This window comes from Ovis aries, chromosome 3, assembly GCF_016772045.2.
Source record: "Ovis aries strain OAR_USU_Benz2616 breed Rambouillet chromosome 3, ARS-UI_Ramb_v3.0, whole genome shotgun sequence".
In the NCBI taxonomy this organism is placed as follows: domain Eukaryota; kingdom Metazoa; phylum Chordata; class Mammalia; order Artiodactyla; family Bovidae; genus Ovis; species Ovis aries.
In genome coordinates this window covers 129,824,843-129,942,981 of record NC_056056.1, presented here as the reverse complement: position 1 = coordinate 129,942,981, position 118,139 = coordinate 129,824,843, and the positions used below count along the sequence as shown (strand labels likewise).

The 118,139-nt window shown below is 42.8% G+C and overlaps 1 protein-coding gene and 1 long non-coding RNA gene across 4 annotated transcripts; one reads left to right on the top strand and one right to left on the bottom strand.

Moving 5' to 3' along the window:
• Window positions 1–19,918: 19,918 nt before the first annotated feature.
• Window positions 19,919–69,068, bottom strand: SOCS2 (suppressor of cytokine signaling 2). Of its 2 annotated transcripts, none has more exons than XM_027967202.3 (3): window positions 68,843–69,068; window positions 67,042–67,402; window positions 19,919–65,426 (listed from the first exon to the last, which is right to left on the bottom strand). In XM_027967202.3, the coding sequence occupies exons 2-3, from the start codon at window positions 67,178–67,180 to the stop codon at window positions 64,969–64,971; spliced, it is 597 nt and encodes a 198-aa protein (XP_027823003.1). In that variant the 5' UTR covers window positions 67,181–67,402; window positions 68,843–69,068; the 3' UTR covers window positions 19,919–64,968. The 2 variants fall into 2 exon arrangements, with proteins under 2 accessions (XP_027823003.1, XP_042102538.1); XM_042246604.2 differs by lacking the exon at window positions 68,843–69,068 and adding an exon at window positions 68,182–68,748.
• Window positions 53,581–80,435, top strand: LOC121819095 (uncharacterized). Of its 2 annotated transcripts, XR_009599887.1 has the most exons (3): window positions 53,581–53,691; window positions 54,253–54,467; window positions 75,777–80,435. It is a non-coding gene; the product is annotated as an uncharacterized LOC121819095 (long non-coding RNA). The 2 variants fall into 2 exon arrangements; XR_006059278.2 differs by lacking the exons at window positions 53,581–53,691; window positions 54,253–54,467 and adding an exon at window positions 68,300–68,382.
• Window positions 80,436–118,139: the final 37,704 nt, after the last annotated feature.

Here is a 118,139-nt window from a genome sequence, read left to right as displayed (position 1 = left end):
AGGGAAGTATATGTACATGTATTGTGTGTGTGTGTGTGTGCGTGTATGTGCATGAGCACTGCATATATATTCCCCCTGAAGGGTGGGATAATGGGAGATTTCTATTTTCTCTTTTGTGCTTATTTGGACTTTCTAAAGTTGGTAACATTAACATTTTTTTTTAATCTTTGCAGTTAGAGAAAGAGAAAAAAAATGTTCAAAAAAACAAAGCACATTCAGATATTACAATGGAGCAGGAAAAAGAAATGGCTTAACCTTAACTATGGGTTGCTAGTCCTGGAAGGTGTGCTAGAGCTGAGTCCTGACACTAGGCAGGATTCTTTGCAGGGAAGGGAAAGGGGATATTTCAGGAAAAGAAGAAAGCATACACTGAAAATGGAGGCTTCAGAAAACATGGCCCTTTTTGGGGGAAACGCTCATGGTCCAGTCTGGTTGGAGGCTGGGGGATGGAGTGTGTGTGAGGACCCACTGGGGGATCAAGCTGAGAGAGCCGTTCACCAAGGGCCTTGTTCACCATGCTCAGAACCTCGACTTTTGGGTGGTGGGAGGTGACATTGATGGGAAATTATTCACATGGAAAAGCAGACATTTCTGTGGCTACCTTTTTATTTGTGATATTCATTCTGTGCTTTGGAAGGAATCAAACTCCTGTTCTTCTCTCATCTTTTACAACACCATCCCAAGGTCACTTTATGGACTTTGCTTCATTCCACTTGAAGCACCCATGCCCCAGATAGTGACTCCCACCTCTCACCTCCTGCAGGTATGAGTGTGGTCATCACGCCTGGGGTGGCCCATGAGTCAGAAGATAAAGCTGCCAACCAGCGCCTCACTGCATATAGGCAATATTGTTACACTGAACCAATATAGCTTTCGGGCAACTGGGAAACACTACCCAGTGTAAAGTAAACCATTACCTGATGACTGAAAAGCCCAGCCTTCCTTAGAGACTTATTCTTTCAGGGGTGTATCAGAAGAAAAGTATGTCTGTACCCTTCCGTGTTCCTCTTCTTAAAATGTTAACAGCAAGTATGAGCGCTTTGGTAAATATGTTTGGATCTGGCTGCCAAGCACTGCTTTTCTGAAAATTGCCCCTCCTCCTTATCCTCATAGATGTCACATATGGATTGGACCAGGATCAGCATCCAATACCAGTTGGACTTAACTCAGTTCTCTTGAAGGAATTTGAAATACGAAATAAGTGTTTTTAGCCACAATCAAGCTGTTCTCTTGAATGGAAGAGGGGTCAACTTAGCTGCTTTTGATGGTGGCCATTATTCATCACAATGAATAACAAGGCAGAGAAAGGTGGTGTGTGGCAAGGAAGATAAATGAAACCAGAGGCAAAGGGAAGTAGACTCAAGATATGGTGTATTAGGGTAAACCAACTACTGTAAGAAACGATCCCAAATCTCAGTGACCTCACACAATACAAGTTTATCTCTTGCTCACACAAAGTCCAATACTAATGGTTGGGCGGCTCCCTCATGCAGCTCTCTCCAAGTGGTGACTCGGGGACCCAGAATCCTCTCATATCATCTCATGTCTCCACAATGTTGTGGTTTCAAGATCCCCTGGGCATCATCCTATCCCATCCCAGCACATGCGACATTTTGTATTCAGGACTAGAGGAGGCATATATCATTTCTTCCCACTGGCAGAATTCAGTCACATGGTTCTACCTAGAGGTAAGTACGGCTAGGAAATACAGCTTCACTGAGTGTCTATGAAGACCAGAACCAGATATTGCTGAACACTAGAAGGATCTGCCATATGTGGGGAAAGAGAACTGCCTGGCTTCCCACAGCACCTCAGTCTTGCCTTACTTAAGACTTGGTCAAACCCAGTGTCCTTACTCAAGCTAGGTCAAGTAGGTTTCCACTATTTACAAACCCAAGGAAAAGACTAACAAATCATCAAAACACTTTTCAGATTAAAAAGTATTTTGACTGCTCGCATTCACATTTGATTTTGACACAAGTTTGAGCAAACTCCAGGAGACAGCGAGGGACAGGGAGGCCTGGCGTGCTGCAGTCAAGGGGGCCACAAAGAGTTGGACACAGCTTGGTGACTGAACAACGACAAGAAGCCTGTGAGACAGATATGATTATCAGCCTCGTTTTGTTGACCAAGAAACCGAATCTCCCTGAAACTGTATCAATTGTTCAAGCCCATCACAACTACAGCCAGGGCTGGAATTAACTCCTTCAACTCCAAAACTGAGTTCTTTTTTCAACTTCATAGTGTGTACTAACAGCTGGCAGGAGGGAAATTATCCTTCTAGCCTCTTCCTGTGAGTGGTTTTATCAGATTACTTGCCCTGTGGAGGAAGAGCAAACGACAGCACAAAGCCGCAAGACTTTCTCAGGAAGAAAGGTGGATGGGACTGAAATGGAGGGTGCAGAGAGGAAAATCCAGCTACACCAGACTCTTCATATTCTTCTTCCCAGATGCACAGAGGCTGTACTTGGAATTCGGAAAGAAAATCTGATCAAAGCCAAAAGGGCAGGAATCCTTGTTCTCTGGAGGCCTGCGTTGTGTATTTGACATTGAACCACTCCAATCTAGGACACAAAAAGTCTATTGAAAGCCCTGAAGGAAAGGAAGACAAATGGCCAAGACCTTGAGTCACGGCAGCAAGATGAAAGGCATTGGGTGCTCCGAGGCTGGCGGGGAAGGACGAGCATGGAGAATTGTAAAGCCACCTTTGTGCACAACAAATGATGAGCCAGCTCTGGAACGATAGCAAACAGCTGCTCTGTCTCCTCAGCACTAACAGCTGCCGCCTCTACTGGGCTTTCCCACTACGGGCAGCCTCACAGAACTGACGGTCAAGGTCCTCCTGAGTGACAGTGAAGCCAGGGCCAGAGGGAAAGGGCTGTGGTGGAGCGCGAAGGGGAAATGCCCAGGAGGAACAACCTTGACAAAACGAAGGTAACAGAAAGCGCTAAAAGACAACCGGTAAGAGGACACAGATTGTGCTCTGAAGGCAGCAGTTCTCACAAGTCTTTATAGAGATTTCCACCAGACCCAGGCGAAAAGGACAAGGTAGCACTTAAAAAAAAATGCATTCCACTTGAAAGTCTGTCATTTATTGCAAGATTACTTCCTTAACTTGTTTTGATGTTAAAATGTCCTTTTATGAAATGACAATGATAAAAAATGGTGGAGTTGTTTTTTTTTTTTTTTCCAAATATATACTCCTGGCAAAATAAAACGCTGGCAACGTGATTTTAGTCCTTAACTTTTTTGCTTTCCCTCTCATTGGTCTGTGAAATTGAAAAGCCTGGTACCCACTCAAAAGTCCGAAGCTCTATATGAACCATTCACATAGAAATAAAACAAGAAAAGAAAACTTAGAAAACACCCACGCATATCAAGGATAAATCACATGGATTTCAAGGACAAATCAATGCTTAGAAGTGGAATAAATAATAATGTCTTTGAGGAAAGTTATAACACCAAACAGAAAAGAATTAGTTTCTATCAGCCTTAGGAATCTGAATTCCTAACGCCTCTTATAGTCATATGAAAAGGACGGGAGATGGGTCAACCAAACCTTGATCATTACTCACAATTATCTCTACGATGGCAAACACAACTGACATGAAAAACTAGGGGCTATTCAGATTTTCAGAATGGATTACAAAATGCTAGCTGGGAGACAGCTGCAAAGATTTTGACAACAGAACTATTCCCAATGTTCACAAGGGTACTTAGAGAGCTAATAATAGCAGTTGTTTTGCAAAAGTGTAAAAATGGAGTGAAAGAACAAGAGGAAAAAATACTGTAAATGTGCCATGTAACTCTTGGGACAGAAGCTGTAAATGTTTCTATACAAAGGGGACTACCTCTACCACCACCTGCTTATATTCTAGGATTCGGATATTTGCCAAAATGACAGTTTGGGAAAGTGAAAAGGCTTGGGCTAAAGTGATCAGAAAGTCCAGAAAGTCTCTTCTGTTGCCAAATTAAAAGAGAATTTATCTGATCAAAAAACACATAGTTATCAACTAACAGAAAAGGACAAAAGAACAAGTCCTAGGTAGGGTAGAAACAATGGTCCAGTTTTTAATAACAAAGAAGAACAGGAATGAAAGAGCAAGGCATGTTTTCCTTCACTGGTTTTTCTTGCATTTCAGATACTCCTGCATCAGTTTCATTGCTAATTGTGTTCCTGACTTGCAATAACTGAAAGAAACATAGCTGGGATAATAAGGAGACAAAGAATTGTAAATGAAATGTTGAGATATTCACATTCTGTGAAAATTGCAGCATTCGTTCTCCTGCCTTGTGTTTTCAATATTCCAATGGAAAGGGACATGATCGAGGAGTGTTTGGAGAAAGGAAGTAACATTTTTAAAACACCTGCCATGGACTAGACACTGTGCTTGGAATTCTCTCTATATTATCTCATACATTTCTTTTTTTAAAAAAAAGATTTTTGGATGTGGACCATTTTTAAAGTCTTTATTGAATTTGTTACAACACTGCTTCTGTTTTTTTTTTTTTTAATTTTTATTTTCACTTTATTTACTTTACAATACTGTATTGGCTTCTGTTTTATGTTTTGGTTTTTTGACCCCCAGGCATGTGGGATTGGATCTCCCCAACTAGGAATTGAACCCTCACCCCCTGTGTTGGAAGGTGAAGTCTTAACCACTGGACTGCCAGGGAAATTCTGATCTCATAAACTTTTAACAACATTCTGAGGTATTATGACCCCATTTTCCAGATGAGAACACTAAGGCTCAATGACCATAAGATGCTTACCCAGAGGTCAATTGCTAAATGTCAGAGTCAAACATATGTTTTCCCCACTACTCTTAGTATCCAGTTACTCTCTCTGCCTGGAGACTGAATGAATGGCTATAGAACTTGAGACAGAAACAACTCCTTCTCTCAGAATTCCTCCTCCCACTGTAGCCCCCTTCATCACCTGAAGTATCCATTCTGTACGCCTGGGTCGGCCCCAGCTACTGCCAAACTGCTGGTTCGCTCATACTAAAATTAATTTACTTGTCCTTTCTGTGATCAGAAAGCCCAGAAAGTCTCTTCTGTTGCCAAGTTAAAAGAGAATTTATCTGATCAAAAATACATAGTTATCAACTAACAGAAAAGGACAAAAGAACAAGTCCTAGGTAGGGTAGAAATAATGGTCCAGTTTTTAATAACAATTTCCTTCTGATTCTACTGATGGAAATCTCATGTCTACTAACAGGAGAGCTTAGTAGGAATCTGGTGGGGGTCTTCCCACTTCCACTATCCAAAATGCATTCCTTTAATAGTAATTACCAGTTCAAAAATGTGATGGTTTGAAAAACTATGCATATATTCCCTTTCCAATGGTCACAAAGACATAAAAAGAAAGGGCCTTACTGTACTGGGTTGAAAAGCCACCCCACATAATGTCTCCCAGAAACCTGGAGATATAGCCTCATTTGGGAATAGGGTCTCGGCTAAAATCAGATCACGCTGGATTAAGTGGGTCCTAATCCAGTGACTGGTATCCTTATAAGAAGAAGGAAATTTGTACACAGACATACGCAAAATGAAGATGGCCTTTGATGATGGGGGCAGACATTGGAATGACGCAGCTGCAAGCCGAGGAGCATCAGGAATCAAAGACAACCACCAAACTGGAAAGAGGCAATAAAGGACCCTCCTCTAGAGGCTTCAGAGAGAGCACGGCCCTGCCAACACCTTGATTTTGGATTTCTCGCCTCCAGAATTGCAAGAGAATAAAGCTGTCTTATTTTAAGCCACCCCATTTGTGGTATTTTGTTACAGCAGCCTGGGAAACTAACACACTTAGCACATTCCTTCAATAAGAGTCTTAACTATTGTAAAATGCCTAATTCTGTCCAAATTCATGTTAATGCAACTCCAATCAAATACCTAAAATCCCCCATCCTAATCAAAATCTCAAGAGAATTGGCAGAGGGGGCAATTTAACAAAATGACTCTTCATGATAGCTGAAGGGTGTTGGGTCCTAGCAAGGTGGTGCATGACCAGGCCTGCATTCATGGGGCAGGAAACAGAAAGAAAATGAGCTGAACTCTTGATCTGTGGAACTGGAAAAAAAATTAAGCCTGGTGAAACCTAAGGAAGAAAATGATAACGGTAGGGACAGAAATAAATAGAGAACATGAATAAAGGAACCATGGATTATTTGAAAAGATGAACAAAACAGATGCAACTCTAATGAAACTGATACAGTAAAACACAGAATGACCCATGGGATTTTACACTGAATGTCCATTTTAAGCACATGCAACAAGCAATTCATATTTTATAAGGATGTATTGGCAACCCACTCCAGTGTTCTTGCCTGGAGAATCCCAGAGACAGAGGAGCCCGGGGTCTCACAGAGTCGGACACGACTGAAGCGACTTAGCGGCAGCAGCAGCATGAGCATACATTCAGGGAATTTCCCTGTAGCTCATACAATAAAGAATCTGCTTGCAATGCAGGAGACCCGGGTTTGATCCCTGGGTCAGGAAGATCCTCTGGACAAGGGAATGGCAACCCACTCCAGTATTCTTGCCTGGAGAATCCCATGGACAGAGGAGCCTGGTGGGCTACAGTCCATGGGCTTCCAGAGTTGGACACTGCTGAGCAACTAAGCACACACATTATTCAAGGACCTATATAAAGCACATTTTAATAGGTGGGCTCTATGTTATATACAAAACAGGAGTGGGATCGATGATGAAAATAACAGGAATAAACAAAGAAAGGGATCTTGCTATGTATCAGTTCCGTTCAGCTGCTCTATGTATACACTGATACATTCAAGAGGGATAACTGACAGGGATCTACTTATAGTACATGGAACTCTGCTCAATGTGTGCGGCATGCTGGATGGGAGGGCAACTGGGGGAGAATGGATACATATATATGGATGTCTGTGTCCCTTTGCTGTCTGCCTGAAGTTATTAAAACTTTGTTAACCAGCTATGAAAAAAATAAATGCTTGTTTCATGAACATAAAAAGAAAGAAAAGGGTCATGCATGGATGTATGGACACAGAGTCCTGTGGTATCAGATACAATGAGCATAGGAGGAGTCATTGAATAATTTGTATGAGAACAATTTGGGGAAAAAAATAATAAAGTAGTAATTTTTTCAGGCAGACTTTAAAAATTTGATGTTAAAAATGAAACCAATAGCTAAACAAATATACGATTTTCTATCTTACCCTGATTTTGGGAAGCACTTTGCAAGCATAAATGCAATGGGGGAAATAAAAGAGAGGAAAAAATGGATACTGTGACTCCGTTAAAGTGAAACTTTAAAAAATAAAATCTTTCTGTTCATCAAGGAGTCATTTTAAAAATTAGGTACAAAAAGCAAATAGGAAAGAATATTTACAACAAAAACTACAAAATAGACATATTCACTGTGTATTAAACATTTATGCAAATTAAAAAGAAAATATAAAAATAGACCTTATTAAAAGTTGGGGGGAAAAAACTTTTTAACAACCCAGAAAGAAAATGTAATTGGCTAATAAATATGGAAAAATATTCAACCTCAGTAGTAATATAAAAATGCATATTTAGACTGAAATTTTCCATCTACCAAATTAGCAGGCTAGCGCTCCTCTTGGGAATATAAACTGGTCTCCCTTCCTGGAAAGTAATTTTATATTACATGTCAAGATACTTTTAAATTTTCATATATTTTGACTCAGTAACTCTGCTCCTAAGCATCTGTCTTTAGGGAAAAACCTACACATTCATCAAAATGGGCATATTAAATTTAGTATCCATACTGTGATAGTAAAGCTTTGTGAGAATATAGTCTCTGAATCCCCAGACTCTGCTACACAGTAGGAACTCAATAAATGTTTGTTAAATGGCTCTGGAATTCTATGTGGCAGTTTAAAAAAGAATGAGTTCAAATTCTATGTGAAAAGATCTCCTAGACACGTTGTTAAAGAAAACAAGGTGAAAATCAGGACATCCAGGACGGCCCCACCGACGTAAACCTAAAACCAGCAGCAAAACAGACAAATCCCTCTCCTTCCCTTTCTCTTTTTCTCTCTCCCTCCCTCCTTCCCTCTTTCCTTTCTTCTCTCTTTCAATCCACAGACAAGTACAGGAAAACACAAGTACATACCAAGCTTATAGGGACATTTGAGGAGATAGGGATGGGCAGGGAGAACACCTCTGAAGGGAGGCTGAATGGTTTTAGATAGAAATACTCTCAGATTAATTACCTACGTTAAAAATAAAATGTGTTTCCTAAAGGAGGCCTATGCAAAGATGTTTATAATAGCATCATTTGTAATCATGAAAAGTTGAAAATAACCCCTTAGGATAACAAAACATCATGTAGGTATACAATGAGCTGTGTTTTTGAAGAAGAGTTGCCAGGAAATGACATGGTATATTATTAAGTGAAAAACAAGAAGAACAAGAAAGATTTAATAAAAAAAGAAAAAGAAAAAAATACATATAGGCTCATCTTACAAGAACCACTCAAGAAAATTCTTCAAGCTAAAAGCAAGTGACCATTGAGAATACTTTGATCCCACACAAAACCAAAGAGCACTAGGAGAGATAATTATATTAGTAATTACATGAAAGGATGAATGCTTATTTCTTCCCCTATTTGAAAAGCAATTGTATAAAACAGTATATATAGAATCATATTCCTGGGCATTCAACATATAGAAGCATAGTATACTTGACAATAACAGCACAAAGCCTGCTGAAATTCAAAACAGCTAACCCTAGACCTGCTAACACTGCCTTTCAAAGAAAAAAATGAAAGAGCTGTTGCCAGTGTTTTGCCCTGGTTCCTTTTGCCTCCTGTCTGACACTGTTATTTCCCTATGTGTGTGGGAACTTGAGAACTATGAGTGAAAACCTCTTTTCAATGGCAATCATTTCCTGATCAAATGGCCTCACCATACCTGAATAAGAAAACCTATGTTTTAAAACAAATAGTAATTTTAAAACTATCCATAGAAAAACCTCAGGCACAGATTGCATTACTGGTGAATTCTACAGATATTTAAAGAAGAAATAAAACCAATTCTTCACAAACTCTTTCCCAAAAAATAGGAAAAGGAGAAAAACTTCCCAATTCATTCTATGAAGCCAGTTCGACCATGAAACTAAACCAGAAAACTTTACAATGCTTCTGTTATATAATTTTGACTTAAAACATCTGCTAAATTCCAAGTTCCTATAAAAGATTCCGTGTCTATAATAAACTTTCCTGTATCTCTCCTTGCTATTTTTATAGATTCTGTTAATAAAAGGAAAAGGCATGTAGAGTGAACGCAGAAATGGTTGTGACAATTTCATTTTGCTTTTTCATCCTTCAAACGCCATCATACAATTTGTTTTCCTGTGCAAGCATTACACAAATACAATTGCTTTCAGGAATACTAAAACAGCATTTTATGGGATTTGAAGTATTGAACAGAATCAGTGTGGTAATGCAGAACTCTTTTCCTAACATAAGAATCTCAGAAGTTAATAACTAAGTTGATTTCTAGGTTCTTGAGTGTTTGAAAAATAAAATTGAAGTTTGAGGTTTTTTTTTTTTTTTAAAAAGGAGATTACAGCAGAAGAAAACTACAGACCAACATTCCTTATGAACACAGGTGCAAAAATGCATGAAAGCATTTGACAAAATCCAATGCTTCATCATTAATCAAAAAAATAAAAACTCCACAAACTAGGAATAGAAAGAAGCTTTCTTAATGTGAGAAAGGGCATCTATGAAAAACTCACAGGTAACATCATACTTAATGATGAAAGATTGAATGCTTTCTCCCTAAGACTAAGAACAAGATAAGGATATTCACTTTCACCACTTGTATTATTGTAGTGAATTAGGCGATTAGGCAAAAAAAAAAAAATAAATAAATAAAAGGAACTAAGATGGGAAAGGAAGTAAAACTGCCTGTATTTACAGATGACATGATCTTGTATATAGGAAATCCGAAGGAAACCACTAACCAAAAAATAAATAAATAAATAAAAACACTACCAGAACTGAAAAATGAGTTAGGCAACCTTGTAAGATATAAAATCAATACATTAAAGCCAACTGTGTTTCTATACACTTGCAGTAGGCAATCTGAAGATGAAGTTAAGAAAAAAATTTCACTTTTATTAATAAATTTAAGAAAAGAAGCACAAAGCGTATACGCTGAAAATTACAAAATACTACTGAAAGAAATTAAAGATCTAAATAAATGGAAAGACATGCCATGTTTGCTGACCAAGAGACTTAACATTGTTAGGATGGCAATACTCTATCAATAGGTCCACAGATTCAATGCAATCTTTTTAAAACCCTAGTTGGCTTCTTTGTAGAAACTAACAAGTTGATCTTAAAATTCGTATGAAAATTCAAGAGATCCAGAATAGCCAAAACAATCTTGAAATAGAAGAATAATTCACACTTCCCAATTATAAAATTTAGTACAAAACTACAGTAAGCATGACAGTGTGGTATTGGTACAAGACAGACATACATATCAATAGAACTGAGAATTAGAAATAAATCTTCACATTTACAGTCAACTGATTTTCAACAAGTGCCCAAATGACTGAATGGAAAGAATAATTTCTTCAACAAATGGTACTGGGAACAACTAGATGTCCACATGAATGAAGTAAGACTTCTGTTTTATATCATTTACAAAAATTAACTGAAATGGATCAAAAATCTCTGACATGTAAAAGCTAAAACTACAAAACCTTTAGAATAAAATGTAGGTGGAAATCTTCATGATCACGGATTAAGCAATGATTTCTTAGATATGACACCAAAAAACACAGTGACCCCATGGACTGTAGCCTGCCAGGCTCCTCCGTCCACGATATTTTCCAGGCAAGAATACTGGAGTGAGTTGCCATTTCCTTCTCCAGGGGATCTTCTCAACCCAGGGATCAAACCCGGGTTTCCCACACTGCAGGCAGATTCTTTACCATCTTTTACCATTTGGAGTCACTGGTGAATCCACAAACACAGCAACAAAAGTAAAAATAGATAAATTGAATTTCATCAGAATTTAAAACTATTATTTTATAGGACACTATCAAGAAAGTGGAAAGACAGCTCAGAGAATGGGAGAAAATACTTGCAACTCACATATTTGACAAAGGAATTCTATTTGAAATATATGAAGCACTTTTACAACTCAATAATAAAAAGACAAAAAAGCAATTACAAAATAGGCCAAGAATATGAATAGGCATTTCTCCAAAGAAGATATGTAAATGGTCAAAAAACACATAAAAAGATGTTCAACTTCATCAGTCATCAAGGAAACATATATCAAAACTACAATGAGATAGCATTTCAAACCCACCAAGACAGCTATTATTAGACAAGCAGATAATAATAAGTGTGGGTGGGAATGTGGAGAATTTGAAACTGATAGGATAGTTCACTGGTAAGAATGTAAAATGATGCAGCTGCTTTGGAAAAATTCTACAAGTTCCTAAAATGTTAAACACTGAACATAGTTACCATCTGACCCAGGCATTCTACTCCTAAGTAATACTCAAGAGAAATGAACATGTGTATGTCCACATGAAAAGATGAACATAAATGTTCATAGCAGCATTATTCACAATAGTCAAAGAGTAGAAACAACCCAAATGTCCATCAACTGATGGCCAGATAAAGAAAATGTAGTATATTCACACAATGGAATATTATTCAACAGTAAAGAGGAATGAGGAGAAGGCGATGGCACCCCACTCAGTACTCTTGCTTGGAAAATCCCATGGATGGAGGAGCCTGGTAGGCTGCAGTCCATGGGGTCGCCAAGAGTCGGACACGACTGAGTGACTTCACTTTCACTTTTCCCTTTCATGCATTAGAGAAGGAAATGGCAACCCACTCTGGTGTTCTTGCCTGGAGAATCCCAGTGACGGGGGAGCCTGGTGGGCTGCTGTCTATGGGGTCACACAGAGTCGGACACGACTGAAGTGACTTAGCAGCAGCAGTAGCAGCAAAGAGGAATGAAGTATTGCTATATCCTATAACATGGGCTTACCTGGTAGCTTAGTCAGTAAAGAATCTGCCTGCAGTGTAGGAGATCTGGGTTCGATCCCTGGGTTAGGAAGATCCCTTGGAGAAGGAAATGGCAACCCACTCCAGTATTTTTGCCTGAAAATCCTATGAACAGAGGAACCTGGTGGGCTACAGTCCATGGAGTCACAAGAATCAGACACGACTTAGCAACTAAACCACAGAACATGGATGAATCTTGGAAATACTCTAAGAGAACGAAGCCAGACACAAACAGCTGCAGAACTGGATATTGCATAACTCCATGTGTATGAAACACCCAGAATAGGCAAATCTAAACAGGCAACACATAGATAAGTAGTCGTCTAGGAACAGCAGGGCTTAGCATAGCCAGTAAAGATCTGGCTGATTAGCAGTCCTTCAGAAGCCTTCAGGGAGTGCATTATTCAGACAAAATGGCAGCTGTGGAATTAACAAAAAGAGTCTCATTTTACTTTAAATACTCCCTATGCTCTATGCTCAGTCATGTCCAACTCTGCGACCGCATGCACTGTAGCTCACCAGGCTCCTCTGCCCTGGGAGAGGGCAAGAATACTGGAGTGGGTTGCCGTTTCCTTCTCCAGGGGATCTTCCCAACTCAGGGATCGAACTTGCATCTTCAGCACTGAGGCAGATTCTTTACCACGGAGCCACTTGGGACCATCTAGGAAGACCTAAGCAAGGATCTCAAACTGGAAAGGGCCAAGTCTTGGAACAGTTTAAGAGTTGGACTAACTATTCACTATGGCATCCATTCCGCATCCTCTCATTTCTACTGTTGCTTTCATCAGGCCTTCTTCTCATGCTCAGCATCCTGTATTTTCAGGGCTTTTTAAAAATAATAAAATAAGATTGCACCACTGGCAATCTTAGATTTCAGATACAGGGTTTGATGCCAGTGCAGTTGAAGACAGCAAAGCAACTGATCACCCATGGGCCAAATCATAATGATATGGCATTCTTTCCCATCAAGAAATTCTTACGCTTCACAGTGCTGCATTCTGAATTTGACGCTCTTAGCTAAACTGGGGACTTGGTCAAAGATTAAACAATCAAACTTTTATTTCAACCACATAAACAAAAAACTAAAATACAAGTGAAGACACATTGACAAAGCAGAGATTGGTTTTCTGTGACTGAGTAATGGAAACTCTTTTTTTTTTTTAGCATCCTACTCTGCATATGTGTGTGAGAGAGAGACATCAACGAAAAATAAATAAATAAGAGAGCTGGTAAGGATACATGAGTCATGGAAAAGGTTTAAAATCATTTGGCTCCCCCAGAAGACAGCCAGATTGCCAGTGAATGATTCAGCATGGGAAATAGCCAGTAACGGCAAGCGTGATCGGTGAAGGGATCTGAAAGAGACATCACAGGTCGGGGGGAAAGTGGGACCTTCCTTGTTGCTGAGAGTCTTAAAAAGAATATCTCAGAGGATTAGTGAAGGGCAAGGCTCCACCCTGCCTGTTCTAAAAGCAGCTCATAAGGTATAGATGAAAAGAACAGTAAGAAGCATCAGCCATTATGATTGCTAAGCCAACGAGATCCTTTCCAGCAATACTTGCTGGAGCTTGGTTCAGGTTCTTTCTTTCATATGGAATCAAAACCAACTTTACATACTCAGTTTCTACTAAAGCTTTTCCCCCACTTGGTTGATAGCATGGCTTGTAAGCCCTGTCAAGATTCTCCAACAATTTCTGATGCCTACAACACTCACAAGCCCTACACTGTTTTTTGTTTTTTGTTTATAAAACAAAGCCCTCCAGAATTGTTTGGGTGATGAATACCTAGAGATTGGTGCCCACATCCCTGTCTAGCACCTTAAACGTCTTCTTATATGTGCACCTGGAGACACCATAAATACTGCTTGTTACTGTTGATTATCCAGCCAGGAATTAGTATCTCAACTGTATTTCAGACTCTAAACAGCAAAGTCATCACGCTACTTTGAACTTATGTGGGGCTCCTTTCTAAAGAACTCAAATTGAATTTTTAAATCTGCCTAAAGGTCACCCTGCTTATTTAACTTATATGCAGAGTACATCATGAGAAACGCTGGGCTAGAAGAAGCACAAGTTGGAATCAAGATTGCCAGGAGAAATATCAATAACTTTAGATATGCAGATGACACCACCCTTACGGCAGAAAGTGAAGAGGAACTAAAAAGCCTCTTGATGAAAGTGAAAGAGGAGAGTGGAAAAGTTGGCTTAAAGCTCAACATTCAGAAAACGAAGATCATGGCATCTGGTCCCATCACTTCATGGGAAATAGATGGGGAAACAGTGGAAACAGTATCAGACTTTTATTTTGGGGGCTCCAAAATCACTGCAGATGGTGAGTGCAGCCATGAAATTAAAAGACGCTTACTCCTTGGAAGAAAAGTTATGACCAACCTAGATAGCATATTAAAAAGCAGAGACATTACTTTGCCAACAAAAGTCCGTCTAGTCAAGGCTATGGTTTTTCCTGTGGTCATGTATGGATGTGAGAGTTGGACTGTGAAGAAAGCTGAGTGCCAAAGAATTGATGCTTTTGAATTGCGGTGTTGGAGAAGACTCGAGAGTCCCTTGGACTGCAAGGAGATCCAACCAGTCCATTCTGAAGGAGATCAGTCCTGGGATTTCTTTGGAAGGAATGATGCTAAAGCTGAAAATTCAATATTTTGGCCACCTCATGCAAAGAGTTGACTCATTGGAAAAGACTCTGATGCTGGGAGGGATTGGAGGCAGGAGAAGGGGACGACAGAGAATGAGATGGTTGGATGGCATCACCGACTTGATGGACACGAGTTTGGGTGAACTCCAGGAGTTGGTGATGGACAGGGAGGCCTGGCGTGCTGCGATTCATGGGGTCACAAAGAGTCGGACACGACTGAGCGACTGAAATGAACTGAATTGAACTGAAATTAATTACATCTCAAACTTCCCATGAAACAATTAGTAAATATCACTTGTTGAATACTTCTTCTGTGGAAGGCATTCTGCTAAGCATTTATTAGTTGTACCACTTTGGGTAAATCATGTATTCTCTATGAGCTTCAGTTCATCTGTAAAATGGGGAAAATACTGTCTTCCTCAAGAATCACAAAGTCAGTTGCTGACAGGCAACTAACTAAGTAGAGGGAGCTAGGTGTCAGTACTGAGTGATTACTAAATGAGATGTACCTGGTAATCATGGGGGCCTGTTCACTAGGATAGGATGTTGCTTCCTACATGGAGCTCTGCCCAGTGTTATGTGCCAGCCTGGATGGGAGAGGGGTTTGGGAAAGAATGGATACATGTATATGTTTGGTTAAGTCCCTTTGCTGTTCACCTGAAACGACTACAACATAATCAGCTATACCCCAATACAAAATAAAAAGTTTAATTTTGAAAATAAAATTAAAAATAAACTTGCCTCTTTCTTCCTGTAGACAAATCCTGCCTTCCTATTTAGAGCAGCAAGAAGTGTGAGATATGCTTTCCTAGGCTCCCTTGCAACTAGGACACTGGTATATGAGCCAATCTTGCTCACTGGTGAGTTCAGTTCAGTTCAGTTCAGTTCAGTCGCTCAATCGTGTCCGACTCTTTGCAGCCCCATGAATCGCAGCACGCCAGGCCTCCCTGTCCATCACCAACTCCCGGAGTTCACTCAGACACATCCATCGAGTCCGTGATGCCATCCAGCCATCTCATCCTCTGTCGTCCCCTTCTCCTCCTGTCCCCAGTCCCTCCCAGCATCAGTCTTTTCCAATGAGTCAGCTCTTCGCATGAGGTGGCCAGAGTACTGGAGCTTCAGCTTTAGCATCATTCCTTCAGGGGAAGCCAGTTAGGGGCTTTTCTTTTTTTACATTTTACTTTTACAAGAATGAGGAGAGACCAGTGGGAAGACAAGCTGTCCTCTTCTGGACATGTATGTGTCTGCACCTGACATGAGTGCCATTTGGAGGCATTGACAGAAACGAGAGGAACATCATAGCAGACTCGCTGAAGATGCCAGAGGAGAAAGGTGGAAAACATCAGTGGCAGGGGGCAGCAGTCCTTGACAATATTTTTGTGCCACTGTATGAAACCTGGAGCTTCCCTAGCTTAACTCAGGTAATAAATACTTGAAGCTATTAGTCGGCTTTCCATCACTCACACTGAAAGCATCTCCTTTGCATCGTGGCACGTTACCAAGGGGCACTCGTCATCTGAAGAAGCCAACCGTTGGGACTTCCCTCATGGCTAAGTGGCTAAGACTCCATGCTCCCGAGGCAGGGGGTCCAAGCTCAATCCCTGGTCAGGGAACTAGATCCCACATGCCGCAGCTAAGAGCCTGCATGCTGCAACAAAAGATCCCGCATGTCTCATTGAAGACTGAGGAACCCATGTGTCACAACTGAGACCCAGTACAGCCAAATAAATAAATAAAAATAAATAAAGAAGTCAGGCACACTCGGCTTCCACTGGGGGCTGCCAGATGAGGATTTCTCAAGAAGAGCCAGGAGTCCAGATTTTTTAAATGTTGGCTTAAAGAAATATTTGCATGCCAAACAAAAGACATCTGGAGGCCAAATTCAGCCCACAGACACTGTTTCCAACCCTTGAAGTACCTCTGACAGTTGCTGTGAGTACTGAATTAAATGTGTTTTTAAAATAAGATCAGTAATAATAATAGCAAACACTCACATAGCATTTAATATGGGCCAGGCACCATTCATTTTGCTTGCTTTACCAATCGAATACTCATATGTAATCAAGCCTTACAATAGCTTTATGGAGAGATGTAACTACCACTTTCACTTTACAGAATAGGAAAGTAAGGAAAAGAGAAGTTGAGCAATCTGCTCTGGTCACATAGTCACGATGAAGTGCAGCAGGAATGTGAGACTGGGCCTAGGTAATCTGGCTCCAGATTTCACTACATTTAATCAGAAGAGCCTGGAAAGAGTCAGACATGACTTAGCAACTAAATAACAACAACAGTCAATGTGTTATGCTTGTAAAACATTCCATACAAATTTCTGACCTGTAATTGATAGTCTACATAAGTTCCCCAACCCCATCCCCTCCTATACTTGAGGCAATTTCAGAAATAGAATTAGGGATTTTTCTGATGCTAAAGAGGACAGCTTGGCATGTTAGATATTAATGACAGTTGTCATTTCATTTTGGCGCCTCAAAAGCTGCCATAATATCCAGGCAGGTAAACACATAATAAATGAAATCTATATGGTCTTGGCTGGAAGGTGAAACTGCTGTTATGACATTTGTGCTCAGCTTCTTGGCCATCAAACAATAGGGATGCTCTGAACCTGGTGAAATGTACCTTCAGAAAAGACCACCAAATTCTCATGGTAACAGCCAACTTCTCCACCAAAGCTCCTAGATGGCGTGGACTGGATGAATGGAGGAATGGATGGATGGATGGATGGATGATGAATTGGCTTCAAAGGTACACACATCTGCATACAGTAGGAGACACTGTTATTTTGACTCTTCCTTTAGAGTCAGTCCCAAGACAGACAGAGCTTCAAAACTAAATTCACTTGGTATAAATGAACAACTGTAGTGTTTAATCAGTCTTAATCAAATGTTCCCTAAATATGGGCTCTTACAGAAGTGATTCCAATAAGAGAAATGCAACTCCAAAAATGTTTATAGCACCATTGATGGGGGTAGAGGTGAGAGGAGTGTGGGAAAGCCATACACCTAAATGTCAAGCAATAAAAAAGTATATTTTGGTATATCCCTAGGATTGACTATTAGATCACCATTAAAAACATTGCTTACAAAGAATACAATAGAAAAATACTTAAGATCCAATAATAAATGAGAAAAGGACACAAGTTGTTTGTACAGCATATATCAAAATACATCATTTAAATGAATTTTTCTTAAAGAATAAAAAACACTGAAAATGACTCGTATAATACAAGACTCATATAATAGACAAACCAACAACTATTTATTAACTACCAAGTACTATAGATGCAAAGTAATGACATGAAACAAAAAAATTTCTTCCTGCTTTTAATAGCTTTCAAAATAATCAAGGAGATGAGATGCTCTCTAATAATTGCATCATAAAGAAATTTGGTGATTGGAAATGAACAATTTATAACAGTTGCTATAATACTCAGAGGAGAGGAAGCTGACGTCCGGCTGTGGTGACCCAGGCAGGCTGTGAAGAGGAGCAGAGTGGGAGCCAAACCAGAGGCTTACCAGGATTTCAGGAGACCAAAGGGCATTCCAAGCAGGGGGTGGGATGCAAAGTTTGGTGGGATGCATCAGTCCATACTGGTGAAGGTATGGAAACATGCAAGGTATGTTTAATGTGATGCCGTGGAAAGAACCTAGGGCCTGAATTGGGACCCTGGCCCTGTAATTTCTGTAAATGACTTAAGTTAACCTCTGAGGTCACAGGTTCTTTACTTGCATGCAGGAACAATGATACATCTCAGAGGATTTCCATGTAGGTTAAACAAGGTCATTTATAGGATGCCTGGCGCACAGTGGAAAATCATTAAAGCAAATTCTTCTGCTATCTCTTTCTCTTCTCTTTTCTTTGTTCATCCACTCACTCACTCATTCAACAAGGGCTGAGCACCCGCCACGTACCAGCACTGGGCTGGTTATTGTTGGTCCGTTCTCATCCAATTCCACTCCACACTCCTTGCTGCTCTGTGCTGTGCCCCAGGAGCCTGGCAACCATGGACGGCATCACCCAGGCTCCCGTGCCCTCTGGCTTCCAGCTGGAAACACTGGCAGGAAATCTGAGGGTGGGAGGAGGAAGAAGTTGGACAATTTACCCTGCTTTGCACTTGCTCCATGTCTCAACATGGGGGTGGTAGGCAGCTCCTCTTCCTTAGCACAGCTCTCAGCTTTTGGGGGACACAGCGCACTCCTCCTGCCCCTCTGTGCCAAGGATGACACTTTCTGGGGCCACCACCATGCCTTGTGGGTTTCCTTCACCCTGAACATGGTCTGCTTGTTCAGTTCCCTTCAATTGATCTCTTTTGAGTCTGCTGCTTACTGGGACTCTGACTGACTAACATGATGAAGAAGGCAGACAAGTCCTTGCCCCTACATTCTGATAAACAGTCGCATAGGCAAAATATCATGGGTACAAAGAAGAAAATAAGGCAATGTGATAAAGAGAGAGGCTACAAGGGGAGTGGGGGTGACATTTGAACAGAGACTTAAAGGCTGAGAGGGAGCCAGCAATTGAAAGTTCTGGGAGACCCCTGTTTCAGGCAGAAGTGCTGTATAAGAGTTTAAAGTGAAGACAAGCATGAGGTGTTGGAATAATGAAAAGACGCCACGGGGGCTGGAAATTGGCAACCTGCAGGAAGAGTGGTGGAAGGACGGTCAGAGAGGCAGTAAGGGCCAGCCAGCGCTGGGTGTGGTGGGCCGTGGAAAGGGACCTGGACTCAGAGACGAGGTGTATTAGGACATTTTTGGAGGGCTGCAGGTTGGGGAGTAATTTGAACGCTGTTTTGAATCCATAATCTTCCACTGTGTGGGCAATGGATTATGCATCAGGCAAGAGTAGGAGGTTATTGCCATGGAAGAGCTGCTGGGGGCTTGAACTAGAAGGCTGGCAATGGCAGTGGAGACATGTGAATGAACTTGAGATTCATTTACACTATGACCCTCAGGTATCATCGTATTTCAGTTCTTCCTAACCAGTGTCGTAGACCCTTAGAGGATGGTGAGCACACTACTATATTTTTTTGTTTATATTTTTATTTTAGTGGCTATATATTTCAAAATTAGTATGGACATATCCTGGATCATCTGTATGCCCATCTTATAACAGAATATTATTATCACATAACTTCAGCGGTCCCAGTTCATTTTGATTCTAAGACCTCCCAACACCAAATGATTGCCTACAACGACAGCATTTAATATAATGTGATGATTTTATTAAAATGTAACACACATACAGAAAAGAATATCACTTGTAAGAATATATAGCTCTATACATTTTCACAAACTGAACATTTCCATAACCAACACAGAGTTTAAGAACCTAACCCTCTAGGAACCCCTCTCCTGCCTTCTCCAAGTCACTCCCCACCCCACGCCTCCTGGTGTAACTATCACCTTGATTTCTAGCACCATAATTTACTTTAGCTTCTTTTGGAACCGTAGATGAATGCGGAGATGAGAGTTACGTAAGTGGGATGAAGCTGGCCTCTAAAAATCCCATCACGGTGTGTGGGCAGCATGGGATTCCCACTAGGGACCAGCCCTGAGTTTCAGTTCATGCTTCCTGGGCATTGTGATGAAGATCTGACCTCAGAGACTAGGAACCAAATTATCCCCAAGGCAAGAAGCAGTTTCATTAGCATATCACAGTGGATCCCCATCAACGGACACGGCCCAGCACAGTCACACCAGCAGTCCTGGGTATGTATTAGAATGTCTGTTTATCATGGCTGTGCCTGTCATGCAGAATAACATTTTCCCATACCTTAGATGACTCGTGAGATGCTAAGAATAAAACAGTGATGTCTTGACTTCCGTCATTGCTTTCCTTGTCCGCACTCCAGCAGCTTTCCCAGGTCCAGACTAAAAGGTGTCTTCTTTAATCAGAAGGAAAGTCAAGCTGAATCTGCCCCAAGTCACAGGAAGGCTCTCATCCCTGTCCCACCAGTCCTCATTCATTACACCACCAGGGTCGAAACAGGGAAGCAGGCAAGATTTGGTTTGAATGGACTCTCTTGCTCACCGCAATTCTGGCCCCTCCTGTTACTCCAGTGACCTCATGCCTCCCACTGGCCCCAGAGTTCCTCACTGGAAGCAGGCATAGCCCTACCCATCAAAATGTAGCCCTCCTGCCTCCATTCTCTCCCAGTTCTGCTTTGTGTTATGTGATAATGAGTGATATCAGATTTAGCCAAGGAATAGCCTTGATGGTTTAGTGGAAAAAGCACTTTTTGGGAGTTAAGGGGTCTGGTTCTAGTTCTAACATGACATCAGTTAGGATAACTAGCTAGTTGAAAGTGACAGCATTCAACTTAAGCAGAAAAAAAAAAAAATCCAGAGATGAATGAGTTCCTACCAGGGTCAGGGATCAGATACAGCTATATCAGGGTCTCCAAGATGTCATTAAAGACAGACCCACTCACTCCACATCTTGGCACTGCTGTCTTTGGCTCTCTGGCTACAGTCCAACCCTCCCAACAACCCCAACGGAGACCATGAACGTCTCTATTCCAATGTCCTGAAATCAAGTCCTTTTAGTTTTGATAGGCCTCCTGGGAACACAGGTCCTGATGCTCTGGTTAGTGAGGCTCGGCTCATTTGCTCACTGTGGATTTGGGAGTAAAGTTAACACCACCCAAGATGGTAGGACAGAGTGGGAGGGGCTGATTCCCCAGAAGGACTGAGGAAGGCAACAACCACAGGTGTCCTCCTCAGTTATTAATTAATCATAGAACTTAACAGATCTTTACACCTCTGGGCCTGGTTTCTCACCTGCAAAAGGGCAGATGGACCCTACAACCTCTAATATCCCTTCTACTTTGACACTTCACAACTCTACCTAATTTCTCATGGGCATGCTACGTAGTATTTTTACATCCCAAAGAATAATTTCTCAAGCCAATTAAAATGGGAAGCAGTAGGGACATAACCACCTATATGATAAGTCATGTGGGAGGGGTAAGACCCACCATAGTGCAGGCCTTCCCCATTTGCTCTGTGAGATCTCTGCCCCCAGTAAGCCGGTAGAGACACAAGCCAGAGAGGCTAGTGCCAACGGAGAGGAAGGGATGGAATCGGAACTGTCATTCATTGATTAATTCCACCACCAATGATCACGCACTTCCTACAACCCCAGCACGGTACTAGGCTCTGGAAATGAGCATGAGGAAGGCACAGCCTCTGTTTTCTAAGACCACAGTCTTGGGGTGGGCACACAAAAGCAAACCACTGATTGCAATTCAGAAGGTCACGGACTGTGGCAGGATGGTAAGGTAGATCAAGTGAGAGACACAACACCCAGTGGGAGATAGGGTTTGGGGTAAAGGAGACGAGAGAATAGTCAGGGAAGTTATTTCTGAGAAAGAGAGCCTGAACGGGGTCTGGAAGGAGAAAGGAGACTCTAGCCAGTTGAGAAAAGCAGGGAAAGAGCATTCACACCCAGCGAGTTGGGGCGGGTTCAAGCACTGCAGTTTGTTGCAAGTGGTTGCCGAGTGGAACTTAAACGGGACAGTGGCAAGAGGTAAGGCCAGGCTTGATTGTAAGGGACCTGGAGGACCAAACCAAGAAGATGTACCTCCTGGAGTACCATAGAGACCCTCGGGAGCCACTGAAGGATGTTAAGCAGGAAGGTAACACAATATCGCTCATATTTACAAAGCATCTACCAGTGTGACGTGGGGTCAGGGAGACATAAGGCCAGTTGTCTTCAGGAAGTCTGTAATCACAGACTTTCTGGTGGTTCCATGTTTAAGGGTCCACCTGTCAATGCAGGAGACAGGGGTTCGATTCCCAGTCTGGGAAGATTCCACAAGCCACAGGACAGCTAAACCCATGTTCCACAACTGCTGAAGCTCACGCTCTAGAGCCCACAAGCTGCAACAAGAAAACCCACAGCAGTGGGAACCTTCACATCACAACTAGAGAGTAGCCCTGACTTGCCATGACTGGAGAGAGCCCACGTGCAGCAACGAAGACCCAGGACAGCCGAAAAATAAAGTCTTCTTAATTAAAAAAAGGAAGTCAAAAAAATAAAAAAGAAATAAAAAAAATTTTAAAAGGACGTCAGTGAGCACACCATCATAACGACAGAGGAAGGACTCCAATACCCAGAATCCGACCACTTGCTTCTGTCGTTTTGTCGTGTGTACGTCTGCTTATTCACACCTTTACCTTGTTCCACATAAAGTTCACTCTTCAGAAAAAAAATAATGCCTGCACCTGGGACAAAATGTTTAAAGGTGATCTGTAAGTCTCTGCTAAAAATCACACCTCACAGCTGGTTATAAAACAACTCAAGATCTCTTAGCCGCCGAATATTATTACAAGGATTCTCATGCGGCGCCTGTGGTAAAGAACCTGCCTGCCAATGCAGGAGACGTAAGAGACACTGGTTCGATCCCTGGGTCAGGAAGATCCCCGGAGGCAGGCATGGCAACCCACTCTAATATTCTTGCCTGGAGAATCCCATGCACAGATGAGCCTGGAGGGCTACAGCCTATAGGGTCACAAAGAGTCAGACACCGCTGAAGGGACTTGGCACACATGCATGCAGGCACAATAATCCATCAGCATCCAGTGGAGACACCTGGGACCCTCTGCTGGCTGCTCACGGGCCCATAGGTCTTCCTTCCACAGAAGGGGAAAGTCTTATATTCTACAGAAGATCGTTCTGCCCAATGGAAATCAAGGCACTCTGCACACCCAGGCTTGATGGTCAGAGATTATTCCTAATGGCGTGAATCCTCAGAGTATCGTGTGTCTGGAGGAAAAGCAGAGATGCACCTGAACACCAGGACTGCCTTAGAATGAAGAGAAACAAGGAGAAGCACTGAGTTGTGAAAAACCACATCTACTCGATCAACCTAAGTGAAAGCGAAAGTTGCTCAGTCGTTTCTGACTCTTTGTGACCCCATGGACTATACAGTCCATGGAATTCTCCAGGCCAGAATACTGGAGTGGGTAGCCTTTCCTTTCTCCAGGGGATCTTCCCAGCCCAAGGATCGAACCAGGGTCTCCTGTATTGCAGACATATTCTTTACCAACTGAGCTAAAAGTGCTGATCAACCTGAAAGGGGACCTAGAAAAGAAATGGCTAAATCTGTCATAAATTAAGAAATAAATGAAAAAATGGCTGGTTTCCACAGAAGTTTGACATTCTCAGTCCACTACAAAGACAGTCGATTCTTAATCATGCAAGATAACAGGGACTTTTGCCAAATGTCCTGCAGAATGAGGAGTAATTTTTTTAGCTTATATTTGACTTGGAAATGCATTCTATTCTTTTTTTCTGGACTAGCTTTAACTTTCAAGCTCTATTCCACTAAAGATTAAGTAGCAATGACAGTGACAATGACAACATCTCCTTAGAGTCTCGCAATTTTCAAAGCTTATTTGTATCCATTGTCTCATTTGAGCTTCTCAGTAACCCAACTCAGTGACTTAATTAGCAAATGCCCGTCTTATAGACAAGGAAGTGAGGCTCAGAGACCCTCCACATCTAAGTAAAGTGACTGACCAGATCTCAAACCCAGGATTCTTACTTGAATCCAAGATTTTTTTCCTAGGAAGGGCTGAAAGAAGCCAAAACCAAACAAAAAACTGAGCTGCAAAAAATAAAGTGCTGACTCCAGGAGCTGTACATGAGGACGCGAAATTAATAACAAAGAGACCATTTTTCATGTGGACTCCAAATGTGAGTTCTCAGTTTTGTTTCTATTTGTACGAGAGCTCTGACGTTTTAAAAGGCCCTTTCTTCTCACTCGAAATGAGAAAATACCTTCTGACAGCCATGCAATTAGTAGAGCCTTCAGACACTGATTTCCTCTGTTCCTTGGTATCACCCTTTTTTAGAGGGCTCCACACAGGCTCCCGATAGAAGGGAAGCTGGAGTTTCTGAACTGGCCTCTGAAGTAACTTAGCTGTTTCCCATCACCACCTCTCAGCTGCATCCCCAAGGCTTCCTCCTCCCTCCTCAGCTGCATCTAAGGGTGACTGCTAGGCAGGGATTTGAGAGAGGGGAAGGAGATGGGTAGGGGAGAGGACTGAGAATAGGAAAGGAGAGGGGAATGAAGAGAAACAAAAGCAATCCCTGAGTGGAACCCAGACAAATTCTTTTGTAAAAGTTGTATTTCCCCTTGAAAAAAGGAGAGGGGGTGGAACATAAACAGAAATTACCAGTGATGTTACTATCAGGATACCTTCACTTATTCCATATTTGGTACCAGGGATTTTCACAGGCTCTGAAAATGCACACAACTGGCAAAAACCAATGTAATTCTTACCTTTATTTAGAGTACAGTGGTGCGAGTTACGTTCCCCAGGAAGCTGACTCTGAGACAGATTAGAATGTATACATTGTGTTAGAGAGTGCTCTTAGGAGTAACATCCATGCAGAGAAGGCAAGTTAGCAGGACTGAGCATCTTCTGATGCAGTCAAAATATGAAACAGCCTCAAGGGAAGCTGGAGCCAGCCCCACATGGGGTTCCAAAGGGGGGGTGACTTTTCAGACCTGTCCCCAGATAAGTGAGAAAGCCAGACCTTCATACCCCCATGTAGATCAATCATTGAAAGGGAGTGTGACCCCGGGGCAGTGGGGCGGGCCTTGGGGGTGCTGGGCATCTCTATTCAGTTGACTCAGGGCCAAAGAGGTTACATTTCCAGCAGTGGGGGCAATAATAGCCTTTGATCCTAAAGGTAGATCTGAGCAGCTCATCAGAGCATCCAGCACATGTAGTCTAGTAGAGGGGGCAGCAGCCATAATCATTAAAAAAAATGTATAATGCACTGCAATTTGGGCTGCAAAGGAGAGGTGCATGGTACCTGAGAAAGTGCAGCCAAGATGAAAAGGAGACACTGGGTTCCAGGCAGGGGAAGCCCATGTGCAAAGCCCTGGATTGGGAAGGTGTGGGTAGGGAAATGGGTTGGAGAGCATCCCTGAAGGGAAAAGGGAATTAAGCGCCACCTGTCAGTTACTGTGTTCAGCCCTTTCACTTCATCGCTTAGTTCACTTCACAACCCCATGATGAAGGTATTGCTCCCAGGTCCTTCTCGCGTCTCCTGAGATCAAAGAACATTCCCTGGAGCCATGTGAAGCCAGAAGTGACAAGCCTGACAGTCACAGAGTCAAAAGCACAATGAACTGATGGGGGCTGAGATCAAACTAGCCAGAGCGGAGTTTTAAGGAAAACAGAGAAGCTAGCTGACTTGGATGCCTTTGTGGAAAATGAAAAAGGAAAGTAATCAATGTAGACTGAAGACCAAAGCAAAGTTTACTGAATTTACACGTAATAGCATTGATCATTATAACAAAATTCAATAAAATGTTAGATCTGATTTATTCTTACATTCATTTAGCAATGCTGCATTTTGGGAACTGCAGAAATCAAGTAAACTGTTCTGAAACAGAGTAAGATGACTCCCAAGGCAGCTAGTAATGCACTGTAATGAAAGAGAATTTTTTAAAAAATATTTTTTGTTAAGCAATTATGTACTGATTTCTCTATCTGATGGTGCAAAATTTGTTGCAATACGGCAATCTGCAAAGCAAAAATCACATAGTGACAGTTCATTTTTTCATTAGAAAAAGTACATAAATGTAAGAAAAATGTACATAGCAGAAGTCCCCACTTGAGCCTCTGCTGTGTCTACTGCAGATCTACGGTAATACTGGCCAGAAGTGCGTTTCTCCCTGGGGGTGGGGGCGACTAGGGCACCTCCCTAGAGAGAATTCATCCCAACTAAAGCAGTGGGAGCCTGGAAATTTGTGGCTTAAGAGGACAAGACTGAGAAAGCCTGTTTTGGTGTCATATCTGGGTTTGAGTCACTTCCTAGCTATGTGACTTCAACCACATTACTAACCCCCTGCTAAGCCTCAGTCTTCTTGTCTATAAAATGGACTGTGAGAACCCCTGTGAAGTTTTGAAAGTTGTGTGATCCTTCACATTTAGAAATGGAACACCAACCACAGACAATAATATGAGAAGGTACTCTTAGAGCTACTCAAAGTATGGTCCTCAGACTCATAGTAGCACCGTGGAACTTTGCCAGAAATACAAATTATCAGGCTCAGTGGTATAGAATCCATCTGCCAAGGCAGGAGACACAAGAGACGTGGATTCAATCCCTTTGTCAGGAAAATCCCCTGGAGTAGGAAATAGCAAGCCACTCCAGTACTCTTGCCTGGAAAATACCATGGACAGAGGAGCCTGGCGGGCTACAGTCCACGGGGTCACAAAGAGTCAAACATGACTGAGCGACTGAACATCAGCACATCCCACACCAGTCTGGCTGATTCTGAATCTCTGCAAATGGGAGGCCAGAAAACTGGGTTTGAATAATTCTCCTGGCAGAGTCACCAAGCGTCCAAGCTTGTCCAGGGTTGAGGAGCCTCCTGAGATGAGGAATTTCCAGTGTTAAAACTATAAAGTCTGGGGCAATCTGAAATGGAGTGATTACTCTAACTCCACATGATTCTCCTGTGTGCTAAAATCTGAGAACCACTGTTCTAACAGAGGTATGTGTACTTAAAATTAATATAATCTTGTGGGTGAGATGCTTGAAGATTCCATTGGAGATTTTCACAAATCCTTCGGGGACAGCTGTGAATTACTGCTTTAAGGTAAGCCAATATTTACTGAGCATCCATTGCAGGTCAAAAGTTTGGATGGATGCTCTTTATTTTACCACTTTGATCATACAGCATCTTCAGAGAGGTCGGTATTTTAATCCTCACCTAGAAAACTGAGATTTAAACAAGTAAGTAACCTGCCTATAGAATCACTATAGGCTAGTAAGCCAACGTGGCTCAAGAACGCAACTTTCTACAGCCTATGTTGGTTCCATTAAACCCATGCTTCCTCAAGAGTGAAAGGCATGCTGCAGTCCATGGGGTCGCAGAGAGTCAGGCATGACCAAGCGCCTGAACAGTAACAGAGCAGACCTGAAGAAAGCAAGGGCTCTTTGGACTTCAGTGACTTGCTCTCGGCCAACAACCTCTAACAGAATGAGAATGAGGCCTGCTTGACTGTAGCGGGAAACCCAGCCCCGCCCATCAAAAGCATCTCCTTCTCTTTTAAAAGAGTCACCCTTCATACCTGGGCCTCCCGACTTCTAAGCCAGTGCTCTTCCCATTCAGCCAAAGTGTGTTTACATTGTTACCTTTTCAGATATTGCAAAACATCTGATTCCTGGTTCCAAGGTCCTCAAATTGCGCACCAGGCAGGTTTATATTATAAGGTTTGACAATGTATGCAAAAGATTGGGCGATGCAAGGCTTTTTGGTAGGAGAAATATTGCTTAACTGACATTTGAAGGCATTCTCAATTTTTCAAAAAATTTTTGTGGCAGCAATACTGAAAACATTGATCACACATCTGAAACTTCACTTAGACAATGTGGACAAATCTCTTATAAATTCATCAGCTATTAAAAAGTCTGTATGCATGCCCTACATTAGGCAGAGTCTCTGCTAGGTCCTGGGGGCAGAGTGATGTCAGACAGACACTCTCCCTGCCCTCATAATGCTTCAGTCTAGCAGGGAAGAAAGACAGGTGTGACGTAAACATATGCAGGTAAATTATAATAGGCATTGAAAAGGGAGAGAAAAAAGAGGGACCTAATTTGTGAGGGGAAGGGTTGGGAAGATGAGTATCAAAGGATTTCCAGCCTAATTTGGTATTAATAAATATCTAGACAAACTAAGCAAAGGCTTTGTCTGGTGTAAATGAAAAAAAAAAAAAACAACAACAACAACAAAGGGCATTTGTGGCATGGTGACTGAAGGGCAAGCAGTCACATGTTCAGTTAAATGTTCTCAGAGATGGAACTAACGCTGTTTGAACTTCCAAGAGCTTGGCACTTCTTCAGCGAACTCTCATTTAGAATGAAGAGCAGGCTTCCTGGAACTCCGGAGCAGTGCTCTCTGGAGCTGTACTAGAGACTAAGACAATGGAGAAATACCCGCCCCATACACATTCATCAGAATATCCTTCAAGATATTTTGAACCAAGTGAGAAAAATTTTAAAAAGCTCTATGATCAAAAGACGCGACAACCAGGACTCGTTGATATACGGCAGAAACCAACACAATATTGTAAAGCAATTATCCTCCAATTCAACATAAAATTCTTTAAAGGCATGACAACACAAAAAGCCTTGCATCGCCCAACCTTTTGCATACATTGTCAAACCTTATAATATAAACCTGCCTGGTGCACAATTTGAGGACCTTGGAACCAGGAAACTCAGGGCTGAATGGACATGGCTGTTCCCATCACACAACAATGCAGAGAAGTACAATCAACAATAGCCTGTCTTCACTTAAAATTTTGTTATTTTTTTCACTATGAATTTTTTCATATTTATTTCTAAATTTTTGCATTAATATATAATTTTGCTTGATTAAAAAGCTTTTCAGTATCCCTGTGAATTTTGCTGCCAGAAGTGAGTGCTTCACCTGTTTTACCCTAATTTTGCCCCTTGTCATGAGTTCTTCATGCAGAGACTTCAACTTCTAGCATTTCCAAAGGCAGGAATCTATAACAGATATAACTGTGTACCTTTTCCCAGTGTGTCCTTTTGTTTCAGCACAAGCTTGAATAATGTCAGATGTATACTTTCAGGAAAATGGATTTCTCTTTTGAAATTTTGTTTTCAGCACATTCCATCTCTTGAAAATTGTGATCTGACTGGAAGAAAGTGGCCATTCTTCTGCCAAGTTCTGTTGCATAGAAAATGCTGGTGGTTGGATGGTAAAATGCAACATCTGGTTTCAATGCTACCTTTTTCTCCTTCGAGTCATTTTTAGAAAATTTGCCATTTTTTATATATGCTCAGGACATACTCCACAGTCCTAATATTGGGCACAGAATAAGATGTTAGAACATATACTTACTTAAACCTTTCATTCTTACTAAGATTTTGGAGGCACATTTTCTCAACTAACAAGAAGCCAGATACAATCTGAATCAAACTAAAGAACGACATTTCCCTGGTCTAGGTTCCCAGTTCTGACTGGACAACATCCAAATGCACTACCCATTGTTCAAGAAATGTCACAAAATTCCTCGAACACAATTAAATGTGTGTTTGCTTTCAACTCTAAAGGACAGGGCACACAGCACCTTCCCAGATGCTTGTTTTAAGAGGTGTGATGAAATCAAGGATGCACTGATGAGGTATAGTGGTCCTAAGGAGGCTGAGCACTCCCAACCTAGATCCCAGTGTTAGAGCTTCTCAGCCAGCTGGATGCAAATGCACAAAGGGATAAAAACAAAGCCTCACCCAGCTCCACGAAGTACTAGCTGTGTGATCTTCAGCAAGTACCGTAATCTCTCTCTCTCTCGTGTGTTCAATGGGCCAATTCAGGTTTGACTCTTGGTGTTGTTGTAAGGTTGAAAAGAATATCTCTGCTCAACAAAATATTAGCAAACTAAATCCAATAACATAAAAAAGATCACATACCATGACCAAGTGAGATTCATCCCAAGTTCACAAGGACAGTTCAATATACACAAATTAATCAAAAGAAAAGACAAAACCCACATGGTCATCTCAACAGATGCAGAAAAAGCATTTGACAAAATTCAACATCCATTCATGATAAAAGCTCTTAGCAAAGTGGGTATAGTGGGGACATCCCCACTATGGTAAAAGCTATTTATGACAAACCCAAAGCCAATATATTAAATACTCAATGGTGAAAAGTTGAAAGTCTTCCCACTAAAATCTGGAACAAGAGGTAAAATTGTTATTACATGCAGATATGACACTATATGTAGAAAACCCTAGAGACTCCACACAAAAGCTACTAGAGCTGAGAAACAAATTTAGCAAGGTAGCAGGATACAAGATGGACATACAAAAATTGGTTGCATTTCTCTATACCAACGATGAAACATCAGAAAAGAAATGTAAGAAAAAGAATACCTTTAAAATCACAACTACAAAAATAAAATAATAGGAATAAACCTCAACAAGGAGGTGAAGGTCTTATGTGCTGAGAACTATAAAATATTTAAAAAGGACACTGAGGAAGATTCAAAGAAATGGAAAGATATTCTCTGTTCCTGGATTGGAAGAATTAATATTGTTAAAATGACCATATTACCCAAAGCAGTCTATAGATTTAGGACAATTCCTATCAAGCTACCCAAGAACTTTTTTAACAGAACTAAAACGAATAATCCTAAAATTCATGTGGAATCATAAAAGCCCCAGAATTGCCAAAGCAATCCTGAAGAAAAAGAACAAAGTAGGAGGCATAACCATCCCAGATTTCAGACAATACTACAAAGCTATAATAATCAAAACAGTGTGGTATCAAGACAAAAACTGACATAGCGAGCTCAGAAATAAACCCAACACCTACAATCAATTACTCTTCAACAAAGGAGGCAAGAATATATAATGGGGAAAAGACAGTTTCTTTGGCAAGTAGTGTTGGGAAAGATTACATAAGCAAAACATTCTCTGACATAAATTATACCAATGTTTTCTAAGATCAGACTCCCAAGGCAATAGACATAAAAACGAAAATAAACAAATGGAACCTAATCAAACTCACAAACCTTTGTGTATCAAAGGAAATCATAAACAAAATGAAAAGACAACCTACAGAATGAGAGAAAATATTTGCAAATGATGTGACCCTCAAAGGTCACATAATATACAAACAACTCATATAACCTGACAACAAAAAACAAACAACCCAATCAAAAAATGGCCAGAAGACCTAAAGAGACATTTCTCCAAAGAAGACATAAAGTCAAAGTCAAGGTCAAACTGAAGTTGCTCAGTCGTGTCTGACTCTTTGCGACCCCATGGACCGCAGCCTCCCAGGCTCCTCTGTACATGGGATTTTCCAGGCAAGAATACTGGAGTGGGTTGCCACTTCCTTCTCCAGGGGATCTTCCCTATTTAGGGATTGAACCTGGGTCTTCCGCATTGCAGGTGGATGCTTTAACCTCTAAGCCATGAGGGAAGCCCCCAAAGAAGACATAGAGATGACCATTAGGCACATGAAAAGATGCTCAACATCACTAATTATTAGAGAAATGCAAATCAAAACTACAATGAAGTACTATCTCACATCAGTCAGAATGGCCATCATCAGTCAGAATGCCATCATCAAAAATCTACGAAAAATAAATGCTGGAGAGCGTGTGGAGAAAAGGGAACCCTCCTACACTGTTGGTGGGAATGTAAGTTGGTGCAGCCACTGTGGAAAATAGTATTGAGGTACTATTAAAAAAAAAGTCTAGGAATAAATCTAACATATGACCCAGCAATTTCACTGCTGGGCACATACCCTGAGAAAACCACAATTCTAAAAGATACATGTACCCCAATATTACAAGTAACCAGGACATGGAAGCCACCTAGATGTCTATCGACAAATGAATGGGTAAAGAAGTTGTGGTACACTTACGCAATGGAATATTACTCAATTGTAAAGAGGAACTTTTGTTTTGAGTCAGTGGTATAGTGAGGTGGATGAACCTAGAGCTTCTCATCCAGAGTTAGAAAACAAGTTAGAAAAACAAGTATCACATATTAACACATATATATGGAATCTAGAAAAATGGTATTGATGAACCTAGCAGAGAATGGACTTGTGCACACAGCAGGGGAAGGGGAGGGTGGGACAAACTGAGAAAGTAACCTTGATGGATATATACTATCATGTGTAAAATAGCGGGAAGCTGCTAAATAACACAGGGAGCCCAGTCTGTGATGGCCTAGAGGGGTAAGATGAGGGGAGGGGAGGGACAGGAGCGGGGGGAGATATATATACATATCTATATACAAAATCTATGAATGATTCACATTGTTGTATGACAGAAACCAACACAAAGCTCTAAAGGAGTTTGTACCAATTAAAAAATAGATTAAAAAATTTTTTAAACTACAATGAAATACCACCTCACATCAGTCAGAGTGTGCAAATAACAAATGCTCGAGAGGGTGTGGAGAAAAGAGAACAATTAAAAAGTGTGCAAATAACAAATGCTGGAGAGAGTGTGGAGAAAAGGGAGCCCTCCTACACTGTTGGTGGGAATATAAGTTGGTGCAGCCACTATGGAAGACAAAAAGGAGGTTCCTCACAAAACTAAAAATAAAATATTATATGATCCAGCAATCCCACTCCTGGGCATATATTCAGACAAAACTCTAATTCAAAAAGATGCATGCACCCCTATATTCATAGCAGCATTATTCACAATAGCCAAGACATGGAAGCAACCTAAATGTCCATCAACAGATGAGCAAATAAAGACACACTGCACATACACAATGCAATACTACACAGCCGCATGAAAGAATGAAATGACGCCATCCGCAACAACATGGGAGCAACCAGAGATTATCACACGAAGTGAAGTAAGTCAGAAAGAGAAAGACAAGTGCCATATGGTGTTACTTACATGTGGAACCTAAAATATGAGACAAATGAACCTGCCTATAAAACAGAAACATAGAATAAACTGGGGGTTGCCAAGGGGGAGAAGGGAGGGACGCGTCCGGATCTGGAGTCTTGGATTAGCAGATGCAAGCTGGCATATTCAGAATGGGTAAATAACAAGGTCCCACTATACAGCATGAGGAAATATATTTCATATCCTGTGATAAATGATAATGGGAAAGAATATGAAAAATAATATAGAACTGAATCACTTTGCCATATAGCACTGATGAACACAACACTGTAATTCAACTATACTTCAGTAAAAAAGAAAAAAAGAAAAAAAAAAGAACCAGTGAACACGAAGATAGGTAAATAGAAATGAAACAAACTAACACACAAAGACAAAAAGGAGAGGAAAACACAACAAATTAAAGAAAAAGAGGACAGAGCATCGCAAGGCACAATACAAGCCAATGGCTGAATATGTGGCCGGGAGGGATAAATCAGGAGCTTGGGGTAAACATACATACACTACTATGTATGAGACAGATTACCAACAAGGCCCTATTTATAGCTCAAGGAACACCACTCAGTATTCTGTGATAATTTATATGAGAAAAGAATCTAAAAGAAGAATTAATAGACATATAAGTATAACTGATTCACTTTGCTGAACAAATGAAATGAACACAACATTGTAAATCAACTATACTCCAACAAAATCAAATTTTTAAGAAAAGAAACTCTGCTTGTGGCACAGACTTCTTGTGGCCACCATACCCATCTCCTCTTACTCTATAGGAATAGGAATCCTAATTTTTGTAGCTGCAATACATGGCTGTGTAGAATAAAGACAAAATTTCTCAGTTTCCTTTACAGCCAGATGTACTCATGTGACTAAATTCTGGTCAAAGAAATAAGAGCAACAACCAGTGAGCCAGGCACCATCCTGGACCACGTGTACGAGGGCAATACCTAGGAATGGCAGAGCCACAAGACAGGAGGAACTCAGATCTTTGGTTTTCCCAGAGCCATCAGATCAGCTGTGAACCCCATATGTCCTGACTCTTCTGTGAGTGACAAGTAAAATTCTCTGTTATATAAGCCATAACAGAGACCCGAAGAAAGAGTGGCTTATATAAGACAGAAAGATTGAGGGCAGGAGGAGAAAGGGGCGGCAGAGGATGAGATGGTTGGTTGATATCACCGACTCAATGATATGAGCCTCTGGACACTCCAGGAGGTAGTGAAGGACAGGGAAGCCTGGCATGCTGCAGTCCATGGAGTCACAAAGAGCTGGACATGACCTGGCGACTGAACAAGTCAGTTAGGAAGATGATGGTGATGGTTAGGAAATCCACCCCTACTACCCCTCAGGAAAGCATCAGACAATTAGAATAAAATGAAGAGTTACACAATTTGAAAGACATTTCCCTTTTCCTCTGTTACTCCATTCTCTGATTAAAGTGACAGTCTTACAATATACATCCACCTATGATCATTTCATGTGACTCTTTTGTATTCATTACAAACATGCCTGAGGGGAAGGAAGACATGTCTACACTACTTGACAAGTCAAATTGTCTCATCATATGCTTTATACTGAAAACCTCCAAGAATCAACAACTGTTAACATTTTCCATATTTGCTTCAGATGAATTTTTAAATAAAGCATCACAGATGTAGTTGAAGCCTCTGACCTCACCCATCCAGTTTCCAACAGGTAACAACCCTTTTGAAGTGGCTGAGTACCTCCCGATTGTGTCAAATCAGTTCAGTTGCTCAGTTGTGTTCAACTCTTTGCGACCCCATGGACTGCAGCATGCCAGGCTTCCCTGTCGATCACCAACTCCCGGAGCTTGCTCAAACTCATGTCCATCAAGCTGGTGATGCCATCCAACCATCTCATCCTCTGTCATCACCTTCTCCTCCTGCCTTCAATCTTTCCCAGCAACAGGGTCTTTTCCAATGAGTCAGTTCTTTGCATCAGGTGGCCAAAGTATTGGAATTTCAGCTTCAGCATCTGTCCTTCCAATGAATATTCAGGACTGATTTCCTTTAGGATTGATTGGTTTGATCTCCTTGCAGTCCAAGGAACTTTCAAGAGTCTTCTCCAACACCACAGTTCAAAAGCATAAATTCTTCAGTGCTCAGCTTTCTTTATAGTCCAACTCTCACATCCATGACTACTGGAAAAACCATAGCTTTGCCTAGATGGACCTTTGTCTGCAAAGTAATATCTCTGCTTTTTAATATGCCATCTAGGTTGGTCATAAATTTTCTTCCAAAGAGCAAGTGTCTTTTAATTTCATGGCTGCAGCTGCCATCTGCAGTGATTTGGGAACCCAAAAAATAAAGTCTCTGTTTCCATTGTTTCCCCATAATATTTGTCATGAAGTGATGGGACCAGATGCCATGATCTTCGTTTTCTGAATGTTGAGTTTTAAGCCAACGTTTTCACTCTCTTCTTTCACTTTCATTAGGAGGCTCTTTAGTTCTTCTTTGCTTTCTGCCATAAGGGTGGTATCATCTGTGTATCTGAAGCTATTGATATTTCTCCCAGCAATCTTGATTCCAGCTTGTGCTTCATCCAGCCTGGCATTTCCCATGATGTACTCTGCATAGAAGTTAAATAAGCAGGGTGACAATACTTAGCCTTGACGTACTCCTTTCCCAATTGGAACCAGTCTGTGGTTCCATGCCCAGTTCTAACTGTTGCTTCTTGACCTGCATACAGATTTCTCAGGAGGCAGGTACGGTGGTCTGGTATTCCCCTCTCTTGAGGAATTTTCCACCATTTGTTGTGATCCACACAGTCAAAGGCTTTGGTGTAGTCAATAAAGCACAAGTAGATGTTTTTCTGGAACTCTTTCGCTTTTTCGATGATCCAATGGATGTTGGTAATTTGATCTCTGGTTCCTGTGCCTTTTCTAAATCTAGCTTGAACATCTGGAAGTTCACATACTGTTGAAGCCTGTTTAGAGAATTCTGATCATTACTTTGCTAGGGTGTGAGATGAGTGCAATTGTGCGGTAGTTTGAGCATTATTTGGCATTGCCTTTCTTTGGAATTGGAATGAAAACTGACCTTTTCCAGTCCTGTGGCCACTGCTGAGTTTTCCAAATTTGCTGGCATATTGAGTGCAGCACTTTCACAGCATCACCTTTTAGGATTTGAAAAAACTCAATTGGAATTTCATCACCCCCACTAGCTTTGTTTATAGTGATGCTTCCTAAGGCCCACTTGACTTAGCATTCTACGATGTCTAGCTCTAGGGGAGTGATCACACCATCGTGGTTATCTGAGTCATGAAAATCTTTTTTGTATAGTTCTTCTGTGTATTCTTGCCACCTCTTCCTAATACCTTCTGCTTCCATTAGGTCCATGCCATTTCTGTCCTTTATTGAGCCCATCTTTGCATGAAATGTTCCCTTGGTATCTCTAATTTTCTTGAAAAGATCTCTAGTCTTTCCCATTCTAGTGTTTTTCTCTATTTCTTTGCATTGATCACTGAAGAAGGCTTTCTTATCGCTCCTTGATATTCTTTGGAACTCTGCATTCAAATGCATACCCCATTGTGTATTTATGTCTTAATGAGTATATATATCCATAAGAAATATATAAGGCAGCTTTGGAAAAGTTTTAATCCTACAATACTACTTTTACATATATTTAATCTTACGTATATACACTGGGTGTAACACTTGGCAACTTGTTCATTTAGGAGACTATAAAAAACCAATGTCCTAAAAATCAGCCTTGTTAAATGTGGGTAGGGGAGTATAATATTTTTCTCTATGCTTTTTGTGGATTTAAAATATATTTATAAGCACAATTTTTGAATAAAAATTAAGGGAATTTTAAAAACTACTGAGAAGCTGTGTTGACTTACAAAATCACTAAGACCACTCAGGTTGGGAATGGAAGAAGGTGAGAGAGCATGGCTCATTATTTCCTAAATATTTTACCCTATATATGTAAGCAAATATATTTTCCATATCCAACATGTAAAAATTCTGAACTTTTCCAGCAGATACGTGATAAGATGACTTTACAAACGTAGTCTAACTTTCTAAAACACCCATCACAGTTTTTTTTTCTTAAAATACTCAATTCAGGTATATTTAGATAGACACGTTGTTGTTCTTGTTCAGTTACCAGGTCATGTCTGACTCCAACGCACCAGGCTCTCTGTCCTCCACTATCTCCTAGAGCTTGCTCAGATTCATGTCTGTTGAGTCAGTGATGCTATCTAACCATCTCACCCTCTGCCACCCCCTTCTCCTTTTGCCTTCAACCTTTCCCCAGCATCAGGGTCTTTTCCAATGCATAGACATAATTCTATCTATAAAATAGTATGTCTGACAAAACTACTTTTTTATTATACTTATTGTGACTAATTTTGGTAGGAGATCAATGAAACTCTTTCAAACATAAAAATATTAGATTTAGATTCAAAAGAATCATTTATTCTTGACCCTAGGAATAAAAATGCAGATATTGGGGTATCAATTTTATGAAACTGGTATCTCCCCCATACTTTGTTTATATGGCCTAGTCACACAAAGATAACACCTATTTCTCACATTTTCCCCACCTTAAGAGGAGTAACAGTGACAGGTTTTTTTTAGAACCTATGTGTTCTAAAGAACAGAAAGAAAAGAATGTGTTTGGAAACTGAACCCATAAGCTGACAACTGGGCTTGCTGACCTGAGCTAGGTGTGGTCAGTTCCAATGTCTGACCCAGAATTTGGACTTAAGGTACAGAGTCAGGGTCCTTTGGTCACATAAGCTCAGCAAGGAAGGGCAACATTGTGAGTTGTGCAGTGGCCATGCAGAGAAAAGCAGATAGAGCTGGTCCACAGACAGAAGAGACAAGAGGGAGGATGGAGAAGCAGAGATAAGGGGCCATGGATCCCAGAGAGGACAGTCACCCCGCAGCACAGGCATTCTGGTCTCCCCTGAAGCCCCAACACTAGTCATCCTTGGATTTCACTAGCTAACCTTGTATCCTTCAAGTAAAGCCCTTGTCCTATTTATGTTATATCATGTATGTGTGTGTCTGTAAATATTATCCTTCATTTACTCTTGCTTAAGCTACTGTGAAGGTTTCTGTTACTTGCAAGCAAAAGAGCCTTGACTCAGATGACTCCCAGTGCAGGCACTCTGGGAGGCTGCCGCCCGCCACCTCACCTCGCCTTATAAATAGTGGCGCTTTTATAAACTCACACACACAACGAGGACTCATCAGGAAATGACTGGTACCACGGTGTTTTCCCTCGGAGAGCTGTCAAATTAAAAACAAGTAGATAGTCTCCATGTGGGTGTTCCTTGGACTTTTATTTGGCAACTAAGCCATCACTTATTGATTCTCAGATGCCGTTTACATGAGATCAATAGTCAGAAATTTTCCAGGTGCAGTTACTCTGATAGTGTGTGCCAGTCATCTCAGTAAACATAAGATCCTGAACTTGATTTTTCTGCTAAAGCAATCAACGGGGAACACATAGCCACATTCCTGGTTCCACCCCTGGAGCTTGCTCATACTCTGATGGTATTATTGGCCATTTAAGACTACACAACTGCTGGACGCCCTTCAAATTGTCAAGCAATTACCCAAAATAACACTGTGTTGGAAAAATACCTTGGATTTCTCCATAAAAAGAGAACATGATGAGAAGAACAAGGTAACTTGTAAATCCAATGGCTTTTACAAAATAAGAAAACTGACATTTAATACTGCCCACATAGATGGACCTAACCACTTGATTTTTTTAATTTGAATCCAATTATCACCTAAAGTTCATTGAGGAACCTAGACCAGATCCCATGTAATAGACACCCCACCACTGAGGCAGGAATAAGAAGTGATCGAAAATGATAACAATGGCGTCTAGCTGGGCTGACTTGGGCTCGGGACTAGGCTCCGCTTCTGAAGGGCTGTGTGACTTAGCCTAACCTTTCTGAATCTTGGTTTCTGAAAAATAGGGATAATAACAATGACCCTGTGTGAGGATGAAACACAGCCCAGTACCTTCACGCAGTAACTCTGGGTAATTGTAGGTGGCAACTATTATTGTCGTTGTTGAAGTGGCTGTTATCATGGGGTAGCCTGTTAAGCTGAAGGCTGCTGAGACTCATAGGTCTGGATTTCAAGCTATTTTTGCAAGCAATGGACTACTAAAAATAGGAGGCAGTGTTTACTCTCATAGCTTCGGGGAACAGCTATGACTTGGTCTCTGACCAAGTAGATTCAGTGGTGCAGCAAACGGCCTTCCAACTGCCTCTCAGTTCAGACCACATCCTGACTGGACCTCAATCCAGAGAGGTTTGGACAACCCAGAAAAGCAGGCTGAGCAAAGCTCTCTAGGCCAGGCCCTTGAGAAGGCTTCCCAAGACAAATGGACCTATGTATGATCCTTCCTGTTTCAGCCAGGAGACTGCCCAGATGGCACTTCCTGGTTCTTCTTCTCACCACCACCACCCCATGTACTGCTGGGGCCAGGATCTTAGGGAATCACAGGACACGTGTCTCTGATGCAGAAAGGAGCTTCCTTATGTCCCAAGAGTTGAGCAGTGAAGGGGACTTTGCTACAACCCATCCTGTGGACTATCCTGACCATAATCCTACAATTGAGAGCCACCCAAACTTGATCCACTCCTGGTCCAAGGGACCCACCTCCAGAAATAATACCTCCCAAAGTCTCTTAGAGACCTGCCATGCACCTTTGAACCTTAACTGGAAACTGTATACATTTCCTGCATTTGATGTTTCCAACTATAGAAAACATGATCTCAATGCCAGTACGTTGGATAGCTCACTTGACTATACACACACACAAACACACACCCACACACACCCACAGGTATGGAATGCATGTGTGAATGTGTGTGTGTTCTACAAATACAGAGGACTGACAGGTTTTCTTTTCCTTGTTTCTTCTTGACCTCATCTTGCAATCTATAATATGTGCCCCATGTGTCTGAGTCTATAGTGCTATCACAGTCACCAGCAACTGATGAGTGATGTCTAATATCTTAATGACTTCTTTATTATAACTATTTTTGTTATCAAACTTTTGGTGAAAATTTCCCAGTAAAGTCTATAAAGAAAGGAACAGGAGGTAAGAATAAAAGAAGATTGCCGTACAGTGTATCAAGATGCATTAAGAGCGAGTATCCATGCATAAATTTTACTCACACACAGATACAAAAGCACCGAATAAAATCATGGATCCTAGCTCTGAAAGGGATTTAGGATTATTCACATGCTGGTTAACTGAAAAAAACTACACATTAATTTGCAGACAATGTGACTGTCTACAATAAAAACAATCCAAAAGACTCTTGACAAACCACAAGAATTAAAGATTGTTGGATACAAATGAATATTTTTTTTTAAAAAAAAGTAATGATCCCTTATCGCAACAGAAAACAAGATTCCATTAACAGTAGCAATGAAAACCTGGAGAACTTACACAAAAAGTCTAACAAAGGAAATATAAGATCTTTATGGATAAAGTTTGATTGAGGCACATAAAAGATCTAAGTAAGTAAAAGGATATGCCGTGTTCACACATGGAATGGGAAGACCCAAGTCCATCTATAAGTTCATTGTAATTACGACTAAAACCCATAATTTTTCCCATGGCACTTGACAAGTTGATCTATAAGTTAATATCAGAACCAAAAATAACAAGATAACTTAGAAGAGCAAAGACAATTGACCACACTAGATAGGAAAGCGTATTAAGAAGCTGGAGTAATTTCAGAAGAACAGCACTGGGGGAGAAACAGACAAATAGAATAGCAGAACAGAACAGAGAGCCTGTAAACAGATCCAGGCTTATGGGAAAACTTGATAAATGACAGAGAGAACGTACAAATCAGTAGGGAAAGGATAAAGACTATTTCATAAATAGTGTTGGATAAGTCAGTTTTCCATATGGAAAAACAAATTTTTAATATATAGTTCCCCCAGCACAAATTAATTTTAATGTCAATTCAATAACTAAAGTGGAAAACAAAAGTTTAATATGTTTATGATCTTGGGGTTTGGAAAGACAAAACATAAAGAATAAGACTGGAAAATCTGACAATGGTAAAATTCTTAATGTTGACCATCATTTTAAAAAGTGAAAAGACAAGCTGAAAATTAGAAAATATTTTAATGCATGAAGTGAAGTGAAAGTTGCTAATCCCCCAGGCCAGAATACTGGAGTGGGTAGCATTTCCCTTCTCCAGGAGATCTTCCCAACCCAGGGATCAAACCCAGGTCTCCTCACTGCAGGCAGATTCTTTACCAGCTGAGCCACAAGGGAAGCCTAAGAATACTGGAGTGGGTAGTTTCTCCCTTCTCCGGAGTATCTTCCTGATCTAGGAATCAAACCAGGGTCTCCTGCATTGCAGGCAGATTGTTTACCAACTGAGCTATCAGGGAAGCCCTATTTTAATGCATAAAACCCAAAAAAGGTGTTTTCAATGCATATTTCAATTCACAAAATTCAAGAAAGGATTAATACCCAGGAGTATACAGAAAACTTACAAATCAAACAGCCCAACTGGAAAGTGGGCATAGGATAAAGTGAAGTCGCTTAGTCGTGTCCGACTCTTTGCGACCCCATGGACTGTAACCTATCAGGCTCCTCTGTCCATGGGATTTTCCAGGCAAGAGTACTGGAGTGGGTTGCCATTTCCTTCTCCAGCGGATCTTCCCAACCCAGGGATCAAACCCAGGTCTCCTGCATTGTAGACAGACGCTTTACTGTCTGAGCCACCAGGGAAATCCTGGGCATAGGATAAGGACAAGGACAAGGAATTCTCAGAACAGAAACCCGAAGAGGCAAAAAGCATACTAGCTAGTAGTCAGGAAATGAAAATTGTAACAACAATGACCTTCCATGTCATATCCATTAGATCGGCAGTGGCTAAAAACACAATACCAAATGTTGAGGATGTGGGGAAAAGGAAATTCTCACACAGTTAGTGACTATAAACTGATACAATCTCTTTGGACAGCAATTTCAAACTATCTGACAAGGTTGACAATGGGCACACCTGAAGACCCCAGCAAAGATATTGCTAAATGTATACCCCCAGAGAAATACTTGTATCCTACCCACAAGAATTCACACGTTAGGATGTTCTGGGCAGAACTACGTATAGAAGAAACAGACACATTTTTAAAGTTTATTAGTAAGAAAATGAATAAATAAATAAAATTTGGTCCACTCATGAAATGGGATATACACAGCAAAATGAATTAACTAAATGAATTGACTTGAAAAGTATCAGCATAAGCAAATCTCCCACCACAATGTTGAATCTTAAAAGCAAATTGCAGAAAGCTAAGATGATACCAAGCTTTTTCGTCTGAGTGGAAGGCATCACTATGACCCTGGCTGATCTCATCCCTGGAAAGCTATAAGCAGAATATTCCTAGACCAGGGATCGAACCTGTGTCCCCTGCATTAGCAGGCAGATTCCTATCTACTGCACCACCAGGCAAGCATGGACTTGTTCCTTTTTAAATGCAATATCCTCAGCAAGGCCTCTCCTCAGTACCCTGCCAACTGCCTCACTCCCCCACCTCTAGTCATCTGAACCACAGTATCCTATTTCATCATCTTCACACAGTTACAGATATGTACAATTATTTCATTTATTCATAGATTTATATATTTGTATGTTCATAAATTTATATATTTATTTATTTATATATTCATAGATTTATAGATTTATCACTATATTCCCAAGGTCTGGAACAGTGCCTACCACATAGTAGGTACTCAATAAATATTTGTTGACTTATTATGTAAAATTTTAAGACATACAAAACTATGCTATATGTTATTTATAGGCTGCTAGTTACATTGTCAAAGATTTAAAACATGGATAGGAAGGCTACACAACACCTTTAGGGTAGAGTTTATCTTGGGGGAGGGAAGCCGGTCAGTAGAATCAGAGAGTAAAACAAAGAGGCCTTAAACTCAATCTGTGATTTTGTTTTTTTAAGTTTTGAAAGAAAAACAGCAACACTTATGAAATCTGTTTATCTGAAATGGTGGTTATGAAGTATTGTTACAGTAGTCTGCACTTTTCTGATCAAGATATTTCATAATAAAAAGATTTTTTTTTAAGGGAGATTTGAAATAACAAAATACATAGAGGTGGAAAGCAAACCAATAGTTGCCAAGGGTTAGGGACAGGAGGATGGTCACTACAAACAGGTAGCATGAGGACGATCTTAGCTGTGATTAAAAAGTTCTGCTTCCTGTATAGTACAGAGAACTCTGCTCAATGTTATGCGACAGACTGGATGTGAGGGGAGTTTTGGGGAGAAAGGATTCATGTATAAGTACAGCAGAGTCCCTTTGCTATCCACCTGAAATTATCATAGCATTATTAATTGACTGTACTCCAATACAAAATAAAAAGTTAAAAAAAAAAAAGTGCTGCATCCTGGAACTTCCCCAGCGGTCCAGTGGTTAAGACTGTGCTCCCCGTGCAGGGGCACAGGTTCCATCCCTGCTCAGGGAACTAGATCCCACGCGCCACGACTAAAGAGCCCTCACGCTGCAGCTAAAGATGCCTCACGCCACAATGAAGATCCTACACACAGCAGCAAAGACCCCACATACCGCAAGTAAGACCCGGCACAGCCAAATAAATACAATTGTTTTAAAAGCCCTGCATCCTGATTTCGAGGGTGACGACACTAACCTGCTGGTGATAAAATGGCACAGAACCATGCGTACAGTATATACCAACGTCAGTTCTGCGGTCTGCTTATGCTACAGTTCAGTACGACGTAACCACTGGGATAAACTAGGTGAAGGGTACACAGCTCCTCTCTGTCCTTCTCTGCACTATCTGTGCAACTACCTTTATAATTACAGTTTTTATATAAATTTAGAACTATTTCAAAAATTTTGTAAATTACAAACAGAACAATAAATAATTTACCTTAAGTAATATTATTTCTAGTTGACAGATGAGACCAGTGAGGCCCTCAAGAACAAAAGTGATTTGTAGTAGGTAGTATATGGAGCAGGGCAGGGAGGCCTGCAGAAACTCTAGTTTTCTTTGAACAACCTAGTCAGTGAGTGCACAAGTCTGGATCTCTTGGGAGCCCTTCCTCTGATATAACAGTGGCTCCCAGTGACTAACTCAGGCCGCACAGCAAGGCTGGAGATCCCAGATATTAGATCATATTAATACATCAGGGGGGCTTCTGAAGTGGTGCTATGGTAAAGGATTCATCTGCCAATGCAGGAGACCTGGGTTTGATTTCTGGTTCAGAAAGATCCCCTGGAGAAGGAAATGACTACCAACTCTAGTATTCCTGCCAGGAAGATTCCATGGATAGAGGAGCCTGGTGGGCTACCGTCCACGGGGTCGCAAAGAGTCGGACATGACACAACCCACAGCACAATGGATCAGATGTTAAAATCGGATAATCTGACTTCAAACCCCAGCTCTGCCACCTGGCAAAGGGATGGCCTTCTGTTTCAACCTTTTCCTCATCTGCAAAATGGGGACACTGTGATTATATGCCACTCACAGTGTTTAAGTCAAATAATACATGTAAAGTGCTCAGCATATAACTCGCCACGTAGTAAGAGAGCAATTAAAAGTCAAGGAGCACTGCCTATTACCTGTGAAATAAACCCAAATACATCTACTATTTGTCCCAAGGACTGGACTATGCATGATACTGTTCAACCACACAATCAGGTTTTTGTGCTAGGTGAAGTGTGAAGGGTCTTACTGAGAAGTATTAAATTGTGGGTAAGGAGAAGTGGGGACAAGGACAAGGGTGAGGAAAACTCAATAAAATGACCACAATTGCCTATTAGCAAATAGCTGGGAGAACCATATCCCAACCAGAAAAAGAAAAGAATATAAAACAAAATGGCTCACTGTGTCTCTGTAACCCTACAGATGACAAGAAGGTATAATCACAAATTCAAACCCCAAAGAATACAGACACTATTAAATTAACCAGACATAAAGCCAAAAGTAGCTACATCACTTAAAGTTCCCAAAGACTACAGCAAGACTATAGATTCTGGTCACTGAAAATTAAAAAGAAAAATGTGGGCACTTATTTTGGTCACAAACCAACTAAATTTAAAACTACTGAAACTAGATTTAATCTGGGAGAAGAGACGGACCAGGCTCCACTTTCAGTTGGCTGAAAAGAAGCATTCCAGCTCCAGGAGCATACACACACACAAGAAATTGGAGACTGCATTTATTCTCAAAAGGTACATTAAAGTTGACAACAAACCCACTTGAAATTGTGAAATCCGAACAACAAAGGATAGTAAAAAGGACCAGCGTTTCAGCTCAATTTGCAGTGACAGGTTCTGCAACATGTCTTTAGGAATACATAAATCAGGTATCCAAAAGAGGGTACAATCTAAAAATGCAACTCATTTTCAAAACCAAATCACAAAAATTAGTTAAAATATGTGAAGTATTCCTGAAGTATCGGCTTGGAATCAGTAACATACATGTCTACTCTAAAAAGGGGGAAAAAACTCAAGAATATTTTATTTTCAGTAATGAGTAAGACTCCAAAAGCATAACCATCCCCCCTCACAAATGCTTTTAAATCAGTAATACTTACAACAAAAAGTATTTGTTTCACTTTGACAGGATTTTAAGTACCCTAGTAAATCTCAGTTTAATACCCATCACATATTTTGCAAAAGAAATAAAGTCAAAGTAATAAAAGAACTCTCAATAAATCCTTACTTTTAAAATTGCTTACCAGAAAAATCGGTGCCCTGTGTTTCCAGTTGGATGATTCAATTTGCTAATTCTGTGAACTGTCAATTGTTAATTCAATATTAACAGAATGTAGCAACATTTTCTTAAGGTTCTGGTTATATAATAGTGAAATTCTTTTCAAACTTTTATTTAAAACACAAAGATCAATGGTCTACAACTACAAATTTCTCTCTTAACTTTCAGTGTCCAAAAGCAAACTCTCTTATATAACATTTTTTTCTAGCAATGTGAGTAATTATGCATTCATATGATCAGTCAGAACAACAGAATCCTCTGCAATGAATTGATTTCGTGTTAACTACAAAAGAAAAAAAAAAGAATTACAGCTAAAGAAATCAGATAAGAATAATAAAAGGAACCAGAATATACCTTCTTCTGAAAAGTAAAAGTAGAAAAATAAAAATCACATCAATTCCATTAGTAAATTGTTAACTAAAAGATGGATTTGGGAAAGAGTATTTTCTAAAGTCTTAATGGATTTAAAAAATAAGAAAAGTTGGTCAGTAGAGATTATAATAGTCAAGAAACATCTTTGTTTCACTTTTAAGGTTTTTTTACAGAATATATGAAGAGCTGTAAAAATGAAAGTACTGTAATATTGAAGGTCAATTTTAATCAAGTCAGAAAAGGAGATGCAAAGTTAGCTAAAATTTCCTATCTCAATTCCCTATCTTGATGCTATTCTTCCCTAAATTTAAAACCATTTTTACCTTGAATTCATTATCATGAGAATCTGGATTATAAAAATGCATGTATGTGAACATGTTAAAAACACTTGAACCTAAAAATCAATTTATTTTTCCCTTCTTATTTCAAAAACATCTCCAAATTTCTAAAGCAAGTAATCCCCCAGGTGCTTCCTGCCAGTTGGGAAGAACATTCTATTTAGGGACAACACGAAACAACACATTTCACCTCCTCTCTCTTCCTGCTAGCTTCTAATGTGTTACTGGGAAATTGAGAGCTGGAAATTATGAATTTTGATTAGACAGCTTTTATATGCCTGTTGGTTTACTTCCTTCAAGGTGTTAAGTCCCTGTATGATCATGAAGTAGCTTATAAAGTCACTGAGATTCAGACCTTAAATGGGAAATTTAATTTAGTTTGGTTGTTTCCCTCTTTTGGCTGACAGCTAAATCCTCTTCTAACATGATTGAAGATGTTTCGAGGGTGAAAGAGCTGGGTTTTGAAAGAGTCATTTTCCAAAAAACAGGTAATTTGTGAAATAAAATACTTGTCAAAATTCTGTAATTCCCAAAGAATTGGCTATGATCTCAAAGGTATTTGGTGTTATGACTATGACACAACTTAATGACTTGAATCACAATTTTTTAAAAACTTGACTTGTGTCTTTGTTTCATCTGTAATAAGTGTTAACTATTAAAAAACTAAAATGGAAGATAAGCAATGAAGTGTTTTTGTACATGTGGAGTGCTTTAGCATTTCGTATCATAAGCAGACCAAATATCCCATGGAAGAGTTGAATCAAGATCCAGTGGGAGATCACTGTGGTAATAACCACAGGCAAAGTTAACCCCCTCTCTGGGACCACCTTTCATTTGCAGGAAATCAATTTTGTTGTCCCTTGAACCGGCCATGCCTCTGGCACCATGAGTAGGTACAGAGGATACATGGGTATATGCAAAGAAACATGTAAAGAAAAAGAATACATGCAAAGAAACAAACATAAAAAGAGACAGGGACTAGGGTAAGGAGAGAGTGGGGATGACAGTGAACTGTTAAAGAAGCAACTTTATACCATAGTTATGCTTAATCAACGTCTTTTGAACAGAACTAATGGAAGGTGATATTATTATATATTCAGAAGAAAATGTTTTTGATTCTGCCCTAGGATTTCTCAAGACGGTTGTTTTAACAAAAGTCCCAGTCAAAGCATGAAGCTCTGGATGCCTCTGGTCATGCCGGGTCTGAGGTTTTCAGACTGCTGGGCCTGGCCTCTTGCTGGTTCTAAAGACTTGGGGCAGGTACTTCACAGTCCAGAGACATCCTTTGTGGAACAGAGATGCAACTTCAAGGTCATTTAATCAGTGAAAGAACAGGCTTATTTGGTCTGAATATTAAATATGCTGTTTAAAAATTATAAAACAGCATATATTATAAAAACTGTTTTATAAATTATAAAACAGCTTTTTAAGGAAAACCCTCAATTATACTTAACAGTTTAAGACAGTTACTTATTTAAACCTGAAGTATTAATTGTGGCAACCTTTCCCTGATGGCTCAGGCGGTAAAGTGTCTGTCTGCAATGTGGAAGACCTGGGTTTGATCCCTGGCTTGGGAAGATCCCCTGGAGAAGGAAATAGCAACCCACTCCAGTACTCTTGCCTGGAAAATCCCATGGACGGAGGAACCTGGTAGGCTACAGACCATGGGGTCACAAAGAGTCGGACATGACTGAGTGACTTGACTTTACAGAATATGATTTGGAAACATCCATTAAAAGTTAACACACATATCCCTGGACCCTAAAATTCCATTGCTAGAAATTTACTCAACATATATATTCCCACAGATACATAGCAACATTAGTATAGAGATTTATTCTGTGATGTTTACTGTTTCATTTTTCACAATAGCAGAAAGCTGGAAACAACAAGGGGTTGATTAAATCAGTGATGGTGTGTGCATATCATGAAATACTGTACAGACGTTAAAAAGAATGAGCTTTTTTGTTACCATAAAAGATATAGAAGGCTATATAGCTACAGAGAGGTCTGAAATACTAATTTCGAAAAGCAAACTGCAGAACAGAATGCATAGTATGATGCTGTTTTTGTGTGCTTTAAAAAAACGGTTTAAATATATGCTCATCTTGCATTTTAAAAAAATCATGGAAGAACAAAAAAGAAACTTTTAATGATAGTGACCTCTAGAGAGTGGGATTAGCAGGGTTTGCAATTTTACTTTTCACTTCATACCCTTCTGAACAGATTCTATTTCTAACCATGACAATAACTACATTCTTTCTTTTAGAATAACTGAAAGACTAGCTAATAATAAAGCTTATACGAAACCTACATGAACAGAAACAGAACTATGCTTTTTTATGGGACAGTCATCGAAAGCCACTTTGCCTAACCACGTTCTTCTCGTCTGTACCAGGATAACTAAGCCTACGTGAATGGATGTTAACCCATTAGCTTACGCAGCGGAATGTTCAACACCGTCGTTTACTCTCCATACCACAGTCATCTGGAGTGTTTCCATTACGAAACACGTTGACGTCGGTCAGTTTCTAAACATCTTTCTTCCGACGCTGCGTTACAGGAGGTCCAGGAGCCCCCAAGCGAGCGGCGCCCAGACGCGTCTGGGAGGAGCTCCCCGGCCGCAGCCGATTGGGCTCCGCATTGCAGCCGGCTACACACAAAGAACTTTTTCTACATCACCCAGTGGCGCCAGGATCACTTCCCTGTCGACAGACCGTGTGCACGTCGCAGACTTTAGAGCCAGCCCCTGTAGCAATTCCGTTTGAAAAGTCTCAAGTAGAAAGAGCAGAAACTCTCGTAAGTGAAATTCCTCCTCAGGCAAAGAGACATACTTTCCTGCCCTCATTCCTGTCTTTTTCTCCCTTAACTAGTTCCTAGAAATATCCAGTCGGGCTATTTCGTTTCTAGTCTTATGCCTCTAAATCAAAGTCAACTGTGCCCAGTCTCCCCAAATGAGTGTTGGTTATTTACCGCCTTGATTAACCATAAAAGTCCTCTCTTCTGGTGTTCCATTAACCTGCTCATTGAATGTCTTTTGGAAATGTTGGGTTCGAAGTTCTGTGGCTTATATATTTCTTCTAAATCTAAAATGTTACTCCACTAAAATTATATTTCAGTAAAGCAGTTTTTGAAAAATGGTCATTTTGCTGTAAGTATTCTGAGGCTTAACTTCAGTGCCAATAAGTAAAAACTTGTTATCTGGCCAGTTAGTGTTTAAGGGGGAAGCCAGTAAATTTAAAGAGTTAACTCATTATATTACTTAGTAATCTCATTTGTTCGCAAACAATCTCTAACTTGTTCTTCAAATATTTAGAATATAAATGACCATGATTCTCATCTGTAACTTGGGAAGCTAACTTTTCTGCAGTCCATTTCTCCCAAGCCTTTTTTCTCTCCCCTCAATAAAACAGCAAGAACAGTAAACAGGAATCAAATCTCAAGGTTTAACCTAAGAGTAGTCTTTCTGGTTACTGAATTGAGAAATGTTATTAGAAAATAAGGGGGAAACGTCCCTTTTTAAAAAAGTTTGGGAGCTAATCTAGTGTCAGTAGCTAAAAATGTATTTTATGATATTGGTAACTCCTAAAAGTCTAGATACTTGCTGATTTTTGTCATAAATCCATATTAACAATTCATTACTTTGTCAGCCTTCTCAGCCTTGGCACTAAATGGAAGGTGCTGTTAACAGCCCTCAAAACTGAAGTTCTTTTATTTCTTCTGCCACTTGAGAAAAAGTTCTGCCACAAAATTCTAATAACACTAAGTTCCTACAAATCAACTTGGAAATGTCTAAATGTGTTTTTCCTAGAAAAAGTGCCAGACATCAATTTTATCTGGCAACCATCAAAATATATCAGACCACAAAACTATACATTCCTGGACCTCACAAGCAGGATGGCAAGGAATTTCAGCCAGCCAATCAAAGGGCTCAGTGGCAGCTCCATCTGTAGGCTAAACTTGGGCAACAACACTGAAATTAACCACTGCCATCAAGAGAGTAATGGTCTTCCTGAGGGGCGGTGGTCAGTAAAGATCTACCTGCCAGTGCAGGAGACCCAGGAGACATGGGTTCGATCCCTGGGGCAAGAATATCCCCTGGAGGAGGAGATGGCAACCCACTCCAGTATTCCTGCCTGGAAAATCCCACGGACTGGTGGACTACAGTCCATAGGGTCGAAAAGAGTCAGATGACTGATCGCACGTGTGCACCTGCACACACACACACACACACACACACACACACACACACACCAAGAAAGTAACACCCCCCCACCCCCGCCAAAAAAAGTAATGGGTGGAAATTTCAAATCCACCTTCTCAATTTCTGGCTTATGATTACATAGGATTATTTAACCCATCAGCATGTTAAACTCACTTTCACAAAAAACAAACAAACAAAGCCTAGGTAAATGGAATTTTTATTTGCACACACACACACAGGTGTGTGTGTGAAGACAAATGACAGAAAACATGGGAATTGAGGGGAAAGAACCATTTCCTAGAGTGTCACTGTTGGTATAATTTCTATAACTAGAGTATGGTATCCCTGATGTACACAGTGACCTTGAAACAGAAAGTGCCTTTGGAATCTATCAGTCATTTATTCAACACCTAAAATGAAAAACATAGTGGAAATTAAAAGGCACTACCAACACAGAATTTGCCATCTAGCTAGAGAAGATACCACTTTAAGAGTTCAAAAAACTGTGAGGCTGGCAGGCGGAGAGGAGGGGAGCAAGGGATGGTTGTTTTTCCTTCTGTCTTTCCATATTCCTTGGCTTTTTGAACCATGCTGCATGTGGACTTTGGTAAAAGTATAAGAGCTGCAAAACCATAGTAGTGGGAAGGAAGTGGCAGGTAATAAACCATTAGAAGCATCCTGCTATAGCCAGAAACCTCATGGGGAACGTAGGTACATGCAGATCTGTCCCTCTGCTTTATGTCTCAAATAAAGTTCACTCTGTCTCCAGAATCTCCCACAAATTCTCCCCCTTCACCACCTCCTCACCACTGCCTGAGGCTGCAATGACCTCCCCACTGTCACCTTCCCCTGGAGTGTGAGTTCTGACCTTTTCTGATCCCTTCAGCAGTTCAGCAAAGACTGTGGACTCCACCTCAGAATACTGTGTTTACATTATGAAATTAAACACAAATCACAAAAGCTGAATTCTATTAAAAATGTGTGTGTTAAATTATGCTTAAGCTCTGCGCAACTCTTTGCAACCCCATGGACTGTACCCCATTAGGCTCCCCTGTCCATGGAATTCTCCAGGCAAGAATAGTGGAGTGGGTAGCCATTCCTTTCTCCAGGGGATCTTCCCTACCCAGGTATCAAACCTGGGTCTCCTACATTGCAGGCAGATTCTTTACCATATGAACCACCAGGGAACCCCCAATAATATACATAATTCTTTATTAATTCATTAAATGACATGATGTAGTTGTGGGTCTAACAGTTACAGTAGTATTTGTTTAGTGAAAAGTGCAAAGGATATTTTGAGATATTTGCCACAGCTGTATTATTGTGTCAAAATACCTTATTTCTGTTGGTGATAAACTCACATCTTCTACTAATTCTACTGTGATCTGTTGCCCAGATTTGTATTTGAAAAAAAAATACCCAATTTCAGTTAGAGGTTAGTGACAGTGTTATCCCAAGCTTTCTATCCCTGGATTTCTTGCAAGTCCAAGGTTGGAATAAGAAGCCCTAATCTAGGGTCATGCCCATCGAGATCAGCCTCCTCATTGCCTCAAACCTGATGCTGTCATTCTGTTCAAAAGTTTTCAATGGTTCCCATGTTTCCCAAGTAAAATATAAACTTTTCTGAAAGGCAGGAAAAGCCCTAGGTTAGTTCTGTGTTCACCAACTCAGGCTTACCCCCACCTGGATTGTCTCTTTTGCATTTGAAGCTCCACCCACAATGGTCTGTTCTCCCCTAGGAACTCCTTCGACCTCTTTGTCAGGAAGGCCAGCTTCTTAAGTGCCAGGTCAAAAGCCAGCTCCTCTCTGACGCCTTCCTGACATCTTCAAGCAGACCCAGGTGTTTCATCTCAGCTTCCACTAATCTTTGTATCAATACATACTCTTTATATTGATTACTGTATTGTATTCTAATTGCTGGCACGTGTGTGTCCCCAGTACCCACAATTTCCCTGAGGGTGGAGACTGAACTTTCTCCAGGACCTTGCCTCCTGCCTGGCACATGTAGATACTCAATAAGTATTTGTTGAATGATGCAGTGAATGAATGATCAAATAAATGAAAGAGACAAATATGAGGAGGGAGCAGGCGAAGATTACTGTTTCTAATATGGGTTAATGGAGAAGATATGAAACAGAATATAAAAGAAAATATTGTGCTAATAAAGTTTGCGTTAAGGACGTGTCACATATTCTGATTCTTTCAAAGATCATCCATGAATGCAGTAGAAGATAATTGTCCATTAAAACAGCAGTTCTGGTATTCTGATTATACACAAATATGCTACATAAAAAGACCTCAACCTAGAAATAGGTTGCATTCTAAAGCAAGGTTTGCAAACCAGTTGTCTGGAATTTAGAATACAATTTCCCTCGGAAGCCAGTTAACATTTGATTTGTAATGTGCCACAGTGACTCCATGTTTACCTGAAAACTGGTAGAAAATAACACTATTCAGTACTCATCCAATATTACCAATTAAGCAAAAGGGTAATCAGAAGTGAATGTGAATATTATTCACCTTGAATATTAACATTAGAAGACAGACGAGTTTAGTTTTAGCAGAGTGAGAAAGCCCGGAGAGGTACTGGGGGAAGATCAGAAAATAACTGCTGGTTATTTCAGCAGCAAAACATAGTAGCCCTAGCTTTTTTTTTTTCAATTGAAGTAAATTTGAGCTTTCCAAACGGTGCAGTGGTAAAGAATATGCTTGCCAATGCAGGAGACGCAAGAGATGTGGTTTCCATCCCCGGGACAGGAAGATCCCCTGGAGGAGGAAATGGCGACCACTCCAGTATTCTTGCCTGGAAAATCCCATGGACAGAGGAGCCTGGTGAGCTACGGACCATGTGGTTGCAAAGAGTCAGACATGACTGAGCACAGCACAGCACACAGACTAATTTTCATTAGGTTCAAGTGTACAGCATAGTGATTCAGGGTTGGGTTTTTATTTTGGGGGGCTTTTTTTGCATATTATATTGCATTGTAAGTTGTTACAAGATATTGAGTGTAATTCCCTATTCAGTAAATCTTAATATTGATTTATTTATTGTTTGTATGTATTTTACATACTGTTTATTGTATGTATAGTAGTTTGCACCTAGCTTTTAATATGTATAATTTCACTTCAATTATATGGATTTAAGACCTTTCCTTTTGGTCCACAAATGCTTGCTCACACAAAGGAAAGAGAAAACTTATTTTTGCAGCACTTGTTTTGGAAGACAAAGAGGAAGGAGGAATCAAGTTAAGGAGGTTATGTGTGTCCTATAAAGTTTACCTGAGGTCAAATGAGTCAAGCCAGGGAGAAGAAAAAAGAAGCAAGGTATACACAGCATGAGGTGGTTATTACTGCTGCTCACCAGATTTGTCTGTTTTCCTCCCTGTACCACAGAGGAGGACTGGACTGCCTGGCCCCCTTGTGGTTGGGTGGCTCCATTCTGCAGAGTTCTGGCCAATGAACGGAGAGTAGAAGTGACAGCATTTAAATGCTAACAAGACATTCTCAGAGTCTCCTTTCCCACTGGCCTCCGCCATGTTTGAGGAGGCGGCAGCTTTGCCAGCCTTGGTTCCGGAATGACTAAGAGAAGAGTTGCTCTGGTGACACAGGTATGAGCAGAGAAATCTGTGTTAAGCAAATCTTTGTTGTTTTAAGCCTAGGAAAATTTGGGGTTGTTTGTTTTGCAGCATAACCTAGTTTATGATGACTGACACATCATTTCTATAATTTACCTCCAGAGAAAGGAAAAGGGTAATAGGGAAGAGGTGGTGTGTTATGGTTGCACTGGAAAGAGCCCTAAAGGAGATTAGAAGAAGAGAGGAAAGGTATAAATCTGGATGTAAAGGATCCTCCTAATATGGATGCCCAGGGCCTGGAAGATCTTCTGTTACTTCTAAAATCAAAGTCCTGAAAGTGAAAGTGAAAGTTGCTCAGTCATGTCCAACTCTTTGAGACCCCATGGACTATACAGTCTATGGAATTCTCCAGGCCAGAATACTGAAGTGGGTAGCCTTTCCCTTCTCCAGGGGATCTTCCCAACCCAGGGATCAACCCAGGTCTCCCACACTGCAGGCAGATTCTTTACCAGCTGAGCCACCAGTAAAGCCCAAGGATACTGGACTGGGTAGCCTATCCCTCCTCCAGGGGATCTTCCCAATCCAGGAATTGAACTGGAGTCTCCTGCATTGCAATTGAGCTATCAGGGAAGCCTGAAATCAAAGTCCTAATAATGCTATCATTACAAATCTGGCAAAGTCATAGCACTCTTAATATTAACTACATGTGACTAAAAGGTATATGGCTTAGCATACATCATTGATATACATTCTGGCTGCAGGCCTCAGAACTTAAAAGCATTGTAAGCTTACTGAGAAAAAGGAGAGAAGAGTGAATAAAAGCATGGATTTGGGAATTAGATGGGCCTGAGTTCAAATATCAGTTCTGCCTCTTAAATCAACCTGTCAATCCTCTTATCTCTAAAGAGGAGATAAAAACAGAATCTACTTCAAAGGTTTGCTGGGAGCACTAACTGAGGTCATACCTGTAAAGTGTCAGATGCAATACCTGGTATTACTAAATGTTCTAGCTTTTCCCAGTCCCCTGGAAGCCCAAGGGCTGGCTGGTTATAAAAAGCCTGCCTTACTGTCCTGCCCTGAACATAACAAATCTCACGGCTACCCAATGCAGCTTCAAACTGGATCTCATGGGAGCTTTCAGCCATGAATAGGCTCAGCGCTGAACTCCTGCCAGTGACTTCTGCACACTCTTGCCCTCCTAGACTCTCAAGACCAGAGGTGTTCCCCACTTTAAAACAGATCTGGGAAAGTCCAAATAGGCACAATGATATTAATAGATTGGAGCAGGATTATTCATGCTCCAAGATTCTTGTCATTAAACCAGTGAGTCCAAAAATTTCCTTCATACTTTGCCAATTTCTTTCTTTCCTTTTAATACATTGTTTGACGGAGAAAAGGAATCATAAAAGTCAATGACTTCCTCCTCCATTAAGGATCAATTGGAACGCCAAAATCTATGTAAGTGGGAAAAATGACTTGTGACAGCACATCCTCGGACCACAACTTTCTGGGAGCGCATGTATTATGTTGGCTGGAAAGCAGAGCACAGGCAGACTTCCAGGTCCCTTAACAATGAAAATTCACCCAGAAGGTTACTGTGATAGTGGCTGACACACATCAAACTCCTGTCTCTCCATCAGGATCTAAAAACCCAAGTCCAAACTCTATGATTATAGAGTAGTGTGCAAAGATCCAGAGGAGGGCATGCCAACCCACTCCAGTATTCTTGCCTGGACAATCCCATGGACCTAGCAGACTATGGTCCATAGTGTCGCAGAGAGTCGGAACACGAATGAAGCGTCTTAGCACGCACGCACATGCAAAGATCCACAGCCAAGAGAAAACACAAAATGCCTCTAACTAGGATAAAAATGTAGTCAACTGACTCCAGTTGTGACAAGTGCAGAGTTAAGAGGGTGTTACTATTTTTTTTAATAAATGAAAATATATTATGGCGCAGAGGCAAAATCTACACTACAATTTAAGTCGAAACAGACTTCATAGGAAGGCGGGGCTTGCCCCACCTCAGGCCACTCCCACCCCAATGGGAGAGAGATTGCTGCCCGCTGGGCATTTGGGTACTTCAGCCAAAGCAATCAAACAGCATGAAGCCACCAAGAGGCTCTAAAGAGATTCAGTATCCAACCCAAGGTCAAACAACCAGAAAGTGAAGTGAAGTCGCTCAGTCGTGTCTGACTCTTTGCAACCCCGTGGACTGTAGCCTACCACGCTCCTCTGTCCATGGGATTCCCTAGGTAAGAGTACTGGAGTGGGTTGCCATTTCCTTCTCCAGGGGATCTTCCCAACCCAGGAGTCAAACTCAGGTCTCCCGCATTGGAGGCAGACGCTTTAACCTCTGAGCCACCAGGGAAGCCCAAACAACCAGAAGTGGACCCTAAGTTTTACAAGTGCTAGTTCAAGGTTCTTACACTGTAGCATCACACCATCCTTTCCTGACAATGCAAATCTGTCACTTACCTCAGCCTGCCTGGCGCAGAAGCTGGCCTTCAAATGGAAGCATGCATTTGGGGGACCCCAAGGCCCCAAATCAAGGGCAAATGTGAGTCTGCAGACAATGAAAGGGAGTCGATGTCTGCACCCTCCCCCTAATCCTCTCCCGAGCCCTGCCTCCTTCCCATCCTGCCACATCTCAGATGTCTCCTTAAGTCCACTCTAGCTTTGTTCCAAGTCATTTCCAAAGGGCCCCTCCAGAGGGATCATACAAAACACAAACCTAGTTTGGTTACTCCCCCATTTAAAAAGCTTTTGTCCACTGCCCTCCAGATAAAATCTGAGCATCTCAGCAAAGCCTACAAGATCTGACCAACTCGCCTCTACCCCCTCTTGAACCTTTTGGGAGAAAGACCTTCCTCACCAAGGGGTCTAAAGACTCCTTTCCACTTCCATAGTTTTCGGGATTTGGTTTTTCTTCCCCCTAATATTTATTTATTTGGCTGTGCCAGGTCTTAGTTGCAGGGTCTTTAGTTGCAGCATATGGAATCTAGTTTCCAGACCGGGATCAAACCCTGGCCCCCTGCATTGGAAGCATGGAGTCTTAGCCACTGGACCAGCAGGGAAGTCCCTGCTTTCCACCCTTTAACACTCACACAAGGTACCTTCCTCCAAGGTCGTCTCTAACCCTTCAAAGCAGCTTGATGGCACCTGGTCCACAATTAACTATTACTGCCTTTATCATGGTGTTTCACAGTAAATTGTTCATGTAGTTAAAGAGTTTATACGACACGGTCTCCTGAGAGGCAGAACCGGCTTCAGAGTCCAGCAAAATCCTGGGTTTGAACCATGACTTCCCCATATACTGGCCAGGATATTCTCTCTCTCTCCAAGCCTCAGTTTCATTTTCAATAAATGGGGAAATACATACCTTACCAGTCTGTTGGGAGGGTTAAATGGGACAACAATACATAGAGTATAAGGCAGAAAACATATTTGATGGTTTAATACATGTTAGTTCCTCTTCCCTCAACCCTTCCCTTAAGCTATAAGAAATCCTGTGATGCAAGAATTTTTTTTTTTTTTTACTCTTTTGTATTTCTGGCAAATAATACAGCGGGCACTTAACACATGTTGGCAGGAAAATACAGAAGAATTACGCAGGAATGCAGAGGAGGAGGCAGGGAGAGAGGAAAGGAAGAAGGAAATTAAACAATGAAATGACGGAAAGAATGAATGACTCTAGAAACAAAGAGAGACCCTGATCTGTTAAAGCTAACAAAAGTTACTATATAGCCTGGTCATGCGACTTTGAGAATGCCCTATCCTTCCCTACTGATAAACTCTGAAAGGATGTCCGCAAATATTATCGTGTCACTAGATAAAGACCCTGGATCAAGAGACTGGCAGATCTACCAGCAGTAGGCAGTGTATTCTAACGTAAGATTGGCACACATACCTATGAAAAAATTTTATTCCCCAAACCGTTCATTTCCTATTCTGCTCTAAATGCTCAGCTTAATACAAAGAATACAAATAAACTGATCTTACTCTATGGGGTCACAATTAACACACCTAATCAGCAGTGTGTTGTTAAATCAGGAGAGGTAAAAAGCTTTAATTTCCAGCGTCTGCCAATTTCTGTGGTGTAAATACTCCACCAGGGATGATTTTGGTCTACGAATGACATACCCATAGTTGAACTCACAGAATCCCTAAGCAGAGAAATAAGATAAGAGAACAGTTGACTTTTCTGTCAGGGGTTCTAGCAAAGGAGACAGTGGAGAGGAAGGTGAAACTGCTACAGATGTGTTGATGGGTTTCAGTTATCACCATTCTCTCTGCCCCTTTTTCCACCAGAAAACTGAGCAGATGCCCTAAACAAATATGGAAAAATAGAAACATACTTTCTGATCAAATATAGAATTAATGGCCACACCTGGAAATAGAGATGAGGCAAAAGAAGCTCTGTTGGAAATCTAAGGATCAGTTCATCAAATGGCAGAGGGGGAAATGGGCAGAGGACCTGAACAGATATTTTTCTAAAGAAGACAGAGAGATGGGCAACAGGCACATGAAAAGATGCTCAACGTCATTAGTCATGAGGGAACTGCAAATCCAGATCTCACCTCATACCTGTCAGGCTGGCCATCACCAAAAAATACAACAAATAACATGTTAGCAAGGATGTGGATGAAGTAAAGAGCCTTTATGCACTGTTGGTGGGAATGTAAAATGCTGCACTGCGCATTGTACAACTGGCTAGTTTGGAAAATAGTATGGACACTGCTGAAAAAATTAGAACTAGCATACAACTCAGCAATTCCACTCCTGGTCATTTATCTAAAGAAAACAAAAAACTAAACTGAAAAGATATGAGCGTCTGCATGTTCATTGCAGTATATTTACAACAGCCAAGATATGGAAGCAACCTAAGTGTCCACCCCACAGATAAATGGGTAAAGATATGGTATATAAACATACAAGGGAATACTCCTCAGCCATTAAAAAAAGAAGAATTAAATCCTGCCATTTGTGACACGGATAGACCTTGAGGGTATAATGCTAAGTGAAATAAGTCAGAGAAAAATGCCATATGACCTCACTTATATTTGGAGTCCAAAAATAAAAGACAAAAAATGAAAATAGACTTATCGATATAGAGAACAAACAGGTGAAGGGAGACAGGCAGGACTGCTGAAGGGAATTAAATGCTACAAACTTCAAGTTTTAAAATAAGTCAAGGGGATGTAAGATGGGGCACAAGGAATCCAGGCAATAGCACTCTAATGACTTTGTATGGGGACATGGCCGCTAGACTTGTGATCATTTCAGAATGTATTCAAACGTCAAATTACTATGCTGTACACCTAAAACTAACATAACACTGGACATGAACTATATTTCAACTTTTAAAAAGATGGCAGACAGCAGGTTAAAATGGGAAATCAGACAACTCCTCTGGGTAGAAATAAACATGGAAAATATTTTTCTGAATGTTTAAGATCACAGCAGCTCTCTGGACCAAAACCTAAACAGGAAAAAGCATACCAAACTAACAGAAGGAAAAACCGTTTAGCAAAATATAAGTTTTTTATCTTAACATGGTTGGAAACTGGGGAGCTATAAATGTTATGGTGTTCTGTGATGAAGCCTCACTCTCTCTGCCATAGGAAAGGGGCTCCTTGGGTGGTATGTATGCTTAGACAGAAGAGAAAGGCAGCTGGCAATATTTCCTTCCCTCTCACTAGGACTCTGGCTGGCTTTCCCCTTCCCTCTGTTTCTAACAGAGGCAGCACATGTGTAATAACACTCCACAAAATACGCTCCTGATCTCTAGGGCAAGTCAGAGTTCCTATGTTAAGGATGAAACTCTGAGGGCTGCCTATGAAAGCAGTTTTATCTTTATGGCGCTACAGATATTTATTGACATGACCCCTTCTCTGCGACAACACTCCTGTGATCCAGCCTCTCTCGTTGACAAAGTTCCCAAAGGGGTAAGAAGAATATATAGTTTTGCTCCATGATTTCAGCAGAAATACTATCTAGCCATTTGGGACTCTCGGGCTTTTAAGAAGCTACTGTGGCAACAGCTGTTACTTTACTTTAGTAATAAAGTTAAAGAAACCTGAACTCAAGCCACATAGGGGAAAAAATTAGAAATATCAAAAATATGCGAAGATGAGAATACAAGAAAACCATGTCTACCTAGGAGAGTGAAACGAAACTATCACAAAATCATTTTTATGGAGAGAAACCCAGAAGGTGTGGAATGGCAGGCATTGCCCTTCCATTCAAATGAAGGGCAGCTTAGTGAAGAAACAGCTCCTGATACTTCACATAAAAAGATAAGACACGTGCACATGCCAAAATGTGGCATTCGGGGCTGGCTACTTGTTTCACCCGAAAGGAAGCAAAGAATGAAATAAAGAGACAGCTTTCACGTTCCGGATTCTAAATCACTCACTTACTCAAGAGAAGGTACTTAGCTGTTTTCATTGGAATTTACATAATCTGGCCAGCAGGGCTGGATCTGATGAGCAAACAGGGCAACTTCACGATACAAAAGAGGGAAAGTGAGGCAAGAATGAACTGAGCCATTAGGGCCAGGAGCAGGCAAAAGAAAGGATGGCTCCCCTGGTGAGGCTTGGAGGGTAGGCAGCCACAGGGCATCGCCAGCTACTGGGCGTGAGTCACCTCTGGCAGAGGCAAAAATGAGGTCACAAAACAGCATGGATGGCAAGGTTTCGACTTTAAACCAGCAAGTAGATTAGAAACGTGGAGATAAAAATCAGTGCAAAACTCTGATGAGAATCAAGACATCGTGGAAACCAGCAGAAACCAGTTCTTCCAGTGGAAGAAGTCAAGACCTGGAAATTACTCCCCCAGAGTCTTCCCAAGGCTGGCTGCCTAAATCCCAAAGAAAAACCCAAGGTTTAAAGAACTGTAGGGGTGACAGTCGCCAAAGAAAAGTACTGACTACTGAAACCCAGGGTAGCAGGGTGCTGCTCTTACAAATACCAAACCTGAGATGAAAACATCTGTGTGCCAGTGTGGACTCCACCCTTGACTTGCTGGGTGGATGGTATGTGTCTCTGTGCATGCGTGCACACAAATCTCCCGACGGCCCCAGGGCTGGGTGGCCGCCTCAGCAAAATGACACAACTCAACTATTTCATCTGAAAAGTGGTTTCAAGCTTTATTCTAGGAAGTGAAAACACTGGGAGAGGAGAATCCAGGGCCACTTAGTTAATGAAAGGCCTAGAATGAACGACAACACTTTTTTGTTCCAAAGGCGAGAAACAACCTCTCAGATGCAGGAGAAGCCTCAGCCCAGCTGTGAGATGTCACCACAGCCATTCAACCCCCACTCCCCTGGGCCTAAACCCTCAGCGGAGAAGGGCACGGCCTGGTCCCAGGACATTCCAGCCCATGGATTATTTGATGACGTGTCTGCCTCCTACCCTCCTCCCGGGGTACAATTTTCTAAAAGCAGAGAAAATCCTTCCCAAGAAAATAAACACTCCCAAACAACCGTCCCATTCTGTTACCTATTTGGATTACATAATTGCTATGAAGTCAAGAGTTTCTTACTGACACGCCAGAAAAGACCTCTCAGCTCATAAGCTGAACTGCCTTTTCTCCGCTGCCCAAACCCCTTTAAAAAAGCTCCAAGTCCCTAAAAAGCAGTCCCCAGTGCCCACTGACATGGAAGGAAAAACTCCACCACCTCAACTCTGCTCAGAATGGAAACTTGCATTAAAATATTTTAAGTCCATGAAACTCTATCAGTCCTGTATATCGTTTTCTTCAACAATGACAATAATATAAACCCTTACTGATGCTTCAAATCACCCTTCATAGGAAGAAAACACTGCATATTTTTTCTGATTCTGTGAGGATAAGCATACAACCTTAACTTTGTTGTTGACCAATATGTAAAAATGGGGTGAGTAATAATTGGTAACTGGCATCATTTACCAGTCACCAAGTAAAAAGTTAACCCCCTCCTGACCCATCCTCACACTAGGAAAAAAACCCACTAGGTCAAGCTGATCTACATATATATATATAGGTCAAGCTGACTCGAACCCCACAGAGAACAATGCTAATTAAGATACCTATACTTTTTCAGTTAAGGCAGTAGCAAAAAGGCTGAGGGCTTCTTTTATAGCCTGCTCTAACTTGTTCATCTGGATCAATGTAGAAATAGTAGCAATTTGCTCTTCGTAATTCCTCTCCAGGAATAAAAATGACTAGGATATTCCTGGAAGGCCTCCTCACTCACAAATTAGAAGGTGTACCTCCTATAAACACTGTACTTTGCTCAGTGTAAAGATTCAGTGAGATAATACATAGAAAGTGCTGAGCAAGCATCTGGCACACAGGAATAACCTCAATACATCAATGGCACCAGTGATGAATACATACAGCAAAACAAAACAGACAGAAAGGTGGGGGCTGTTTCCTGATGCTTATCAACTTACTGGGAATAGGGAAAATTGAAACTTAAGGTGATAATGATGCCACAGCCTAACCCAGAGATGTCTGCTGTCCTCTGGTTTGCTCATCATCTAGCTAGCCATCAAGAACTTGCCACAATGCCACAGGTACTCACACCCGACTATGTATCCAACTCTCAGTGACCGAGAAGTAGCAGAGTGTTTGAAACAACGAGAACAGAAATGAAAAAGACCTTGAAGAAATTTCACAAATTCCCTTGGCACTGATCACGTAAAAGGTTTGCCAGCAAAGTCAAACAAACCACACGACACACTTGTCAGTGGAAAAAGAGGATACAGAAAGCACAGATGCTGAACATCCTAATGAGAAGGGGATCTTCCCATCAGAGACCAGATACTCAAATTCTAGCTCTTCTGTAAAATTTAGACCACAAATAAATCCTTCCTAAGGCGCACCTAGCAATCTTTTGTGCTTGGCTCTGCTGTTTGGACATGCATAGTTGCTTTCCTTCCAGTCACAAAACCGGTTTTTAAGAGCTTATGAAAATATTCATATTTCTATGATATGTGATAAGCAGGTTTTACTCTAATCTACATCTGATGTGCTAATTCACTTGGGGCACACACATGACATACTCGGCTCACCTTCCCAGTAACACACTACAGTATGCAATTACGCAGGACATTTTTTTTTTCAAAGGTGGCAACATGAATCATGTCTGGAGTCCAGAAAAATGATGCATTTGCAACAGTCGTGAGACTGGGTGGCAAAAAAATGTCTGTAAAACTTGTATTTTGTATTTTGTATTGTGCCTCTTCAACCTACAAGAGTCTGTGTCACGATTTCGTAGTCTCTAAACCAGGTATTTTGGAAACACAAAGGGCATTAGTGTTATGCCTTTTCAACTTGTAAAAGACCAGGCCACTTGGCAACTCTTTGGAATTTCTAAACCATGCTTTCCAAAATGCAAAGGGCAAGTGTGACCCATAACTTTAGAGAAGGGCAAGTAACGTTCTACCTCTGGCTCAATATTTGTTTATTTCACTTGATGTAAGTTTTTATGGCAACCCTCTATTACCATGAAAGTGTATTCAAAGTAATAAGTGAAACTTGTGAAAGTCCATTTTTTTTTTATTTAATACATTCTAATCAAATAGTAACAGCAGTAAATAAACACTTTGAAAAGCAGGCATGTATCCCCCTATATCTGGAAGAAAATTAAGTCAAAGTATTCTACATGGTAGAAGGGAGACAACTGCTAATGTCTATGGTTAAACCACTTGGAAATTCCTAAAGCCATTTCCAAAAAATCAATGGCAACAGGTTGGGGACGCAGCTGTTTCAAAGGGTAAAATGTCTCTATCTACACGGTTTTATTAACAGGGATTGAGTTGCACCTGTATAGCATGACATTCTTGTCTTTAGCCTTAAAGGAAAAGAAGTCTTTTCCATTTGCACCAGTTTGAAATATTTCTGAAATAAGGCTCCCTTGAAGAGGATTACTACAGTACTCATTCACGAGAGTTCATACATGTAGTAAAAAGACAAATACAGGATTTCATGGTCACCTTTTTTGGTTGATTTGGTTAATTGCATAAAATGAAGGATAAATACTCACAAGCATATCTGTTTAACAAATCTCCTAAGTACATCAGAATGCAAAATATCAAATGTCCTAAAATAGACTCTGATCACCAGGCACACAGAACTGAAGTTAAGCCTGTGTCAGTTTCGTTCCTCCCACTTCTTCGGCACTGCTAAGTGGGGCTCTTTCTCTCCTACCAGTGCTGGGACCTTTCACCTAACACCAACAAACCTCAGAAAGTCAGAGTTCTGAGAAAATGTTCCTTCAGCCTTTACTTGGGATGTTTTATTCTTAACTTAAAAGGATCAACTGGTCTTGGTCAGCCTTAGGAAGGGAAGCATCCCTCAGTTGAAAACATGTGGGGAAAACTTTAAATACCTAGCTACCTTGCCACACAATTAAATCAGATTGACTTCAGCTGGTCTTAGAATTCCACGTAGTTATCCAGAGCCGTCACTCAAGATTTGGTTCTCTTTTACATAGCTGCATTCGGAGATATTCTATAGGAGGCATGTTTAGAAAAAAAAGAAACACTTATACCTGGAATTTATATTCTTCCAAATAATCTTTTAGTCTTGTTGGTAAAGGCAGTCCCCAGATGGTGCTGGTACACTTGTTAATGGTGAGTCTGCAGAGATGCTGCAGAGGTGGTGCTGATGTGTAGAGTGGCTTGGTCAGATAAAGGTGAACAGTGCCGTTCCGGGGGGCTTCTGGGCCTGTCCGCTTATCCTTGCACATCTGAACATAGTAGTCAATCAGATGAACCACACTGTCAAATTGTTTAAGCTTGGACTTGACACATATGATAGAGTCCAGTCTAAATTTCCCATCTTGGTATTCGATGCGAAGATTAGTTGGTCCAGCTGATGTCTTAACAGATATTGTTAGTAGGTAGTCTGAATGCGAACTATCTCTAATCAAGAAAGTTCCTTCTGGTGCCTCTTTTAATTTCTCTTTGGCTTCATTAACAGTCATATTTCCCCAGTACCAACCTGGGGTTTTTGTTCAAAAAGAAAAAGAAAAGAGGGTTAAATAGTTATTATAGAGAATTTTTAAAATAGGGCAAGTACTTGGCAACAATGTTCTAGCTATAAAAAGAAGTGTGTGAAAGTTTACCATAGGCTACCATAAATACATTCTGTAGAAATTTACTGAAAATGTGGGTCCGTTTAATTTTCTGAACAAACTGCAAGCCAGCTTTCTTTTTTAAAAAGTAACTTTCTGTAGCTGATCTTTGAACTCTCTTAAGATTTTCTAACACACAAAAGAATGGTTGTAATATGACACACTGGCTGAGCAGGCATGATGCTTTTCAAGTGAAATGAAAGATTTAATGTAAATTAAATAAGTCAGAAGTTAGAAAATCCATGCCCTAAAAAAAAAAAAAATGGAAAACCCAACTTCAGTTAATTCCAACAAAATAAAAAGCAACAACTTTTTGGCTGGTTGGTGTCCCCCTCCACCCTTTCCAAATCTATATCTCTTTTCAAAGCCCTGGAAAGCACCGCTATTTTAGAAGAGCAGTTCTAGTACAGTAGCTTCTGTCTGCTGTTTTGACTGCAACTACCTTATCAGCCATTGAGAAATGGAGAGAAAGCCCAATGGATAATTAGTACTTCAAGTTTACAGTCTTCCATAAACTTTCTTGGACTTCGCCCTAATTCAAATCCAATCACAACCGTTGGTCTCCCTGGCATTCTCGATTCGACCTGCCGGTTCCATCTTCCATTCCGTTTTCAAAAGCGACTTAGCGACATCTTGCATATTAAACGTTTGAACAATGCTCCCCATCCCCTACCTCAAAAAAACTGCTCGGGGATCTGCAATCTGCCGGTTCCTCGCGCGCAGGGAAAGCCCTTGGCCCGCAAGGAAAGACCGGAACCACGAGTGAAGAACTATTCCCTCCCCCCTACCTCTACCAAAACTTCAATTCTGCCCCAAACGTAACCTTTGAGGGTCCCGATTTTGAAAGCTTGCAGGTTTGCCAGAACCTCCCTCCCCCACACCCCCCGCCCCCGCTCCCATCTTATCTTCTTTCAGATGCCGAAAGACAACAGAGAGCCGCGCAAAGCGCAAGGCTGCCCCTAGAAACCAGCCCTAGGCTCGCCTGGGGCTTCGCAGTCCGCCCTCCTCCCGGCTTTGCGGCAGTCGCCTGCCCGGCAATCTGTCGGTCCCTGAACTTGGCTGCCAAGATTCCAGGCTGCAGCGGCTGCCGGGCCCAGGAGCCGGATGCAGCTGAAGCTGCTGGCAGCCCAGGGCCCACTCGCTGCCCTCGCAACCCGCGGACAGGAAAGGCGCTGTCACTATCTCCGGCTAGGTTCCGAGCCCGAGTGCCGACCCCCAAGCAGCCGCGGAAAATAGCTAAAGCGCCAGCGCCCTAAGAGTCGATTTCCAAGGAACCCTCCTCGAGCTCTGCCCTCCTCTGGGCCTTGGAGTCCCTCAGGAACCACTTTCCTTTCGCATTCCCAAGGATCCAGAGCCGTGCGGCATCCTCTCCGCGAGCCGCCTGCCCCGCGGCGGGGATCCCAGCCTCGCCAGCCCAGCCCCATCCCCGTCTCGGGGGAGGCGCCCCCTTCTCGCACGCGTCGGGACGGGTCCGCTCCCTACCTGTGTGACTGAGTTCCCTCAGGGCCTTCGCCAGACGCGCCGCCTCTGGGGACGGCTCCTCCGCCGACCCCGCGGTCCCCCACTGGCTCTGCGCCCCTTCCGCGCCATTCCCGGAGGACTCGAGGCACCGCAGGGTCATGGGAGAAAGGTCACCGCGGCAAAGACAGGTGGCCGCCCGAGCTGGGGTCGGAGAAGGGCACACGTCCTTCTTAGAAGTCAGTGGGAACCCCAAAACCACTCCCTGAGGGGTCCCCGAAATGGTGGTGGAGGGGGCGGGGATGGGGCGCTGCAGGCTCTTCCTCCCCGGGTTCCGGTGCACCGATGGCCAAATCCCCCGCAGGCGCGTTCACGCACAGTTGGCCTGCAAAGAGAAAGTGGAGGGTTGGGTCAGTCGGAACTGGACCCCTGCGGCCGGGGTGAGGGTGGAGAGGCAGGGATGTGGAAAATCCCTGGGACTCCTCCGCGTCTGGGCTCCTGCACCATTTAACCCCGAGCATCCAGTTACTGCCCTGGCCCGTTCCAGAGAAAGGACAGAGAGAGACAGCAGGGATCCAAAGCACAAGGGGCGTTGGCGGGCGGGGGGAGCCGACAGGATGAGGGTGAGGAACCGGGCAATTTCCCGCCGAGGGCCGCTCTCTGAAATCGCAGACTAGCAGACGAAGAAGAGCGAAGAGTCACCTGCGGCTACGGTGGTTAATGGGCAAGCAGAAATTTGAAAAGGAAACAGGCGAGGTCCCCAAATTGGCACTCCTTTCTCACACTGCACAGCCCGAGGAGCCCCGGAGGAAGCCCCCGGCACAAACCTAGTTACCGGCCCTAGAGCGCCGCGGGTCTCCCCCGGCAGAGCCGGCAGTCCGGGACTCGGAGGTGCGGGAGCTGCGGCCACCCCGCAGAAGAGGCTCCCTCGCTCCCCTGCCCACGCTGGGGGCACGGGTTGGGGGGCCGCCGAGGCTGCCGCTCCCGAGGTCGGGCGGCTCCTGCTGCTGCTGCTGCTGCTGCTGCCGCCGCCGCGGGCGCTGTCGAGGAATCTGCCCGAGCGCGCAGACCTCGCGGGGGCTCCGACCCGTGACCCGAGCCCAGGCCGAGCACGCGGCTGAGAGCTCTGTGGGGCATGCTAGACAACCAACGCCGAGCCCTTACCTCGGCCTCGACCGCCGTGGCCGCCTCCACACCAGGCAGACTCCAGCCCGCCCTGGGCGGGGGAGCCGGGAGGGGCCCGGGAGGAGGGGTGTCTGCCCGTTTTCCCGGTTGACTTTTTAATTTGGGAACGAGATGCCCAAGGCGGTGACTAGCCCTGCGCTCAGCGGCGGAGGCGTCCGGAGTTCTCTGCGCAGAGTAAAGGTGAGTCCTGGGGACCACTGCCTCGACTCGCCAGGCTCAGACACCTCCTCCGGGCTCCGACAGCCCCCGCCCCCCGACCCGGGGCAGCTGCTGGGTTCCCTCCGGCTGCAGCCAAGGAGATGAGAAGGGGATAGGGAGGGAGGAAAGAGTCAGGGAGGGAGGCAGGCGGGTGGGGAGGAGCGGGAGATCAGGTTATTAGAAGGATTATTAATCTGGATGGCAGTTTACAGGGGGGAAGGAAAAAAAAAAAAAAAAAAAACTCTGGAGACTTCCAGACGCCGGGAGAGAACCGGAGAAAGCAGGCAGTAGCTCCCAGCCTCCAGGCAGAGCCACAATTCCGACTCTCAAGCCCGGCGGCTCCAAACTGCGGAAGCCCAGGCTGCCTGGCGCTGGCGGCCGCGCCCCAGTGCCCTCCCCAGCCCTCGTGGGGGCGGAGCCTTCGGGCTCCCCGGACTGATACCTGCTGCCGGCCCGAGCTCCTTCGGCGCCCCAGTGGCAGGCAAAGGCGATCCTGACGCCGTGCACCCGGGGCCCCGGCGCGCGCCGTCCGTGGCCCGCGCAGCGCCAGTGGCGGCGGGCGAGGAGGCTCATGCTTCAGGGCAAGCCCAGGGCCCGCGAGCCGCGGCGGCGGCGGCGAGACTAGAGTTAAACGTCAGTCCCGGGAGCGGTGTGTGCGCGCGATTTCCCAGACGTACGCGCCTCCCTCACTCCCCGCCTCTCTCCCCGTCCGCGCTCCCCGCGCGCCCCGCCCAGCGGCTGCGGAGGCCGCTTTCCAGGAACTTTCCAGGAATCCACCTCACGTGACCGCGGCCCCCGCTACTGCTTTAAAGAGACTCCGGCGCAGTTGCGCAGGCTTCGGGGGAGACGGGCTCCGAGCTCTCCGGTTCCGACCCGGTCGGGGTGGATGCCTGGGAATTCGCCCTCCTCTGACCCCCAATGCCTGGGTGTGCTCCGAGACGCGCAAGAGAAGCCCCGGGCCACCACCGAGCCAGTTCCCGCGGCGGCAGCCTGTCTCCAAGCCGTGCAGGCAGTGCGCCGGGGTCGAGCGATGAACAGACATGCTCGCCCCTAGGCCTGCCCCCGAGGGTTGTGTTGCCCACCCCTTCCGCGCCTTCTCTAGGCGACCTTCCAGGCCGCACATCAGGAAGAGGGGGTGTTGGAGAGACTAGAGGTCCTCGGAAATGGCCCCTCCCGCTCTAAGACACATTCGTGGTGTGAGGGAGCCCCCTCTTCGACCACCCCCCACTTCCAGGTCCACGCCCAGGAGCCGAAGGGAGTGGGCCGATGGCGGTCCCCGGGGCCCGGGTCCTAGAAGGTTGCCAGCGGGCGGAGAGCGGCGCCTGGTTAAGCTGCGCTGGTCGCGCTCAGTCCCCTCCCTCTGGCGGGCTTGCTCGCGATCTCCCGCACCGGCCCGGCCCTGCTCCTCCCTCCTTCCCTCCGCTCCGCCGTCTCCTTCCGGCCACCCGGCGGCCCTCCCGGCTCACCAGCGCCGGTCGTGGAGGGGACACTCAGATCCTCGCGCTCTGTGGTCCGCGTGGCCCGCCCGCCTCCGTGTCCGCAGCCTGAGAGAGCTCAACTCTGGGATTTCCCGCAGAACCGGAGCCTGGGGGACCGGGAATGCGGAAAGATCCCCAGCTCTTCTTCCCTGCCCAGGGACCCTCACCTCCTCCCACCTGGTTGGAGGCCACCTGGCCTCAGTTAAAACTCATCTCCTTCCCTGCATGTCTCCTCCCGAGATGTGACCTACTTTAAATGTGACCTACTTTTTAAAAAATCATCAACACTCATGGGAAAACCGGATCCAACATTTCGATAACCATTTTTCTTTGAAATACTCTTCTATTGCATCACTATACAAAAGCTTGAAAGGTCAATGGCCACTTTTAGTTGAAGCGGCGGCTATGGGGAAGTTGGGCGAGGAAGCGGCGGAGCGGGGTGGGGGGGGAGGGGGGCGGGAAAGGCTCGACTCGCAAACCTTGCCTGGTGCCCCCCCCTGCTGGCTCCGCGAGGAAACAGAAGCCAGTTCCCTGCCTTGGGGACTCGTGGACAAAAGGTTTTTCTCAATAATTTTCCTGCTTTTGAGTAAATAATTATGCAAATGATTGATAAATTAGCCGGAGAGGAAGGGGAGGAGTGCATTTCCCAGCTAAAAGAGGGTTTTGTCAACGATGCAGTCGCGTGGACGAATCATGTTTTGTTTCTTAGAGTCTACTGTGGAGGACTGAGCTAACTGAACCCTAGTTAGAACCCTCTATAATAGAGATGGATAAGTTTGTATGTCTCTTGCCCTTCTTGGACCCTAGACCTTTTCTATAAAATTGAGGGACTGGATTCCAGTTCTGCGCGAGGGATTGGGATGAATGAACAAATAAGATTCCAAGTGGAGTTTGTGTCTGGTCTGAGGCCCAGAAACTCTTAATGAACCACTACATCTACTAGGGTTCATTGTGCTCTAAATAATTCCATTTAACTTCTCCTTCCTTGGTAGAGAATCACAGAGGAAAAGTGTACCCACTTTTCTGTAGTGTAAAAAGTTTTTTTTTTTAATTTTGCAAAGATAAAATAATTTCCATTTAATTGTCAGATGAAATGAATCTGCCAACAGCTCTTTTTAACTGTGTTTTCCTGTAGCCTCCTAAGGACCTTTGCACATGCCCTCCCTGCTTCCTGAAATGCCCCTCCCCAGACTGGGTGCGTGGCAGACTGTAATCATTCAGGGCCCAGCTCAAGAATCACCTCTACAGAGTCATTGTCCACAAAGATTACAGTAAACACAGTGCCAACTGTAGCAGCACCAAGCTTTGTACTAAAGTAGAGTTTTTAACTTCTGTCTCTGAAAGGTCTCAGCAATGTCCAGCATTTTGTTGGCCCTAGGAACCGCATATTAGGAAAATATTTATGAGATTGTGTTAAGTGAAAAAAAAGTAGAATGTGTAATTGTATCCATGCTATGCTTTTGACATTATAAAGTTAAGTGTGCCTGTGGGCAAAAACAGAATGTGACCAAACAAAAGCAGCTGTTTGGAGGGTGACAGGATGTGGGTGAATCTTTAGATTTGACTTTTCTTAATACTCCAGTACTCTTGCCTGGCAAATCCCGTGGACAGAGGAGCCTGGTAGGCTGCAGTCCACAGGGTCGCTAGGAGTCGGACACGACTGAGCGACTTCACTTTCACTTTCCACTTTCATGCACTGGAGAAGGAAATGGCAACCCACTCCAGTGTTCTTGCCTGGAGAATCCCAGGGATGGCAGAGCCTGATGGGCTGCTGTCTCTAGGGTCACACAGAGTCGGACACAACTGAAGCGACTTAGCAGCAGCAGCAGCAATACTGTTCCAGGGTTTCTGATACAGCCATCATTTTCCCAAAACTGCTTGAGAGTGTCATCGCTTACTTTCAGGGGGTAGAGTATAGTTTGCAGAGCTAAGGGACTGCCCTCCTGAACCCCAGGTCTGCCACCCATCACTACCCTTTAGATGTCTAAGTGGAATCTCTGGTTTAATAGGTCCCAAACTGCGGCCTGAATAACCCTTTCCCTCCCCACCCCCTCAAAAATAAAACAAAAACAAAGCCATCCCTCCTGCACTCTTCCCCATCTCTGAAAACATCAATTTCAGTCTTCAGCTGCTCAGGCCAGCAGCCCCAGAGCCATCCTCCTCACACACCCCTCATCTCATGTGTCAACTAGTCCTTTGATTTCACAATAAACCCAGAAGGGAAACACTGGCCACATCTCCCCCATGCATTAGTCTGTGTTTGTTCAGTCGTTCAGTCGTGTCCAATCCTTTGCAACCCCATGGACTGCAGCAGGCCAGGCTTCCTTGTCCTTCACCATTTCCCGGAGTTTCCTCAAACTCAGGTCCTTTGAGTTGCTGATGCCATCCAGCCATCTCATCCTCTATTTTCCCCTTCTCCTGCCTTCAGTCTTTCCCAGCATCAGGGCTTTTTCTAATAAGTCAACTCATTAGTCTAGGCCACCTTCATTTCTGGGCTTCCCAGGTGGCACTATTGGCAAAGAACCCACTTGCCAATGCAGGAGTCAAGAGACGCGGGTTCCACCCAGGGTGGGGCAGATCCCCTGGAGAAGGAAACGGCAACCCACGCCACTATTCTTGCCTGGAGAATCCCATGGACAGAGGAGCCTGGTGGGCTACAGTCCATGGGGTCGCAAAGAGTCAGACATGACTGAAAGCGGCTGGGATGAGCACCTTCATTTCTACCTGGCTTACTGCTGCAGCCTCCCACAAAAGGCTTTCCAATCAGTGAGAGAGGCCCTGATTAAACTCAGTCATCTCACTTCCCCGCTTTGCTCTACCCCAAATGACTGCACTGCACCAGAGTAAAAGGCAAAGCCCTAACAGCTACTCACAAGACCCTGGAAGATCTGGCCCCTCTCTGCTCTCATCCCCTCCTGCTCTGTTCCTCGATCACAACGCTCAAGTCACAGCGAACGCCTTACTATGGGTAGAACGTGCTACCTGTGTTCCTTCCTCAGGCTCTTCATCTTTGCTGTTTCCTGCTCCCACCACTCTCTTCCTCCAGATTACCTGCATGCTTTGCTCCCTCACTTCCTCAGATCTTTGTTAAATGCCACCTTCATAGTGAGACTTAACTGATCACCCTATTCAGAATCCACCTCTCCTCCCACCTCTCTTTCCTCCTGCTCTACTTTTGTCCCTTGCATTGATCACTATCTAACCTAGTTCATGTCTTATTCATTGGCCTGATTTCCTGTCTTTCTCACCCACAAGAACGTAAGCTTCATGAGGACATGTATCTGTTTTGCACTGTTTACAGCTTTTTATCTCATCTCCTTGAATAGTTTCCAGCACATAGTAGGCATTCCATGTAATTGTAGAATGAATGAAGTTCCAGCAAAGTGACTGACTTTAAACTGCCCAGGCATGAGTCCTTGCTCTGCCACTGCTGACTGCCTGTGTTATTTTTGGCAAATTATTTAGCCTTTTATGGAGATAATAATGAAACGTATAGGGCTATTGTGAAAATTAAATGACATAATCTATGAAAAGTGCTTTGGCATTTAGCAAATAATAAAGATCAGCTATTATTTTAACTCTCATCCTTTCACTCTCAATGAGTTTGAATTTTTCTCCCTATAGGTAAGGTTATCTTATTTTGTGTGTATGAAACCCAACAGTCACTCTCTGATCACTGCCTGAGAACTTCCTGTGAGTTGATTCCCTGGAGTTCACCTTTAGCTTTAAATGTACATGGTAAAATAGTGATTCAGTTTGTTCCCAGGTTTTCAGGAGTACATGCTCTGTTTAGGGGGCAGGTGCATGGCTAAAGTTGTGAACTGTCATTCTACTAAGAAGGGAAGGAAGAGTGATTTTCACAACGCTGAAGAGTGTCTCCTGTTGCTTGCATGGAGGAACTGCCAAAGCTTGAAAATCTCCTCCATGAACCAAACTCAAACTGGGGTCTTCTTGGTTTTTTAATGCAGATGCTCTGATACTAAAACTGACTCGAGCAATCGGCACTGAGCTTGCTGAGTTGCAGAGAAAGCTTTTTGGGTTTTGCTTGGGGACTGAGGGCATGGCTGTTAGCTGTTGTGTCTGAAGTGCCTGTGGTTAGAAGGTACCCTTTTAAGTGGCACCATTCCTTCCTTTTAGAGTTTGCCATCTCACCACCACCACTGCCACCACCACCACCACCACCACCACACACACACACACGCCCACACCCACACACCCACACCCTCAACACTCCTTGTGATTCTGGAACCCACTCTTTTGGAAAGCATGTGACCCAGGCTAGCCAATAGGAGTGCCCCATGCCTTTGGACATGGGTTTGTCCACTATCACAGCAGATTAATTTTTAGGATTTGAGGTAAGTACCTCCACTTCTGAGATGATCGGCAGTAAGGACCATGTAAGTCACCTTCCCCCCACTTGGAGAGCTTGTCAAAGAACAAAAACAATAGAGAAGAAAGCAGAGCTCAGTTTTGAGTGAATAGAAGAGACTCCTGAGCACCTGAATCTGACAAGCCTGAAGCAGCACTGCCCTTGGGCTTCTCAGATACAGGAGTGAACAGGTTTATTTATCCCTGCCCTTGGGCTTCTCAGATACAGGAGTGAACAGGTTTATTTATCCCTGCCCTTGGGCTTCTCAGATACAGGAGTGAACAGGTTTGGTTTGATGTGGGTTTCTGTAGCTTGTAATCAAAGAAACTCTCATGGGGTATAATGGGTCGAATATGGAGGGATGTGTCGGAGGGAGTAGAGTGGAGAATTGAAAAGATGAAGAAGAAAGCTACCTTTCATGGTAATGAGCCTCTGCTGCTCATCTGGTGCTTCGCAGTACCCATTCCCTGTGACAGGGTCCCACTTGCTCCATCCCTACAGTGGAAGACACTACCTGGGGAACAGAGGAAGAGGGGGAGATCCTGCTGGCTTCTGTGCTCTGGGTCAGGGATGTGGGGGAGGGAAAAGCCAGGCAGATGGCCCTCCCCTAGACTTCTGGAACCCAGGGACATGGTGCATGGCTGTGACCTCGGTCCTTCTGTCCACAGAAGTGGAAGGGAATCATGTTCTAGGAGAGTAGTTGTCAATGTTAAGTCACAGATCTCTCAGAAATCCTGATCAGAGTTCAACAAACCACCTGCCTGTGGGCCATATTTGACCTCCCCAACCCTGAGTGTTACGGGCTTCCCAGGTGGCGCCAGTGGGGAAGAACCCTGCAGGAGACATAGAGTGCAGCTTCGATCCCTGGGTTGGGAAGATCCCCTAGAGGGGGGCACAACTACCCCCTGCAGTATTCTGTCCTAGAGAATCCCATGGACAGAGGAGCCTGGTGGGCTGCAATCCACAGGGTTGCAAAGAGTCAGACACGACAGAGGTGACTTAGCACAAGCACACACCATGTGGTCTACCAGGGTTCTAAAAAAAAAAAAAAAAGAAAGAAAGAAAGAAAGAAAAGAACAATGTGAACCAAATTAAAAATTTGGAGATTTCATCCCCAAAGAGATCCAAAGTTTTGCATTCTCTAAGATTTGTCCCACACTGAGTCCCATTCCCTCAAGGCAGCAATGGGCTGAAGCAGAGCAGTGGTTGCTGCCTTTGGAAGGCATGTGTCCTCCCGTTCTCCACAGTCATCATCATCCTCTGTGGATTCCCAACACTGAGGAGAACTTGCTATTTGTCATCACTCTTGCATTGTTGGTTTTCTTATGGTGGAGAAGTTTTTTTTTTTCTTTTGGACCTAAATGGAGAAATAAAAAAAATACCACCCAAAGACTGAAAATTTCAAGACAGATAGAAGAGAGCTTATTTCTCTGTCGGGGTGGAGCCTATTCCTCTGGAAGTAGGCAAAATGTGGCTGGGGTCTCCCACTGACCTGTTTCATTCTCCTGTATTCCTATCTGGTCCTGCAGGAATTTGCATACAGGTTCCATTTTTATCTGCAGAAAAATGTTCTGGGACTTCCCTGGTGGTGCAGGGGATAAGAATCTGCCTGCCAATGCAGGGGCCATGGGTTCAATCCCTGGTCTGGGAAGATTCCATAGGCAACTAAGCGCTCGAGCCGCAACCACTGAGCCTGCCTGCTGCAACTACCGAAGCCCGCTCACCTCGAGCCTCTGCTCCACAACAGGAGAAGCCACTGCCTTGAGAAGCCCGTGCACCACAACCAGGGGAAGCCCACACAAAACAGTGAAGACCCAGAACAGCCGAAAAGAAAAAAAAATGTTCTGGAGGGAGACACAGCTGGGTGGGTGGGAGTGGTTATTGACAACCTAAAACCTGACTGTGAATCTCCAGGGGTGAAATGAGCTTGGGTGAGACCCCTTGTCCTAGGGTGTGGCTAGCATCCATTAAAGCACTTCTGAGAGATCAATCCTGCTGTCAGCATGGTTCAGGGTGCTCCTTACTGAAACTGGTCTATACAGGCAGAGGGTATTCAATAATGAAGACGCTGGCTTAACTAGTGCAGAGTCATTTTCTTCAAACCCTTTCTCCTTCCTCACATTGCTCTTTCTGGCCATTTCATTTCCCAAACTCACCAAACCTGCCTCAGGATATTTGCACTTATTCTCCCTGAAATGCTCCATCGCTAATATTCTTATGGCATATTTCCCTCACTTTGTCCAGGTCTTCGCTCACCGAGACCTGCCTTTTCTTATCAGTGATTATTTCTTTCTCCTGCTTTATTTTCCATCCCAGCATCTACCACTACCTGATGTTATCAGTGTTCTTCATTTGACCTTTGCTTAATGTCTCTCTCCCAGGAAATATAAAAGGGACTGTGTTTTATTCACTGCTGTATCTTCAATGCCTAAAATAGCTCCTAGTTCATAGTAGAAAGGCTGCCCCAGTGACTCAGTGGTAAAAGAATCTGCCTGCAATGCAGAAGATGCTCAGGAGACCTGGGTTCCACCCTGGGTCTGGAAGATCCCCTGGAGAAGGAAATGGCAACTCAATCCAGTATTCTTGCCTGGGAAATCCCATGGACAGAGGAGCCTGGCGGGCTAGTCCACGGAGTCACAAAAAGTCAGACCCAACTGAGAGACCAAGCAACAGCGAACCATAGCAGACGCCCAGGATAAAGTTACTGAAAGAATCAATCAAACACGCGTCCCAGGTAGGGAAACTGAAGCGTTTTCACTATCTTCTTTCTGGCTTGAATCTCTTTTTAGCTTTGGCATCTTCTCTTGCATACATGTGCTTCTCAGCTTAGTCTTTGACTTAGCCTTCAGACTCAAATCCACTACCAAGAAGAGCTTGGGCTCTCCTGGATTTTCTCCTTGATTTCCATGAGCTCGACTTTACGTCTGTCATACCAAGTAGCTAGCATGTAAGAGACTCAGCCACTTAATGAGCTGTTATGTTTCCTTCTCATTCAAATCACCTTCCAAGCTCTGCTCCAAGACCTTCCGAAGAGTAACTGGTGGTGTTATTAGACCTAAGCCTGGGCAGCTTCTAGGTATGTTTGATTTTCCAGAGGAGTTCCCAAAGGTCAAGGCCTGGTATGATGATGTGGTAAGCAGAACAGGCAGAAGAAATACCTATTGGTAAATAACAAACACCACTCCTGGCTTAGTCATAGAATTCTGAGAAGTAGCAGTACCCAGTGAACCAACCTGGAGATTGGCAATCATGGGTGATACTAACTTTAACCAAAGGCATGTGGCAGAGCTACAAAAAGCAAGCTCTGAACTGTGCAAACAGTAACCACCCACCTCCTCAAGCCACAGGGACAACCTCCATATGCAAGCCATGTGGAGAGGCCAGCTAATTACACATAGCAGGACTTTTCTGTTCCCTAGCTCATTAAACTATAATGATCATGTCCAGCCATAAAAGAAAGCAATAAAATATCATCCATTTGCCTTTATGTGATAACTTTAATCTCTGTTCACCATATATTTGAAGCATATGCCTGACTTTACTTATAATAATCCATTGATGGTGGTAGGAAAAGAAATATCTACTTTGCCTGTAAGTAAATTAAATCAAAGTAGATTAAGTAGGTTATTCTGTACTTGTAATAACCTTGTCCTTAGGAAAACAGTATAGTGTTTAGCATGAACAAACAAAACATTTTCAGTGGAAAAGTAACTTGTAGGGTAAGTTGCTTTTAAAATAGGCCATTCAAATCACCAAAAGTGCTATTCCAACAAATGTGGCTGTTACATTTTCAAAGGTTATTTACAATATTTAAACATAGGCTAGGAATAAAAAATTGAGGGGTAAAGTTGGGTTCTTTCTGTTTTGTTTTAAAATATTCCCAATCAAGAAATTATTATATTTCAGTATGTGTCAACAACTCCAAAATAAATAGTAAGGTCTTGTTTCTTAAAAAATAACAAAAACAATTTTTTTAAGAAATAATTCTGTGAACATCATGCTGGTAAGCCCTGCTGCTTTTCCCTTTGGCTTTTCCAATGCAGGCTCAAAGGAGATTTTTATTGCAACTTCCCTTTTCTTTTCTGATTGTTTAAAGCCGATACTCAAAATAGACAAATTTGTCTGACAAAGTCATCAGGCCTTGTCTTCGTGGCATAAATATTTTTAGCCAAAGTCTACAATGCCTTCTACTCTGTCATAACCACCAATTTTCCCCTGCCACGTATTCATTGTCAATCAGATTAACTTTATTGTAATTTATTGATTGCAGTCATTAAATGGGAAAAATAATGATGACATAATAAAAAGGGCTCAAAAAATAAAGATGGTATGCATAAACAAATATCACTGATAGCAACTGGGAAATCAGAAGGCAATTATAATATGCCAACATCTCACACAAAGACCGCCATAAAAGAATAAGACACCAGCTACCAAAGTCCACTCAAAAAGATATGGATAACCTTTATAGCCCTTTCAAAGAAGTAGACTCCAGATTCATGAGACTTTACTGGTGAGTTTTACCACTTCATGAAGAAATGACACCTGTTCTACATAAACTTTTCCCAAAAAATAGAAGTGGTAACATTTCACAACTCATTTTATTAATAAGAGGCCAGCATTATCATGATGCCAAACATAGATAAGACAGGAAGCTATAGACCAATACCTCTCGTGAACATAGTAACAAAATACTAGCAAATTGAATCCAGAAATCTATAACAAGGATAATATACCATGACTCATTGTGTACATTCCAGAAAAGCAAAGTAGGTTCACTATTCAAAATCAGCCAGTAAAAGTCACTTTTTCAACAGACTAAAATACTAAAATTATGTAATATCTCAATACATGTTTTAAAAGCATTTATAAAATTCAACATTCATTACAAAAGTTTTGGCAAACTTGAAATAGAAGGAAATAGTTCTCAATCTGACAAACCTTATGTCCAAAAAAAAGGTAACATTGTTATTTTTCTTTAGCTTTTTATTTTGTATTGGGATATAGCCAATTAACAAGGTTGTGATAGTTTCAGGTGAACAGTGGAGGGACTCAGCCATACATCTACACGTATCAATTCTCCCCCAGTCTCCCCTCCCATCCACGCTGCCACATAACGCTGAGCAAGGGTCCATGCACTATACAGTGGGTCTTGTTGCTTATCCGTTTTAAACATAGCAGTGTGTGCAAGTCCATCCCAGACTCCCTAACTATCCCTTCCCCCATACTTTCCCCCGTCTCCCCACTCCCCCACGCCTAGCAACCATAAACTCACTCTCAAAGTCTGAGTCGGCTTCTGTTTTGCACATAACTCAGCCATTAAAAAGAACGAAGTAATGCCATTTGCAGCCACATAGATGGACCCAGAGAGTGTCATACTGAGTGAAGGAAGTCAGGCAGAGATGCAGAAATATTGTTTGACATCCCTTGTGTGTGGAATCTAAAAAGAAATGATACGAATGAACTTAGGTAACATCATTCTTAACAGTAGAAGAGTGAATGCTTTGCAGTTCAGTCTGGGATTGAAGCAAGAATGCCCACTCTTTATAACTTCTTTCCACAGTTAAATTGGAGGTCCTAGCTAATGCAATAAAATAAGAAAGTAGATAAAAGCATACAGATTGTTTTTTAAAAAGTAAAAATGTCTTTAATTGCAAATAGCATAATCATATGCATAGAAAATTTAAGATATCAAAAATACAAATAGTTATTACCAAAAATATGTGAGTTTAGCTATGCATCAGGATACAGTGAAATCAAAGTCTCTCAGCCGTGTCTGACTCTTTGCAACCCAATGAACTATACAGTCTATAGAATTCTCCAGGCCAGAATACTGGAGTGGGTTGCCTTGCCCTTCTCCAGGGGATCTTCCCAACTGAGGGATCGAACCCAGGTCTCCCACATTGTAGGCAGATTCTTTACCAGCTGAGCCAGGAGGGAAGCCCATCAGGATACAAGATCAATATAAAAAATAAATCCTTTTTCTACTTATAAGCAATGAACTATTGGATGTTGAAAATGCTAAAAATACCACTCACTGCAATAATCTATATGGGAAAAGAATCTTAAAAAGAGTGGATACATGTATATGTATAATTCATACACTTTGCTATACAGTAGAAATTATTGCAACATTGTAAATCAACTATACCCTAATAAAAATTTTTAAAAATACCACTCACAACAGATTAAAATATGAAAAATTTAGAGATAAATATAACCAGCTATGTGCAAGACTGTATACTGAAAAAAATTTCTAATGCTGAGAGAAATCAAGGAAGAACTAAACAAATCAAGAGACAAGTCATGCTCATGAAAGGGAACAGTGAATGTTGTTAAGGTGTCGATTCTTTCCAAATTCATCTGCAGATCACCAGCCTTTGTTGTTATAGTAGAAATCTACAAACTGAATCTAAAGTGTTTTTGAAAATATAAAGGGCCAGAAATGACTTTTGAAAAAAGATAATAGAGTTAGAGGAGTTGAGTTGGAGTTGAAATCTCTCTGTTTTCAAGATTTATTCTAAAGCTACAATAATCAAGGCAGTGCATATACCTAAAGGTAGAAATACAGATCAAAGGGGCAGACTATACGGCCCAGAAATAGATCCACCAAAATATAGAAAACTGATTTCCAACAAAAGTGCTCAGGTGGTTCAATGGGGAAAAGAGGTTTCAACAAATAGTGCTGGAACAATTGGACATCCAAAAAAAAAAAGAACCTTGACTCTTACTTCACACCATACTCCACAATTAGCTCAAAGTGGATCATAGACCTAAATGTTAAGAGATAAAACTATAAAATTTCTGAGAAAACATAGGAGAAGATCTTTTTACCTTGGTTTAAACAAATATCACAAACCATAAAAGAAAAAAGTTAATATATTGGACTTCATAAAAATTTTAACATTTCTACTTTTCTAAAGATAATGTTACATGAATATATCTCAATAAACCTGTTATAAAAATATTAAGAAAATGAAAAAGCCACAGACATGGAAAATTATATATCTGATAAAGGGCTTATAAAAAAACGATTACAGCACAATAAGAGTAATATTTTTAAAACCAACTAAAAAGAGGTCAAAATATTTAAACACACGCTTTCACTAGAGAAATAAATGAATGGCAAATTAGTTCATTAAGAGATGCTAACTTGAGTTTAGGGAAATGTAAATTAAAACATGAGAAGATACCATTGCACCCTCACTAGAATCTCTAAAATTTTAAAAATTGACATGACCAAACATTGCCAAGCATACAAAGCAACAGAAATTCTCATATTTATAACAATTTTATTCATAATAGCTGAAGACTGGAAACAGCTCAAATGTTCACCAATTGGTGAAGAAACAAATTGTCTATATCCAGACCATAGAGTAATAGTCAGCAAGACAAATGGAACTATAGACACACGCAACAATACGAATTCATCGCGAAAGCTATTAGCTAAGTATAACAAGCAAACAGGTCAGATATTGCAAGGAAATAAGGGTGGGTGAGGAGGTTGGCTGCAAAGCGCATGGAGGAACATTTGAAGTTGGTAGAAATGTTCTATATCTTGATTAAGGCAGTAGTTCTATGACTCTGTGTGATCAACAAAGGGCTTCCCTGGTGGTTCAGTGGCAAAGAATCTGCCTGCAGTGCAGGGGACAAGGAGATGCAAGTTCAACCCCTGGGTCAGGAAGATCCCTGGGAGAGGAAATGGCAACCCACTCCAGTATACTTGCCTGGAAGCATCCATGGACAGAGGAGCCTGGCAGCCTGCAGTCCACAGGGTCACAAAGAGTCAGACACGACTGAGCACACTCCCACGATGATAGACAAAGCTCACTGAACGGTACTTGTAAGGGGTAAATGTTATTGGGTTGGCCAAAAAGTTTGTTCAGGTTTTTTCATAACATGGAAACCGAATGAAACTTTTTGGCCAACCCAATAATTTTATGTGAATTATTCCCCAATAAACCTGACTCTTTAAAAGGTAAAACTTAAGAAGAAGTACATTGGGGAAGGACAAAAGCGAGGAATGACTGAAACTTTATGTTATTCAGGCTAAGTCAGTATACATGCAAGACCCCATCACTAAATAATCTTCCCTCTGACTGGTGTTTTGGCGTTCATATTGTGCTCACTCTGGGAAGACAAATAAGGGAGGTAAGGTTATTTCTTTTTTTTATCCCTACAACTAAAAATTCTCGACACATCTCTCCACGTTAATTCAGATTATTCAAAAAAGAGAATAGTTTAGGTTTGGTGAAGTCACAAATAGGAGGAGATACAGTTTTAACTTTAGTACTAAAAACAGCTTTAAAAATAGAACTCATAACTAGATCTTAAATGTTCTTACCACAAAACAGAAATGGCAATTATGTGATGGGCTGATAATATTGTAACCTTTAAATGTATCAGATCATGTTTGCACATCTTAATGTTACATGTCAGTTGTATCTCAATTTTTAAAATTAAAAATATAAATAGATGATAAACAAAAACAGCACTCTTACATATCCTCAGAGGGATAGAAGGTATTTTACCCATGTGCATCCTTAGCTAACAATAGCTCTCTGCAGGTAGAAAATGCAGGCAGAGGGGCATGCTGTGAAGCTGAATAGTTTTGCCCCAGGGAGAGAGATGGCTGGACTTACGTGTTGCAGAGATCACTCTGGTAGTCACGGTATGAAACTGAATTTGATCAGGGCAATGCAGTATAGAAGGACATGGTGGTTGAAAGCTGAAACCATCCCTTGATAAGTGATAAAGCCCTCTCTCAGGGCAATGAGAGGTGGCAACTCAGAGGGACTTGGCCATTGGTTGACTGTGATGGTGAGTGAGAAAATGGCACTGGGGATCGCACTAACATTCTGACTTGGTGGAAGGTGGTGTTACACCAAAAGAACCTGGAAAGAGAGGCAGCAGGCACGCTTGGATAGAGGGAGGGTTCTCATATGGCACTTGTCTATGTTGATCCAGGAGTTTCATTTTGGCTTTTTCTATAAACTCTTCCTTTCCTGCCGTAGGCCCTTCCTCTCTATTCTCACGTTATAGTAAATGATGAATAAAAATAATAAAGTATCTATTTCATGTCCATCTGTCCCACTTAACTGGGAGCTATTCAAGGGTAGGACCTGTGTCTTCTGCATTTTTTATCAAGTCTGGAATTCTTATTGTGCTTCCCAGGACTGAATGTTCTTGCTCCTGTGTCCCCCACTTCTCTGCCGAACGCGTTCTCTCTCGCCTGCTGACATTGCTAGTCCCCCTACCTGGAAGGTCCCTCTGCGCACCGCCCCTCCCCCCCGCCCCCACTGAAACCCCTCCCGGATCTGAAAATCTCTTCATCATTCTTCAGGTCTCAGCTAAGTCTTTGTTTCCCTTAGGAAAACTTAAGGACTTCCCCCACGTCTGGTAGAGGGCCCCTCCTGAATGTCCCCCAGTACCTCTAATTCTGGCTATATTAACACCCATGACTCTGGTGGCTCTGTCGGGAAAGGGAGAGCCCACCTGCAATACTAGAGATCCAGGCTTGATCCCTGGGTCAGGAAGATCCCCTGGAGAAGGAAATGGCTACCCACTCCAGTATGCCTGCCTGGGAGATGCAGCAGACAGAGGAGCCTGGCGGGCTACAGTCCATGGGGTTACAAGAGTCAGACATGACGTAGCCACTAACCCACCACCTCCACTCTATTCTAAAGTGCTCGTTTTCTTCATCAGCCTGGAAGTTTCGGAAGACCGAAGACTATGGGAGCCCTGGCTGTGCTGTGCTTAGCCTCTCAGTCATGTCTGACTCTTTGTGACCCCATGGACTGTAGCCTGCCAGGCTCCTCTGTCTGTGGGGATTCCTCAGGCAAGAATAGCAGAGTGGGCTGCCATGCCTTTCTCCAGGGAATTTCCCAACCCAGGAATTGAACACAGGTCTCCTGCACTGCAGGCGGATTCTTTACCAGCTGAGCTACCAGGGAAGGCCAGCCCTGGTTAGTAATGCTAGTCATATTACTCATCATAATAATATTAGCTACTAGGTATTTAATTTATTTAAAATGCTAGGTATTTTAATTTAATTTATTGGTTACTAGGTATTTAATGGGGCTTCCCTGGTAGCTCAGTTGGTAAAGAATGTGCCTGCAATGCAGGAGACCCGGGTTCGATTCCTGGGTTGGGAAGATTCCCCCAGAGTAGGAAATGGCAACCCACTCCAGTATTCTTGCCTGGAGAATCCCATGGACAGAGGAGCCTGGCAGGCTACAGTCCATGGGGTTGCAAGAGTCAGGCATGACTTAGCGACTAAATACGGCACTCATCCTTCCAAGTATTTTGACGTATTAACTCATTTAGACCTCATGAGAGCCTTTCAAGGTAAGCCCTGTTATTATCACCTTTTCAGGTTAGGAAACTAAAATGTCACGAGGCAAGTTAACTTGAGGTCAACATTCTAAGAAGAGTATTAATCAACAACGACGACAGCTATTTATCGTGTGCTCCCTAGTTCCTCTCACGCTATCCTCAGATAAAAGATGTTCCATCAATGTTTGCAGAATTGATTTCAGGTGAGGATGTCATACTCAAGCTGGCAGCTCATACCTGGCACAGAGGAGAGGGCAGACCAGGCAAAACTGTCATAAACACCCAGCACCTGCCCGGGGCTGAGGTGTTGGGACACAGTGGTAAAAACACTCTCCACGCAGCTGCTTTAAGGCCGTGGAGAAGGGCATCCTGCCAGTCAGAACAGCAGGGGGAAGATTTTGGGGTCTTTTTGCTTTTTATATTTTAACCGTGCCCTGTGGCATGCGGGATCTTAGTTCCTCAACCAGGGATCAAATCTATGCCTCCTGCATTGGAAGCGTGGAATCTTAAACATAGATCACCAGGGAAGCCCCAAGAGTTTCTATATCATTCATTTTATTTCCAAACAACATACTCTAGACATAACCCTGGAATCCCTCCTGTTGATTTCTTTATCTCACCCTGCGCTGACGTGTAACCCAGTGACCCTCCCCCTTTCCTATAAAATGACTCCACACCCTATCCTCCTGTGGCTCTCTCATGTGTCCACGTTGTGTGTCTTGAGGACTTCCTGGAAAACCATTCAGGAAAGGTCACAACATTGTGAATACTGGAGGTGCCCTGATGCAGAGGAAGGGTCACTCAGAAATCAGGAACTGTACAGCTCAGTTCAGGTCAGTCGCTCAGTCGTGTCTGACTCTGCAACCCCATGAATCGCAGCACGCCAGGCCTCCCTGTCCATCACCAACTCCCGGAGTTCACTCAGATTCACGTCCAATGAGTCAGTGATGCCATCCAGCCATCTCATCCTCTGTCGTCCCCTTCTCCTCCTGCCCTCAATCCCTCCCAGCATCAGAGTTTTTTCCAATGAGTCAGCTCTTGGCATGAGGTGGCCAAAGTACTTGAGTTTCAGCCTCAGCATCAGTCCTTCCAATGAACACCCAGGACTGATCTCCTTTAGGATGGACTGGTTGGATCTTCTTGAAGTCCAAGGGACTCTCAAGAGTTTTCTCCAACACCACAGTTCAAAAGCATCAATTCTTTAGCACTCAACTTTCTTCACAGTCCAACTCTCACACCCATACATGACCACTGGAAAAATCATAGCCTTGACTAGACGGACCTTTTTTGGCAAAGTAATATCTCTGCTTTTTAATATGCTATCTGGGTTGGTCATAACTTTCCTTCCAAGGAGCAAGCGTCTTTTAGTTTCATGGCTGCAATCACCATCTGCAGTGATTTTGGAGCCCCCCAAAATAAAGTCTGACACTGTTTCCACTGTTTCCCCATCTATTTCCCATGAAGTGATGGGACCGGATGCCATGATCTTCGTTTTCTGAATGCTGAGCTTTAAGCCAACTTTTTCACTCTCCTCTTTCACTTTCATCAAGAGGCTCTTAGCTCCTCTTCACTTTCTGCCATAAGGGTGGTGTCATCTGCATATCTGAGGTTATTGATATTTCTCCCAGCAATCTTCATTCCAGCTTGTGCTTCTTCCAGTCCAGCATTTCTCATGATGTACTCTGCATACAAGTTAAATAAGCACAGTGACAATATCCAGCCTTGACGTACTCCTTTTCTTATTTGGAACCAGTCTGTTGTTCCTTGTCCAGTTCTAACTGTTGGTTCCTGACCTGCATATAGGTTTCTCAAGAGGCAGGTCAGGTGGTCTGGTATTTCAGTCTCTTTCAGAAATTTCCACAGTTTATTGTGATCCACACAGTCAAAGGCTTTGGCATAGTCAATAAAGCAGAAATAAATGTTTTTCTGGAACTCTCTTGCTTTTCCCATGATCCAGCGGATGTTGGCAATTTGATCTCTGGTTCCTCTGCCTTTCCTAAAGCCAGCTTGAACATCAGGGAGTTCACAGTTCACGTATTGCTGAAGCCTGGCTTGGAGAATTTTGAGCATTACTTTACTAGCGTGTGAGATGAGTGCAATTGTGTGGTAGTTTGAGCATTCTTTGGCATTGCCTTTCTTTGGGATTGGAATGAAAATTGACCTTTTCCAGTCCTGTGGCCACTGCTGAGTTTTCCAAATTTGCTGGCATATTGAGTGCAGCACTTTCACAGTATCATCTTTCAGGGTTTGAAATAGCTCAATTGGAATTCCATCACCTCCACTAGCTTTGTTCGTAGTGATGGTTTCTAAGGCCCACTTGACTTCACAGTCCAGGATGTCTGGCTCTAGGTGAGTGATCATACCATCGTGATTATCTGGGTCATGAAGCTCTTTTCTGTACAGTTCTTCTGTGTATTCTTGCCACCTCTTCTTAATATCTTCTGCTTCTGTTAGGTCCATACCATTTCTGTCCTTTATCAAGCCCATCTTTGCATGAAATGTTCCCTTGGAATCTCTAATTTTCTTGAAAAGACCTCTAGTCCTTCCCATTCTGTTATTTTCCTCTATTTCTTTGCATTGATTGCTGAGGAAGGCTTTCTTATCTCTTCTTGCTGTTCTTTGGAACTCTGCATTCAGATGCTTATATCTTTCCTTTTCTCCTTTGTTTTTCACTTCTCTTCTTTTCACAGCTGTTTGTAAGGGCTCCCCAGACAGCCATTTTGCTTTTTTGCATTTCTTTTCCATGGGGATGGTCTTGATCCCTGTCTCCTGTACAACGTCATGAACCTCATTCCATAGTTCATCAGACACTCTATCTATCAGATCTAAGCCCTTAAATCTATTTCTCACTTCCACTGTATAATCATAAGGGATTTGGTTTAGGTCATACCTGAATGGTCTAGTGGTTTCCCCTACTTTCTTCAATTTAAGTCTGAATTTGGTAATAAGGAGTTCATGATCTGAGCCACAGTCAGCTCCCGGTCTTATTTTTGTTGACTGTATAGAGCTTCTCCATCTTTGGCTGCAAAGAATATAATCAATCTGATTTCAGTATTGACCATCTGGTGATGTCCATGTGTAGAGTCTTCTCTTGTGTTGTTGGAAGAGGGTGTTTGCTATGACCAGTGCGTTCTCCTGGCAAAACTCTATTAGCCTTTGCCCTGCTTCATTCCGCATTCCAAGGCCAAATTTGCCTGTTACTCCAGGTGTTTCTTGACTTCCTACTTTTGCATTCCAGTCCCCTATAATGAAAAGAACATCTTTTTTGGGGTGTTAGTTCTAAAAGGTCTTGTAGGTCTTCGTAGAACTGTTCAAGTTCATCTTCTTCAACGTTACTGGTTGGGGCATAGCCTTGGATCACCATGATATTGAATGGTTTGCCTTGGAAATGAACAGAGATCATTCTGTCGTTTCTGAGCTTGCATCCAAGTACTGCATTTCGGACTCTTTTGTTGACCATGATGGCTACTCCATTTCTTCTGAGGGATTCCTGCCTGCAGTAGTAGATATAATGGTCATCTGAGTTAAATTCACCCATTCCAGTCCATTTTAGTTCGCTGATTCCTAGAATGTCAACATTCACTCTTGCCATCTCTTGTTTGACCACTTCCAATTTGCCTTGATTCATGGACCTGACATTCCAGGTTCCTATCCAATATTGCTCTTTACAACATCGGACCTTGCTTCTATCACCAGTCACATCCACAGCTGGGTATTGTTTTTGCTTTGGCTCTATCCCTTCATTCTTTCTGGAGTTATTTCTCCATTGATCTCCAGTAGCATATTGGGCACCTACCGACCCGGGGAGTTCCCCTTTCAGTATCCTATTATTTTGCCTTTTCATACTGTTCATGGGGTTCTCAAGGCAAGAAAACTGAAGTGATGTGCCATTCCCTTCTCCACTGGACCACATTCTGTCAGACCTCTCCACCATGACCCGTCCGTCTTGGGTGGCCCCACACAGCATGGCTTAGTTTCATTGAGTTAGACAAGCTATGGTCCGTGTGATCAGATTGACTAGTTTTCTGTGATTGTGGTTTCAGTGTGTCTGCCCTCTGATGCCCTCTCGCAACACCTACCGTCTCACTTGGGTTTCTCTTACCTTGGACGTGGGGTATCTCTCCACGGCTGCTCCAGCAAAGCGCTGCCGCTGCTCCTTACCTTGGACGAGGTCACCCCTCCTGACCTTGCATGTGGAGTAGGTCCTCTCCGCCCTCCTGTGCCCGCGCAGCCGCAGCTCCTTGGACGTGAGGTTGCTCCTCTCAGCCGCCTCCCCTGACCTCAGACTGTACAGAGTGATTCTCAACCTTGCTGCCCAGTCTGGAGCTTTTTAAACACCAGTAATTGTACTGTCTCCCAAATGAATAAAATCAGAACCCTGGGGGTTAAGCCCCAGGCACTGGCGTGTTTTTTTAAGCTCCTAGGGGGATTCCAGTCCAGGAGGTCTCAGAAAGTCAGACACGACTTAGTGACTAAAGACCAGCAACAAAGGAGATTCCCAGGCTGAGACTCACTGCAGACGAACTCCGTCTCGTTCTTTTCTGGGCCTCAGTCTCCCTGAGCTAGAGATTGAGAACAGTGTGTTCTTTCCATGTGGGACGGGATGGGCAAGCTTTGCAGAGAAAGCAAGGCTTCATAACTCCAACCTTAATAAAGCCTCATGGAAACGAGCCAGGCTTGCTGCAGGCTTGTACTTCTGGCCATGTTCACCTGGTCTGAAGCTGAAGGGCAAGTGGCCGCTCTCCACTCACATCTGAAGGGACAGGATCGGACAGCAGTGACTGTAGCTTGCCCTGCTCTGAATACCAGCTGAAGCAGTCTCCTCCCTAAGGCACTCCTATGTCCTTTCCAGAGCAGAAGCTCGGTCCCCAAGGGAACATGGGGAGCAGTGGTCCACCTACCCTTCCTCACACTCAGCTTCTCCCTCTCGTGCCAGTTTCAGAGGATCCAAGTGTGGGAAGGCAAATGGCAGTATCCTTATATATACCAAACCCTCCTGGCTCTGGAGGGGGTATCCCTCCCCCTTCCCCCAACCCCTCCCCTATATATGTTTCCTTTCCTTCTCAAAATTGAGGTGACAGACAGCAGAGAGGAAAGAACCAATAGAAGCATTAGACACAAGAGCTGCAGAGAAGCGGAGCTAGCGATCATTACTGTTAGTGCCATCGCTGCTAACACTATTCTAGAGCACGGCCTGTGTTCTCAGCTCTATGTGAATTATGCCCCTGCCCACTCCCCCAGTCCTGTGAGGCCGAAGTGTCACCATTTTACAGAGGAGGGAAGGAGAGGCACAGAGGGCAGCAATGTTTTGCCTCGCTTTCAAAAAAAAAAAGAATGATTACACAGTTCTCAGAAACACTTAGGAACTTGCTAGAAATGTAAATATCCCCTGGCCAGAGCGAGACTCATGGGCACGCAACCAGCGTAGGCACACGGCAGCCGTGGGTTCAGAGGAACTGGGCAGTTGAAGCTGACTTTTGTCTTTGAGTGTTTCCTGAGTGAAGTCTGCCTGGACAAGGGAGCAGGCTGGGGAACTTGGAGTTTCCTGGTGCTTCTCTGCCCGGGTTCTAGGCCATCGGCCCCAGGCTCCCCGCCTCCCTCTCCCCTGATGACAGTGATAAAGTGAGGCTTGGGTTTACTGTAGTCTGCTGCCCCTGGAGGGGACCCCAGGCACAAACACAGGGAGAGAGGGGGTCAGACACACCCCCCTCATACCCCTGGGTGCTCAGGCCAGGGCAAGGCGGTGACTGTCCCTACCCCAGGCAGGCAGCACCACAGTGACTTTCAGGCACCCCTTGCTGGCCCTGACCTGGGTACTGAGCGAGTCATCGTGTGGAGGCTGCATTTCCCTGGAGAGGGGTGAGGGTGTCTATTAAGTGGGGATCGGGCCTTGGGCCCATGGGAAGGGGAGAGGGACCTCCCCCCAGGACAGAGCCCTGCATTTCCCCTTTGTGCTGGACCCAGCAAATTTTGCCACTGACCATCTCTCTGCTATGTCCAGATCACCTGAATCAAAACTCTCAAGGCCAGGCCCAGCAGTTAGGGTGAAGAAGCACCCCCAGGCGATTCTGACGCACTCTGAAGTTCAAGAACCCCCGAGTCCTACAGAAGCTAAAGGAGGAGCCGGTGAGCCTGGTGTGGGGCAAGGGGCTGTGTGGGAGTCACAGGTTGGGTGCGGACCCCACTCCTTTGCTGGGTGACCCTCAGCAAACGACTTGCCCCTGTATTAGCCCTGGTTTTTCTGAGAATCCTGCTTGCTGTAATCGTCTTATCAGAATCTTCAGGCAGGAGCTTCTTTGATGACTGTTCTGAGGAATCTGTTTTACATGACTTTAAGGAATCAAATGGAAGACCTACCATGTGAATGGCCTCTCAGCCGCCTACTGATTTCAACGGCTCAGGTGGTATCCCACTGGAACTCCCCCAGCTCTTTCCTGCCCTCCTCGGAATGCTGCCTGTAATCCGTGCTGCTGTGTCCTGCCTACACTGTCTTTACCAGGCAGGTGTAGGGAGAGTCTGCGCTTGCCTCACGGGAGCCAGCTTGGCCAGAAATGTTTGGGAGCGTATTCTATCCCCAGGGACAGCCCACAGGCAATGGCTAGCTGACACAGAGTACAACAAACAGTCCCTCTCATTGGCGGCACTATATGATATTTTCTGACACCACCTCTTACACAAAAGCTGTGTTTTTCCTGACACCAATCAACTCTCTAATACCAAGTGGGTATTGTTGTTCAGTGGCTCAGCTGTGTCCAGCTCTTTGCAGCCCCCTGGACTGCAGCACACCAGGCTTCTCTGTCCTTCACTGTCTCCCCAAGTTTGCTCAAACTCATGTCCACTGAGTGAGTGATGGCATCCACCCACCTCATCCTCTGCTGCCCCCTTCTCCTCCTGCCCTCAGTCTTTCCCAACATCAGAGTCTTTTCCAATGAGTCGGCTGTCATTGGGTATATACCAACTCAAACTCTAACACTATTTACCCGGAGTCAGTTTGCACTGGCTCCCACAATGTAAAGGGCTCAGTCCCACAAGACAGCCCCCGACTCAGCTGCCAGTCACAAGGGGCTTCCCCAGGTGACCCATACTTCTGCCCAACTGATTACAAATTCAGGCATTCTTACATGCCCTCTTAAGTTTGATCATTCCACTGGAATGACTCAGAAAACTCTAGAAAGTGCTCTACTTATGTTACACTTTACTGAAAAGGATACAAACAAAGAGCCGGATAAAGAAGTACGTAGGGCAAGTGCCAGAAGTGTCCCAGGCACAGGAGAGTCTGCGCTATGGAGTGGGGTTGAGCCACACTCCAGCACACGGATGTGTTCACCAACTCAGAAACTAGAAATCCTGTATGATCCAGCAATCCCACTCCTGGGCATTTATCCAGATAAAACTGTAGTTCAAAAAGATGCACGCACTCCAGTGTTCATTGCAGCACAATTCACAAACAGCCAAGGCATGCGAGCAACCTAAATGTCCATCAACAGAGGAATGGGTAAAGAAGCTGTGCTGCATACAACGGAACTCTGCTCCACCATAAAAAAGAATAAAAAGCCATTTGCAGCAACATGGATGGACCTAGAGATTATTATACTAAGTGAAGTACGTCAGGAAGAGAAAGACAGATACCATACAGTGTCACTTATATTTGGAATCTAGAACACGACGCGAATGAACTTCTCTATGAAATAGAAACAGATTCCTGGACATAGAGAATAAGCTTGGGGTTGCCAAGGGGGAGGGGCTGGGGGGAGAGAGGGAGTAGGAGGTCAGCGTTAGCAACCCCAACCATTTTACACAGAATGAATAAACAAAAAAGTCCTGTATAGTACTGCTGCTGCTGCTGCTAAGTCGCTTCAGTCATGTCCGACTCTGTGCGACCCCATAGACGGCAGCCCACCAGGCTCCCCCGTCCCTGGGATTCTCCAGGCAAGAACACTGGAGTGGGTTGCCATTTCCTTCTCCAAAGCATGAAAGTGAAAAGCGAAAGTGAAGTCGCTCAGTCATATCTGACTCTTAGCGGCCCCATGGACTGCAGCCTACCAAGCTCCTCCATCCATGGGATTTTCCAGGCAAGAGTACTGGAGTGGGGTGCCATTACCTTCTCCCACTGTTTAGTACAGGGAACTGTAATCAATATTCTCTGATAAACCATAAAGGAAGAGAATACATGACTGAATCACTTCACAATTAACACAACATTGTAAATCAACTATACTTCAGTAAAGAACAAAAAGCAACTCTCGAGTTTTATGAAGATTTCATTATGGAGTCATGAGTGATTAAATCATTGGCCGCTGGGCGCCGACCTCAATCTCCAGCCCCTCTGCCCTCCCCAGAGCTTGGGAGGTGGGACTGACAGTTCTAACCCTCTAATCATATAGTTGCTTTTTCTGGTGACCAGCTCCCATCCTGAAGCTATCTGATGTCTCCACAGGATCATCTCATTAGCTTACAAAAGATAACTCCTAAAGGTGTTAGGAGCTCTGTGCTCCAAAATCAGGGGCAAACACCAGTATACATGTTCTTATTATACCAAAGGCATTAGTCGTCCTTCAGAGCTCCTCATGGATCAGACTCAAGATGCCTATCTCTTTCCCTAGCTTCTTTCCTGTTCTCCTCCGCTCACAGCCTCAAAGTTTTCACCCCACATCCCTCATTAAAGCACACAAACCCTGCTCTAGCTATGTCCAGAAATCCAACCTAAAACTCACCCATAGCTTTCTATTCCCCACAGGTATCTGTGTGTCTTTTACGTGACTTATTTGACTGAGAGTTCCTTGAGATTTGATCCATATCTAATTTATCTTTGCCTTCCTATAACACCTACCCAATATTTTGCATGATAAATTGTCAGTAAATTTTTTCAAAATAAATATTTCATATTTTGAAATCATTTGCATGGATGGGCAGGATTGTTAAATGACTGACTTATTTCCTCCAGTTCCCAGGCTGCACCCTAGCCTCCCCCCACCAAAGCTGGCCCAAGAACAATTTAATTCTCCCCAGTGAAGAGGAGGGCAAAGGATTTCAAGAAATGGCTCAAAAACAGGTCCCTGTGGAAATATGTCCAGGTCATTCCCGGCTGGTGCCAGAGAGAGAGAAGGCTGTTTAGTGCTTTGAGTATTCTTGCTCTTTCCAGCTTCTCTGCCGGATGAAGTTAAACAGTCCCTAAGAGTAAATAAATGTGGCAAAGATAAAACAAATATTTTTTCCAATTGGATTGGTTCATCCCTTGTGTGGGTTCAGATGAGGGAAAAACCAGAATGTTTTGATTAAATCAGCTATTGCCATGAAATGATTTGCCTGTTTACTAACGGGCTGTTGTATTTCTTGTCATTATCTACCAAAGTGGGAATTCTTGGTATTGCGGAGAGGACTGTTCTGAACAGGCAAATGGCAGGTTTCCTTAACCTAATGTTCTTACTGTGTTACAAAGTGTAAAACCATTGCCTGGAAAGCAACAGGTGGGTACAACCCTGCATGATTGCAGAGTAGAGAAAAAAGAGGAGCAGGTAGGCTCTCCCTGTCCTGTTCAGGAGTCTTTCCTTACAGTGCTTCTGATGACTGCTTTTTTTCCACTTTCCTTTCACATGTATCCTGCCCAGTGTTACTATGATTTGATTTCCTGGTAAGAGGAAAGATGGTGTTGCTCCCTGTGCCTCCTACAGTCTGGGAACCAAGGTTCTTCCTAACCTAAAAGGTCTGGATGATCACATGAGATGCTACTGAGTTCATGGCGCAGGTTGTTTAGTTGCTAATCATCCACCATGATGGTGGTCCTAATCGTCTGCCGTGATGGTGGTCCTAATCGTCCGCCGTGATGGTGGTCCCGTAGTAGTGATGATGATGATGACACATGGCCTTTGCTGGATTATCAGACACTGTTCCTGGACTTTACATGTATTAATTGATTATCCTCCATCACAACTATGGGGCTTCCCAAGTGACGCAGTGGTAAAAGAATCTGCCTGCCAACATTAGAGATGTGGGTTCAATCCTCGGGTCAGGAAGGTACTCTGGAGTAGGAAACGGCAACCCACTCCAGCATCCTTGACTGGAAAATTCCATGAGCCAAGGAGCCTGGTGGGCTACAGTCCATGGGGCACAAAGAGTCGGACACAATGGAGCAAGTAAACACACATCACAACTATGAATACCTTTAATATCCCCATTTTACACATGAAAAGACTAGACCTCATAGATGTTAAATAACCTGCCCAAGCATAGATGTTGTCAGTGATGGAGCTGGCTCTGACCCTAGGGAGTCTGGCTCCAGATCTAAGGATACTGATCATATACATACTGCCTATTAGTATTAGTCATAACAGCAACCATTAACATTTATTGAGCCTTCACCACATGCCAGTCACAATCATTAATTTTATATATTAACATTATTAAACCTTATAAAAACTCCATGAGGTGCATATTTATCATCCTGCTGAGGCACATAGAGGTTAACTTGTCTGGGCTTACTCAGCAGACGGGTGAAGGAACCAGGTTAGTCGTCTGTGTTAAACACCTTCAGAGAGACATGCAAAGGCTCTTCTGCTCTCGCCGGCAGGAGGTATGAGCTTTGGCTTTTTGGACACATGCATGCCACTATCGACAAAACTTTGTAAAATATATTCTGTCTTCCCTGGGAAAAGATCCAGGGAGTCATAGAACAAGGGATCCCAGAGACCTCGTCTAGAGCTCACATCCGTTCTGGTTGATTTGTTTGCTTGCCCAGTATTTTCCCCTTCTTTTAGTTAGAGTGCTCTAGAACAGAAGCTTCCAACCTCTGCAATCTAATGCCCAGAGATCCAAGGTGGAGCTGATGTAATCGTAATAGTAACAGCAATTAAGTGCACAATAAATGTAATGTGCTTAAATCATCCCAAATCCAACCCTGCACACCGCTCCGTGGAAAAATTATCTTCCACAAAACTGATTCCTGGGGCCAAAAAGGTTGGGGACTGCAGCTCTAGAAGTTTCCTGTTGGGGAATGTATCAGTTTTCTATCATTGCTGTAACAAATTACCATAAATATAGTGGCTTGAAATAATACAAATGTAATTATCTTATATGAAGAGTACATCATGAGAAACGCTGGGCTGGAGGAAGCACAAGCTGGAGTCAAGATTGCCGGGAGAAATATCAATAACCTCAGATATGCAGATGACACCACCCTTATGGTAGAAAGTGAAGAGAAACTAAAGAGCCTCTTGATGAAAGTGAAAGAGGAGAGTGAAAAAGTCGGCTTAAAGCTCAACGTTCAGAAAACTAAGATCATGGCATCCGGTCCCATCACTTCATGGGAAATAGATGGGAAAGAGTGGAAACAGTGGCTGACTTTATTTTTCTGGGCTCCAGAATCACTGCGGATGGTGATTGAAGCCATGAAATTAAAAGATGCTTACTCCTTGGAAGGAAAATTATGACCAACCTAGATAGCATGTTAAAAAGCAGAGATATCACTTTGCCAACAAAGGTCCGTCTAGTCAAGGCTATGGTTTTTCCAGTGGTCATGTATGGATGTGAGAGTTGGACTATAAAGAAAGCTGAGTCCCAAAGAATTGATGCTTTTGAACTGTGGTGTTGGAGAAGACTCTTGAGAGTCCCTTGGACTGCAAGGAGATCCAACCAGTCCATCCTAAAGGAGATCAGTCCTGGGTGTTCATTGGAAGGACTGATGTTGAAGCTGAAACTCCAGTACTTTGGCCATCTGATGCAAAGAGCTGACTCATTTGAAAAGACCCTGATGCTGGGAAAGATTGGAGGAGAAGGGGACGATAGAGGATGAGATGGTTGGATGGCATCACCGACTCAATGGACATGGGTCTGGGTGGACTCCAGGAGTTGGTGATGGACAGGGAGGCCTGGCATGCTGTGGTCCATGGGGTCGAAAACAGTCGGACATGACTGAGTGACTGAACTGAACTGAACTGAATCTTACCATAGGGGCTTCTCAAGTGGCGCTAGTGATAAGAAATACACCTGCCAATACAGGAGATGAAAGAGAGACTGGTTCAGTCCCTGAATGTGGAAGATCCCTGGAGTAGGAAATAGCAACCCACTCCAGTATTCTTGACTGGAAAATTCCATGGGCAGAGGAGACTGGTGGGCTACAGTCTGTGGGGCTGCAGAGTCAGACACAACTGAGAGACCGAGCAATCCTCTCTTAGACATCCTCCATCTTGATATTGTCTGTTTCTTTCATAGAAAAGGAGAAAATAACTGCATAAAATTTTATAGGTCATTTCAAGGATTTCTGCAAAAACCACAACCTGTATATATATGGTACTAGTAAGATTTTGCCCTGCCTCCTACCTATAGATCTGATTTCATGGGGTTTGTGCAGGAGCAAAGGACCTCACACCCAGAAAGACCCCACATTTGGTATAATGCTCTGCTTTATCTTGAAGTTCTTAGTGTTTGACCAAGGGGCCCTGTCTTTTCAATGTGCCCTGGCCCCCACGAATTAGGTAGCTGGTCCTACCTACACGTGCTGTATTTACGGTTCCATGTGGTGAGAATTAATGCTCAGATTAGCAGCCCTGAGACCTGTAGGTTCCAAAATGATCCAAAATTCTGTTGCAATTACCATGTTCTTTTCTTCTTTCAATATGTTTAATGGGCACGGTTATAATTCTAGGTGTTAGAAATCCGAGAACTAACCCGCCTGCTCGCCTCAAGTTTACACTGTGCCATCCTTCTTGCAATCTGCTGCTGGACAGATGACTTTCATTATAGTCATTAAAGGGAAATCTGAGGCAGACACTCATAATAGATGACGTATGGTGAAGGTCAAAGGCAAGCTCCGGCACCCAGCAGGAACTCCCTTTCCATCTTTTCTTCCCAAGAAAGTAAACCGGAACCCAAGTGAGTTAGAGGGCCACGATTAGAGTCCATCTTAAAGCCACTCGGCTTTGTAAAGATAATAAATCTTTTGCAACTTTGCTGCTTTGGCTATAATCCTAGCCTCCCAAGTGACAGAAAGATCCATGTTAGAAAGGTTTTCAACCATAAAACCTAAAGTCAAAGAGCAGATGGAGTTTCTGGTGAACATTTCCCAGGGGCTCTGCAAATAGTGTGAGAAATGCCGCTCTGTGACAGCTTGAGCCAACACCAGGCTCGTCCTTCAGGAGATCCGCTCACTACTGTGTTGCTCAGAGGAGTGGAAAGATGTCAAATTGCTGATCCGCTTGAAAGATCAAAACAGGTGTATTTCATACTCAAGCAGCAGGGACCCTGTCCTGGGAAGGAATCAGTGTTTTTCCTCATTTGCTTGCTTCACAGAAATTCATGCCCTTAGGCTCAATACCTCACTCCACCCCCAGACTAGACTCTGCTTCCAGCAAGCCCAGCTGGACTCGACATGTTCACCACACGCACAGATGCGTCCCTGATACAGATGGCACCACCAGCTCTATCAAAGCTTGCTTCTCCAGCCCCATAGGGCCCAGTTCTCAGCTTTTAGCCTACGTCAGAATCATTTGGGAGCTTGTTAAACACAGATTTCAGGGCTTTAACTTATGATTTCTTGATTCAGTTAAGTCTTGGGGAGCTCCCTTGCTTCCCTAGGAAGTTTCTGGATGCCCGATGCTGCTGGTTTGGGTCCCAGCCTTTGACAGCCTCTGCTCCAGGACATTGCCTTAGGCCCTGAAAGGCTGCACCAGCAAACCTGTCTGCAGTGCTAAAGGCCCTCATTTTCTTTGGCTTCTGACCACCTCCATCTCAGCTTTCCTCGACTCCTATTCATTCTTCAACATTCTTTCAATAGTCCTCCAGCCTCACATGCCGTAGAAAATGTTCTCACTGAAGTTAAACATGATGCACCCGCTGTCAAATTTAATAGACGGGCATCACCACTCAGGTGCCTCCCCAGCCGGGCCACAGCTCACCCTGTCTGAACTGCACTCCCTGCCTCTCTGCCTGTTCCCTTGGTCTGGGGTTGGAGGCTGCCTGGGCGGCATGCTTTCTCTTCCTTCTGATGACAGTATTGCCCCGAATGGCAGCCATGGCCCCTCCCTACTTGGTGTCGTTGAGATGTGATTTCCAAACTGACCCTCCTGACACCTTGATTTTGAACATCTGACCTCCCGAATTGTAAGAAAATTAACTTCTGTTGTTTTAAGCTATCCAGTTTGTGGTAATTTGTTACAGCAGCCACATGGAAACAAATACTTCCTGCTTCCATTTTAAGGGCTGGAACTGGGGAAGGGAGGCAGGAGATCCTGCTTAGGCAATCTGATCTAAGATATAGAAGGTAGGAAATTTCAAAGCTTCCTCAGCCCAGATCTGATTGCTTGAAAAATAGTACAGTCACCAAACTATGCAGTCTGAAGATAGCTACCACTTTGGCACAGATACTTAGCCAATCAAGAGCTCTATCTCTTACCCCAACCCTGTTTATTTAGTCTCTTGAATTTGGCGGGCATTCTCTGTAGACAGAAGAAAGACTTTCTCTGTATAATAAATTAAGAAAGAAAAAGTTTCACTGAACAATCCTTTCTTAGAAAGCTTACAATTAATTTCCTTTGTAATTTCCAATTATAAGAGCTGATAGGAGATTTCCTTGCCAACTTTTGTAATCCCAATGACATCACAGAACCTCCATCACCGTAGAAAACATTGTTCTTTTAGGTGGCGATGATGACATCAACCACTACAAGTGGTGTGGGGTGGGGAAGAACAGGAAATTGTACATTCCGCTGCTAACTGATAAATGAAGGAGGAACTCATTTTTAAAATAAGTTCCCATAACTAAGCAGCATTCTCAATTACTTGGCTTTATTTGAGACCTAATTGTTTCTATAATCGACAAGTCCCTAGTCAGAAAGGCTCCTCACTTCCAAAAAGCCCAGGGATTATAGGTTAGATCCCCTCACTTTGGGGGAGCCCTAGGTCATTGCCTCATGTTAGACATAAGCATAAGGGCTAAAAAAGACCCAGACCACAGAGCTAGGAGATAATTTTTAGGATGAAAGGAAGAGAAAGAAAGAGAGAGTAGGAGAGAAAGAGAGAGAGAGAGAGAAAGAAAGAAAAGAAGATAAACAGAAAAGAAATACAGAAAATCAATAGACCTCTGAGTTGGGCAACCTAACAAACTGTATTAGGCTTCTCCAGAGATGCAGAACTGATGGGATGTGTGTATATAGAGACTGAGTTTCATTTTGTTTCAGAACATCATGTAGAGTTTGGTCTCATTTGTATACAACTGAAGATGTAAATTGCTGTATTTCCTGGAAAGGACCTTTACCAGAATCTTAACAGTCGTTTTCTCTGAGTAGTGGAATTTCAGGTTATTTTGGTAACCTTTATTAGGGGTATACTATGTGTCAGGCATTCTTTACAGTATTTTACATGGATTAAATTAAGTCAATAATTGATTTGGTTTGCACTTTTTAAAAAACAAAATCATGCATCATTTCCCCCCAAAAAAACTATGAAGCAGTTGTTTTTTAAAAAAATATCCCTTCTATTCTCATACATGCTGCTGCTGTTGCTGCTAAGTCACTTCAGTCATGTCTGACTCTGTGCGACCCCATAGATGGCAGCCCACCAGGCTCCCCCATCCCTGGGATTCTCCAGGCAAGAACACTGGAAAATGCTGGAGAGGGTGTGGAGAAAAGGGAACCCTCCTACACTGTTGGTGGGAATGCAAACTAGTACAGCCACTATGGAGAACAGTGTGGAGATTCCTTAAAAAATTGCAAATAGAACTACCTTATGACCCAGCAATCCCACTGCTGGGCATACACACCGAGGAAACCAGAATTGAAAGAGACACATGTACCCCAATGTTCATCGCAGCACTGTTTATAATAGCCAGGACATGGAAACAACCTAGATGTCCATCAGCAGATGAATGGATAAGAAAGCTGTGGTACATATACACAATGGAGTATTACTCAGCCGTTAAAAAGAATTCATTTGAATCAGTTCTGATGAGATGGATGAAACTGGAGCCGATTATACAGAGTGAAGTAAGCCAGAAAGAAAAACACCAATACAGTATACTAACACATATATATGGAATTTAGGAAGATGGCAATGACGACCCTGTATGCAAGACAGGGAAAGAGACACAGATGTGTATAACGGACTTTTGGACTCAGAGGGAGAGGGAGAGGGTGGGATGATTTGGGAGAATGACATTCTAACATGTATACTATCATGTGAATTGAATTGCCAGTCTATGTCTGACGCAGGATGCAGCATGCTTGGGGCTGGTGCATGGGGATGACCCAGAAAGATGTTATGGGGAGGGAGGTGGGAGGGGGGTTCATGTTTGGGAATGCACGTAAGAATTAAAGATTAAAAAAAAAAAAAACTCATCACCAAAAAAAAAAAAAAAAAAAGAACACTGGAGTGGGTTGCCATTTCCTTCTCCAATGCATGAAAGGGAAAAGTGAAAGTGAAGTCGCTCAGTTGTGTCCGACTCCTACCGACCCCATGGACTGCAGCCTACCAGGCTCCTCCATCCATGGGATTTTCCAAGCAAGAGTACTGGAGTGGGGTGCCAACGCCTTCTCCATCTCATACGTGAGCAGCCCTTGTTTCCCAAAGCTCCACAATCTTGGGACCATTGAGAAGCTGAAACTGTTGTATGCAGATCCCACGCAGAGTTATTACTGGAAATCTTGCCATTTCACATACACACACAAAATTAAAAAACTGATGCTTTCCCATTGCTGTTGGATGCTTTGTTTATTTTTGGGGCTCCTCTCTTGTTTATTAAGAACTGGGTAAGTCAATAATCTGTTCCCTTTCAACCTCAGTCTTACTCGTAACCATCTCCCACAGCCCATGCTTCTAAGGTATTTAATTTGCATTCTTTTGTTTCTGTGTGTTCTTATAAAATATGCTGTCTGGTAAACTCATGTTTTTAATTCACCTAGATGGTTTGACTTTACATCTCATTCAAGGGTTCTCTGCCACAACTGCTACAATCACCCATCCAGTCCCTGCACCCACTTTCACCATTGCTGCCAGTGGAAACTCAGAGATTCCTGCAGCTGAAAGTGTTCTCCATCATCCCTCTGCCAACCACTCACTCCTAATCCCCTGACTTGCTCCAGAACTTAAAGTTCATTAGACAACCTTAGGTCCAAAAGTCAACCTTGTTTTTTTTTTCCACGTGTGTAGCTCTGTCCCCTGAGAAACTTGCTCCAAGTTCTCCATTTGCTAGCCTGAAGTCAGTGTAAAGCTAGCAATGATTGCCAAGTCAAGCCAAAGTCGGGTCCCTGGAAGAGGACTACCGGCCAGCTCACTCATCCCTAGTAACTCCTCCGCCTAAATCACTTTCCCTTCTCCGCTGGGTTGAAGCAGTCTTGTTTCCCAACTTGTGCTAATACGGCGAGAAGCTGGATCTTTCACTCTAAGATTTCTTTACTGAATCTTCCAGAAAATCTAATGTGTCCTTCATCATCTCACAAGCATTATAAGAATGTATGTGGGGGGCACTCCTCTGGTGTTCTAGTGGTTAAGAACCTATCTTGCAATGCAGGGGACTTGGGTTTGATCCCTTACTGGGGAACTAAGATACCACATCCTGCAGGGCAACTATGGAGAAGGCAATGGCACCCCACTCCAGTACTCTTGCCTGGAAAATACCATGGATGGAGGAGCCTGGTGGGCTGCAGTCCATGGGTCGCAAAGAGTCAGACACAACTGAGCGACTTCACTTTCACTTTTCACTCTCACGCATTGGAGAAGGAAATGGCAACCCACTCCAGTTTTCTTGCCTGGAGAATCCCAGGGATGGGGGAGCCTGGTGGGCTGCCGTCTATGAGGTCGCACAGAGTCAGACAGGACTGAAGCGACTTAGCAGCAGCAGCAGCAGCAGGGCAACTAAGCCCACACCTTCTGGAGCCCCTGTGCCACAGGAGAGGCCGTGCACCGCAATGAAACGATTCCAGCAACTAAGACCCGACTTAGCCAAATAAAAACATATTTTTTTAATGTATGTGATGAGTCCCTCTGCTGCTGCTGCTAAGTCTTTTCAGTTGTGTCTGACCCTGTGTGACCCCATAGATGGCAGCCCACCAGGCTCTCCCATCCCTGGGACTCTACAAACAAGAACACTGGAGTGGGTTGCCATTTCCTTCTCCAACGCATGAAAGTGGAAAGTGATAGCTCAGTCGTGGCTGACTCAGCAACCCCATGGACTGCAGCCCACCAGGCTCTTCCATCCATGGGATTTTCCAGGCAAGAGTACTGGAGTGGGGTGCCATTGCCTTCTCCGTATGAGTTCCTCACTTTTCTATAATTTCTGCGTCCCATTCATCCCATTGGCTGCCTCTAACTTCAGTCTGATGTAATCCTCAGAGAAATGCTCAGGGTGAGAGATGGTCAGAGGTGGAGTCATCTCAAAGTTAATGAAGCTTGAGTTTCAAAGTGTCCTGTAAAGGGCCCAAGAAAAGTCCAACAATGTGCTCACAATGTGTTTTTATTAAATTTGTGGGGTTAAGACATTTTAGCCACAGTGAAGTAAGACCTCTCTCTTTGTTCTCTGACCTTCCTCCCATCCCAGTCTACCACCGGTCAGGGAGCTTTGGCAAGGCCTTAGATGTTTGGGGATCTGGCTAAAGGAAAGTTGGCTTGCGGATACACATAGTGGGGTTTAGCGTTTTTAAACACTGTTGTGTCTTCTTGTTATACTATTTGTATCCTACAATTGTATTCTTAAAGAGGATTTCCAAAATTCCAAAATCTCCCTCCACCTCCCAAAGCTGGGTCTTCCCACCCAAGCCCCGTGAAATCTGCTTCAGAACCCATGTATCCTTAGGGGTGACTTTGGACCTTCACGGTTCTGTCCTGATCTTCATTTGAAACATTTCTGTGGTAGGTGGAGCCCCAACTCCACCGAAGCGCTGCCCTTGCCTCAGTGTCATTTCCGCCTGCGCCCCTGTGGGCTTTCTCCTCGCGCCCCTCGCCTCTGCTCCCTCTGCGCACACGTCCTCTCTCTTCTGTATCTGCTGCAGTTGCAGCTCGTATTCAAACATCAGAAGCTGAAGCGCGGATTGGCAATGAGCCGGTTCTTAAAAATGAGCCCAAATGTTCGCGGCAAACACTTCCAAGAATGCCCACAGCTGCCAGTCTCAACTTTAGAGGGCAAGAGGAGGAAACAGGCTTACAAAGCAGATGTTCTGTCTGGGTGTCCCTCTGGAATTGAGGGCGTTTGATGAGGCAGAAATATTTCCAACTCTCCACCTAACCAAACAGTGAGGGAACAAAAGTCTTAAATTAGAAAAGTCTCTCAAGCCAACATCTCAGCAAAAATTTCAGCATACACACCAAAAAAAGTGCTCAAAGACTATTAAGTTAACAAAATTTCCTTTTAGAGGAAAGCACCCCCCACCCCTAGTCATTGCAAATGGACTCTGTTTCCATCTAAAATGTCCTGGGAGACATCTTTCTTCTGGCCTACATTCAAGGTCAAGTTTTTGTTGGTTTCTTGGGGGTTGGGGGCTGGGGAAGAAGAATTGCTTTCGTTTTCTTTACCTCTGCAAAATGCCTTTCCAAAAGTGTTAACTCTATTTTTTTTTTTTTTTTTTGAATGTTGACCTCCATTTCTCTGGCAGACTTTCAAATCACTTTCTTCTGGTTATAAAAGTAATCTATCCGTGTATTAATTGAAGAAATATTTACAGAGTACCTACATCTCAAGTCGTATTCTTCTTTCACTAGGATAATTTTTTCTCTCTTATTAACTAGATTTTGCAAACACTTAAAATCATAATATTTATGATAAGCAGACCCCAGAATTTGTTTATCCATTCTCTTTTTGTTAAACATTTAAGCCATTTCCAATTTCTCCCTGTTGTAAATAGTGCAGCAGTGACCTTCCTTGCAATAGAATCTTGTCTATATCAAAAGAGTAACTCTTCAGGACAGATATCTTGCAATGGAATTACTAGATCCAAAGGTATGAACAATATAGACTTCCTTAATAAACATTCTAGTAAACTTGCTGATGCATGCTATCACCTTTGGCTTCCTCAAATCTTCCTCAAAGGACAAATCACTCATCCCTATTTAAAGACAGGAGAGCATATTCCATTCTTTCTACAGAAGTTTGCTGATTCCTAAAATAATTTCATTTCCTGGTGGCAATAAAAGTAATCTGGTGGTGATAAAATTCCAGTTATTTTCTCGAACACATATAGTACTTTCTGTACTAAATTCATCCTCTAGGGTTGCATTTTCACAATCTTTATGCAACGGTAAAACACTTAGAAAAGAAAGAGTATCCGCACTCCTCTGCTCATGATTATCACTCTGGGCAAACAAGAAATCAACCCAGAAGGGACATCATCCTTTCCAAGAGAAATATGGAGTCACCCAAAGGTATGTAAGACTCTAGTAACCATCTTCATTCCTCTACCTATTGAGGGGTTTGAGGAGGAGAGAGGATGTAAAGCTGATCATCTCTCTAATTAGCCTTGCTCACACAAAAGGAAAGGAGCCTCCCACCTAGTCAGCACCTCTGCTCTGACAAGTCAACCTGTAAAAGTGCCTTACCAAGGCGCTTTTCAATATATAAGCAAATTTCATTGCATAGCATTTTAATCTTTAATTTTTCTTCTGGAACACCTTCATTCCCTGACTCTCTACTAAAGAAGAATGCCTGCTTTCCAAGAAACCAGTGCTGTCTTGAGAACCCCCAGTACTTTGACCTCAAGAAGAAACACTAGGGGAGACAAAACCAGGAGCAAGTCCTCTTTGCTCTCATTCAAGATGGAATATTTGCTAATGCGTTGCTTCATTGTCTTATTTGGATCAGAAGTCCTTTAGTGGGAATTTTGTTTATATAATGTTCTGCTTAAGACAAAGACTGTTGAAATTGAAAGATTTTCTCTTTCCTGGGAGCCAGGCATTCTGAGCAAACTGATTGCCTGGTCTTTTTCCCTCCAGCTGAGTCCAGGCTATGAGGAAATCCATGACAAGAACAAAGCGTTTCATCTCTGGATGATCAAAGAGGGCTTTACCAAAGGAGATGATAGAACCTGTGGTGGGTGAGGGACAGCACCATCATTCATTCAACCAGCAGTGACTTACTGAATGCTTAGTATGTGCCAGAATCTAGACCAGGCACTGTGTGAGTGAAACAGACTGCTCTCATGGATCTTGCTGATGAATGAGAAGCAAACACCAACCAAATACTGTTGATCCTTGAACAACACGGGTTTGAACTGTGCAGGTCCACTTGTATGCAGATTTTTTTTGTTTCCTTCAAACACTACAGTATACCACCATCAGGGTTGGTTGAATCTGCTGGGATGCATAACTGCAGATAGGGAGGGTCGATTGAAAGTAATACATGGATTTTCCTGTGTATAGAGGGTCAGCACCCCTAACCCTCCAGTTGTTGGAGGGGCAGCTGTACTCATGCCCGTGAATATAAGACCAGTCTTGGTGTGGGCGGGGCATCAAGAACATAGAGCTGTGAATGCTTGTTTGTGATAGGGAATTTACCTTAAAGGGGGAAGGCAAGCAGTTGTTGCTGGAATTTAGATCTGAAAGGTAAGCTGGAAAAGAAGGAGGAAAGCATGTATCAGGCAGGGGGCTGCAGCCAGAGAGTGGAGGGAAGGGGGAGTTTGCAGGATGACTCTAGAAATGTGATCGAGGCCTTGCAGGGTTTTGGTTTTCATCTTGAATGAGTCTTTATTATTTTTTAAATATATGTTTAATTGGAGGATAATTGCTTTGCAATGTTGTGTTGGTCTCCGCTGTATAACAGTGTGAATCAGCTGTAAGTATACACACGTCTCCTCCCTCTTGAGCCTCCCTCCGACACCCCCCCAGCCCTGTCCCAGCCCTCTAGGTCTTCACAGAGCCCCGAGCTGAGCTGCCTGTGCTATATAGCTGCTTCTGGCTGGTCGTCTATAGACACTGTCACACATGGCAGTGTATATATCTCAATGCTACTCTCTCAGGTCACCCCACCCTCTTCTTTCCCACTGTGTCCGCAAGTCCATTCCCTACCTCTGCGTCTCTATTCCTGCGCTGCAAGGAGGTTCATCAGCACCATTAAATGAGTCTTTAGATTGTTAAGCCCCTACTACTTGACGATTCTACTCTTGGATATTTACCTAAGAGAAATGGAAACTTCCTCAAAAGACTTAACATGAATACACATAGCTGCCTGAAAATAGCCTAAAACTGGAAACAATCCAAATGTCCATCAACAAGAGAATAAATAAATAAATAGATAAATAAATGGCAGCATATTCATAGTCGACTGAAGGAATGAACACACAGCAACACAGAATGCTATCCAGATTACTTTGAGTAATAAGAGCCAGGAACATGCCGTCCATACTGTGTACTTATATTTGTATGAATCCAAAAATGGGCAAAACCAATCTATGGTGATAAAGACCAGAAAGTGGTCACCTCTGGGTGTGGGGGCTGGGCAGGGGAGGGAATCACTGGAAAAGAGGAGCAAGAGAACTTTCTGAGGTGATAAAAATGTCCTACACTTTGTTTTTTGTTGTTGTTGTTTGTCTTACACTTTGCTTCAGCAATACATGAACCGTGAACTTCCAGAGGTTCAACCTGGTTTTAGAAAAGGCAGAGGAACCGGAGATCAAATTGCCAACATCTGCTGGATCATGGAAAAAGCAAGAGAGTTCCAGAAAAACATCTATTTCGGCTTTATTAACTATGCCAAAGCCTTTGACTGTGTGGATCACAATAAACTGTGGAAAGTTCTGAAAGAGATGGGAATACCAGACCACCTGACTTGCCTCTTGAGAAACCTATATGCAGATCAGGAAGCAACAGTTAGAACTGGACATGGAACAACAGGCCGGTTCCAAATAGGAAATGGAGTACGTCAAGGCTGTATATTGTCACCCTGCTTATTTAACTTACATGCAGAGTACATCATGAGAAACGCTGGGCTGGAGGAAGCACAAGCTGGAATCAAGATTGCCGGGAGAAATATCAATAACCTCAGATATGCAGATGATACCACCCTTATGGCAGAAAGTGAAGAAAAACTAAAGAGCCTCTTGATGAAAGTAAAAGAAGAGACTGAAAAAGTTGACTTAAAGTTCAACATTCAGGAAACTAAGATCATGGCATCCAGTCCCATCACTTCTTGGGAAATAGATGGGGAAACAGTGGAAACAGTGTCAGATTTTATTTTTCTGGGCTCCAAAATCACTGCAGATGGTGATTGCAGCCGTGAAATTAAAAGACGCTTGCTCCTTGGAAGGAACGTTATGACCAACCTAGACAGCATATTAAAAAGTAGAGACATTACTTTGCCAACAAAGGTCCATCTAGTCAAGGCTATGGTTTTTCCAGTGGTCATGTATGGATGTGAGAGTTGGACTATAAAGAAAGCTGAGTGCAGAAGAATTGATGCTTTTGAATTGTGGTGTTGGAGAAGACTCTTGAGAGTCCCTTGAACTGCAAGGAGTTGCAACCAGTCCATCCTAAAGGAGATCAGTCCTGGGTGTTCACTGGAAGGACTGATGTTGAAGCTGAAACTCCAATACTTTGGCCATTTAATGCAAAGAGCTGACTCATTTGAAAAGACCCAGATGCTGGGAGGGATTGAGGGCAGGAGGAGAAGGGGACGACAGAGGATGAGATGGTTGGATGGCATCACCGACTCAATGAACATGAGTTTGGGTGGACTCTGGGAGTTGGTGATGGACAGGGAGGCCTGGCATGCTGCAGTTCATGGGGTCACAAAGAGTCGAACATGACTGAGCAACTGAAGTAAACTGAACTGAACTGAGGACCAACTATTTATCTTACACAGATTTTAAACTGTGTAAAGAGTCATGGTTGGTACCCCTAACCTGTGTTGTTCAAAGGTCAACGGTAGATCTTTAAATACCTGAAAATTTAAATATCTGAAAGCGATGGTTTTCCAGTCCCGTCTACTGACAAAGGCTCTGTGATACAAGGAGATTTTACCAGGGCTGGGCCTTCTTATGTCTTGGGGAGTACAGGAGCTTAACAAACACCCCCTACCTCTTTTCTCCATCCTATAATGCATATGTGGGCTAAATTGTCCATTTTTTAACGTAAACTTTGAGGAATGACATATTTTGATTTAAATTATTTGGGAAGGAGCATGTGAAGTAGAGAACGAGAGAAATTTGTAGTTAACACATTTTCATTTGGATCTTATCCCTGTCCATACCTGTGTCAGCTGTTAGCTGAATGGGTGCAGGCCAGATCTGTCTTAACTCGCTGATGAACACACTATACCAAGCGGGTTTAATAGGTGCTCAATACCTTTTTTGTTGTTGTTGTTAAATAAATTAATACATGGATTTTTGCATGGGTCCCTTAATTTTTCTTATGTTAGTTAGGTTAACTGGGAAACAAGCACCAAAATCTCAGTGCTTGGGTAGACGAAAGGTTCGTTTCTCATTCCTCTCATAGTTCAGTTGGATCAGTGAATGGGCGTCACGGTCTTCATAGACCAGGACCCGGGGACTGGAGTCGACAAGAAGAAGGACACAGGGGACCCAAGTCTCGAGTGAAATAATGGTACTTTATTTGCAGAAATGCATGGTTGTGTATCTTCAATAAAATGATTATTCAGCCAATAAAAAGAATGAAATTCCACCAGTTGCAACAAAATGGATAGTCCTAAAAGGTCACTGAAGGGAGTCACTGAAGGGAATCCAAGCAGGTGCCCTTTCCCATGATCTCAGTCCTGAGAACTGCAGCTTTCCTCATTCCTGTTTTCCAGGAACTGATAAGGATCAGAGAGTCCTTGAGAAATGGCACACAAAGGAAGAAAACAACATATTGGATCCCTTAAGGCCGAACGTCCGCTGACAAATGGGGGAAAATCTCTCTGCTCCACAGAGTCATTCAGAGACCCAGGATCCTTCCAGTGGATGGCTTCACCATCCCCTGGGACTGTGAACTCCTCTCCTGCACCCTGTGCATTGGACAGCCGGCAAAGAAGCGAGAATGCAAAGAAAGGATTGTACGGTAGGTTACCCTACCCCTCCAGCTGCAAGAGAGGTGGTAACAGGGATGTAGTGATGTACCCTAGAAGGAGAGGAGAAACTTGTGCATTGATAGAAATTCACTTTTTCTGCTTTACTCTCTGAGCCCCAACTTCTGAAAAGAAGAATGAATAATTTGCCATTGCTTTATGGGGATTTAAGGAGGTAGTCGATGTGGAAGTACTTGGTAAGTATTAATCAAATGTTAGTTATGAATGTTCCTGGGTAGTTTAGTCCCTTTACTCCCGCATTCCATGAGTGAAATGATTAGGCCGAAGTGCAACCTGAGAATTCTTTCCAGCTGTAAAATGCTTAGCTTCTGTGGTTCTTCTAAATCTTCAGCAAGCAAGGGCCTTTCTGACTTTGAGGTGGTGCCTGCAATAAGACGTTTAGGATCCTACAACCCAATCCACCTGCCCCCCAGCCCTCTTTCATTGCTATAATACTGCCTGTGTTCTTTTAGAGACATAACCTGACTCAGTCTTATTTTAATTCTATTCATTTCAACTGTGGGTAAAAGATGATTTTTGCCTTCCTATTATGCCAGTCACTTCCAGTCTGTTAGATTCTTAATTTCAGAAGAAAATTATAAATGGGAGAAGAGAACCCAAGGAAGTATTTGACAGGTTTGAAATATTAAAAACAAACATGATTATTTATTCCTGTCTTGAAAGGTTTTATGTCATAGAATTGGCTCCATCTATTGCCCTTGTCTGCAGTTTCTTTAGTTTCTTATCTGAGTTTCCCAGCATTTTTCTCCAGCTAACTTCTCTTTGTGGTTCATTGACAGTACAACTCCTAGAGGAGGTCAGCAAAGACCAAGTCTGAATTCTTCTAAGGGAAGAATATGCACTGATGATATGCACTGATGCTCAGGGGTATTCTGGATTCTAGATAATTTGAATTAAGCAGAGGAAATGATCTACCACTTCCATTCAGGCCTCTTCTTATCTTTCTCCAAACCACAGCCAGGCACTTTTTTCACACTGCAAATCTGATGTCATTCCTGTGCTTAAACACATTAGTATATGTATTGTATATGAAAAAAAAAAACTTTGAAATATATTATTATAAATAATACAGTGCACAGATCTTCAGTACAATTTTAGGAGTTTTTATAATTGGATATGCTTGTGAAAACACTATCCCAAACAAAGTGTTTCAGTTCAGTCACTCAGTCGTGTCCAACTCTTTGAGACCCCATGAACCACAGCACACCAGGACTCCCTGTTCATCACCAACTCCCAGAGTCCATCCAAACCCATGTCCATTGAGTTGGTGATGCCATCCAATCATCTCATCCTCTATCGTCCCCTTCTCCTCCTGCCCTCAATCTTTCCCAGCATCAGAGTCTTTTCAAATGACTCAGCTCTCCGCATTAGGTGGCCAAAGTATTGGAGTTTCAACATCAGTCCCTCCAGTGAACACCCAGGACTAATCTCCTTTAGGATGGACCAGTTGGATCTCCTTGCACTCCAAGGGACTCTCAAGAGTCTTCCCCAACACCACAGTTCAAAAGCATCAATTCTTCGGGGCTCAGCTTTCTTTATAGTCCAACTCACACATCCATACATGACTACTAGTTGGCCCTATGCATACCCTGGTCCTCTGTATATGCAGTTCCTCATATCAACAGTTCTGCATCTCTGGATTCAACTAACCAGGGATGGTGTAGTAATGAAATATCTGCCATTGAAAAAAAAAAATCACGTATAAGTGGACCCACGTAGTTCAAACCCATGTTGTTCAAGGCTCACCTCTATATTGTTGGAAATGGCCTGAGTTCATTTCCCTTATTACTCAACAGTAGTAACCTAAAATTCTATGACCCTATGAACTTTTCTCTCTGATACCTGTGACTTTCTGGTGTCTCGTGGTCACAACTCAGAGCAGCTGTTCTCATTGTGATGCATTGTTAAGGGACTAGATTAAACATCTCAGACTCGGAGATAGTCCAAGCAATCGTCTGGATTTTTCAGAACGCTCGGAACCCGGTTTCTTGCGCTTCACTCCCTTTTTCTAGACGATTTTGGCAAAAAGCCTATAGGAAAGGCTGCCATGGGCAACAGATAATTGAGTTTTCAGCTCTTGCTCTTTGAAATTTCAGATTTGTATGTATTTATCCAGTTTTTACTCTTATTCAAGTGACTTTTACATGGTCATTGCTGTATCAGTTAACTCTTGGTAACAGAAAGACCCATTCAAATGGGCTTAAGCAAAAGGTAAGTTTTGGTTCAAGTAACTAGGACCTGGTTTTTGTTTCTCCATCCCTCAGCTTCCTATCTTTTGGGTCAGCTCTGTTCTCAGATAGACAACCCCCACCCCCCCTGCTCATAAAATAACTGCAGGAGTGCCAAACTCTCAGCCCCTTAAGTTCATACCCAGTGGAAAGAAAAAATATATATCTGCTGGTAGCATTCATAAAAGTCCTGAAACGTCCTTGAATTGCACTGGTTTAGGTCAGGTACTCCGGAGAAGGCAATGGCACCCCACTCCAGTACTCTTGCCTGGAAAATCCCATGGAGGGAGGAGCCTGGTGGGCTGCAGTCCATGGGGTCGCTAGGAGTCGGACACAACTGAGCGACTTCCCTTTCACTTTTCACTCTCACGCATTGGAGAAGGAAATGGCAACCCGCTCCAGTGTTCTTGCCCGGAGAATCCCAGGGACGGGGGAGCCTGGTGGGCTTCCATCTATGGGGTCGCACAGAGTCGGACACGACTGAGGCGACTTAGCAGCAGCAGCACAGGTCAGGTACCCACTCAGGAACACAGGCGCAGGCTGTCTTGAGCCTGGGTCGTGACTGCACTCCATGTAGGGATCAGAATGCCACTGAGACCTCGTAGGCTGAGAGTGGGAAGAGAGTAAATTACCCAGGAGAAAACTGGAGACTGATTCTACAAAGAGAGGCAGGCACAGAAAAATTATGGGATGCATTGGTTAGTACTGCCATTGATGGCTCTGGGTGATTAGATTCTTTTTAAAGAATACAGCTATTAACCAGCTTGGGTAGCTGTTTCTAAACTCAGCAAATGTCTGAGTGAACACAAAGTTTGGGGTTTCACTTAGCCTTAAGAACTAGAAAAACCAAAAGAGTAAACAGACAGTAAAACCTATTAAAATAACTCTTCATCAGAGAAAGTGTAAGCTTGAGTAGGTACTTGGGAAGTTGTTTGTAACTAAGGGAAAGAAAGATAAGAGAGTATATGTACTTTCTCTTACAAAACTAATTTATTTCTTGTTGCTTTCAAAAAGAGTTTTATAGTGACAAGATAATATACATTCAGTGCATCAGTGTGATGGGGGAGGTGGAAGTGGAAATACAAGCTAAACTAAGGTTGCTAACAAGAAAGAGAGCTTTAGGACACTGCCTGGATGGGAAAAAAAATTTTTAACAACTGATACTTTTATTAGGAAAAGTACAAATGGTCATTTTATTTCTTACCATTTTCTGTGCGCTGTTTGAGATATTTACAAAAAGAAGTTAACTTTTTAGGAAATGTTTATTCATTTATGTATTCGGCTCCGTAGGGTCCTAGTTGCGGCACACAGTTCTCCGGTTGTGGTGCGGGGGCTTAATTACTCCACCGTGGGTGGGCGCTTAGTTCCCCAACCAGGGATCAAACCCGAGTCTCCTGCACTGCAGGGCAGATTCTTAACCAGTGGACCACAGGGGAAGTTCCTGAAGTTAACTTTTGGGGATATAAATGAAGGTAGCTTTTGACAATATTAATCAAAATCAGTTACTTGAAGTCGCTGTATGAGTGAGGTCTCTCTCTTTGGGTAAAAAGTGACTGAAACCCAAGTCAAACTAGCTTAGGCAAAAAAGAATCTGTGTTGCAAGGCTCAGCTAGTTCTGAGATGATGAGGACACATCTGGGCCTCAAACACAAGGAGTCAGGGATTCAACCACCACCCAGACTCTTTTCCTTTAATCCCTTATCTCTGTTTCTCTTACTCTGGCTTTCTCCCCAGGAATTACGCCAAAACAAATTGAATGTTTTCTCAATTTTTTACCAGCTGCACCCCAAGGGAAGCCAAGAATACTGGAGTGGGTAGCCTATCCCTTCTCCAGGGGATCTTCCCAACCCAGGAGTCAAACGGGGGTCTCCTGCATGGCAGGTGGATTCTTTACCAACTGAGCTCTCAGGGAAGTCACTTCTCAATCTGTCTTAGCAAGGGAGTAAGCCTCTTTGTCCACTGCCAGTTTTTCAAATCCTGAAGAAGGACTCTCATTGGTCTGGTGTAGGTTATCTGCTTACTCAGGACCAAAGCATTATATTTTGATCAGCCCTACTTGATATGGTTAATCATCTCCAGTCCAGTTCACTAAGGCCAAGAGTTGGGACTCCCTACAAGATGTTTGTGTTAGAAAAATTGGCATTTTCCAGGAGAAAGAGGATTGGAATGCTACGTCAACAAAGCCAGAGATGTTCACATCAAACATCCAATTCTTTTATTAATAATGAAGAATAATAAAGAGTTTAAAAATAATAAAGTATTCTTTGTAAACATAATTGTCACTTTAACAAGTAGAGGGTTACAACTGCAATGCTAAAGCCCACACACCAAGATAAAATGCTTGGCACAGGTAGATAACCCAAACATTTCACAGGCAGTTGTTCGGCTTTGCTCACTGCCCACCCTTCACAGATGACCTTCCTGCCCTGCTGAGATCATGCAATGCCTGATGAAAGTCAGACCTCTGCCCAGATTTCCTAAAATGAATCCTAATTTTAGGGAAAGCTTGGAGTTCTATTTATCTTTCACCTGCACTGAACTTAAGTTTCAGTTCTAATAACTAGACCTCTGCTTTGCTCATCTTTACCTAAGCCAAATTTCCCCCTCTTTGTCCTTCTGTTCCCCTACATGATACTACATAGCCCTTCTCAGACATGCTTTTTAAAAGGGGTGGGACACAAAATCTTGGTTTCTAAGTATCGATACCATTTTCCACTCGAAGGAAACAGGAGTCCTCAGAAATGGCTGATTCCAAATCTAGATGAGGGAAGTAGAAGATGAGCCTGAAATATCTTATTGTACCAGCAAGTAAAGAGGTGCTCAAAAATAATGGGGAACATCAAATAGTTTGTAGGGCTCCTTATCTTACTTGAATTCTTGGCCATATATAAAACTACTAATCTCATCCTCGCTCTTGAAACCTCCTCTAACTTGTGGTCGTGTTCTCAATGCTAGCCCCCTCCAAGAGTATTTCCTGGTATCTCATTTTCTGCCCAGTTATCAAACAGGTGTTCCTTGGGGTTCTATCCTCAGCTGTCTTCTCATTCTATTCCCACCCTGGGTGATCTCAGCTAATCCCCTAACTCCAGTTGTTATATAAACAATGGCTCCCAAATATATAACTTTTAAGTGTATTTCTATGTGGGTAGAGAGAAGAGATAGATTTAGCACAGAGACTTTGTTAAAGCTCCAGAATCCATCCTGGATAGCACCTGGATATCTCCACTTAGTATAATTCTCATAACCTCTTAAAAATTAAAGACATCTTCATCATGTCATCTAGTATTCTTTATTCTGTTTCTGGTTTTACCAACATCTGACTCTCGCAGCAAGAAATTCTGTGGTTATTCTTTTTTAAACAAACCTTTTATTTTGTTTTGGGGTATATAGCCAATTAATGGGCTTCCTGGATGGCTCAAGCAGGAAAGAGTCTATTTGTAATGCAGGAGACTGGAGTTCAATCCCTGGGCGGGAAGATCCCCTGGAGAAGGCTACCCAGTCCAATATTCTTGCCTGGAGAACTCCATGCACAGAGGAGCCTAGCCAGCTACAGTCCGTGGGATTGCAAAGAGCTGGACACGACTGAGCAACTAGCACGCAACATGGGCAATTAACACTGTTGTGACGTGTCAGGTGAACAGAGGAGGGACTCAGCCATGCATACACGTGTAGCCATTCTCTCCCAAACCCCGCTTCCATCCAGGCTGTAACGCTGAGCAGAGTTCTATGTGCTGTACAGTAGGTCCTTGTGGGTTACTCATTTTAAATACAGCAGTATGTGCATGTTAGGATTATTGTTAATGTCAGTGTCTTTCAGGCAGAGACCAACAGGAACTCATCTCTAGTTGGAAAGCTGAGTTAATTACTCTTTGCAGGGAAGGAAGACACACAGCCTAGGGAGCCCTGGGACTCAGAAAGAGAGTGTTTGAAGAAAACTATTAAGGAGCTTGGGATTTGGTTGAGTGATTTGAGAGAGGACGGAAGAAGCAGAGGTCTGCTCTAGACTGGCCGCCACTGGAAAGCAGCAGCATTTTACTGTTGGGAACGCAATACGTCTCATGTGCAGGAAGGACAGCCCAGAGGAACTGTAACACTGTAATCGGTAAAGCAGCAGCTACCGCTCATTTCAGAGAGAGGGGCAGAGTGTTTTGTACTTTCTGAATGGCGCAGTGACCCTGTTTTTGTCTGTGCTTCCACAAAATTACCAAGCAGAGTTGTTTTGTCTCCTGTTATGGTCACTGACTAATCTTGTCTGATGCTGGTATTCTGTGAGATTCTTATGCCAGCAGAAAATAACATGGCCTGACTCTGAATGCCAGGTCAGCGTCAGGATGTCAACAGCTGCTTTTTCCCCTTCTTTCTCACTCATTACTGTCATTCACATGTAAATTACTTACCAAGTCCTATTAATTTTACTTCCTGCATATCACTAGAATCTGCCCCCTTCTCGCCATCTTCTCTTCTGCTTCTCCAATCGAGGCCATTACCATTTGTCATCTAAATAACTACATCAGTCACCCCAGATTTCATCTTGCTCCTGTTCCGGTCCATCTGCTACCCTCCCCCCAGTTAGCCAAAATGAAGTTTCTAAAAATATCATCGCTGCTTAAAATCTTCTTTGGTTACATTATCAGCCATTCTGCTAACACTTACACTGTAAAATTAAAAATCACGGAGGTTAGCAATGAAATAAAACTTTTTTTTTCTTTTCTCCCTAAGAGGAATTAAGAAGGGTGGAAGAATTTATTTTTATACAAGAATCAGCTGAATTTGGAGACCATTTTCACAGGGTTAGCAGAAGTATATTGTCCAGAACACGAAAATGATGTTCAGTTCAATTCTGGGCAATACATTTTAAGAGAGACTTCATTTAAAAAAATATGTCCAGAAGAGGGCAACTAAGACTGGGAGCTTCTGGAAACCACGTCATACAGATAAACAGAAAAAGTGGAGCTTAAAGAAAAATAGGAATTTGACAAGTGTTTTCAAATATACAAAGAGCTGTCATATGTAAGAGGGACTAAATATATTTTTTACAGTTGTGGGGCAGGATCAATCCTGAGGATTACAAATCATAGGCAGAATGATTTCCACTCAATATAAGGAAATACTTTCTAATAATGAGAACTGTCCAATAATGGAGTTAGCTTCCTGGAACTCCAGGTTACTAGAAGGGTTTAAGCCAAAACTGAATAACTGTCTGGAAAGAATGCTGTAAAACAGAAGTTGTTAAACCATCAATTATGATCTAATACTTTCATAAATTATAATAAAACTTAGTAGAATGAAAAGAAAAAAATGAAAATTACAAACTTAATTTTTTATTGCCTAATTCAATGAACATAAAATTTAATTTTAGTAAATAGAATTAGAACAAATCTGAGTACATTCAGGATTAATATAGAAATTTTCTATGAAAGTTAAAGTGTTAGTCACTCAGTTGTATCTGACTCTTTTCTGAATCTGTTGGACTATAGCCTGCCAGCCTCCGTCCATTCTCCAGGCAAGAATACTGGGGTGGGTTGCCATGCTCTCCTCCAGGGGATCTTCCTGACCCAGGGATTGAAACCACATTCGCATGTCTCCTGCATTGACAGGTGGGTTCTTGACCACTTGAACCTCACGGGAACCAAATTTCTACAACTCTTAACATTTTGTTGTTCTTCAGTTCTAAATGAAGAAAATTATGAGTGAATTAGCAATTTTCTAGATTAGCCCAATACATGCATACTTTGAATAAACAGCCTGCATATTACTATTTTAAAGTTTTAATATTTTAAAATACCATGTGACAAATGAGCTTGTTTCTTTCTTGTTAAAATATCTAATCCAGGTTGGACTGATGACAATGCTACTTTCAGGAAATGATGCGTGTCTAGACTACGTCTATGAGATATTTTAATATCATCCCTAAGAAAGAACTGAGCTTACAAAGGGGTGATGGTAGAAATGGAAAAAATAAGTTTTAAGATAATTTCAGCATGCTCACACTGTTCGTTTTAACTTTTGTACAAAATGAAGGGAGTGATTCTGAAATTTCAAAGTTTATTTTTAATTCTTCATTATTTGCCAGTTAGAACAATATATCCTATAAGTCTATAATTAAATTTAAATCATCTTTTGATGAAATAAATGGATTCCAGATCTATGAAGTTACTGTCTGGACTTTCTTTTCATGGAAGATAAAATTCAAAACATTCTATCAAATTAATAATCGTTTGCTGTAAACTGTTTGCACATGTGCAGCATCAAGATAATCACCACTTCCACTGACAGTTGTTAAATTATGGAACATGGAATCACAATCTGTAGAAACCCTGTTCTTCTTGGCCTCTACC

Excerpts from the sequence above, each read along its gene's own strand:
- SOCS2 (XM_027967202.3), bottom strand. The coding sequence starts at position 67,180 with ATGACCCTGCGGTGCCTCGAGTCCTCCGGGAATGGCGCGGAAGGGGCG. Across the intron at positions 65,427-67,041 it reads GAGGGAACTCAGTCACACAG|GTTGGTACTGGGGAAATATG; the intron begins GTAGGGAGCGGA and ends CAAAAACCCCAG.